Consider the following 142,800-nt stretch of genomic DNA (forward strand, 5'->3'; position numbering starts at 1 on the left):
CTCTCTATTGTGCATCTGAAGAAGTTGGTGAGGATGACTGAGTCCATACCAAACTTCTTCAGGCTCCTCAGGAAGAAGAGGCGCTTCTGGGCCGCTTTGACCCCCTTGTCCGTGTAAGCAGAGATCATTGCTGATGTTTACCCCCCGAGGAACCTGAAGCAGCTGACCTTTTCCACTACGGATCTGTTGATGTGCAGGGGTGCATGCTCCTCCTCCTGCCATCTCCTTTAGTCCAAAATCATGTCCTTTGTCTTGCTGATGTTGAGAGAGAGGTTATTATCCTGACACCATGTAGTCAGGGTATCAACCTCCTCTGTAGGCTAACTGGTCATTGTCAGTGATGAGGCCTACAATGGTTGTGTCGTCAGCAAACTTGACGATGAGATTGGAACTGTGCGTAACAGGAGGGAAATGAGCACACAGCCCTGGGGGGTGCCTGTGTTGGTGATCACTGTGGATGAGGTGCGGTCACCGATTCTCACCACCTGTGGCCTCCCCAGCAGTCTACCCGTCAGTCTACTTTTGGTCGATCCATCAAGGATTGCACTTGAAATTCACTCAGGTAGCCTAATTGCCGACATGGAACAGACCACCGTACAGAAATGGGCACAAATACATTAAAAAAGTTTTTAAAAAATGTAAAATACAAAATACTGGAATGGGAAAATTTGTTTCATTAAAGTACAAGTCATTTGAAAATACATTCTACTGAAACTGATCATCTAGTAAGTATATTGGCTTGTCTTTTAGTTTCATTCAGTAAGTTTGCCTTAGAATGCAATATCTGATCATATTTTGATTACATAAGGAAAAATATTTGTGTTTTTCATATTATTTCATACTAAGTAGTTGCAACTCAAGTTACTTTCTCCCCCACAAGAATGTATCACATTCACGCCACATTCATAAACATTCAAATGGTCAGCCAGACCTTTCCTGTCTGCAGACCTTCACATCTTTCATATGTGGGTAGAGTCCATACTAACATGGCCCACCTTACACCTTGAACCAGATCCCCAGACACACCCATTATGTTAAATTGTGTATTTTACCTTCCTGTAAGTGAAATGTAACTTGTATGCTATACGAAGATGATCATAGAGAAGATGATTATGCAGAAGACTTGCAGACACCGACCGCTACATGTGATGAGAGAATGGAGCAAGGAGTGATGCTGGGACATTGAGGAATCATCGCCGCCTTTGAAGACAAAGGAACGCAAGAACACCGCAGACGAGACACTACACTATGGACAATATCTCCACACCACCCCTGTAGTAGCAGCCCTACTGTATATAAGATGTATCATAAGTGTAGCGAGTAGAAATTGTGCTTAATAGTTTGGTGGATGTGGGCAGCTACAAGAAGAGGGTTTCTGCAAGTGGATCAGGTAGTAAATATGCAACAGCATCCCATAGTGGAGATAGTCTAGAGTAGGAGGGGAGAAAAAGAGGCATCAGACATAGAGATATGCAAGAGATGAGGCAACTTAGCTCTGTCCAACCACGTTGTCTCATCTCTTGCATATCTCTATATCTGATGCCTAATTATCTAAACATCAATCTCATTATGCTATGGCATGTCACAGGCTATCCAGGGTAAGGAGGAGGAGGGCTGGGGAGAAAACCCCCTCGCCAGTACAAACCCAGTTTAGGGTAGAAATTGGATATGAATCCAGGTTAAGTTAAGGCCGCGTTTCGGGCGCAGAGACGTGACAGGTGGGGTGCGAATGGACGCGATGAACGGGAGATTTTCCCGTTGCAATGCCTTCCTTTATAGACAATAACGATCATACACCCCCAACACACTAAACAACCACACTCAAACAAAGAAATATTGTATTAATTAGCCTATTAAGTATTGTATTGTATTAATTAGCCTGTTGTTAACCTTTCCTACTAGTAGTAGTTGGAGATTACAGGGGAGACTTTTGTTTACTGCTCCAGGGCCGAAGTGTTCTATATTCTAAACTCCGGGGTTATCTGCCTTTCCCTTCGGTCTGCGGTTGATGAGAAAATTAATGGCAACTTGATTTGGCCCAAGGATGTATTCTCCACACTGGTTGCACAGAGTTCAACGTTACAGCAACATAACTTTGCTCCGGTCGCTACATCTGATCTATCCGTGTGCATCACCGTTCTATCTCTCTCTCTCTCTCTCTCTCTGTCTCTCTCTCTCACTCTACCACACCCACCCTGTAGCCTACGTGTTGCTCCCTCATGTCACTTTTAAAATTGAAATCCATCTGTCATAACACACGGTCACAGAGCCTCATCTCCCTTGAAATCCCCCTTATCAAAACTAATATAGGTAAAATAGCTTTTAGGTTCTTTGCTTCCCATAAATGGAACACTGTTCAAGAGGACTTGAAAGTAATCCAGTTTTTGTCTGTCAACCAATTTAAGAGCCTTTTAGATACTAAGGATGTGCCTCAGTGCTGTTGTTTTAAATAATTCTCTGATTTAATTTTTTACTTCATGTTTTTTTTTTAATATACTTAATTTCGGAGTTGTATAATTTGTTTTGTTTATTTATTTTGTCTGTTTTGTTTTGTTACGGTTTGTTTATTTATTGTTCATTTGTATTATGTACCCTCAATCAGGGTATTGCTGCAAAAGAGCCCTGTGCTCAGTCAATTCTCCCTGAATAAATAATGATGATGATGATTATAGATTTTAGGAGCCGCACCATTATACAACACTGTATAAACATTAGATGGGGGACCGGGATGAAAATGTGACCTGGAACCATAGTGCGAACATTTTGATTGATGTCGGCGTATTACGTAATTGCAGCTGGACAATGAAAAAAAACTTTCCCGGAGCATGAAAGTGTAGTGCAATACATTTGTAATACATTTGTGACACGAAATGCAAAGGTTGGCAATTCAGTACCAGTGCCGAAAAAGACAGCTGATCCACCAAAAGAAAATTGAAAATTTTAATAAATTTTACAATTTTACATTACATTTAGCAGACGCTTTTATCCAAAGCGACGTACAGGGGAGATTTTAAGCTTGCCCTACCATTGATAACACAATTGCATAGTAGGCCTTTTTTCTTTATTTTTGGAACTCAGGCAAGGATTGACACCATTGCACTTTTATTTTCTCTATTTCTGAACTGATGTTATTTGTTATTGATTAAGATTTAGAACTTATCATTATTTCAATAAATTTGACAATTTTAAGCTTGGCCTACCATTTTATTGGAACGATGAGGGATAGGTGGGGCTTGAAAAGGCCCCCTTGTTCAAAATGGGGAATGACAGAAAAAGTTTGAGAACCACTGAGTTAAGGGAAGAAATTGGATACGAACCCAGGTTAGGGTAAGGGTAGAAATTGGATACGAACCCAGGTTAGGGTAAGGGAAGGGGTTTTGGGATGGAGAGCCCCCGGGGATTATGAACCCAGATTAGGGTAAGGGAAGAAACTGGGAAACACCCTGGTCACCTTAGGCACCCAAAGAGAACGTCAAGTAATATGGCCATTTCATCAATCAATATAAACGACATAGCACAATTTGAAATATATATAGAGAAGACGAAGAAGGAGAGGTTACTGTGCATGGTGTATGGGAAGTATGTTCCACAGTCATCCACAGTCCAGTCAGCGCGGTATAACACTCAATGGTGAAGGGCTCATTTTTCTAAAACTAATTGTGAGAGATGCCAAGTGGACGTGAACCAAGCCTGGCATTCCTTGGCAGCCTGAATTATGCCCATTATCAGTGGTTATTTCATGGCCCTTGTGCCCAGTGCACTACACAAACTGGCTTCACTGGGGCACCAATCAAACATCAATTAAAAAGACAAAAAGAATAAGACCCCCACTGTAGTTATCTATCAGAGTCATTATATCTGCTATAACGTACATGTATACCTACCTGCACTACTTCAACCCTTTTGGGCCATGTCTGCCTTTTGGAGGATAAAATCTGTCGCTCTCGACATCTTACTGTATAACAAAGGCCAGTGAGCTGGGCCCCTTCAAGAGTCAGCTTGCTCATTGCTGGTGTGATGCTCTCCCATGTCCAATGTCAGAAATGGTCTACGTGACACAACACAGGTTCGCGTGATATAATCGGTTTGTCAAACACAATATGGAAATATCTTCAGTGGAGGATGATATTTGTTTTCTCAACCATTATTAGCTTTGCCTTCTCAGACATTATTAGCATTGCTTTATCAACAGTTACGCCTTAGCTTATCATTCCTTGTAAACTAAGCTAAATAAATACTTTGTGGATCATTAGCCTCAATGTCTTATGGGAATATGTGGAATGAGAGTTTGTAGGGCTGCTTTGTTTGTTTTTTAGAAAGGCATATTTGTGTTTCCAACAGTGGTGGAAGATCCCTTCAGATCATTTCCTTAAGGAAAATTACCAATACAGCAATGTAAAAATACTCTATTGCAAGTAAAAGTCCTGCATGAAAAATCTTGTAAAAGTACATAAATATTAGCAGCAAAATGTAGTTAGTATTAAAGTAAAAGTACTGGTCCCTCTGACTGTTGTATTATTATATATATGTCAATATTATATTTCATATATTAATATTGAAGCCTCTGTGTTTTTGCAGCACGTTACTGTTGAAGCTGCTGGTGGTGGAGTTAGATTGAACTATAACCCCAAATCAGAAAAAGTTGGGACGGTATGTTAAATTAAAATTGAAAACCGTGATTTGTAAATTATCTTTGACCTTTGTTAATTTGAAAACAATACAACAGCACATTATTTGATGTTTTACCTCATGAATTTCATAATTTTTTCAAAATAAACACTTTATTCAATTTCGATTGTTGCAACATATTTCAAAAAAAGTTGGGACAGTAAAGCATTTATCACTTTGTAATGTTGCCATTCCTTTTCACAACACTCAAAAGACGTTTAAGGACTGAAGACACCAGGTGAGGAAGCGATTCAGGTGTAACTTTGTCCCAAACAAGTCTTAAGGTGTACAACGGTTCTTCGTTGTCGTATTTTGCGTTTCAAAATGCGCCACATATTCTGTGTTGGGGACAAGTCAGGGCTGCAGGCAGGCCAGTCAAGCACCCACACACCCTTCTTCCTCAGCCATGCCTTTGAAATGTGTTCAGAATGTGGTTCTGCATTGTCTTGTTGGAATATGCATTGGCTTTGCTTGGAAAGGATGTCGTCTTGAAAGCAGCATATGTTGCTCCAAAATCTCTATGTACTTTTCGGCATTAATGGTGCCAATGGTGTAAGTTACCTTTGCCAAGGGCACTGACACAACCCCATACCATGACAGACCCTTGCTTTGGACTTTGGCTTTCTTCCAAAAAAAGACCTGAAATACTGATTCGTCTGACCACAATAAACATTTCCACTGTGTGATGGTCCATCCCAGATGCCTCCAAGCCCAGAGAAGATGACGGCGCTTCTGGACACGGTTAACATAAGGCTTCCTTTTTTTCCGTTTTAACTGCCATTTGTGGACGTAACTACGTATTGTAGTGCTTGACAAAGGTTTGCCAAAGTAATCCTGAGCCCATGTGGTTATATCACTTATAGATGAACGACGGTTCTTGATGCAGTCCCGTCTGAGGGATCGGAGATCACGGTTATTCAGCTTAGGCTTGCGCCCTTGCCCTTTACGCACTGAAATTCCTCCAGATTCCTTGAATCTTTTAATTATGTTATGCACCGTGGAGGGTAAAATATCCAAATCCCTTCATATCTTTCTTTGAGAAACATTGTTTTTAAACATTTCAATTATTTGCTCACGCATTTGTTGGCAAACTGGCAATCCTCTGCCCATCTTTGCTCCTAAAGGACTAAGCCTTTCCTGGATGCTGCTTTTGTACCAAATCATGATTACAATGACCTGTTGACATCACTTGTTTCAAATCACATCATTATTTAATTATTCTACCTCATTACTACCCCTAAATTGCCACCGTCCTAACTTTTTTTGGAATGTATTGCAGGCCTGAATGGCAGGAATGGATGTATATTTACAAATCAAATGAAGTTGACCAGACAAAACATGAAATATCTTGTGTTCATACTGTCTGCAATGAAATACAAGTCAAAGTAAATTCATAAATCACTGCTTTCTTTTTTAATTTGCATTTAGTCATACCGTCCCAGCTTTTTCTGAATCGGGGTTGTACTTTAGATACGGTTTTATCTACAGGGACGCCAGATAAATCTGAGAGGTCATGAGATGATTATTGGGAGAGGAAAGATGGAAAAAGAAAGCTCTGCATTTACACTTTAGACCTAAGTAATTATGCAACAGTAAATGTTATTGGCATAGGTCTTTAAAACGTTGCTGCTGCAAGGAATTGTGTGACTGCATTATCACCTTTCCTTTCACAAAGGATGACCCAGTGTTCCTCATGCCAAAGGAGATAAGAAAGGCAGCATTTAGGATTAGGTTTCTTTAGCATTTAGAGAGTTCACCAGCTCTATATCATGGCGGTCATCAAGCTATCAAGATACTTCTAGGTAATTTCACTCAAAAAAGACTATTCAACTGCTACTATGGGTGATTCTCATTTACATTATTTGTCAATCTTCCCTTGCTTCCTAGCCCCTCCCTCTATACAAACATAAAGGAAACAAGGAAGGCATGCAATGAGTTAGACTGACCATTTATTTTCGTTCATAAACCACTACATCTTATTTTAAACTGTAGGTTTATGATTTAAAAAAACCTGTATGATTCATGACAGATGTGAAGAAAGGGGAGGGGAATTTTCACCTTGGCCTTACCACATGCATCCCATAATCTTTGACTATAGGCTTTGTAACCATAGACATAAAACCCATCTCTAAAAAGACTTCCACATAGGATGCTCTGGTGTTTCGTTGCTCACCAGTCCTCTGTCCTCACGCATTGGACCTCGTCTCCTCTGGCAGGGATGGGGAGGGAAAGCAATTGAGTCAGCCCTGGTGGTTTCGTTCCACGTCTAAAACGCCAGAATCCCGTTCATTCGAGAGAGACCACATTCACATACCTTTTATTACAGTGTATTGTAATAATTGTTTATTGTATCATACGTTATTTTTATTGTGTGTAATTTATTAATCAAGCTGTAGGTTTGTAGGCTATGTACACGAGAAACAAGGCCTATATGGTGTTCTCTATCCGCGGTAGGTTCTGTGAATTTATGGATACGGGCACACTACTATGGCCTACACAATAGGTGGCGGTAGTGTTCCTCTGAAGCAGTGAACTGACATTACATGAAAATAAAACAGAAGGAACGTCCCATTCTGACGCTATCAAGAGGCGACGAAGGCAATGGACGATGGTTCACTCCGAGGGAGAAGTTCTGTAGTTACTTACTAATCATATAGCCGTAATAAATCAGCGCACATACCAACATCTTTAGTTTTGTAATCCCCAGCATCGTTGGTAGGTCTTCTATACTTTCAGACATACTAAACCCCCCAGATATTTCATTTTGCTCTTTGTCATTGTATATGGTTTGTCTTCGCTAATCTTAGCGTTTGCCACGTTAGCTGGCGATCGGTTCAACGTCCTCTTGCTACAAAGTAAACACGTTTATCTAAAGATAGTCTAAATTAGTTGTAATGTATAAATAATGTTGTTTGTGTCGTAGGAGATACTTTAACTACACAATGGCGCTTAAGTCGGGAGAAGAGCGCCTGAAGGAGATGGAGGCGGAAATGGCGCTGTAAGTATGGAAAAAAAATATAACTAATCAACAAGATAAAGTTAGTTGGTAGTAGCAAGCTGATCTTGTGGAACAAAGTATTGATTTGTTGCCTGTCTGCTGCATTGTTGTAGTCTGGCAAGATGACGTGCTACAATATTTTGAGTATCACAAATCTTTTGATGCATCAAGGGAAACTAAATGTAACGCTATATGACAATGTGGATTGACCTTGACGATTTTTTGTAAAATCTATAAAGTCCTAATAAATCTTTAACCGAACTGGAGAATATGTCGATGTTTAGGATTGGGCAAACCCAGCATCCTGTCAACTTTAAAAGCGTCACGCAATGAGAAATGGACACAAGTCGTTGTTCAAGACAAATAACACACTCATCATATCATGCCCTGCCATCTCTGTCAATCATAACATAATTGTGTGCTCTGATGCGAATGTGGTGAGGCAGGTTCGAACAGGAGGTGCTGGGAGGCCCAGTAGCTGTGACTCCAGGAGGTCCCACAGTTGATGGTGTGCCTATGGCCCTCACTGTGCCAATGATCAGATCCATCATTGGTACCAACACTTACCAACAGGTAGGTATATAGACTTAAAGGTTCCCCCAGGTAGGGGCTGCGCAATATGACTTACAATAAATATGGTAATGCTTTCACAGTGATGATAAATCCATGATTATTTCTGTTGTATTGTTATGATTAAAATACTATTTAATGAATGCCTTTTGGGACAATGACCATCTGTGGCAAATTTCATTATTTGAGTCCATGAGCACAAATTAGTACTCAAAATTATTATGACGTTGTTAATGTATGACTATATTTTTTTTGTTTTATTCAGAATGTAACAAGAGAAAATAACAAGCATAATCACTCACAACCTGACATACATAATTGGGGGCGATAGTGGTTTAGGAGGTAGAGTCGTTTAGCAATCGAATGGTTGCTAGTTCGATCCCTACTCCACCTTGCCAAGTGTCGAAGTGTCCTTGAGCAAGACACTGAACCCCCAACTGCTCCTGATGCGTGATGCGCATGTTGGCAACTTAGATAGTAGCCTTTGCCATCAGTGTGTGAATGGGTAGATGTCCGAGGCATTAATGTGTAAAGCGCTTTGAATGCTCTATGAGTAGAAAAGCGCTGTATAAATACAGTCCATTTACCATAATTGCAATAAATGAATTTTGCTTAGTAAGACATCAGACGCCATTGATACATTTTCAGTGAATTGCCCAGCCCAGCTTTAATCTGAAAGTTACTCTACTTGTTGTTGTACAGGTACAGCAGACCTTGGACGCACGGGCGGCCACTCTAGGACCACCCCCTGCCTTTGTTGGTCCAGGTAACTCTCAACCAACTGTCAGCCTTGAATGAATGCCATACCAATGAAACGTTTACTGTGTGCTGAAGGCAGAGGGAGGCAGGGCTAAAGGGTTAAGTTTGTCCTCTTTGATTTATCAGCCCAAAGCACCGTATGCCACTATTTTACCTACCAGGTTCTGTGTTCTTTGACCCATGTGAGTGTTTTGTTCTTGTTAGAAACCATCTCCCTGCCTTAGCCCTGCCCTTCTCAGTCTTCAGCACACAGTTAGAGTTAGCAGTTAAGTATCAGTAGCATGGCAGCTGTGCTTTGATTACTGAAGCACTTAACTTTACATTAAGCAAACTGAACTTTTCTTGTGCCTGAGAAGTGGATCAAGGCCTTTTCCTGACATCACACTACCATTTTGAAGGATGCCTCTGAATACATGCACTACTACATTCTTGCATTACAATGTTGTAATGAATAGGCTATTTCTGTTATTATTCTGTTTATTTTTTTATCTTTAGTTTTTCACTCAGTGCTTAAGAAGAATAAGAATAAAAAAAGCAGTGGACCCCTGGGCTGTGTAAACACTTGTAGTGTAGTTGGAACTGGTAGTGTAGCTGCTCTAAGTCTCAAATTACATTCTGTATATTGAAAACATTTCACATCTTAAATTTGCATGTATCTATTTGGAATATGCTTTTATCCAAAGCGGCTTACATTGTTGTACTGATATACACTTTCATCTGCTTGTGTGCTGTGCTCCATGGGTATTGAACCCAAAACCTAGATTCACATAGATGTAGATAGATTAATATATGAAGTATGATTACTTTATGTAGGCAACATAGTAAGTACACTAGCTCTTAACCTGACGCATTACTCCTTCTTTACTAGACTTGTGATGTTTTTGCCTTAACTTTCGCAGTGCCTCCAGTCAGACCTCCTCCTCCTATGATGCGCCCAGCTTTTGTTCCACACATCCTGCAGAGACCAGGTAACAGTGGTGGTGGTTTGAAGGAATAATTCACTCAAGGGCACTTGCACATGTTTCATCCATGTTGTAGTTGACATCATTAAGCATTGTTCACCAGTGAATGCACCAATACCCTATATTGTGTTTCAGTAGGTCACAGAATGCCTATGATGCGTGGTCCTCCACCTCAAGGCATGATGGCCCCCCCTCTGCCACGCCCCCCTCCTCCACCCCCCATGATGTTGGCTCCTCCCATGTCGGGTCCCCCTCAGCACTCCATGGGTCCGATCGGGCCTCCGATGGAACCAATGAACTCCATGCCTCATGTACGTATCAGCTGCAGGGGTGGTGCAGTCCCATATCTAGGCAGATGTACTGGAAATGTAGTGAGCTGGGAATGCTGCAATTGTAGCTGTATCCCAAGAAAGGGGTTGAGGAAAGCATTCTGTTTGGTGCGCAGGTCATGCACAGGTATACAGCCATAGCTGTAGATTAGCCAACGTAATGGTTTTTTGCCTTCACAAATGAACAGTCTTCTAACTTTAAAAATGGCCTGTGGTGCCAGCAGGGGTTCCCTCGTATTTCCCAGCAGGTCGGGGGAATGGGTTCCATGGGGTCGCCATCTCCGCGGCCAGTGCCCCAGCCGCCTCCCAAAGCAACTCCCAGTGTGATCCAGGCAGCCCCCACTGTCTACACCGCACCCCCCGCACCCAAGCGGCCAGACCTCCGAGCTCAACGGCAGAAGCGCATGGTGAGGAAAGACCCCCCACCCCCCGCCGCATGCACACACTGACTCCTTTGCTTTTACTAGACTGGAACAGTAAAGCATAATGCCAGTGTGTTATGGGGTTTGGAACACCCAGTGTCACTCTTGTTTGATTGGCTCATGATGCTTGTGGAAAGTGCCCAGTGTTTATTGCTAGAGAGGTGGTTTTCAAGACATGTATATTATATGTAAGGTATAATGTATAGTCCCATCAGGATGAACAGGACCCTGATCCGCAGCGAAGGGGTCTTGTTTCGTCCTAAAGGGATTTATTTTGCGATACTGACCGGCGGACTATATATTATCCCACTTATTATACGGTTACTTGCCAAAACGGTATGACATTCCTACAAAATATATCTTCTTAAGTGATTATGTTGCCGTTTCATGGCTTCCGCTGAGGAAAAAAAATTGTTCTTCACACAAATGACACTTTAAAGTTTCAGGTGTTGCTTACTGACAAGTCAATCAATTTACGTTATGACTACTTGCGGACACGGGTTGCCAGTGGCAGTGGCAGCAGTCATTATGAAGAATTATCTGTTAGCTGTTTGATAACGTAGTCAAGCTGACTATTGGGACTAATTTGCATATTCATAAATCCTCAAATACTAAGGGCGCTTATATGGTACTCCGTACTACACGTTTACGGACACATGGGAACGCCTACACGTAGGTGGAACGCCCTCTCCGTCGTCTCCGGGACCCTCGGAGAGCCCTCCCTGTGCACCATTGAAATTCCTGTCGGTCCGTCATGACGTGCTGTACAGCGAGGGATACCCCTTGGCCGTGATTGGTCTTTTACGACATCATTTCCGGAATCTCACATTTCTGGATCTTGCGTTTCCTGTTTTATTCCCTATATATCACAATACCGCCATATTTAAAACCCACATGAGCGCCAGCATCTGACAGAGTAGTGCCAGAGCCCAGCAGGAGCAGACAGCAATTAAATGTTTTTGTCCAAACGACCTTTGGACATATTCATTCATATCATATCATGGGACATATCCAACAGCCTCATTCGAATCTGCATCGACTATGATGCCATCTGACAGAAATATCTCCATACAGTTAATTTCTTTTAAACTTGCTTTATGATGCATTTGCCGCCTGTAATCGCGTTGTCACAGCTAGGACACAAAAAAATTCCCGCAACAGGAAGAAGGCTGTCTTCCTAAATGAGAAGTTATTTTATTCTCAAAAACGCCGACAGCAAGTAAAATATTTAGTCCGAACCCCAATGAGTCAATGTCTCAACTGTTCATACTACTGACACATTTACGTACGTTTTTTTATGAATAGCCTGCCTTTTATTAAACTCGAGCATCAACAGATGCACAGATAAATGCACTCGCTCACACAAACAAGCCCCGTTAAACGCACAAGCGCGCGAGAGGGAGATAAGCATATTGGAATTCAATTATTCACATTGCAAGAACGGAATGAAATGGCTTACACATTACACACGCTAGGCATCTGATATGCCTAAATAAAACTCACGTTATATGCTACACCAGAAGAGGCACGAATAAAACAAGTCTTACCATTGAAGATCAGTTTTTTTCTTGAAAAATGTAAGTACACGGCCACGTTCGTTATAAAACTATCTACATAGTCCAACCATCGAGGTTTAATCCATGTTGTTGTGGAGAAAGAGGATGGCATCCTAAATGTGATTTGATTTTACTCTCAAAAACGAACTTCTACATTATATGAAGCAGACATGTTCCAGTGTTGGGAAAGTTCACTTTCTACATGAACTAGTTCAGTTCATAGTTCACACATTTTTAAATAAACTAGTTCAGTTCATAGTTTATAATTCAAAAACTGTCAGCCTGTCGGTCTTGACGTTCAGATGCTGTGCCTAAACTAGCTATACCATCGTCTCGTCACATGATCAAATAGAGACTTGACATTGGACCACAACATACATATTACCCAGCAATCATCATTGCAAATCTGAATATGACAAAAATACCAAAGAAAATAAGAACGTATTCATTTCATGGAATCGTTTTTTAAGATAAGCATATCATTTTGTTATAGAGTGCTACTATTTTCCCCACAAATAATACCTACCATGATCGAGATAAGTTTGCCCTTTCAGGCGGTTATATAGCATTAGACACACTCTTAAATATAATATCATGTGACTTAGAAGATTTTGGCCATATCGCCCACCCCTATCACGGTATTTGTCATTTTATATCACGGTTTATTATACGTAGGGTGACCAGATTTGAGTTTTTTTTAAATAAGGACACTCCAGCGGTGGCGAAATGTATCCACAGACATTTATTTATTGACCCTTAAGAACACTAAGGTGCAGAAACAATACTGCCTCAATAGGCTATTAGCCTAAGCAATAGTGGCCAGTATAGGCCTACTTTGTACTGAACTTTTCCATTGAATCTTTAAATAGTAAAATTAAAGCAAAGTGCATGTAAAAAGGAAAAACCTTTCTGTGGCATCTAGTCCAGTGCTTATATGACTTTCAGTGGTTATTTAATGTACTTTCAGAAGATAACTCAAGTGTTAAAACTTTCTTTTCAATGTGTGTCCATATGTTAAAACATTTTCTTCATATGGCGACATACAGGGCTGTAGTGGTAAAATTAGAGGTGGGTAAGCTATGAATTTTGTGATATGACGGACCTCGCTGGCTATATTCCATTATGTTATCAGTTAGTCATATTTAATCAATGACAGTGAATAGATGTGTTTGTAGTTTATTACATTTCAAGAAAACAGTAAAGAAAAGTATGTGTAGGCCTCACAAAAATGGAGGGGGAGACAAAAGAAAGGACCTCTATAGGACCTGATCTGTTCTATAAATATATTTTCTGCATGATTCCAATCATTGCGAGCATTTTTATAATCAAAATCGCTGAATTTGCTCATGTCCTTTTCTAACTGACAGGAGACAGTGAGGCAGCGACGAGCTGTGCCTCATCTCAGATTGCGCAATCCCTCACAAACTGGGTTCAGCGCATGCGTAGAACCTACTTAGTCTTGCTGATCTGACATAAAACCGCAGTGAAAAAACACGGAGAGGAGGCAAACAGCATATGGCAAACAGTACCTCTGCCTCACCGGTTGTTCTGCTGTTGCTCTTCTTCTAAGTTTATATTCGACCTTTACCGCGAAATTGGAAGATTCTATATCTAAGCTAAAACATTTCACTTAGCAATTCACTTAGCTATGTCCAACTGGCTTGCAAAGAATCTGTCTACAATTTTCAATTAATTAGCCTAATCTACAGCGTGAGGAAATGGCTACACTAGACACTTTTCAGTCAATATTTGTCAGTATATTGAACCTTTCCTAACAACCGAGGATTACTCAACAAGTAGGCATGAAAGCTCTTGTAGGTTATGTGCTTAAAAATTGTCCTGGGCATCATAAAAGTTCAGTTGATTTGAATGGGCCACCCCGACGTTCGCAGGTCTGTAATTTCTTAATTTTCACTGCTGCGGAAAAGTAATGACCGCTGTGTCATTGGCAACGGGTTTTGTGCTTCATCATATCATTCTGCAAGTAGTCCGGTCATTTAACGTAACTTGAATTCAGCAAGTAATGGGTTGCTACGCAACACCTGAAACGTTAGAGTTCTATTTGCCTGAAGAACTATTTTTTCTAAGCAGAAATCACAAAACGGCAACAAAATCGTGTAAGAGGTATTTTGGAGGAATGTCTTCTATCGTTTTGGCGAGTAACCGTGTAATAAATGGGATGATGTATAGTTCGGAGGTTATTATCTAAAAATAAATCGATTGGATTTCAAAATAAGAGTATACCGCGGTTGAAACGGTATAGCCAAATCTCTCCCGGTAGACACATTTCTACCATTGCACGGTATATACCGTCATACCGCCCAGCCCTAATGTGACTACACCTGCTGCACTTATCGTCTGACTAGTAACAGCTGGTAGGAGGGTCACACGTGTGATGGGAGGAGGGAGATAAACAACGACGATTTCTAACTTACAAAGATGCTACAAAGACGCTACAAAGCAACGTGTCTTCGACAAAAAAACGCTTCTCCATCTACTGTTCTGGCGGTGAATTGTTTTCAGCACCCCCAGCCTTCGGAGAACCATAAAGGCAACAGAAATGCTAATTAGTCCGTCCTATCCGTCCGCCCGCCCATCAGTAACGGAGTCTGAGTACCATACTGGCACCTTAAATGGAGCAAAGGTGTAGAGCTACACCCGAGCCATTTTAAGGCCATGAAGGGATTTTTTTCATCTAAAAACATTTATAAATACGCAATTTTGAGGAACAGAGATGAGCTTTGAGGGGTTTAACCAAGGCCAGGAAAGCGAATTTAAACATCCTTTTGCCTGTTTGCTGTCTCTTTGTGGTCCGTGCCTACCCTCTTTCTGCATATCTGCATTTTGATCCCTCACCATCTACTTGTCCCTGTCCCCTTATTTATCTACTCCCTCCCTCTCTCTATCCTCTCTCTCCCCTTCTGTATCTCTCCCTCCCTCTCTCTCTCTCTTTCTCTCTGTCTCTCTCTGTGTTTCTCTCTCTGTGTTTCTCTCTCTCCCCTCCCTTCTGTTTCTCTCTCTCTCTTTCTTTCTTTCTTTCTTTCTTTCTTCTTTCTCTCTCTCTCTCTCAGGAGGAGCTGGCTGCGTTGGTTGCGGAGCAGCAGGCGGCTGCAGTGGCTGCAGGGCTGCTGGAGGCTAAGAAGGAGGCCGCCGCCGCGGACGAGAGCGTCATCGGGCCGAGCATGCCAGAGCCAGAGCCTGTCCATACAGAGGTAACCTGACACACACACACACACACACACACACACACACACACACACACACACACACACACACACACACAGAGGGCCAGAGCCTGTCCATACAGAGGTACCCTGACTGCACACACACACACACACACACACACACACACACACACACACAGACAGAGGGCCAGAGCCTGTCCATACAGAGGTACCCTGACTGCACGCACGCACGCGCACACACACACACACACACACACACACACACACAGAGGGCCAGAGCCTGTCCATACAGAGGTATGGGACACTTTCCCTGGTCCCTTTCTTTCAGGCCTCCTTTTCTGTCTCGGACCAACTGCTGTATCAAACCCTGACTACAATTCTATTTGTCAATTATACTGTCTTTGACCCCCCTCCAGCATTTCCCCTGTCCTACTACTTAATTGACTTTCTTATTTCATTCGGATTCATCAGTGGCTCCTGGATCAAATAAACTCTCAACAGGAACCTGAAATATGGTTGCATAGGCCTCCTTTCTCTACTTTTTAGTTTGTATTGGTCTGGTCTGAATCTGATTTTGTTATTAACCATTGGCACTACCTCCCTCAAATTTATTCGATACGCATTTCAAAATGTTTGTTAGTTTGTTTGCATATTTTGTGTACAGAATTTCTTTATTAGGAATCACCACCTGGGAATCACTGTCAAAACGTACCTGTTCAGTGATTTTAGTTTGGTGTCTTTTCAGCCAGCAGATGGGAACGCAGAGGATAAGAAGAAGGGGAGGCAGGAGAAGGTGAAGAAATGTATTCGAACAGCCGCAGGCACCTCCTGGGAAGATCAGAGTCTACTAGAATGGGAGTCAGGTACTACGAGTTTGTCTCGAATATACAGTTACAACTCACAAGACGCAGCAACTTTTAAGCGTAGGACACAGTGGTAACAAAAGAAGAAAAGGGGGTGAAAGGAGTAAAAGCTGTGTGTGTGTGTGTGTGTGTGTGTGTGTGTGTATGGGCTAAGTCTATACTTTAAGCCCAGAGGGATTGCTGACAGAGCACTTAATTGACGCGCTTGTTAGATGTTAAATAAGTTCCAATTTTGCGTTCTCGTTCTTGGTTATGCAAATTTTATTTCTCACAGTAAGATCCAGTCCATAAGCATGTCCATACATCCAAACTTGCATCTTATATACATGGAACAGACCTTTGCAAATACAAATGAAGCGGTCAAAAAGGTGTGTGTGCTCTCCCTCCGTCAAGCAACACCTGATACCTGCATGAACTTTCACCCCTATATTGTGTAAGCCTAATTAAAATGGAGCGCCATCTAGTGTCCCACACAAGATTAAAACATGAACCCAAATGGCTCCTACACACCGGCCCCTAATTGTGATGGCCAGGACATAACAATTCCAACACGTACCCAATGGGAGCCATAAAGAAAAGAGGGCACGAGTGAAATCACACCTATAGATACTCAGCAAGTTTGAAACATTAGCAAGGTAAAATGAAGACGCAAGTTAAGGCTAACCTATGACTCATGCAGCAAACAAAGTTTTGTCCCAGGCCTTTCGATGATGCTCATTTTTGTCTGCAGACGTACTGATCGGGCAAACCCCCTTTTATCATGAAAAGCCTCAAGACTCTTCCAAGTGGCCAAGAACCACGTGGGCAGTAGGTCCATGATGATTACAATATCTCCCCAGGTTTAAGATTGCCCCTCTTTTGATCATTTCTGCCGTTCCTGCAGTAAAGGTAGGTATTCACGTATCCATCTTTTCCAAAAGAGGTCAGAGATATATTGGACTTGTCTCCACCTCCGTCTGACGTACAGGTCATGTTGTTCAAACAGTCCGGGTGGGTAAAGATGGTTTTTCCTTTCATAAGCAGGATATGGTTAGGAGTCAGGGGTTCGAGATCATTTGGATCATCGGACAGTTTGGTGATGGGTCGGTCATTAGAATAGCCTCTGCCTCGCACATGACTGTATGAAGTCCATCATCGTCTAGCCTCTGCTGTCGAAGCACTGCATTCAGGGATTCTCCTTACCATGCGAATCACACGCTCCCAGACGCCGCCAAAATGTGACCCTGCTGGAGGATTGAAGCTCCACTTGATTCCCCTTTTGTTGCAACATTCCTTCGATCTGTGCTTGGTTCAGACATGAGAGTGCCTCCCTTAATTCTCTTTCAGTCGCTGTAAAGTTGGTCCCGTTATCAGATTGAATATGAACCACTTGACCCCTTCTACAGGTGAATCGTCTGAAAACATTAATGCATGCATCTGTATCCAAGGAGTTGGCTACTTCTAGGTGGACCGCTCTACTGGTCAAACAGGTGAAAATCACGCCATAGCGCTTGACTGTACCTCGTCCTCTTTTCACCTCTATCGGTTCCAAAGTAGTCGACTCCCACATTGGTAAACGGTGGGTGATCAGGAAAGAATCCTTTCTTTGGCAAATCTGCCATTTTTTGCTCATCATTTTACCATTGTTGTCTTCTACAGAAAGCACATTCAGTGATGATTTTCCTCACTGCTGAATTTGCACCTGTGATCCAGTACCGTCTCCTCAGTGTGGATAGCACATGATTACGACCACTATGGCCAAGCTGTTGATGGATGTGCTTCAGAATGAGAGTAGCTACATGTTGGGTCTTGGATATTATCAGTGGGTGTTTAGTTTCCTCTGGCAAGGCACCTTTAGTCAGCCGCCCTCCGACTCTCAGGAGGCCGCCATCCAAACGTGGATCCAATTTGTATAGAACACTCTGTCTTGCTTACAGCACCGTTCTCAGTTGACAACATAGTAATCTCTTCACTGAATCTTTGCTGTTGACAGTACTGAATTAAAGCAAGTTCAGCCTCCAGCAGATCATCTGCGACAGAGCTTTTCCTCCCCTGACACAATCACACGCTGTTTGTGTGCATCAATGGCCTCGGGCCCCCTTCCTTCTGTGAATCTTGCGCTGAAGTATCCCTTTCAACTTAAGGAACCAGGCTGCTGCTACCTTCAATCTCCTCCAGTCTGAGAAGTAGGCGACGAGACGGTTGGGTACCAGTAAGGAAGTCCCTCACATTAATTGCATTTACAACAGCTTCCTTCTTGACCTCCAAGTCATTGGCTTCGATCACAGTATCCACTGTATTGGCTGGCCAGTCCTCTTCTGGCTTACACAGAAACCCTGGGCGCCAATCCACCTGTTGTTATTGATGAAGTCTCCAACCCTCACTCCTCTGGATGCATCATCTGCTGGGTTTCCCTGGTACTGATATATCTCCACTGCGAGTTTTAGATGTTTCTCTTATAGTTGAAACCCTGTTGCCACAAAGTATGGAAGCGCTTGTCTTCATTCTTTATATACTTGAGCACGGACGTGCTATCCGTCCAAAGACTGATTCTTGCAATTGGAATCCGCAGCTCTGTCTCAGCATCAGATCAATGCGAACGGCAAGCACGGCAGCCGTGAGCTCAAGGCGGGGGATGCTAATTGCCCTTTAAAGGGGTGACTCTGGCTTTGCCCGTCAGGCATCCCACATAGAAATCATGTCTGTTGTTTTGCATCCTGAGGTAAGTAACTGTCCCGTATCCTGATCGCTAGCATCAGAGAAGTGATGGAGTTGAGCATGTGTGATGTTTCCAAAGCCTTTAGGTTTAATGCATCTTTCCACTTTCCACTCAAATAGCATATCCAGCTCCTCCATCCACCTTACCCAGTGATGAAGGATGTCAGATGGGACAGTCTCATCCCATCCAAAGTTTCTTCTGCAAAGCTCCTGCAACATGATCTTAGCAGGCAGGAGGACAGGTGCAAGAAATCCAAGTGGATCATACACTGAACTAGACACTGACAACATTCCACGTCTGGTGGGAGATGCTTGATGGATTTCCATCTTGAAGTTAAATGAATCCGTTTCAGCGCACCATTGCAAGCCTAGGGCTCTCTCGACAGGAAGTTTATCCATGTCTAAGTCTAGCTCCTTGAGATCTTTTGCTCTATGCTCCTCAGACAGGGTTTGCAATACAGTGCGGTTGTTGCTGCTCCATTTTGTCAGGGCAAACCCTCCTCTGTGACAGAGGGCAGTCAGATGCTTGACCATAAGGATGGCCTCCTCCTCAGACGCTATACTCTTCAGGCAATCATCCACATAAAAGTTTTCTTTGACTGTTTGGATCACCTCTGCTGGAAAGTCGGCCTGATTATCGTCGGCTGTTTTCCTCAGAGCATATATGGCACAACTCGGGGAGGATACAGCACCGAACAAATGGACAGTCATACGGAACTCAGCCACATGTTTGGTCAGATCTCCCTCCGGCCACCACAGAAACCGCAGGAAGTCTCTATCCTTTTCTGGGACTTGAACTTGATGAAACATCGCTTGCACATCTCCCATGATTGCCACTGGTTCCTGCCTAAATCTCAGGAGAACTCCCAGCAGCGTACTGTTGAGGTTGGGACCTTGCAAGAGCTCTCGGTTCAGAGATGTTCCCTTAAATGTTGCAGCACAGTCAAACACCACTCGTAGAGTTTTCTTCCTTGGATGATATACTCCGTGGTGGGGGATATACCACACGTTGCTGTGGCCGCTACTCAGCTGCTGGGTAGGTACTTCCTCTGCGTATCCTTTATCAATCATCTCATTGATGTATGAACTGTACTCCTTGAAAAAGAGCTCATTTTTCTGGAACTTCCTTTTCAAGCAGAGAACCCTTTGTTTCGCCACAGGGAAGTTGTTAGGCAGAGACAATTTTTCCTTCCTAAAAGGCAATTTCAGGCAGTAATGATTATGCTCAAGGGTTGCAGACCTTTCCACAATTTCCATGAATTTGATGTCTTCCCTTGATAACCCTTTCTCTTCTGTAGCCCTCTCATTGAAGTCATGATTGTACTGATTGTCTAACATTTCTTCTAACTTGCACACAGAGATCCTATTAACCATGGCTGATGTACTCCGACACTCTGCTCCGGAACTGCTGTTGTTCCCATGTAAAGGACCATTAATAACCCAGCCTAGGGCTGTTCTCAAAGCATATGGGCCATCGCCTTTACTGTTGACAACCTCCCAGGGCTCCAACATTTTGGGTGCGTTGCTTCCGATCAACAGATCAACATTCGCCATTATGCTGGGGATTTTAATGTTTGCCAGGTAGGGCCACTTTGCCAAATCTCCTTCGTTCAATAGGTTAACTGAGTTTACCAGCATTTTCTTCTGTGTGAATGTTTCTGGGAGTTTATAAAAAAGGTTGTCATTGATTCCGGACACCTCCAGGCCTGAGACCGAGTATGCTGGCACCACTCTTTCCTGTCCCATGGTTTGTAGGAGAAGATGAGTTTGTCTTCCAGCAAGGTTGAGCCTTCGCATTAGCTGCTCTGAGCAAAATGTTGCGGAGCTTCCAGGATCTAAGAAGGCATACGTTTGAATTACTTGGTCTCCCTTAATGGACTTGACTTGGACTGGCAGGATGGGAAGCAGGCAGCGATCCCCTCCGGCCCCTGTTTGACCACAAGTTTTCGGGGATGCTGTCAGTACTTGGACACCTGACTCCTGTAGTTCTGTAGGTGCATTGGCTGTCTCTCTCCAGTCAATGTGAAGTACAGTAGGATGCCTTTTTCCACAAGACCTACAGGTCAACCGCCTCTCACAGTTCCGACTCCTGTGCCCGGCACACAGGCAGCCAAAGCAAAGATCTTTCTCTTTAAGGAAGCTCAGCTTGTCTCTGTGTTTCATCTGTTTGAACTGTTGACACTGCTGCAATGAGTGACCTTGAGTGCAACACGCACAGCCTAGCGCCACTGCAGAGTCATGTCTTTGCGATGCATTTCTCCGCTCTCCATTATTCTCCATCGATTCCATAGGTGTAATGGTTGTGGCAAAGCTGTTTCCCTTGATCCTATTTCCTTGATGGGACTTTGGCCTATTAGAAACCTTAGATTCATTCATTCCCGATGCTAAGTCACTTATGTCACCATACAGAGGGTCTGATATTATTCTGACATGTCTTTCTAGGAATTTCACAAGGTCTTTGAACAGGGCTCTGTGTTCGGTTTTTTCCAGTATGTCAAATGCAATGGTTCTCCATCTCTCTCTGAGCTTGTATGGCAGTTTAGACATGATTGCCCTCATATTATTTGGCATATCCAACTCTTGCATGTACTGTAGTTCCTCCATTACGTTACAACAGTTGCGTAGAAAAAGAGAGTAAGCCTGCAATGCACTTACATCTTCTGTCTTTATTATGGGCCAGGACAAAGCCCTTTCTATATATGCCACAGCAATCTTGTACTTACTGCCGAAATGTTCACATAGCAGCTGCTTTGCTTTAGCATAGCCATACTCAGGTGTCATGTGAAGACAGCTACGGATCAGCTCCCTTGGCTGTCCCCTAGTGAACTGTTCAAGGTAGTAGAGGCAGTCACCCTTGCTGGCCTTCTCTTCCACTCCTTGTTCAAATGCTTTCAAGAAGGAAATATATTTGCAGAGGATCTCCATCGAACAAGGGGATATTCTCTTGCTGGCCAATGATGATAGGCGTTGTTGTTGGACCAAGTGCGGATGTTATTTCATTTTGCCTTTGGCATTACTATGAGAAGGTCTTCCAGAGTGACTTTGATCTGTTGGTTCAGTGTTGGGATGGGAACGTTCCAGAGTCGGCGTCAATGTTTCCCTTTTCCAGGCATGATGGCTGTTTGACTTAGTCCCCTCCTTTGGTCTAGTTGCAAGGTGTGGCTAGCACTCTGAGGCACCCTTATGGCTGTTAATGGGTTGTTGGCTGCTGGCAACGACAACTGCTGGGTCCGCTGGGGTCTGCTTGGGGGCTATAGAGATTGAATTCCCTTTGCCAATGGGTCCAATCTGTTTACAGTTCCATGTTTCTAGTTTCCCTCTCCAGGTAAGAATTCATTGCATTGGATACCTTTGACCGACTATCAGAGGCCTGTAGCACCGCAAGTTTAGCTGCAGACTCAGCAAGCATGGTTTCCAGTTCATGTTGTTCCTTTTTCCTCCTTATTTGCTGTTCTTGCTCCTCCAAAGCATGCCTTTCCTTTAACGCCGCCATACGGACAAGCAGTGCTGCCTTGTCTGCTTCTATTATAACTCTTGCAGAGGAAGTAGTGCTTGATCCACTACTACACGCACTCTTCCTGCTTGAGTGTTGGCTGCCTACATTTGAGATACTGTCATCAGGGTTGATGCCATCATCATCATCATAATCAGATACATTTTGTTCGCCACTATTGAGGACATTTTGTTCAACACTTGATACCCATAATTGCACCTGTGTGATACATTCAGTTATGTTCAACATTTGGGCTTTAAACCACACATCATGTTTCTCTTGTTCAACCTCAGGTAACATACTAATCACAGAATCTTGAACACTCTTTGCTTCATCACATACTTTAAGCAGCTCATTAAAGGCACACTGGACCTGTGATTTCTTTCCCTTTTGTATAAGCTCTTTTATCTTTCTTTTTAAGCTGCTCGCTTTGTTAAGCTTAGCCCTCCTATCCTTTTGCAATCGTTCAATTTTTTCAACAAACGCTTTAGCAGTTAATGTTACAACACGTTTTTCTTTGTCCACTTGCGCATCAGCGCCATTTGCAACATTGTTCGAATCAGCCGGTGGCCCAGTGGGCGTGTCCGCCATTTCGTACATCTCAGTTCAATTGTTAGCAACAAGTTCGCAACAAAGTAACGTGAAGTTTAGTGATCCTCCCCAACCCGACTGTCACCAATGCATCTGATCACCAATGCGTTGGATTTTTAGCCCCACAGTGTGTGTACACAAAACTCGAATGGCCATTCATTTAGTAGCGGTACACATACCTCGCGTTGGGCGCCATGCGTCTGATGAATTTCCAGTTGGCTTTCGAAACGAAGTGTTGATTTCTGTGCTGGTGGTAGATGGTAGCCTTTAGATTCGCAGAGACGTGAAGCGACGTTGACTCCAATACGAACGCCGTCCTCGCGCTGTCCACAGATGTGTTGTTGTTGACTGGATGAACAAACGTGATGTCCTTTTCTCTACAATCCACGATTGCATGCAACGGTCTTGGCTTGGTTCGAACGCGGCTGTAGCCTAATCTACTGCGTCGGTAACGTGGAGCAGTAACCTTTTTGACTTGTGTATGGGCTAAGTCTATACTTTAAGCCCAGAGGGATTGCTGACAGAGCACTTAATTGACGCGCTTGTTAGATGTCAAATAAGTTCCAATTTTGCGTTCTCGTTCTTGGTTATGCAAATTTTATTTCTCACAGTAAGATCCAGTCCATAAGCATGTCCATACATCCAAACTTGCATCTTATATACATGGAACAGACCTTTGCAAATACAAATGAAGCGGTCAAAAAGGTGTGTGTGCTCTCCCTCCGTCAAGCAACACCTGATACCTGCATGAACTTTCACCCCTATATTGTGTAAGCCTAATTAAAATGGAGCGCCATCTAGTGTCCCACACAAGATTAAAACATGAACCCAAATGGCTCCTACAGTGTGTGTGTAGAGCTTTGTGTATGTATCAGTCTATATCCACACTGCTGCAGCTTCAGTTGTTTGCCTCATGTGTTGTATTCATAGTGTCATTGGTTCACTTGTCATTTCCCCTGATCCTCTGTTTGTTTTGACCCCCTCCCTCTCCCTCTTTCAGATGACTTCCGGATCTTCTGTGGTGACCTTGGTAACGAGGTGAACGATGACATCCTGGCACGAGCCTTCAGCCGCTACCCGTCCTTCCTGAAGGCCAAAGTGGTGCGGGACAAGCGCACAGGCAAAACAAAGGGTTACGGCTTCGTCAGCTTCAAGGACCCCAATGACTATGTGCGCGCCATGAGGGAGATGAACGGTGAGGATTTCTGCCTCTTGATACACACGGACAAAAACACACATGCGTTTCGACCGGGTATTTGTCGGCTAGATCTTCTGTTGGGTAACTCGGAGTAACGCAAAGGCATACATGTTTGTTGTTGTAGTGTTTCTTGTCACTATGCTGAGCCAGAGGAGGTCGATCTGATATGGTATCTACAGAGTGCCTGTTGAAAGATTCCAGCAAAAACAAATGTCAACCTAATTACATTAAGCGCAGTCTCTAGATGGAGCGCTAGTGATTTTGGCCATTTTGATTTATCAAGTTTGTGGTATTTCACAGGGGGCAATCAGTTTCACTGTGTTTTGGCTTTTGTAACGAACCCAGCTCACGGGCACGAAACATAAAGGGGAGGCCACGCAGAATTTATGATATATAATAATAAGTTATTTATTAAGGGTTACAAGTATATAGTTATCTATTAATTATAGGAAAACTTGTGGTGAATGTCAGTGTTGTGGAGAGAAACAAAAGATGTAATGTAAAGTCAGTTAAATGGTAATATAAAGCCAACAACGACGACGACAATCCAAATCCAACGAGTATCCACAAATCCAATTCCTATCCAAACACCAACGACCAATCCAAAACTCCAATCCCACCCTTTACGATTGCAGTCTGATCAGGGCTTTTGTAGCCCCTCCAATTACTGCTACACCTGGTTCCAATCACCTGCTACACCTGCTCCCAATCACCTGGTTTAGAGATAGACAGAACAGGCCTGCAAATATCATGGGGGCGGGGCCTAGACCCGCCAGGGTCGTAACACTTTTCATGAAAGTATTGTGTGATGATTGTGTGTGTGTTTTTTTTTTTTTAAAGGAAAGTACGTGGGTAGCAGACCCATCAAGCTACGCAAGAGCATGTGGAAAGACCGGAACATGGAAGTGGTGCGGAAAAAACAGAAGGAGAAGAAAAAACTTGGACTCCGATGAAGACATTAGATCTTATTTGTGTGTGTGTGTTGTGTGTGTGTTTGTCTCTGTGCGTGAGGGTGTATATGCAGGGCACCATCACCTTCAAAGAAGATGTGTGCTTGGCAAGAACCTTTTCCCACGTGGACAGTAAATGTATGGGGTGGAACACCTCTGCACTCTGCCTTGCAGGATGGTGGATCAGTGCTGAAGCACTGCTTGGAAGACTGGGGCCATGGCTGCCCCTTTTTATGTTTTTTTTAAACTCGTCCTACTTTGTGAATAGTCAGTATCCTGTAGAATGCCCTCATTGTTAGAAGAACCATATTGTTTGTTTGAGGGTTAGATTGTTTTTTTTATTTTTATTATTACTTCATAGGAGACCTACAGTTGGAATTTTGTGAGCTTCATTTCTGGATGACAGCACTGATGGGTTCCTTTTTTTTAAATGCCATCTTAAGAATCGTTTTCAAAGCCGTTGTTCAGGAGGTGGTAATGTGGTTTGGGTGTCTCCTTGGTACAGATCTACTGCTGATATAAACAGATGTGTGGTTGTGACCAATGGCAAGGACTATCTGGAAGTATAAATGTACCATGAGAGGGACTGATAGGGTAACATCACAGATGACATATTCACCTACAATTGCATGAGGTGATGACATTTCAGGTTTACAGAAGCAGGATGTTGGTCCACAGTGTAATATTGGTGCCATGCAAAGTTTCAATAAAACCTTGACTGGATTACAACCCATTGTCGATGTCTTGTAACAGGTGGCAGTTTTAGTACTTTTAGTTCTGGAAATCAACAGTAGGTGGCGCTGCTGTTCTATTGTGTTCTATAAAATACGATCATGGCCCGCAGACTGTTGCCAGCATGCCGAAAGCATCCCTTGATTTCGGTTCGATGGCTGGCATGTAGGCCTGAGTCTTTAAGGGATTTGAATTTAATTATTTTGCTTGCTCGCTTCATGAATTCGTGTCGCCCTACTTAATTTCCAAATACGAATAAAACAGTTATCAACAGTAAGCTTGTTTTTGAGAAGACAAATTCCACAGATTAGAACATTCTCGTTTCCTTGTTTTCGTGTAAGTGTGCACATCCCTGTCAACCCAGTACATGCACTCTGCAAAATAACTTCTTCTTTTGTCTGATTCAACTAGCCTACTTCTTTAAATAGAGTTCCCAATGTGTAGCCCACTAACACTCGAACACTCAGTCATGCAGAGACGGGACACGGGTAGGTTGCATTGATTTTTATTATTTTATTCCGGACGAAGGCCTAAAACTGATCTAGCCTAATTAGGATTTAAATTAGGCTACTGAATTGACAGTCTACATAGATTATTAAAGTTATTGCTAATTTGCTTGGGAAATACATTAAAGAAACAGTCACTGAGAGTCCTAACTCAGTAAACATGAATATAAATCATAGGTCATCATTGGTCTAGCAATAAATGTACTTATAAAGGTCTCCGGTTACTGTATACTCATTTGCTCTAGATTATGTATCCGACTGTCAAATGATTGCAGTGAGATGGCAGTTTTTAAGGCCAGTGTAGGCTTTCATGTGCTACACTAGTAAGATCCTCTGACAGATCTCGACGCGTTAAACCGTATTATGGATTAGGGGATGTCTAGGAAAGCAATAGGATGGTGGACCGGATAACATAATAAATAGATAAGAGCATCGCAACGATTTGAAAATAAGAAATGTAAAACAAACGATACTTAAACTTGCGTAGTCATTAAGCCGGTTAAAAGCTAGCATCTAGCTGAACCTTATTTTCTTTGTGCCGACGTGATGTTCTGTGTGTATGCAGGGACGACTTTGAAACAGCGCTGCTATTACCCCACGTCTGCGTGCTTCCCCATGTTTTTCTATACCTTTTGTCCAGCGGGGGCACCTCAATGGGTGCGTTCATGTTAAAATAGGGGAGTTGCATAGAGAAGTATAACATTACAATAAGCCGTAGCCGACTCCTTGTCATAGGATGATTACACCTTCTTTTGGCAAATACATTAGGTGACGAGGCAGATCATTCTAATATCATAGCACAATTCTCATAGCGCTTAGTGACCCTTAAATTACTTGTTTCCCCACACTACGCGTTGGTAATGGCGAAAGCGCCCAGATGATTCTCGTTTAAACAGTGATGAGGTTGAGAACGTTGTTGAGGATGGCTCATCTGAAGGCTGCACATGGAGGGCGAAGACGCCACGATGGAAATGAGGAAACCTGTGATGGATTAAATGTGCTTGAACGTCTGTTCTAGCGCTTACGTACATAGCGTCTCGAGCCACTTGGAAGCAATGTGGACAAGTTTGAGAGGGTATGTGAGCCGATGAATGGGAACGTGTTAACCTAACAACTGAACAAGCCACCCCCTTTTTATCTGCGTCCCTCCTCCTCCCTGCTTCTCCTCAAGGGGTAGTCAGCAGAGCGATCCCCTTGTTTCGGAGTTGGCTGGTAGATAATTGTCACTCACCAGATTTCCACCATCATTGGAACATTAACAATGTGAGAACAATCGCCAAAGATTCTAGCGGCAAGCACAACACGAAACCGAGGAGGCGTCGAGGGTAATTGCTAAGATAAACTGGGAACTGGAAGAGATTTGAAGACGGAGTTCTCCAAACCCCAATCTCATCCCCCGAACCTGGATATCGGAATGGTGGTGAGTTGTGTGGTCTATCGCTACCATGAGCTACTTCTTCACCATAAAATTCGTTTCAGTGCAGACGTATTCATTAATGTTGGACATAGTTGTGTTAACCCACTTTTATGGAGTCAACCAACTTGACTAGTCCGGATTATGGTAACCTTAACTAGCTAGCTATCGCTAATTCCGTTGCCAAGCACAGTTTTGCATTTGGCTTAAACAACGTATCGTTAGGCTTGGACAGCCAACTGCGCCTTCCTAGATGCTGCTGTCCCTTGTTGCCATGAGCTACATGAACACTGACCACCTCTGGTAATGGGTCGTTGAAATCGTATTACTTGGACGAACGCATTGTTCCTATATATCTAAACAATGTAGTTATCTCAATGAACGTTATCACTGGAGTAAACTATCCAGTTTACGATCAAACATCTCATACACACCATGCCCCTCCCTTCACGCGCGAATGAAAGGCGTTGTTGCAGCCTGTATGTCCAAGATGATCTATGTAGATTTTAGTGGGGTGCTTGTCTTTACTTTGACGTTTGAACGCGGCTATGCGCAACTTTGCTGCACGTATACACCTGGTATGAGTTCTTTTTTTTTTTTAAATCGACGTCGGCTGTCTGTTGCAATCATCATGTAGCCTACTCATCTGTCCCAGCCGTTACGATCATCACCATTGTTTGCATAGCGCGCCTTCGGTCATTCATGTGGCGTGGAGTGGTGTGTTGACAGTAGTATCCTGTTGTAATAAAGGTTGTGGACATGTAGATAATGAAAGTATTTCACATGACAGCTACTGTATAATCTTAAGGAAGAAAGGTGGTGTCTTGTACACATAATCACAGATAATGGCATCCCATCATAATAGGAGAACATCCCATAATAACGTTGAACGTTCTGGAATAGTATGCTTGAAACTTTGTTTACCTCACCCATTTGGGAGTCATCGTTTTTCTTCCTCAGTATGACTACCTGTAAATTAATCATATGCTACTTTTGCCTTGTTAAGAATGCTGTGGTGTAGCCTACCACAAGAGTGTAACTTGTGTTAGTACCGATGGTACTCAATTCACAGGCTCAGGCTTCAAAAGAACTGATGCTCTGTTAAGCACAATGATGCTGCATTCAATCTTGTGGATTTAATTAGATATATTAAGGCTACTGCCATGCTGTGTGCATTTCCTGTTCCCAGTGTTTGCCCAGGGCATGGTTGCCATAGACAGGTGGAAGGGATGGAAACGGTTCACTAGACAAACAGATCTAGCCTATAAGGCTGGTCCCACTGAAAAGAACACATCAGATGGCCTCATCAGCTGAGCACATGTTTTTTATTACCATTATGCAGATGTAGGAAAGTGAGTTAGCAGCAGGCACTAAGACATTTAGCTTAATACTCAACCAAAATGTAACCAAAGCATTTTGTTATTCATTGCTCTTGAGTCTTGAGGAATACGTGTGTGGATATAGCCAGCTGTGTAGTACAATTTGTGTTTATTTTGTGTTGTGTTTCTTAATGTTGTGCTCTTTTGGATAGAACATGAGGCAAAGGCATGTGTCTGTCTTATTGGTCCACCCTTCTGCCTAAAGGTGATCGTGAGCAATCTTGTTTTTTCTTGGTATTCTGATTAGTCATGCTTCCAGTGATCACCAAACACTCACCTGCTTAAAGCTGCTGCCTAAGGTGCCGAGACTATGCAGCCTCTCGCCTGAGCTCAGAGACAAATACAGTCATGTTTTCCCACTGCACCCTGTGACTGGTCATTGTACTCAGCCATTTTAAAAGGTAAACTAAAGTTTAACCTGTAAAGGCTCTTTTTAAAATGACTGTAAAAACCTTTTAAATAGGCCTACATGTGTTATTACTCTTGGACAGACCAGGCAGTGTTTTGTTATAACAAGGTAACCAAATCAAGAGCGCTCATTTCCTTCAGACATGTCTTCATTATAATGTCCAGACATGTTCTAGATATGGGATGGTTTCTCTGTCCCTTCCACCATAACCTGCAGTCAGTACCAAAGAGTATTCAGCACTGCAGCGTAGTGTCAACGAGTATTCCAAACAAGCTTCATCATTAAGCCGAACAATGATTCTTGCTGTAGTGTGCTTTTGGAAAACTGAGGCCATGTCATAATCTGCACTCTCTCTTCCCCCAGTTACTTGACGTTGTCTAATTCTGGCTCCAGCTGGTGTGACTTAGCATTGCCAAGCTTCTTAAGGATGAGACGCGCTGTCATGGCAGCAGCAAGTGGCTGACTGAGGTGTTTAATTACTAACACAGCATCATTTCACTGTCTGGCTTGAGAGAGTGTGTGTGTGTGTGTGTGCAGGTGTATGTGTATGTGCGCACTCAGGCACAAATGATTGTGCCTGTCATTTTCCACTTCCATGTATTTTGTTGTCAGTAGTGAGGCCATACTGGAATTTGCCTTTTGCTATTTTTACCTGTTTCTTCTGGCAGAAATGTTAAAGGAAATCAATACTCAGCTGAGTGGAATGTAGAGTAATGAGTCTCTTAATTTGTGTAAGTGATGTTACTTTGTGCACTTGGCTCCTCATTTATATTCACTCACCATGATTAATGTTGCTCTGAGGTGCAAAGGGAAATGGTTCTCTAAGAACAACATGGCCAAACCTAGTCTAGGACTAAATTTTTTTTTTTTTAAACGGATCCTTGAATCCATCTACACTTAAAAAGATTAATATAGTTATTGACCAGCCTTTTAAGCCTTGTCTAGTGGACTTGTGTGTTTTTCAACTGTTACCCTTGCACTTTACTGAGTTTAGATAGTAGTAAATGCTAGGTCTAGTCATTACTGGCCATCAGCTGTTCATTTCTGTAGGCTATCAGGCTGTTTTAGTCTTAAGTGACAAATGGTCCATTTGCGTTTGAGTGGGCCTCGTAATCACGTTGGTTGAGTGCAGCCCTCATTATTGCTTATGTTAAGGACAAGTCCCAGCTGTGGCTTTAAGTACTGAGCCTCTCCCCACAGGATAGAAGACCATTCTTTAGGAGAGGCTTGGGAAAGTGATGGTAATAATCTTCTTCTGACTGTACAGTGAACGTAGACACACACCTGCACACTGAAACACTCACAGGCAGATATAGCCTATTAATCGAGACATACAGACAAACACACACAGATGCATATATAGGCAGCGCAATATGCACTCATGCAAGCCACATCACAGGAAGCCTGTGGTTTGTGTCAGGTCCAGCTCTGTCTGTTATGCAATCTCCTCCTCCTCCTCCTCCTCCTCATCGTGCTCAGCTGCCTCTTGCTTGGCTGCAATTATGTATATAGAATATAAAACAGAGGGGGAGAGAAAGAGACGAAGAAAGAGAAGAGACTGACGGTATCACAAAAAAGAAGAGATGAGGGAAAAATATGGATGGCTAGATGAGAGCGAGGGAAAGCAGGAGAGAGACAGAGAGCTTGTGGCCAGAGCAGGTCCGTCTGGTTTCATCTGCCTATTTCCCACTTCCTGTTTACCGTTCCCTGATCCTGTGAGGTGATAGGATGGCACGAGCCTGTCTCCATAGGGACCGGAGTAAAACCCTTCCAAGGGGGCGGTCAGAGAGTCAAGCAGAAGGTTTGGCAGCACAACGATAAAGTTGTCAATCCAGAGTAAAGAAAACCACGAGCTGTTTTTAAAGTCTAATAGCAGTTAATGAATAATCCACCTTGAAGCAATACAAAATTGTTTAAAGAAGACTCTTTTTTAATGAACGAGGCTTTCATTTTTTATGGTGTATTTTTGCTATTCCCATGAGATGCTGTAAGGTGCTTTTATATTGACATCATTGTGAAATATAAAAAAACGTATTGACAAATAGCCTAACCCCCTAAAAATAAGTCCAAACATTCTCAGATGTCATTGGCTGCTCATGATGTTGGCCGCAATTTGTAAGTTGGTTAGTATGAGGAACACACACGCTCGTATGCACACCTTCATACATCTGAACTCAACACAGTCATTTCCTCCCTCTCTCTAGATTTAGAACACGTAACTTGATGCTTTTGTGATATTGCATAGTGCAGTTCAAGAGTTTTTTTGCCTTCTTGTACCTTGAATTTGCCAACGTAAGGAATGAACTAGGTAGGGAAAATTCTCCACTTGTCTGTAGTCAGTCCATCACGGCAGAGGGTGCCGCACATGATGTCGTGTGTAGAGCTGCTCCTACGCGTGTGGTCGAGCCAGGAACGTTTTCATCCAAGCAGTAGCCTACATCACTAGAGGAGTGGAGGCGCAGTAGTGGAGGAGCAGGAGTGGAGGAGCAGGAGTGGAGGAGCAGTAGTGGAGGAGCAGTAGTGGAGGAGCAGTAGTGGAGGCGCAGTAGTGGAGGCGCAGGAGTGGAGGCGCAGTAGTGGAGGAGCAGGAGTGGAGGAGCAGTAGTGGAGGAGCAGTAGCGGAGGAGCAGTAGCGGAGGCGCAGGAGCGGAGGAGCAGGAGCGGAGGAGCAGGAGCGGAGGAGCAGTAGTGGAGGAGCAGTAGTGGAGGAGCAGTAGTGGAGGAGCAGGAGTGGAGGAGCAGGAGTGGAGGAGCAGGAGTGGAGGAGCAGTAGTGGAGGCGCAGTAGTGGAGGAGCAGGAGCAGGAGTGGAGGAGCAGTAGTGGAGGAGCAGGAGTGGAGGAGCAGGAGTGGAGGCGCAGGAGTGGAGGCGCAGAGTGGGAATCAAATGGTTGCCATGCACTTGACTTCATAAGATCTCCAGGCCAACAGCACCTCACAGGAAACAATGGCATGTTTGCAAATCTTCATCTCTGAACTATCTGCCAGCTGTTCTTGCACAATAATTCCTGCTTTTCTTCAGACAATCCATTTTCATGGCAAAGATAGCTTTACCTAGCTTGTCTATCCTGGACATTTTTTTTACGTTTCTTGGGTTGAACTCAATGCACACCGCATCAAGCATTTTCTTTGCCCGAGTGGAAAAGTGCTTTGGTAATCCCAACCAATCCTTTTATGTACTCCATGGTGTATTTTCTCAAGATCTCAAGAATGAGTGGACATTTTTCCTCACCAAGATGTTATTACACAAATTATAACTGTGCCTTCCTCCTTTTATGTTCCCAGGATGAGCGGTTCTCATATGCCGGCTTAGGTCCTGACTCTGAACTTTAGCCGGACAATGAGCGTTAGCCTAACTGCAGAGTTGCAGCATCATCTCGAGCCGCTTAACCACAGTGGGATGATTCATGCTGCTGGTATGTGCAGAGTGGAGTCACAGTCAGCTGACCCTGAAATGTCTCTCAGATCTTGCAGTTTGACTGATCGAGTGGCCCAGAATCCACAAACTGAGTTACCCAGGCAGACTTCGCCATAATCAGAAGCTTGAGCCGAGTCAGCAAAAGGCTACAGGGGGAGTAGCACAGATTCAGCCTCAGGGCCTTCACTGTCCTCAGGCTGAACTACTCCATAGTGCTTCCTAGATATGACTCCATCAACATTCATCACTGGATGCTACATCTAAAATTTTACAATACAGTGGCAAGTAATAATGTTGCTCCTGCCATTGTTGAAGAGCCTGTTTGGTTAACATGATTGAAAACGAAGGAGCACACCGCCTGTACAAGCCGTACGAGATTTAAAGATGCTGAAGGAATCGAAGATAGAGTTTTGGTAGACACTTCAGGGAGAGTGTCCATGTCTTGCCCAGCCGGTCGTCTGACCCCTTTCCCAGATTAAGCTTTGCCCCCGTGGCCCCTGGCGGCGTTGCCCCTGAGGGCAATGGCCAGCCCCAAGCACTGCAGGGGCAGATTTAGGAAAAAAGGGCCCCATCCTCACGCCCCGTCACCCCTCATCATCTCCTCGCTTCGTAGCCAGCCAACGGCCAACGAGCGCCACACCCTTCTGTCTCCTCTATCTCTCTGTCTCTCTCTCTCTCGCAACCTGACTCTCACTCAGACAGTGACAGACAGTTTGTGTCCTCCTTCAGCACTCTCCCTCTCTCCTGCCTCTCAGTTTCTTCTCTTTTATTTCTAATTCTGACAGTCTCTCCTATCTCTCTCTTGTCCTCTTTTCAAGCGTGAGTCCGTCCTTCCCTCGCTTCTGCTCTTTCCTTGTCTTTTTTCTGTCTTTTGTCAGTGTCTCTCCAGCCTCTCTCTTTATCAAGCTTATTAAAACAGCATCCCTCTTCCTCTTATGGCTACATCCACCAATCATTTTATACGGAAGCACCTGTGGTTTGCCTCAGCTTGTTAGAGTTTGTTTGTTAAATTCAATCCTTTGCCTTTCTCCTCCCCAGTGTGCATTTTGTTTTGTGGTTCAACCTGTCTCTTATTTCTTGGTTTGCGTGACTGTCAGCGTTGTGTGTCATGATTCATATCCTGGCAGCTAACGCTTAGCCCAAGTCACTGATGAAGACAGGCAAGCCCTGGCACACTGCACCGTCGCCCTACTTCCCCACCATAGAGTCTGTCCTGTAGCGTTAGCGTTAGCATTTATCTCCAACCAGTTCAGTGGCTCTCGCCCCATATGCTTTATGCCCTTATATGGGCCTTGTTTGATTTGTTTAGGTTCTTCTGAATCTATTTACTACCAAGCACTCCCTTGTGTGTCTCCTCATCATTTTTTCACTTTCAACAAGTGAAAGAGAAAAATAGACCACCTTTAGCACCAAGGTCCTATAGAAGTGTCTGCTTTGATCCCATGCCCAGAATGCTCAATACCAACACAAATGCCCAGTTGGCCCGCCTTATAAACGCACACACTCTCACCCGTGGCTAACTCTCAATGCACCTCGCAAAACTTGTGCCTTCTGCCAAATCCTTAATTTTCATCTCTAATCACTTTCAGTCTTCACTTTCTATTTCCGTTGCTCTCTCCTTTCTTCACTCCCATTCCTATCCACTTTATCCTCTGATCCTCTAGCCTATATTCTCTCTCTCTCTCTCTCTCTCTCTCTCTTCCTCTCCCTCTCTGTCTCTCATGCCTGCAGATGGGTTGAGAGGATGGTGTTTAGTATGCTGTGTGCGACTCTACCCCTTTCCTGCCGCTCCAAAGAAAGGGGACAGAGCACTCAGCGAGGGGGGGGGGGGAGCCTAGTTTCCAAGAGACTCTCCAGGAATGCTCATGATAAAAGTGACCTTGCTCTCATATACAATCCCAAACCACCACCAAACACCAACACCACACCCAGTATCCCACCTTCACCCAACTCCTTTCCTGGCTAGACTTTCCCTGGCTAGGGGTTGGGTGGAGGTAATCGGGGGTTTGGGGGGGTGGGGGGGTGGGATGGTGAAGAGCTGTTGCATCATTGGAGATGTTGCGTGCCACACTAGCCTGAAGAAGCACAGAGAGAGGAGAGGGAGAGGGCCAGGGAAAGCAGGAAGCTGCCTGACTATGAAAGAGTTTCTTTTGGAAGGGTTGGGGGTTGGACGTGGTTTTTCACTTGGGGTTTTGGGGGGGCGGTGCGTTTGGAAGGAGAAGGGGGTGGCCTAGGAGGCAAGAGCATTTGGAAGCCATGGCTGAATGGGAAGGCCAAGGCCTGTTTTGTTCTCTGAAAGGTCGTAGGGCAGGAGGGGGGGCTCCCAAACGACACACACACACACACACAAGAAATAAGCACAGGGATGCCTTGAAAGGGGGGGTTGTAGGAAAGGAAGCACCCCCGCCCATTAGGGTACAGAGACGGAGATTGCTGAATAACAAGGAACGGCCCCATACCATCAACCCTGAGCTCTGAAGCTCATGTTGTTCCTCCTCTCCCACCACTTTTGTTGTGCTAATGATTTCTCCCATGATGATGTATAGCCTCTTTGCTCCAGTAACAAGGGACCTGCACATTTTGGCACATTCACCAGGGTTGCAGTGTTTGGATATCTGAATGAGAGCTTCTGAATGAGAACTTTTTCAGTTTTGGCTGTCAACATTTCAAACCCTTAGTGTAAGGACCCAACACACACACACCCTTACCCACTGGCACAGTCCTGACATGTGCGTCCTCGTCGTCATTTATAAGACTAAATGTCTTCTTCCACCAAACTCACACACGCAAAACAGACATACTCTTACGGGTTGCCAATGGTCATCATAACCATATTGTGGAGCCAACATGTGGCCTTGAAGTGACAGTCGTGCAGTATGACCACTACAGTGACAGTCGTGCAGTATGACCACTGCTTGTGATCCATATGTCACACAGACACTCCTGAATAGCCTTAGCCAACCCCAACATACACACACACACACACACACACACACACACACACACACACACACACACCATCATTCCCGTCCAGAGGCTCCCCCTTTCCCATCATTATTTCCTCCTTCAACTCCCAGAAGAAAGACAGGGGAAGAGAGAGAGCTGACATGTCCATTATACAGTCCTTAGAGAGGGATGGAGTAAGCATGAAAGAGCAGCCTTTGAACCCATTCTTTACCCTCACAGAGAGAGAGAAAGAGAGGTAGATAAAGGGAAAGAATGGAGGAGGGACCGTTTTCTTTCCCGCATGCACCCAGAGGCAGAACAGAGAAACCACAGCAATGCATCTTTACCCAATCTTGTCTCAGTACCTGACTAACTTTGCAAATGCTAGTCCACTGAACACTATCAGCTACTTTACTGTTTACTTTGGGGGCATTCTCCTAGCCTTTTATCTAGATAGCACAGTTGGTAGCGGACAAGAAATGAGTGGGAGAGCGATGGGGAGTAGGAATTAGAGAACTGACCTGAGCCGGACCTGGGCCAGACCTGAGCCAGACCTGAGCCCAGGTCCTCATGGGCACTCAGACCCGTATGTGTATGTGGGACGCCGACCCAAAAACTTTGTACGTCTCATAAAGTGCCAAGGACAACTTGCTCGATGAACAGCTCCTCTCCAGCTAACACACTACCCTTGTCTGAGACTGGTGTGTGCGATGTGAAGACTGGGAAGAGCAAGACTCCTCACCCCCTCATTGTCTCTAATGGAGGGTTAGTAAAGACAATGGACAATGGACAACCCCTGTCTTCTGCTTGAGTGAGTTTGCCGCCACGCCATTGTCTTGTTTTGAGGTCAGATTGGGAACACCTGCTGAGAAAAAGAGAGGCGGAGGGAGGGAGGGAGAAAGGAAGAAAACAATAATAATAATGGACTTCAAGGATTTGTGTTCGCGAGATTGGCAAGAGAGAGTGGACAGTGAGTTTAGTTGTTGGAGGATGATGCATTGGGGGTAGCCAATGGTCGTGTGTGTGTGTGTGTGTGTGTGTGTGTGTGTGTGTGTGTGTGTGTGTGTGTGTGTGTGTGTGTGTGTGTGTGTGTGTGTGTGTGTGTGTGTGTTCCACACCACAACAGTACACCTACTAAGCCGATGTGGGTGAGCTTACTAAGCCATGACTTGGTTGCTTATGTGGGCATGTGTGGGAAGAAGAGTAATTCCATGTGGCAGAGGAAGGAGCCATGGAAGGGTTGGCTGCATTATTACTGTTCCTTGACTCTCCTCTCTGCCGATTTGACAAGGCAAATGCAGTTACTGACTTGAAAGAAGGGATGGACAAGAAGAGAAAATGATTCTATGTGTGTTTGTGTGTGTGTGTTAGTGTATGTAGTGTTGTGAGTGTAGTGTGTGTGTGTTAGTGTATGTAGTGTTGTGAATGTAGTGTGTGTGTGTGTTAGTGTATGTAGTGTTGTGAGTGTAGTGTGTTTGCGCGTGGACTTGCATTTGTGACCCACTTTCCGCTGTATACCTACAGGCATAGCGGCACTGACTGAAGTGTCACACACAGTAACGCACAAACTCACAGTCGTAGTTCACGGTCAGCGGAAAGGCAGACGCATTCTATCTTCTGTGAATAACCTTAAATGGCTCATTACGGTCTTCTGCATGCACTGACCGAATACGTGTATGTTTCTTTTGTGCATATAAACACACACACACACACACACACACACACACACACAGACACACACAGACACACACAGACACACACAGACACACACAGACACACACAGACACACACAGACACACACACAGTTCCTCCCCACTGCTGCAGCCCTCTCTCTACATGCCTCCTGCCTGATCTGACTGACCCTGCAGTCATGCTCTGCTATATAAAGCCTCAGTAAGGACCCTTCAGTATCAGCAGAATGCTGCCCGGTCCAGCTCGCCTTCCTACTTCCCTTTCATCAGATGCTGCCTCTGACCCAGCTCTGCTGCCGCGTTACCATGGAAACCCATCTAAACCCTCAGAAACCACTTGCACTCCCACATTAATGTTATATGTTTTTTTGGTTGTTGTTGTCACAGACTGTATTTTTCTCCCATGGTTGAATAGACCAATCTGCTCTCTGAACAGTCTTAGAAGACAAGGGGAAGATCTGGAACCTCCTAACAGGTCTTCCTTCTTAAGCTTGTCTCCGTTGGTTAACCTTTCAAAGGCCCTCCTTAGAACACTAACAAACAGAACCGACAGAGGCTGTCTTGTATAGATAAGGATCTATCAAGAAACTTTAACCTTTCAGAAGCTTTTGAAGAACCTTGTTGTTGTTAGAGTGAATTTTGTGCAACACACCACCTCCGTTCCTAGTCAGTGCTGTCTTGTGTGACTCACGGCTGCTGCTTAGGGAGGTTGGAATCCCCAGACGCCCAGATCATCTGCGGACAGCTGAGCTCTGGACAGCCCATCCCAGCACAGGCCAGCCCAGAGCAATGCAGCACACAGCTCTCCCACAGTCGGAGAAAGCCTCCCTACACAAACACACCCAGTACCCGCCAGCAGCTTTCAAGGGCCGCCCCAGTTCCCATAGCAGCCAAATAGTCCCCATTCCAGAGGATTTCACACGGATATGCGCTGAGGTTGCCCTGTTCCCTCTGGGTTAGGGTTGGAAACATCCCCGGGGAGACCCAGAGCAGGTTCCCCAAGTTGGGAGGTAGAAAAAGGCCATGGTTTAGACCACATAAGGTGTACTGTTCTAGGCACTATAGTTTTTAGTTTAAAGTATTATTGCCTCTACATTTGGAAAGAAAATTTGGAATGGAATTAGTTTAAATTCTACATTCCACAAGTCAATTCTTTTTCCACTCTTGCCTTGGAATGCAAATTGAATGAGCTGCCAGTTCTGTAGATCAATCACAGAATTAATTTCAAGTCCAGAGTTCATGACATTGGGCTGGGCGGACGGTTTGGTCAACATACAGGGCAATAAAACGGGCAGAAAATTGGACGAGAGGTGAAGGGAAGGAATGAGCTGATAGAGGGAGAGGAGGAGGAGTGGAAGAGAAAGTGACAGCAGGAGGGAGAGGAAGACGGAAAGGGTGGGGCAGAGGAAGAAGAGGTAGAGAGAGAGCGAGAGAGAGGGAGGGAGAACAAGAGGGAGAGTGAGAGAGAGAGAGAGAGGGAGGGAGAACAAGAGGGAGAGTGAGTGAGAGAGAGAGAAAGAGAAAGGGAGGCAGTATAAATGAAACCATAAACTCAGTCCATCACACTTGTGCCTGTCTGGCGCCTCCACCCCCATCCTCCAACCTCCATCTAGTCCCCAGGGCCACAGTTGTCTGTGGCAGCCTCCGCCCCCCAGCCAGCTTGCATGACACACCCTCCATGGTCTCTCTCTCACTCACTCGTTCACTCTCACACACTCGTATGGCCTCTGTGCTTGCCTCACAAAGATCTCTCTGCGTGGTATCATCATCATCATCAGCATCGTGGTCATCATGACTTATTATCTCTGTCATCATCATGCAAACATAAGCTGGTTTTGTTTTTCCTTGTGAGATTGTAGTATGGAGAGGGTGCTGGTGAATGAAGACCACATCTGAAACCACACTCACAGAGACAAATACAACTTACTAATTATCGCAACGGAAACAATATGAAAATGTTATGAAAGGCCAACATAAAATCGGTCTCATTTTAACAGTTGAACATGTCTTCATCATGTTTTGTTTAGAAGATTCCCAACTTGTTAAGACTGATGCGGGTGGCAGCACATAAACATGGTCTCACAATGTATATATTGTATTAATAGGCTACTTGGTTATTAGTAGGCTATTTACTAAAGGGAATGGGAAACGTTTCAACCTGGGCCCTATTTTTAGATATTTTCCGGTCCAAATTTTTACTAGGGACAAATGATCGAAATCGGTCCAGTATTGAGTTAGAACACTAAAACCGGCAGCCGCAAAAACGCTGTTCAATGGAATCATATGGAGCGAGCATGCAGATCAAAGTGAACCACTTGTTTTAGCCACTGACTCATAGGCTCATAAATGTTATTATAAGTGTCTGACAACATGGAAAGGATCCCTACAGAGATGTACCTGTGTTCGTTTACCTCAATAACTACAAAGAAAGTGTGAAAAATGACTGTATACCAAAAAGAGCCCGGGTGAGGTAATATTGGCTTTCGAACGAAATAGCCAAAAAGTGCCCGGGTTAGGTAGTGTCCGGATTATGTAATGCTAGCGTTGATATAGCAACTGTCACTCAAGAGTCGTTCGAAAGCCAATATTACGTCACCCGGGCTCTTTTTGCCGCCCGGTCACTTTTTGCCCTTACAGGCACCAGTACTGCCAACTGCTCTGCCGTTTAAGGCTGCATCCAAACATCACTGCCAGTGCCTAAACTTGCACTCGCAGAGCTTAAACTTGTTGCCAGCATTTGGTCCACAAATGTATTCTTATTATTGGTGTTGCTCAGTAAGTTTGAAACTCATGAACTTCGTTCTAATCAGATTTGGGATTTTAAACAAAAAAGTCTGACTTAATTATTGTCATCTGGGATATCTGAAATGCTTGATGTGTATATACATGGAAATTACACACACTTTCACACACAAAAACCTTCTCCCACACTCACATTGGTGTGAGATTAAATGGACTTTATCTTCCTTTTCCTGTGTCAAGTGTCAGGACCCCAGTGGGTTCGGAAATTCGCCATGTTTGTGCGAGCATTGAGCCTGTCAGACATGCCTGGTAAGTGTCCTCTCTCTACCCCGTACCATATATGTGTGTATCTGTGTGTGTCTGATTGTGATACCTTTTGCACTGCAAGTGGTCTGTTTGTTTGTTATTTTTAGGTCTGTGTACTTTCTGTGTGTCGTGTATGCATGTGAGTCTATATGGTCCGCTGTGTGCATGTGCACAGTAAATGCATGTTGCTGTGTTTTTTTTTTTTTTTACTTTCACATTGGTTTATTTTTGTTGGTTATTGTTGGTTATCATTTATTTTGGTCTGTGTCAGCGTGGAACTGTGGTGAAATAAGTGTGTTTTCGTTTTCCGCTCTGGTGAAGATGTTTCAGAAGCAGCTTAGTGTTACGGTCAGGCAGCACATTTCTGTTCTGAGACCCAACTGTCATTCTGTGACCTGAGGAGAACTGGTGATTTTACGGTTGGGACCTGACTGTTTCAGTGTTGAACTCCACTGATGTTCTAGCCTAGACCTTTTGTATTTGAAAGAGGAACTAACCCAAGGCTGACAGGTTTAACCAGAACAGGTGATATAAGAGTGGTTCAACTGTCACTGGTCACTTAATCAACTGGAAGAACCCATTCCTTGGGAGCTGCCATTCTCACCTGATCCCTTCCAGGCAGAAACAACCCTACTGCACACGTAGCACAAAAAGAAAGCTTTTAAGTCACATGACCAGCCTCAGCCTCCCAAGAACAGCTGACGAGCCGTGAGACTGCATGCTGGCAGTGACCCTGGAGTTCAGATCAGCTTTTGGGGTTGTGAAATATTCAACAGGTGCAAGGGGTGTGTTTGTGTGCATGTGTGTGTGTGTGTGCGCGTGTGTGTGTGTGAGTGCAGCTCTGGTTACCGGTCGGTCCGGTGTGGAGGGCAGTGAGAGTAGCCGGTCGTGGTGGATGGGCAGGGCAAGGCAAGGAAGAGCAGAGGAGGAAATGGCCAGCGGAGGTGGTGATGACAGACCCGTACGCATGGAGGGGAGGTTTTGGCTGCCGCTTGACTGACATCTGAATCTCTCACCCCAGCCCTTACCCCCCCCCCTCCATACACAGAGGCGTCTTGAGACGTCCGCTGAAGACCCGGACATGTTCAGGAAGAGGAAGATGGTACTGCAAGTACTGAATGAGAGAGTGAATGATGGAGAGAGGGAGAAACATGATGGTGGGGCAGGGAGGTTTAGCATTACAGCATTACTGTACTGTAATATGGCGTCTCATTGTGAGCATTGTGTTCTTTACATATGTGCTTAGGCTTTAGATTGTACGTTTCTCAAGCAGGGTGTAATCCATGGTGCGAGTAGAGTCTTTGAGCGGCAGCAGCACATCTCATCACATCGCTGCCTGTGTAGAGAGAACACGCTGGTGTGTGTGTGTAGGGAGAACACCCTGGTGTGTGTGTGTGGTGGAGGGCCGTGGGGCGGTGGAGTCGTCCAGTTCAGATCTGTTTACAGTCGGCTTTTGTCCCGCTCCGTCTGTCGGCTGGAAACCCGAACCGGCCTCACCAGCCGAGTAGGTGTGGAGTTACTGGAGTGGGTGGGGTCGCAGCAGGAAGAGGCGGCCTCCATCAAGGCTTTATCGGAGGGCCATGCGTGCCAATGGCCATGCAGGGGTTGAATGTGTAGAAAAGATATGCAGTCATGCTGGTCCCAAAACAACGTTTTTTTCCCCCAAACATAGATGATGTAATCACGATTGATTAAATATAATTGATTTTGTATTATGTGCTACGTCACTGTTATACACTGTCACCGTGTATAACAGTGTTTTGTGTGTAACACAGTGGGGCCGGATTTCTGTTTTGTTAACATGTGTGCTAGCCCTGTGGCTTAGCTTAGCTTAGCCCAGCTCTACCAAAGCCCCTACAGGTACAGGCTAGTCACCAGGTGCTGCAGGCATCCGACTATTAGGGAGTGTTTGCTGTAAATTTCCTCCTGTGCGCTCGGCCAGGTGTTGGTTTGCATAAGAGCACCACCAAGTCAAACACGGACAGCTCAGTTGTTCCTCTGGAGAGCAGAGCAGAGGAGAGTAGAGGAGGGGAGGGGTGATTTTAGACGTGGAGGTGTTGGATAGCAGTTGGATTGGCACCCATGTCCATTCAACTCAGTCTAGGCATATGGCGATCAGAAGGAGAGGATTATAGTAGGCCAGGTTGTCCGAAGCTTCAATGCAGACGGCAGAGGAGCCTCTAGAAGTGTGCAGTCGGTTGTGGACACTGAAAGCCAGAGAGACAAGATGATGTGGGGATGAGGTCATAGTTCTTGCTCTGAATACTCTGGAGTACCAGTGGATTGCTCGATATCTCTCTTGCTCTCACTCACACACACACACACACACACACACACACACATTCTCAATGCTTTTCTCTCTCTCTCTCTCACACACACACACACACACACACACATACTTTTCACACACACAGACACACACACTCATAGACACACATATTTGCTCTCTCACACACACAGACACACACACTCCTCCTATTGTGAGTGAAAGTGATGCCTTCCATGAGAAGCGCTATATCTTAATCAGCTTTCCACATACTTTATTCACCAGGAATGTCACTCTGGCTCAATGGTTTGTTTATTCTCACTCTCCTGGGTTGACCCACTGTGTTTGTGTGAGTGTATATATTTGTGTGTGTGTGTGTGTGTGTGAGTGTACATATTTGTGTGTGTGCGTGTGTATTCATGTGGAAAGGAGGTAGATAAATGATCACTGAAATGTCAAATGTGACTTCAATTAACCTTTTCAAAATCAATGCGCTCATAGTCACCCTAACCGTATGTGTGTGCTCATGTGTGTCTGTGTAATATTATTCCACTGACTTTCTCTGGAGAGCCCACATGACCAGCTTTATGTTTTTTTTTCTTTATTTTTGGGGGGGGGGGTGGGATTTTTGTCTCTGCTGCAGCTGTTCCCCTTTCCTGTCTGTCTGAATGGCATAGTGTCTGTTTGTCATTAGGGACCAGCCCGGAAGGCCTAGATTTCATTAGAGATGCCTCCCGATGCAGAGACCAGGGGCACATGCTCACAGGGAATGGTAGGACGTCCAGTGGCGAGAAGGAAAGAAAACGCTAAATATTGCTGCAGGTTTTTTTTGTGTACGCGGAGGGTGGGGTAATTGTATAGGACTGAGTTGAGGATTTGGGTCCCCTTAATGTGTGTTTGAGTGTGAGCCAGGGCGACAGCGACCGGTATTTCTAAAATGTTTCTCGTCTCCATCTTCGGCTTCCTCGCCTCAGCATGCAAATCTTGGCGGCTTTCTCCTAAAACCGGGAGGGGGGGGGGATTTAGAGACTGTCAGGTGAAAATGCGCACATCTCGCTCCCCAGATTACTTGTGAAATGTTTCTAGATCCAGACTTGGCCATGAGACCTTGGCTTTTAGAGGTTTTTAGACAAAACAATGAAAGGGTGTTTACAATCAGTGGTCAGAGTGTCAGAGTGCTAGATCAGAGTGTCTTGTGTGTTATCTCAGTGGTCCATACCATTCATTCAGTTGTTTTCGTCAGTCTTGTGCCAACCCCTCTGAAACGATTATCCCTTGTTAAAACTCTCCCAAGGGGGTCTCTCTTTACCCGTGATGCAGCTGTCTTTGCCGGTAAGTGCAGCAGGGGTGGATGCAACTTCCATGACCCACATTGTGATTCCAGACACATCCCAATCAATCGAAACATTCAAAATGGTTTGCTTTAAGCTCTGTATGTCTGTCTTAATTGAGTGCTGTGTTGGTCTGTCTGCCTCCGATGGAAGAGATCCTATGTTTGTGATTTGAAGAGCATAATCATTGATCTTCGCTTTATTCTTTAGTTGTTGCCTTGATTACATATTTATAATGATATACTTAAAATGACCACATACACGTGTCCATGCTCTCATACACCCAAAAGATGTCCCAACAGTCGCCTAACTGCAGTTTGACAAATCCAGCACAAGGCTTAGGCCAAGGTCTCCACCACTGCTGTGTGTTATGGTGCTAATGGCACTAGATCGTCAGATGAGTTTAAGGCACAAATAGTGGTGCCTGGCAGACATGGGTGTTGTGCCATCATGTTACAAGAAGTCAGGATGCCCTCATCAACAGAACCTGCGTGTGGGAAGGCATGAGGACCCGTCTAGTGAGCTCTTTTTTTTATGCTCAGTCTGTGCTAGTCAGCAGATTGCCCACGACAGGGATAGCATTGTGATATCAACCGTCAGTCAGCCAATTGCAGTTGAGCAAGAAAAGCCACCCAACCAACTCCTAACATATGCAAAATTCCTTGTGCTTCCTAAGGATTAACCAACTAAGCAGCCTATGCCAGTCCTTTCCCTACACACACACACACTACTGTGTCCTCCGAGTGCAACAAGCAAGCGATTTACTGCCTGAGCCTGTCTGATGGTGTGCCTCCCGATCCTCTCTACTCTGTACAGTTCTTGACAGAATTAGGGATTGAACTGCACTTCCAACCTACAGGGTGAGGATGAGTGGAGTTTTGGGGTTTGTAGTCCATAACATAGCTGACATTTTAGTGTTTTATCAGTAGCCCACAGTGACAGAAAGACTCCAAGGTGTCCACATGAAATTAGCACTCTTCAAATCTTGATTTGTGGTAACCCTTCTTCAGCTACTAACAGATCAAATGAACTGTGCTTTTGCCATCAGCTGATACTTTGGCACACACTGCAGAGCCATTATCTGAAAGATCTCACCCCTTTCCTTTTACTCTTCCCCCCCCTCTCTCTCTCTTTCCATCACCTGTCTGTTAGGCTCGGAGCACCGATAATCTGGACAGTTCTGGGGAGCCCACAACCCGCTCGGTGGGCACCACTGCCAACTTGAAGGGGAAGATGAGCAAAAGGTGAGCTGATACGGTCGTGCCTTTGGAGACTTGCCAAGCTTGTAAAGAAATTAACGACATGAACTTAGAGGAAACCATTTCTACATGTGCACAACAGCACAAGGAGTAAAGTACACATTTTCCCTGTAACCGCTGTATATCTAGTGTATATACAGTACCAGTCAAAAGTTTGGACACACCTTATAATTTTTTTTTTCTTTACTTTGATTATTTTCTACATGGTAAATAACACTTTAGTTTTTTTGTTTAGTACATCATTCCATATGTGTTCTTTCGTAGTTTAAATGTCTTCAGTATTAATCTACAATGTAGAAAATAATAAAAGTAAAGAAAACACTTAACACAAAAATTAAAGGTGTGTCCAAACTTTTGACTGGTACTGTATATATGTGTGTATCTATGTAGATGCATAGTAATATATCTAAAAGCAGGATGGGGCATGCAGCGGGCTCTTCCTCTTCACTCAGGATATTTCAGCCACCCAAATGAGGTTACCATGGTGATCATCCAAATGCGGTTGCTGTGGTGGTTGGGGTCCTGGATCAGTGGTTTTGCTTTTCATATCCGTCCAAGTCTTTGCACTTGCGAGGTGTGTAAGACGCCAAACAAATAGCACTCCTACGCCAATAAACACACAATGTTGAAATAAGAGGAAGTGTGGTTTCACTTCCTGCTGGCCCTCTAGTCGATACCGAGCTGCAGTTTCACAGAGGACCTAATGACGCTTTTATCACTGGACGGTTTCTACTGTGGAACACACCACAGCTGCTGGCATAACATGCAAATCATCTTCGCCCTCTTTAAACACGCACTGCCATTGACTCGGCCTGGATCACACGCCCTCTTTAAACACGGACTGCCATTGACTCCGCCTGGATCATACAGGTTTGAAGTCTTATATGTAGCGCAGTGAATATGACAATATGGCAGATAAAGTCCTTGGCAAAATTAAAAACTAAATTTTAAGTGCAGAAATATATTCATTAAAATTGTATTTAACTAAACAGTAAAATTGTCTCAAGGCACCTGAGACTGAGAGCAAGCACAATGGCGACAGGGCAAGGGAGAATCTCCCTGTTAACAGGAAGAAACAAGAAGAGCCTTTGGCGACAATGACAGCCTCTAACTGTTCTTGATAGCCATCTAGAAGCCTCTTGCACCCATCTGCTGGTAGTTTCTTCCACTCGTCCATTGCTGTGTGTTCAAGCTCATTTTAGTTTGCAGTGCAGTGAAGTGAAGTTTTGCAATGGTTGATTTCAGCAAGGTTTTCAATGGAATTTAGGTCAGGACTCACTGCTGGCCAGTTTAAAACAGTTTCATCTTTTCCTTTTCAACCATAAGTTTTTAACCTGCTGGGTGTGCGCTTTGGGTCATTGTCCTGCTGAAAGACCTTAGCCTTAAACATAGGCTGAAACCATCACTCCACATTGCTCCAGGTCAGCCTGAAGCGCTGTAGATGTCTTGCAATGTGTATTTTCACACCAACCTTTGCAGACTTCGCTCATTTACTTTCTTCTTAGCTCCACGTTCTGGAAGCATATTTGAGGAAGTTTTATGACTGTGAAACTTCTTGATAACATTACAAACTGTTGAAACAGGGATTTCAAGATCTGGCGGTTACCTTGTAGCCTAGTCGGAATTCGATTTTACAATTTCTGACAATCTCAGACAGCTCTCTTGTCTTCACAATTTTGAAAGACGGTGAAACAATCAGCCCCTTTTTATGCAGTAAAACCATCATTCATTGGTTAATTCATTCATTTGTTCAACTGTTCTGATTATTCCAAGTTGATTCATGTGCATTTATTTCTGAAGATATTCTATATTCTGTACTTGAGACAGAGGGGTGCCAATAATTCTGACCAGGCCTGTAATGTGCGAAAACTAACAATGCTCCAGACACGACTGAATATGAACTGGAACAATAACACCCCACTCCTCCCCATCCCCACACGTAGATTACGGCATTAATACGCAAATGTGAAGCTATGCGTTTTGTTATGTTTTGATGTAGGACAGCTGAGTGCATTTTAAGCTCTTGCAGACATCACAGGCATCACAACGTTTTTTGTCTGTGTTTGGTTTCAGGCTGTCCGTTGTGAAAGGCCACTTCCCCAAGCTCGCCGACTGTGCCCACTTCCATTACGAGAATGTCGACTTTAGTTCCATTGAGGTAAGGTCTAATGATTGTGCCTGAAATTCATTGTTAGCTTATTTGCATTGTTAGCTTATTTGTACGTCGCTTTGGACAAAAGCGTCTGCCAAATGACTAAATGTAAAATGTAAATGTAAATTTGCATTCTAAGCTTATTTACATTGTTAGCTTATTTGAGGTCTAGGTGATCTTAACACTTGGAAGTCCAAGGCCTGTTAGACTCTTTTAGGTAGTCGGAACATGCCTTGATGTTTTTGTATATTTCACCTAACTAAAAACATTGATGCAAAAGTGCCATATCTGATTCTATTCTAGAAGACCTCAGCAATAATAACATGAGAGTAAATGGAATGTGTTTTAAAACAGTGATGACCAGCACAGTTGACTCAGAGCATCCCACAACAAAAGCCTCCTTAAAGTCTCGTCTGATAGGCTGTTTGGAAAACGAACACGTAGTCTTGGTTAAAAACATAGCATAACTTTTGTGAATAGAAATACGTAGTCTTGGTTACAAACATATAACATAGCATAGCTTTTGTGATTAGAAATACGCTCTCCTTCGTTGCGACTACACGTCCGCCACCAGGTTGTGCCTGCGAGCTGCCACTCATCCTAGGTTTACCAGCTGGGCAAGGCCTCGTCTGACCTGAGCACTCACACTCAACCGCCGCTAATCCGGCCTGCCAGCTAGGTTGCATTAGAGATGCTAATGACATTAGCAGCCATATTCCTCTAGCAGCAGAAACAGACGGGCAGCCCTGTGACCTGTGACCTTACTCACGGTGCCTCTGGCGGTAAGCTGAGGGCCTCTGATGGCGCTTAGTGCACTAGGAAGAACAGGTGGATCGAACGAGAGTGATAGGCTGGGCTCCGTGGGAGTGTATTCAATTTGAGGTTTTCTTCTGTTTGTTGGTTTTTAATGTCTGAGAGTGAAAATGCCTTTGTAAGTCTTTTTTTAATGGAGCATAGCGTTTGTGTGTGTGTGTGTGTGTGTGTGTGTCACAGCCCCAGAGCTGTGAGTCTCTGGACACAGAGAGGCTTGGGGAGTCGAGTCGAGTAGAGTAGAGCAGGAAGGACTTCAGGGCTGAAGCTACCACTCTCTTTGTGCCTGACCTTCACACACACACACACACACACACATACACATACATATGTTCTCACACACGTACACAGATTTTTAGTTAGTGTGCAGTCAAGTGGAAGAAAGTGCTCTCTCTGTTGTTCCTTCTGAATGCTTAGACTTATTCACACACAACTTTCACCACTCACACACACACACACACACACACACACGCATGCACAAATCCACATATTTGTAACACCACACAAAGTATGCTCCATACACATGTATTAACACAAGTAACTGCAAAGGTCCGTGTGTGTGTCTGTGTCTGTGTGTGTGTGTGTGTGGTGTGCGCGTGCTGCCTACATCCTTTTATCCTTCCTTCCTTTTATCCTTCCACGACTCACACACGCACAGACACACATATACATGCACATACACGCGCGCAGAAACAAATGTAGAATCTCGCATATCTGTTCACCGCAAGCCCAAAATGATAGATGACCTAGAATTTGACACCACATGTCTTAATGTCCCAATTATCTGTCTGTCTTCTGTCCCTTGCTGTTAGTAAACCACTCGTTACAGCCCTCTCGTATACAGCAGAGCATCATAGTGCTGTTTTACAGTAGAGCTCATCTCTCCTTAGACATGATGTCACTGTTTTAAGAGGGGAGTGTGTCTACCCTATCATGCCGTGACAAAACACAGCAGAAAAGCTGCTTGGCCAAAGAATTTGGTATCCTTGAGCAAGTTCAAGAACATAACTCTCGGCCCAACGCTCCAGTCGTGGACTTAATGCAACAAAGGGACATTCCTGGCCCCTTGGAACGCTCCTCAGTCGGGCGTTCAGCTGTGTCTAGGCCCATGCTGTATGCGTGAACCTTTTCCGAGCCAAGAGACTTCTTGACGTTCTAGTCCCACAGCCTTTAAGGGGTTCCGTCCCTACGACATGTGAAAGTGCGGTTGAGCTTGTTTTGCGGTGCTTTGTGTATTCGGGCAGTAGAGTGTTTTAGGGGACTTCCGAAAGGAAGTTAGAACAGGTATGCAGGGATGTGAGAATTGGCATTGTTCGGTTATGGACTTGAGGTGACTTTAGTAAATTCAGTTAGACAGAATCAGGAAGTTGAGTCTGGCATGTGGAACATAATCAGTATTGTGTGTGTGTGTGTTTGTATGTATGTATGCGTGTTGGTGTGTGTGTGTGTGTGTATGTATGTATGTATGTATGTATGTGTATGTGTATGTGTGTGTGTGTGTGTGTGTGTGTGTGTGTGTGTATATGTATTTACTCTCAGTTCAGGTTGTATGTTATGGCCCACCTGTTTCATGTCATAACCGGTTGTTTATTTATTTATTTATTTGTGTGTGTGTGTGTGTTCACATGTGTGGTTGCACAGTTGCAGTTTGCGATCGAGCAGACCGACGCCAGCTGGACGTTGGGCTCAGCCAAAGACCTGGTCTTCCTCGTGCAGGTGTCTTGCCAGGTGAGTGGTCACAGCACAAGCACAGGATGGGCGCAGACTGGGCACAGGCCCTGGCGAGGTGTTATTTTTAACCAGCCTCCTCCTGTCCCCATCGCCACATTCACAGCAACAATCAGACGAGAAGAAGCGCGCTCCATCAAGCCTCCTGATCAAGCAACCATAATGTCACGTGTTCATCTTCCTCACAGTCTGTGTTTGTGTGTGTGTGTGTGTGTGTGGGCGTTGGGTTAGGGTTAACACTGTGCTGCTCTCTGGTCCATTGATGCTCTTCTCATGGCTGCGCTTTGGATTTTGGACTTTCCTCCGGTGGATTTCTTTCTTTTCATTTGTTCACTTCTCGATCGCTCTCTCTGTCTGTTTTCCCTTCTTTCCTGTGTCTGCAAACCCTTGCTCCCTTTCCGCCTCCCTCCTCCCCCACAGATCCCCTGTCTGTTTTTTTCTTTTTTCCCCCATTTCCCATCTCTACTGTGTGCCCTTACTCGTTCACCCTCTCTCTCGCGCTGTTGCGCAGTCTCTCACAGACCCCCTCTCTCTCACTCTCTCTTTCTTTCTCCGAGACATTTTTTTTATTGTAGATCACTCCTCTTCTCTCTTTCTCTCTTTCCCTCTTTGACTCAGTCACTCATTCTTGTTTATCGTACACCGTCTCCTCCGTCTCTCCGCGTCTAGGGCAAGACGTGGATGGTTCGGCGCTCGTACGAGGAGTTCCGGACGCTGGACGCCCACCTGCACCAGTGCATTTACGACCGACGATACTCGCAGCTTCTGCCCCTGCCACCGCTTAGCGAGATTGGAGACAAGGTGGAGGTGAGCGTGCCCTCCTTTCAGGCTCCCCTGCTCCTCCTGGCTCCGTCCGCCAGGAGTTAACGAGCAGCCGGGGGAGGCTTTTTCAGACGGCGCCCGGGTTTAAGCTAGCGCAGGACTCTTCAGTTCAGTTTTTAGCAGGGCGGTATCGAGGTCAGCGCGTAGCTATCGAGGGCGGTGAACAGACCCCCTGGGTATGACGAGCTTGAGCCGTGCCTGCTCAACAGGACACCCATGAAGAGCTGTGACTTTTGGCCTGAAGTACTGTTGCATTTAAATGTGAGGTTTAGTTTAGCTCTTTGGTCCTGGCTTCTTGTTGCATCACTGTATTCAGTATGCTACTTCAAATCATCGAAGCAAATCAACATGACAATGATTTCTGACAATGCAGTTTCCTGCAAACCATGACTTCTGTTTTTCTCTTCCCTCATCTTATGCGCTCTCTGTCTTTGTCTGTCTCTCTCTCTCACTCACTCTGTCTCTCACTTTGTCTCTCACTCACTCTGTCTCTCTCACTCTTTCTCTCTCTCTCACTCTCACTCTCTCTCTCTCTGTCTCTCACTCGCTCCCTTCACTCGTCCTCTGCCAATCAGATCTTCACCCCACTGCTGTCTGAGTACCTGAGTCGCCTCTCTATGGTCGTGGACAACAAGCTGAACTGTGGGCCTGTGCTCACCTGGATGGAGGTGAGGACCCTGCTAGTTGTCTATAAAGCTGTCCCTGAGCGACGGCACAGCCAGAACTACCATGGTAGTTGTCTATGAAGCTGTCCCTTAGCGACGGCACAGCCAGAACTACCATGGTAGTTGTCTATGAAGCTGTCCCTGAGCGATGGCACAGTCAGAACTGTTACGGATGTGTAGACATTTGTGAAAACTACCATGTTAACTACTACAGTGATAGTGGAAAGGCAGCTGTCATTTGTGTGGCACAATAAGGGTTTGAATGTAGAGGCCGTGTAAAACATGACATGAAGGCTCAGGTGGAGGTGGGCGCTGTGAATGGAGAAAGCCTCCTGTGAAGCTGCTGAGCATGATGACCTTGTCCCTCTCAGATTGACAACCACGGGAACAGGTTTCTGCTGAAGGAAGAGGCCTCGCTGAACGTCCCTGCCATCGCTGCTGCTCATGTCATCAAGCGCTACACAGCGCAGGCCAGCGACGAGATCTCCATCGAGGTACGGCTGCTCAGAATCTCTTCTTAGATGCAGAGCATCAACCAAGACATGCACAGGCTGCCAATCAAAAAGTTAAATGAGAGTTTTGAAGTCTGGATTGAATGTATGAATCCATGCTGCTAATTGGTGGCTAATCGTTTGTTCAGCAGTAATTCTGGCCATGGTTGTTATATTTCAGTGGCTCTATCTTATCCCACAGAGTCTTCACACCTCCTCTTCTCCCATGACCGTCACTCTCTCCTTCATGTTCTCCTTCCTCCTCTTCTTCCTCCTTTTAGCATGTCTATTCCTGTCCCCCCCCTCCCGTAGTCATGCTCCACATTCAGTTTGTCTTTCTGGGCCAGAGAACGGGGTGACCCGCCACTTAAGCACATGTAGGTCCCGTCGCTCCTTATCAACCTTCATCAACTTCATCTCTCTTACAGCTTCTCTGTCTATCTTTCTCTCTTTTACTCTTTCTCTCTCCTCTTCTCTCCCTCTCTCTCTATCTCTCTCTCTCTCTCTCTCTCTCTCTCTCTCTTTCATTCTCATTTGGTAAGAAATGAGAACTTGTTTTTTTCCTCTCAGTTGTTCTCCTCTTTCTGGGTCAGAGAGAGAAGTTGTGAAGAAAAAGTTTGTCCCGTCCCCACACGCGAGTGTTAAACAAATGCCATTGTGTACGTATTGTCTGGAGGCTGTTTTGGTTGCAGCTGAAGTGTTTTGTCTGCAGAGTGTGTCGACGGTGTATTTGTGTTTGTGCTCCTGCAGACCTGTGTGGTTGTTCACCCCTCATGCTTCTGTGCAGAGGCTAAAGCTTTTCTTTAAACGTCTCACAACGTGCTCTCTGTGACCACGGATCTACACAGCTCTGAGTGACTTTGCGTTCGCATGAGCTACATTTGCACAGGCAGATGCTCGCTACGAACCTGTAGTCTCAGTAGATCGTGTCACGCCTGTGCTTGTCCTGTTGGTGGAAAAACAAAACATTGACAAGCTGTCAGTGACTGTCAAAAGCATTCTCCACGCACAGACAGCCAGCTTGTTATTGTCATCATTAACCTGTCTTGATTGTGTGTAATCTGTGTGTTTATGTTTGTGTGTGTGTGTGTGTGTGTGCTGGCTTGTGTGTATATGCTGGTGCATGTTTGCGTATACGTGTGTGCGTGTGTGTGTGTGTGTGTGTGCGTGTGTGTGTGTTCGTGCTTGCAGGTGGGAGACATCTTATCTGTGATAGACATGCCACCCAAGGAGGACACCAGCTGGTGGAGAGGCAAACATGGCTTTCAGGTGCCCATCCAGCTCACAGCACTCACTCATCACCTTCATCAGGCCTCACTGTCTCCTGTGCTCTTGAACTTCTGTTTTCCCACTTATTATTCCTGTCTTGCCTTTTCCATCCTTGCTCTTGTTTGGCTTGCTTCAGTCTTTGTTCTTGTTTTTTCTTGTTCTTGTTTTGTCTCTTTCTCTCTCTCTCTTTCTCTTTCTCTCTCTCTCTCTCTCTCTCTCTCTCTCTCTCTCTCTCTCTCTCTATCTATCTATCTATCTATCTATCTATCTATCTATCTATCTATCTATCTATCTCTCTCTATCCCACAGTTAGTGACTACTTTCTTCTCCATTTTTTCCACCTTTTTATCTCCTCTGAATCCTCCTCTGATTCTCTCCTCTCAGGCCTGTCCTCCTCTCTCTCCCTCTACACCAGTAGAGACACAATAGCATTGGAAGCCTCCATAGTGTACTCTGCCTGGACTGATTTCATCATCTCTGTCTCTGTGTGTGTGTGTGTGTGTGTGTGTGTGTGTGTGTGTGTGTGTGTGTGTGTGTGTGTGTGTGTGTGTGTGTGTGTGTGTGTGTGTGCGCGTGCGTGTGTGTGCGCATGGCCTGCAGGTTGGCTTCTTTCCCAGTGAGTGTGTGGAGCTGATCAATGAGAGGCCCCAGACCTCAAAACTAGGTATGTACTCCACTCCATGGCAATGCTAACAGGGTATAAATAAAATGTGAATCTTTTATGGGGCAACTTGTCACAGTTATTTTGGTTTCTGTATGTTGTTTAAGTCTGAGTGTTTCAAGGCCTTGATGTAGTACATTGTGTGTGTGTGTCTATATGCCTAATATTAATAATAATAATAACACATCACATTTATATACCTAAAGCTGTAAATCATTGTCACAATAATTGCACTCTGGGGTTCACACTTGTTTTTCATCTATTGTATGTAAGAAATGTAAATACTTATCGTCCCTATCCATCATCAATATTCTCCCTGTCTGTCTGTTGTCGTTGAAGAGGTTGACGGAGTGGCCACCAAGCCAGGGGCTGGCAGTGCTGGCGAACCCTCCTCTCCTACGTCAGGTGAGAGCTGCTAAATGATCCACGGGCTGCTTGTCTCTGCTGTGAATGTTCAAGCCAAGGTTTATTAGCCTCACGGGGTAATGATAGTCAGTCTGGATGATGAAGGTTAATGTTGAGAAGCTTTCTATAGTGAGATGTCCTTTTTCTCAGACACGCTGTTGTGGCGGAATTTGGCTTGCTCTGTCAGCAACTAATGCACAGTGACGTCGTCTCTTTGTGCAGAACCACCACAACAATAAATCAACTCAGAAGTTTTGTAGCTATTTTAGAACTTCTGCTTTTTTTTTACCGGCTGTGTAGGAAGAGTTGGGGGGGGGGGTTCAGCCACTGTCCTCTCCGTCACGTGCTGTGTGCGCACCCCCTACTGAGCTATCGTAATTAGCTTTTAGCTTTTAGCTCCCACTTGATGAATCCAGCATTTCAGTGCTGCCTTCTTGGAGTCGTTTATCTCTCTCGTGTGTGTGTTTCCTCTTTTTTTCTCTTTCTCTCTGATGTTCCTCTTCCCTCTTAGTTCTTCAGCCTTGGTTCCTAAGATTCTCTGGTAACAGCTTCAAATGGAATTATTCAACCCCTCCTCCTTGTGTACCTCTGTCTTGCTAATACAAGGCCCTTCCTAACTGTTTCCTCCTGCTAACTTCATTTACTTCCTTCCAGCAGAAACAGAATTAGTCACTCACATCTGAAGTACAGTCACATGTACAGAACTCAGGCATGCAGACACCGTGAAAATCAGTGTAAGATTCTAATTAAGGAAAAGATGGGTCACCAGTTATTTTCGACCTATCTATGATTACTTGCAAGTTCAGTGCTGTGCCAAAGTATTTAACCCCCTCTATGCCCTCACCATTTCTCAATCACAAATAGTTTAGCAAGACACTGTGAATGCAGCTTGTTGACTCCAGAGTTAAGGTGATAGATTTGTTTCCATTTCCACTGTTTGTGTCACGGCGCTCTTTAATCCTAATCTCTCTAACACAGGCCCGTGGTTCGCTGCTTACTGTGTTGATGGCATCGATTAGCGCCCGGCCATAAAAAAAAAGAACACGCCGATGTCTGTTCGTATGTTGACTGACACAGGCTTTCATGAACCCATTTAACCCTAGTGTGTCTTCATGTCCACTGGTTGTTCTGTGGATTTAATGGGAGCAAAGTGCTTTACTCCGGAGACCGGAGGCAGTGTGTGTTCCTTGGGTGACCACTTGTTCCCTGTTTTATGAAAGTAGTTTTGATGCTCACGGCTCAGGCTCTGACACACACGCACTCACTCAAATACTAGATGTACTAGAACACACAGACACAGAGCTACACACAAAAAAACATTCATTCATTCATTCACTCACTCACTCACTCACTCACTCACACACAAACACACACACACACACATGCATCTCTATTGTGAGTGCTTTGAAAAGCCCTGTGGGAACTTCTTGGAGTCTCTTGTCATCACTTGCATCCCCTTTGCAAATTAACTCAGTGGCTCTCTGCCGCCCCCCTCTGGCAGTGTCCAAGAAGCACGGCAAGCTGATGGGTTTCCTGAGGACCTTCATGAAGTCACGGCCCACCAAGCAGAAGCTGAAGCAGCGCGGCATCCTCAAGGAGCGGGTGTTCGGCTGCGACCTCGGAGAGCACCTGCTCAACTCCGGACAAGACGGTACGAGGAAGTGATCGGTGACGACTGTTGTCCTGCGTGAAAGACAGTACGCCTTCAGACCCCAAACAGAAAAAGCGGAAATGCTGTAATGGGTTGCTATTAGAATCATATTAGAAATAACGGCTTGAGGTAGTTGACAAAATGGGTGTATATAACGTAGGGGAATTGTATTGAAATGATTGATGAATAAACCATGTTGTAGTGGGAAGGTGCTGAATATTTTTTAACACTTGTGATGAAGTGAAGTGACACTTAAAGTTCCACACCAACCATGACAAACTTGAGTTGAAGTACTATCTGCCATATGCTGTTTGTGAAGCTCCTCTGTGTGGTTTTCCTGTGCAGTCCCCCAGGTGCTGAAAAGCTGCTCAGAGTTCCTAGAGAAGCATGGCGTTGTGGATGGCATCTACAGACACTCCGGGGTCTCTTCCAACATCCAGAAGCTCAGGTTTGATCCCTTTTCATCTTACTCGTGCGTGCGCTGATTTCCCCTGGGGCATACGCTGTATAGTACATCCAGGACATTGTTGGCTGACCGTATTCCTAACCCAAGTTAGGAGGCCAGAAGCATTAAACGTGACGGGCTGTTCTCCGCCAATTCCTCCCTCAGGCACGAGTTTGACAGCGAGAACGTTCCGGACCTGACGAAAGAGCTGTACATGCAGGACATCCACTGCGTGGGCTCTCTGTGTAAGCTGTACTTCCGTGAGCTGCCCAACCCGCTGCTCACCTACCAGCTCTACGAAAAGTTCGCTGTGAGTGTCCATGTTCCCAACCAGACACCCGCAGGCCTCTCTGGCCACTCTTCTCCTTCTCTTCTCTTCTCTCTCTCTTCTCTCTTCTTTCTTTTCTCTCTCTCTCTTCTCTCTTTTCTCTCTCTCTCTCTCTTCTCTTTTCTCCTCTTTTCTCTCTCTCTCTCTCTTTCTCTCTCTCCTCTCTCTCTCTCTCTTCTCTTCTCTTCTCTTCTCTCTCCTCTTTTCTCTCCTTCTTTTTCTCTCTCTCTCTCTCTATCTCTCTTCTCCCCCTCCTCCGCTGCTTTCAAACAGGGCTTTACAGAGTATGAGCATAGCAGATGATACCTTAGTGTCCGGTAGTGTAGACAACATTAATGACATAAGTCTGATTTACCAGGATCATAAGTCTAGTAATGGTTTATCCGTATGCGTTACAACATCACTTAAATACCTGAATAGCAGTGGATGTTGGTCGTAGTTGGTAAATGTCTGCGGTAATCTGTAAAAAGGCCCAAAATAGTTAGTGTTCTTCTCGTATTTCCCCCCTCCATACATGTTCCTTCTCTTCCACTGGACAGGACTGCATGGGAGAGATGACTGAGGATGAGCGCATGGTAAAGGTGCATGACGTCATTCAGCAGCTGCCTCCTCCTCACTACAGGTAAAACACACACACATGCGCACACACACACACACGCACGCACACACATATGTATACATATCCACACACAGATGAGGGTAACAAACCTTCGATCAGTGGCAACATCACAGATGCAAGGCAAGGCAGCTTTATTTATATAGCGCATTTCATGCACATGTGCAACTCAGTGTGATTTACATACACAATAACAGGAAAGACAATAAAGAATTCAAATAAATAAGAGGAAAGTGAACAAGTAAAAAGAAGTAAATAAAGGGGAGGACTGATCAGAGGGACTGATAGTTTGCTTCTTACTAACACTCAGTGAATATGCTTGTGTAACGACTGTGCCTCTCCTCTGTGACAGCGATTACATTGTGTTATAAAATACTTCATAATGCAGTAAAATGACACGATGTATTGACAAATGGAGCTGATTTATGAGCTACAATGAGAACAAGTGAGAATAGGATGGTGTTACTAGGGCTCGATAGTCTTGTGACGGACAGACAGATAGACGAGTGTGGATAGATTGATGGCTGTCTGGGTGTGCGGATGGTGGGTAAGCTGATTTGTGTCGCAGGACGCTGGAGTATCTCATCAAGCACCTGGCACTGCTGGCCACCTGCAGTGAAGAGACCAACATGCACATCAAGAACCTGGCCATTGTGTGGGCGCCAAACCTGCTAAGGCAAGTCTGTGTGTGTGTGTGTGTGTGTGTGTGTGTGCGCGCGTGTCTGTGTGTGTGTGTGTGTGCGTGCGTGTGTGTGTGCACGCACGTGTCTCTCTCTCTCTCTGTGTGTGTGTGTGTGTGTGTGTGTGTGTGTGTGTGTGTATGTGCGTGTGTGTCTTTCTCTCTCTGTGTGTGTGTGCGTGCGCGTGTCTCTCTCTCTGTGTGTGTGTGTGTGTGCGCGTGTCTCTCTCTGTGTGTGTGTGTGTGTGTGTGTGTGTGTGTGTGTGTGTGTCTTTCTCTCTGTGTGTGTGTGCGTGCGTGCGTGCGCATGTCTCTGTGTGTGTGTGTGTGTGCGTGCGTGCGTGCGTGGGTCTTTGTGTCTGTGCGTGTGTGTGTGTGTGCGTGCGTGGGTCTTTGTGTCTACTTGTTTGCTTTCAGTCTGATGTCTATCAGCACCTACAGTTTAGGGTTTTTGCATGATGTGTTTGTTTTTGCCCAAATGCATTTGGGCCGTGTGTGTGTCTGCGTGTGTGTGTAGGTGTGACTGCTTGTTTTACCTGTGGTCCTGTTTGCTCTGTGTGTTTGTCTCAGGTCATCCGTGCCCGTGTGGTACATGTTTTTTGTGTTTGCCTTGTACAGGTGGACACTGTGTGTTTTTGCACCATTTTGTTTTGGCCCAAACACTTTTTGTCTGGGTGTTGGCCGTGTGTTTGCCGGCACATGTGCGTGTCTTTGCATGCCAGCAAGTTTGCCCTAAATGCTCCGGTTGTCTTCACTGTGACAACAGACGGATACAGATGGAACCAACAAGGATCACAGACTCTCTGATGTTCTATCGCAGGTGTCATCAGACACATGATTGTTTATGCTGGTGTGTGTGTGTCTCTCCCCCCCCCCCCCCAACCCTCTGCAGGTCCATGGAGATCGAGGTGGTGGGCCTGAGTGGTGCTGCTGACCCGTTCAAGGAGGTCCGCATCCAGTCGGTGGTGGTGGAGTTCCTCCTGACCAACGTGGACGTGCTGTTCAGCGACAGCTTCACCTCAGTAGGCCGCTTCACTGCAGGTACGTCGCCTCGTGAGAGAGTGTTCATTAGTTTGGTGGGGGGGGCTGTGTGCAGTGTGTGTGTGGGGGGGGTGGGGTGTGTGCAGTGTCCAGTGTGCAGTGTGGGGGGAGGGGGCTGTGCGCAGTGTGCAGTGTGCAGTGTCCTTCTGTTAGTCAGTGAGTGCTCTCCAGTCTGCTCTGTTGAGTTGCCGTTGCTATGGCATTCACGCTCTTGCATCTCTTCCAGCGTGTCACATCACCCTGTTCGTTCTTCCTTTTGTCCATGGATCCCCCCCACCCCCAGCTGTCCTTCATGGAGTTGTCCTGTATCTGTGCATGCAGCGCAGTAATGATTCTCAATGCTGAGTGAGTGTGTGGGCGTCAGGCTGTCTCTTTCTTGTGTGCTTATCAGCTGGTTGTGCGTGGGATCTCTGGCCCATCTCAGGTCTCTATGGTGACGGAAGAGCTCGGTTTGTCTGCTTCCCCCTCTTCAGTTTTAGGTTGCGTCTGTGTGATTGAGATTGTGTGGTAATACCGCTGGCGTAGTGCTTTGTGTGTGTGATTGTGTGTGTGATTGTGTGTGTGTGTGTGTGTGTGTGTGTGTGTGTGTGTGTGTGTGTGTGTGTGTGTGTGTGTGTGTGTGTGATTGTGTGGTTATATCGCTGGCGTAGTGCTGTGTGTGCGACTGTGGTGTTCCTGCGCTTGAGGCATTGTGGGTCCTGATCTGTGTGTTCTGGCAGACAGGTTCTGTTGTGACGCTTGTGCTTCATTGCATTTGAGGGTCAAAACCAAGAGAGCTGTGTGAATAATATATGCCGTACACACACAAATGCTAAACTGTCCCTGCTTCTGCCCACCTCTCCTGTCGCTCTTGTGCTGAGTGTGCTGCTGCTGCTGTAGACGTTCATAATGCCAGGCCATGTTTTCCAAGAAATAAATAAGTACTCATAGATACTGTACTGATACATGCTTTCCCCTTTTTCATGAAAATATGTTACTTATCGCATCATTTCAAACAGCTCTACATTGGTACGTAGAGGTGAATTACTTGGATTTTTCAAAAGTTCTCAATAGTTTACTTTGTCAGAAACGATACAAATATGTTTACTGATGGAGATAATTTCCAAACACTGTTAATGACTTAATCAATAATCAAGTGCCCTGTATTATTAATTGCCTTATATGAATCATGCACTTATGTAAGCAGGAACATGGTCTTTCTGTGTTTCTGCGTGTGTGTAACTTAAATTATTAGGTGCCACTTAGTCTGCATATGTACAAGAGCATGTTTAGACCAGAAGTGATAAGAAGGGTCGAACTGTGCTTCTTCCGACCTTGCAAAACTTCCATCCTTGCCCCGGACATCAGAAATCCACCACGTGGTTTTCCCTGCTGAATGCTCAACTTCTGTCTATATAAACACATCGCACAAGGTTTATATAGACAGAAGTTGAGCATTCAGCAGGGAAAACCACGTGGTGGATTATTATATTCTTAAGTCATTAACAGTGTTTGGAAATTATCTCCATCATTTACTGGCTTTTGTGAGATGAGTATTTTGAAACTCAGTTGCTGGTTGTCAGACGATGGCAGCCTGGCCATCATAGCCTGCAGGAGTTCTTTTACAGATTGCATGAAATTGAATAATAATGCATGAATAGATTTAAAGTTTGTTTAGCAGTACAACTGTGGCCTGCATTGTGTAGTTTATTTTTTGCACATTACCTCCCCCTATTGGGATGGAGTGCAATGTGGTCTCATGTGCACCACTTAGCATGACCAAACCAGTCATCTCTGTCCACATGAGATTATTGGGCAGATGCACTAAGGCAATAAAATGGTGCCCTCTAAAATCTGAACATTATATAATTTTACCTGCAGATGTAGAAATAGCAAATGGGCCAAAATGTGCTGGATTTGGATCTGCAGCACGGCACTAATCTCCTATTAAAGTCCTTCTTGAAAATTCTCAACTCTGAACTTGTTTCAGAATGAACTGAATGCATATCCTTTTTCAAATTGGTGTCGCTCTTCTTGCTTGAAGCTGCCTGCCTACAAATGTCTGCTTTCAGATATCTGTCTATTCTTGAGAAAAGGGTTCCAAGCTACTGGTTCATGCGAAATGTAAAAACACTTATTTTTAACTTTAATTTAAACTTTGTTGTTCATCACACATTAGCCACCTCATGTTTTCTCACTTGTTGTCCATCTGTTCATACATAAGCCATCAATTTCTGTAGCTCTCTTCTACATGTGAGCCATGCCATGTGTGTAATATCCACGGCACCAGTAAGGTTGATTGGTCAGTGCCATCCCAGAGCTCAGGCCTCAACTGAGCCAGGTGTGTGTCTCCATAGCTACGGGCCGGTCGAGGCGCTTGCCAGTGCCAAAGCCCCGGAGGGCGCGTCTGGTGAGTCTGCAGGAGGCGCGCAGGGAGGTCCCGTGTGGGGGGCCCGGGGACCCCACCCAGCCCCCCACCCCGCACCCCACCCAGCCCCCCACCTCTCAGGACCCCATCCCATAGACTCACCACTTCTCTGTCTTCTGACGAGGGGGGGGGGGGGGGTTGCGTCCATGGAGACGCCATTTATCACGCTGGCCTGGGTCTTCATCATAGTCTTGTCCTGTGTCTCTACACTGTTGCTTTTGGTTCTCCTTCCACTGTTAAATATGGACGTTTGTGTGACCTGCATGGATGCTCAATCAATCAGAGATGGTTGAACGTCTGCCAATCTCATTCTCACTCATCTCCCCCAGGATGCTTGGTTGAAATGGATATCGGAGTCTTAGTTATAGACTTGTAGTTTCGTCAAATTGTCAACTGTCAAAAGTAATATCTGTGCAGACAGCTTTCTGTCAAATAAATCAGAGGTAATTCATTCTTCCCATGTTTAAACATGACATTGTCTTAAGGAGAACAGGATTTTTGTGTTTCGTTATATTTTGTATTGCAAAGTTGGTGTGGCACTCAGGTGTGATATGGCAACTTAATGAGCCAGCAAAATGTGAAATTACTATTAAAAGTTTAAACAGATGTTTAAAGGTTTGTGTAGATGTGTATGCGTGTGTGTATGACTGTTGTGTGTTCTGCTGTGTTTTGACTGTTTGCTGTCTTTTAAGTGGATGAGGCCGACCAATCAGGTAAAGAAGTCAGACATCTTATTTCCTGGTCTAGCAGTGTTGCCTCCGCTTGTTAATCATCCAACTAAAACCCCTTTATCCCAAGCTTTCCTGCAAAAAAAGTGGTTTTGTGTGCTTTTATCAGTGATATTGATCAAGAGTTTTTTAGAGTTCTATATGAACAGTCAATCCATCGCTATCTTTGGCCCAAAAGAGCTTCTTCCCTTGCTTTGTAGTACCAGGATTCTGTGACACGATCCTGGTATCCACACCCTCCAATCAGGACTCTGTGCTCAGCTCCTGTTGGCCAAGCATGTGTCCGCTGTGCAAAGTGCTGGACCAGGCGTTGAATTTAGAGACTTGCTGCCCTGTCAAGTAACCTTGAAGTAGACTTGCACTTAGTTGAAGAAAAAACAAAAAAATCAGATCAGGTCCATGTCTGTGCACAGTATGGGGACCGTGTCGGAGCGTTTGCAGTTGCAGTGCTTTGACTTTTCTTTTCTCCGCTCTCCTTCCCTCAGGAGTTTTAGTGTTTTTTGTCATCCCTGGCTGCTTGACCAGATGTTGTACTTCCTGTGATAATTCCCCACCGCTGTGTTTGCCCTGTCTCTGCTGCCACCACCATATTGTCTGTCTCGCAGTATGCAGTCTTCCTCCTCATATTGGAACGGCACTAATAGTGTTCTCTTTTTCCCTTCTATTTCCTCAATCATTTCACTCCTCTCAACCCTCATATACCGATCACTTCTCTCTCTGTGGTTCTCTCTATCCTTCCATCTTCTACTGCCTCACTCTTTCTTTCTTTCTTTTTTTTTCTATTGGTTTCTTCCCATCGGTCCCCCCCCCCCTCCCCCCTCATCACTCTCTCATCCTCAGCAGGACGGCAGTCTCTCACCAGGCCGAAGTCGTTCGTCTCGACGCGTCTGCTGTCCCTGGAGGAGGCTCAGGCTCGGACCCAGGCGCCTCTGCTCCTCCAAGGGGCTCCACTGCCCTTCCAGGGCAAGTTCCACACCGTGCTGGACCTCCCGGAGGACAGGTTAGTAGTGTGGTGGTCCCTAAAGACCCATTAAGATCTGCTTATCTCTTTTTTGGACCTGCCCACAGGTTAGTCAGTGTTGTGCAGCAGGTCTGCACCGTCCTCATGAGAATCCACATTTATTTCTTTACCAATCAATCAATCAATTTATTCATGAACATTAAAATGTAAATGCACCCAATTATAGCCAAAAGGCTAGTTTCCATTGGCAGCCCCTGCAAGAGTGAAAAAAGGCTGTACAACCTTTAAAAAAGGAATTAACGTATATATCAAACATAACATTGACAATATATCAAAAATAAAATAAAATAAAATCCCAATATACAAGCTCCACTTAGTCCTTAACCATGGGTAAAAGGGAAAGAACAAAGTGGTAAACAAAAATAATTCCACTGCTTACCCTACTCTAACATACTTGTTTGCATTCACCAGATCAATATTAATGCCAGGACAGTTCGCTGAAAGGTTTGTGTGTGTAGCGGTGAGGTGCAGTGAAGTGTAGCTTGTGTGTAAATAAAGCCTTGGGCTCTTCCTCGGCCTGGGCTTGTTTGTTTTGATGGTTGAGTTCCCAACATGCTTTGGGTGGGACAAGGTTAAGGGCCCCCGGCACCGGTCCCCACCCTATCACACCTGACTGAACCGTCCCCACCCTCACACACCTGACTGAACTCGTCCGGTGTTGAGTACAGTGTAGTTATGAGAGAGAAAAAAATGGGGTATTCCTGGATTATCTTCTAAGTTTTAAAGTATGAAATTTGTATTCAAAAGTATTAAAAAATATATGTATAACAGAAAAATGGCTTTGATCATTGGTATAACAGAAATCTCAAGACAATCACAATATAACAAAAACAGTTTTGAGCTACAACTCATTCCTCTTCTCCCTCTCCCCTCTTTTCCCTTTCCCCTCTTCTCCCTCTCCCCTCTTCTCCCTCTCCCCCTATTCTACCTCTCCCCTGGCCCTGCTCTCACTCCCACCCCAACGCCAAGGAGGAAGAGGGGGATGAAGGTGCGGAAGTCGGCTGGAGGAAGCTGGAAGACGTTCTTTGCCATCGGAAAACCAGCTGGGTCAGGGCGCCGCAAGCCCATGAGGATCAGCTCCCTGTTCCAGCCGGCCACCTCTCACGCTGGTACAAACACGTGTTCTATCTTATTCTCACGGTGGTAAAACACATGATCTATCTTATTCTCACGCTGGTACAAACACATCTGCAATCTTATTCTCTTGTTACAGCAGCAACGCTGGCCAAGGCTCTCTGTAGAAAGACAAGTTAGTCTCATTACAGAAAAAAAAAGAAAATGCTTAATTTATACATTTCTTTTCTCACTGGGTCGTTTGAGGCTTTTGCCACAATTCAACCGATTCAACACGCGGCACTCATTTAGCCGTAGATGAAGTTTTCATACCTTAGTAGTTTATTCCTCTTTTGTCACAGACTGGGTGTTTGCTCTCAAACTGCAGGGAGAGATCACAACAAACAAGAATTTCATTTCTTTGTGTGTTCTCTGTGTGATGTGCATATGCCAGTCACGCACTACCAAGCCAGGGACTGTGGAGAGACCGATGTTAAAGTCTTGTTCACCGGACAGGCCGTCTGTCTTACTGCTGCTGTTCTCTTTCCCAGGGGTCCGTGTGGATAGTGTGACGCTGCGCTCAGCCAAGAGTGAGGAGTCCCTGTCATCCCAGCACAGTGGCGCAGGTAAGATGGCACCCAGATATTATTACCTATAAACCATGGACTTCTGTTGGTAACTTAAGCTCAGCTTGCACCGGACACAGTTTGGACCATCTTGATACCCACATTTATCCCAGATAGAAGCTGTCTTGAGCTCATTGGGAGACAGACGGGAGGTTAAGTGCAAGTGTTGGGGAATTTCCCGTGATTTTAGTTTTTTTATCTTCCACACTTGCTGCCTCTCTTTATTCCTTTTCTGTCATTTTTCTCTTTCCGTCTCCCTTCCTTTTCTATCCCTCCCCTCTCCATTATGTATTTTTCTCTCTCTCCCTCCCGCTGCACATCTCCCACCCTTATTGTGTTCTTCCCCCTCTGTTTGCCCCTCTCTCCCTCCTGCCCACCCTTATTGTGTTCTTCCCCCTCTGTTACCCCCTCGTTCCCCCCTCTCTCAGGTCCAGGTAAGCTGCAGCGTTTGCGGCGTCCTCGCTCCAGCAGTGACGGACTCTCTCTGGCCGCCTCCTTGGACCCTCAGCTGCTCCCCCAGCGGCCTCCCTCCCGCCTGCCCAGCAGCCGCTCTTACGACAGCCTCCTGCCCGAGGAGCGCCGCCGCGTCGCAGAGCAGGAGGAGGAGGAGGAAGAGGACGAAGACGATGGAGAGGAGGAGGATGAGGATGCCGTCTACATGCTGCCTGACTTCTCACAGGACCCGGCCGCCGCCTGGATGGCCGAGGACGTCATCGACTTCAGCCCCACCTTCCTGGAGGACGGACCGGTGGGGTTAGGGGGCGGGGCCTCTGCCGTGGGTGGAGGGAGAGAGTCCCCGCCTGCGGCCACGCCCCCTCCCTACCGCTGCCTTAGCCACCAGGGCCACTCCCACTCCAGCAGCCAGCGCTCCGTCACCGAGGACCCGGACTCCGTCCTCAACCAGTCGGAGGCCGGCCCCCGCAGGAGCTTGATCCTGGCGGCGACGGCTCCTCAGACACAGGTGTACTGCCAGCACAGGCCCTCTGCCGCCGCCGCCGGCCCCACGCACTTAGCCGAGCCTGGCGGGAGCCCCTCCCACAGCCAGACCCCCTCTGCTGCAGGCTCAGCCCCCACTGCCCCGCCCCCTCAGGAGAGGCGCTCCTTTACCAGGAAGATGGTGCACGCCCTCTCGCCCAAAGCCCCCAAATCCCCCCCGCTGGACATCTCAGACCCCATCGCCATCAGCGTGCCTGCTAAGGTGAGAGGGGCATGGCTGTACAACAGAAGCCTCCTCATTTCTGCCGTTTCTGTAATTCATTTATCATTGAACTGTACATTACTGGTACATATTACATTTACCATTACATTACATTGCCTTGTTGTATCATTACATTGTTATATACAATATTTAACAGTCGTTATATTTTGTATTAGTTTAACAATAATTAAGGAGCTTCCATTGATGCAAATGGTCGCCAGCACAAGGCTGGTCTGTGCTTTTTGCTGTGTGTATTCATCTTGCTGCTATCTAATCCACAGGTCCTGGAGATGATTGGCGGCCGCGCTGGCGAACTGCAGCCCGTCGCGCAGGGAGGCGGGCCCTCCCAGCCACCCCAGATGATCTCCATGCTGCTGAGGTCATGTGACTTCCAGCTGACTGAGAGCTGCCAGCAGGAGATCAGCAGCAAGCTGGGTCATGAGGCCAAGATCAAGGGCCCAAGTGAGAAAACTAAGATGGAGAACCCGTTCAACAGTGGCCCAGTAGCTCATATATGGTTATAGTCCATTTTAGGAACAGGCTGAGAGAGAACTTGCAGTATTATACAATTTTTATTTTTATAAAACAAATGCTTGATTGACTAAATGAAAGGTTGTTCAGTGAATGATTGTTATTTAGTTTTGTATTGTGTGCATGACATTCAGATCACTTTAGCATTTAGCGGCTAGTTTGTGTCCCATTTTTCTCAGTTAATGAAATATGAACTTATCCCAAATGTTTCCCGTCTACTCTGTCTTGTCTTAGGTATTATGGGTCCCACTGGGGTACCCCTACCCACTCAGCAGCCCCCTCCGCCACCACCCAAAAACCCTGCCCGCCTCATGGCCCTCGCTCTGACGGAGAGCGCCAACAAAGCCCTGCGCCACGGGGCTTCACCCCCCTACCGCCCCCCGCAGCCCAAAACCCCCTCCGACACGGCCGACCCGCGCTTCCAAAGGTCGCTGTCGGCGGACGCGAGTGAACTGCTCTCCTCGGACCCCAACCAGCTGTACTCCACAGTGCGCCCCCTGTCTGTGTGGATGTCCGAGGGAGACGGCACGAGCGCCGCTGAGCAGGCTGGTGAAGCAGACCAGGAGCAGGAGCCACGGTCTCCCCCAGGACAGGTGTGTGTGTGTGTGTGTGTGTGTGTGTGTGTGTGTGTGGAAAGCCATGATGAAAAGTAAATGAAGATTTGAATATATTGGAACGATAACTTCCTCTGAACTGTTTGTGTCATTCCTTCTGTTGTCCCCCTAATGTCTGCGTGTCTTTGTCTGACAGGACACTGGAACTCTCTCCTCCACTACTTCGGTGTCCGACTCGGGGGCGTCCAACTCTGAGCTGTCAGCCGGGAGCTCCTCGGGAGACGGAGACCAGACTCCCAGCCCCATCTACAAGAACCAGCAGCTGTCACCCCCGGCCCATGCGGCGGGTCCCCCTCCTTCCAAACCCAGCCCCTCCTCTGCCTCCTCCTCCGACGCCCCACCTCAGAGGAAACCCCCTGCGTACTCCCGCCAGTTCTCTGCCCCCCACCTCCAGCAGCAGAAATCACCTGCTCCTGGGGGACTTTCCAAGCCCATCACCCCCCAGCCTCCCAACCCGACTCACTCCCACCTGCTGCACTCGCGCTCAGAGAGCTCCCCCTTGGCCCAGGTCCGTGCCTTCCAGCCCACTCGCCCCAAACTGCCCCCCAAGCCCCAGGATCTGGCTCCACAGCGGGGGCAACTCGCCAGGCCCGACCGGCAGGACTACTCCCGTCGCTCCCTGGATGCGGGCCGCGTCCGGCGCATGCTGAGCCAGCCGCAGGGCACCCCGCCAGGCCTGTCCCGGGCCTTTTCCGAACGGGTCGCCGGTACTTCTGACCTGCTTGCCCGCTACCATGCGGCCAGAACAGCTGGACAACCCCTTCCCCCTCCCCCGCCACCTCAGCAGCAGCAGCAGCAGCCACCTCCTGCTTACATTCGACCGGTACCCTCATCCTCTGAGGACCCAGGCAAGGTGGAGAACTTCTACTATGAGATTGGAGCTCCCGAGCATCCGCAGGCACCTCCTAGCTATGCGCGACACAGCTACATGAACATGCGGCTGGACCTGGAGGGGAACTACCGACCTGCACCCAACGACCCAGCTCTGAACCAGAGACCAATGTCTAGAGGACACCATCCCCAGGCCCCTGCCGGCGGTCCCGTTGGAAGGGCACCACAGCTGTGGTCGGCAGAAGCGACGCGAGCTTGGGCTGTGGCCCATTCCCATGCCCACTCCCAGTCCTTCTCCTTCTCCCACGGGCACTCCCACCAACAGAGGCTCCCCCAGGAGAGCCATGGTCCGCGCTCCCAGCGCCAGGCTTCGTCCTCTGTCAGACTCTCCCGCAGCGAGCTGCACCCCATCCCGATCACCAACACCACTGGCACACCCCTGTCTGTGCACCAGCGCAGCTCAGCGCGTTCCCAACGCTCCCCCTCGGGGGAAGTCACTACCCCCCAACTGCACCCCTACTTTGAGAATGGCAAGGTGTGCTACCGCTACGTGGAGACCCCCAAAGGTGACGAGCCTGCGGCCTCCTCTCAGCACGCCTCGGCCAAACCCCTCCACTCTCAGCCAACCCAGCCCTCCCCTCCGCAGGCTCACAAGCCTCCACCCAAGGAGCAGTGCCAGTCGGAGCCCGTTTACATCAACTTCCCCTTCGCCAGTCCCCAGAACGTCGCAGCCGGTACCAAAGGCTGGCTAACCACCGACCTGGACGGTAACGCCACTCAGGTGTCCGAACCTCTGGCTCCACCTCCTGAGCCTCCACCGGAGGAGATGCAGGAGTCACCACACCACACCCCTCAGCTAGACAGCCCCTCCCACAACTTTGAAAGCCCCACCCACAACAGCCTAATCCCAGATTCCCGCTCCCTGGACATTCCGCCTGTCTCGTCGTCAGCTGCCTCCCACTTCCGGAGTCGTTCGGATCCGCAGAATTCCATCGCAGAGAAAAGCCAGGGTCCCAGTCAGAGCCTGAGCGGGAAGGAGATTGCCTCATTGCTGATCGAGAAGCTGGCAGAAGAGGAGAGGGAAGGGGGTGCCTGCACCGTCGCGTCATCCTCTGCCTCGTCCTCACCTCACGTAGAGCACCCACCAAACCCTTATGCCAGTCAGCAGCAGCAGCAGCAGCAGCAGCAGCCGCCTCCAGCATACAACGTCTACACTCCGGCGCCGACCCGCCAGAGTTCCCTTCGAGACCCGACGGGAGCCTTCCACCGCCAGGACCCCCTACGCAGGTCCTCGAGTGGTCAGTACCGGCAGGCGTTCGACGTCATGCCGTCTGGTGACCAGGTTCTGAAATACTACCGCAGTCAGGACTTCATGCCGGGCCCCCAGGGGGAGGCCCCTAACCTTAACCCCTACCCCCCACGGACTCATTATCCAGACTCGGCTTATCAACACCGCGGACCCCAGGACCCACGCCTTCCGTACGCGGGTTCCCCGCACGCTTCTACCCCGCCGTCGGCAGCCTTCTCCAACCTGGCCCTGGGGACTCCGAGAGGGTACGCGAATCAACCCGGGGGCTTCCAGTACAGCCAGTACCCTGTCCAGCCCAGCCCACAGTATTCCAACACGCCGCGGCGGGACGTGGTGATGGATCCGTCGCTCCGACCCCCGGCCTATCGCAACCAGAGGGGACTGGCCCGACAAGGCAGCATACCTGGGCCTAACTGGTCCATCCACACCGAGGGCCAGACCAGGAGCTACTGCTGAACGGGAAGTGAGGCTTACAAAAAGCACACAAGGCACCAGGAGCACCCTGGCCGGCCCACAGCAAAAGCTCATCTTCCTTATCAACCTTTAAGACAAGTGTGAGACAAGTGTTCCACGGGTGAAGGGAGCAGCTTTAAAACGCATCTATGCCTACAGCACTACAGGGACTCGTCAGCGTTAGACCGTGTCACGACTTTAGGACTTTGAAGAAAGGCTTTACGTATCTCTCCCCTGAGGTGTAACAACTACAGCATTGAGAGTGATGACATCCATCAGGACTGGCAGCATCAATCAATAAGGGCCTCCGTCCAGTCTTACCCTGTTAACCACCCCACCCCCCCTGCAAATGGCCTGGGACCGCCCATCCATCCTCCCCCACGTTACTTTCCTGACCTCTCTCACTTGACCGGACCAATGAAAATGCGGATGTGGCATGAATGAGGACAGATCAAAGAAAAGAACCGTTAAGTGGCTTAGATTTGAAAACATTCCAGAACAGACTGTGCTTGCCCAGCAGAGGGCGTAGGAGAAGCGTGTAGCTGCTATGCTTTATAGTGGAGTATCAGGTATTCCTGCACACCTAGGTTTTGTTGACTTTATTTTTTTTTTCAGGTGTAGGTCTCATTGGTTTTCAGTTACTGTATCTCTCGCACACTATAGCACAGTAAAAACTGTACAGGGAAGTCAGTTTAGTATTTTGTTTCCTTGAGGAGACAGAAACAAATATTCTTTCAAAAGCTGCTGGTAATTTTAATGGACTTTCAAGGCTTTTTTAACTATTTCTCCATTTGAATATTGTGCTTCGACATGTTTTCAGTAGTTTTGTTAATTGCTTTTTACATTTGTAATTTATTTTAAGTTTTTCATTGTGAAGAAGTCATGTAATATAGTTTTCTGGGTTTGTTTTTTGGTTTTGTTTTGATTGGATTCTTTTTGGGTGGGGGGGGGGGGGGGGTGAATGTGAATAAGTAGAATTTGTTCGTCTTTATCCCTGAAAAGTGTGTAAGAGTGAACGATTTGCGTGCAAGTGTGCGCGCATTTCTAGGTGTGTGTGGGTGCACTTGAGCGCGCGTGTGTGTGTTTGTGTCCTAACAGCTTCGTCTGCCTCAAGGTAAGCTACAAAAAGCACATTGTTAAGATATGTTGCTGAAGGAAAACACTGCCTTGTGTTAAAAGAAGGTGATCAGTCTAAGGACCACTCATGTTCGCCTCATGGTTCGACCAGTGTGTGTGTGTGCGTGTGCGTGTGTGTGTGTGTGTGTGTGTGTGGGAATTGTTTCGTGGTGTCGTGATCTAAATCTACACATCCTTCAAGGATGTCTTTCTTCTCTCAAACAGCCCCTAACAATAATCAGTCTTACTATCCACTGCCATCCCCAATGCATTGTGGTCTGTAATCAGCATGGACGTCTGTATGGTCGATGGATAGTATTTTTTTACTAAACTTTCTTTACTGTTCCATTGCGGTACAGTGTTTCTCCTTGGTCACTGCATGAAAGTGTATGTGGAAAATCTTTGGAATTTGTATTCTTCAATGGTACTGGTATGAAGGTAGATAAAAAAAAATTTGAGTAGCTTATAGCTATTTTCTTCAAAATAGACCACTTGATCTCTATATCTAAATGGTAAATGATAAGCAAGGAATGCCAGATAAATAAATCGGTCATAAAGTGATCCTGTCCGTAAACAAAACATATGATGAAGTGCTTGTCAGACATGCACATCGTATATTTTTGTGCTTCCTTCCTTTTTGTCCCTAAATTGTTTACAACAGGTAACTTACTCTAAGAGGTAAGCTGCGCCTGGGTAGACATATTAGAACAGTTCAAATCATTTCTGCCCAGTGCTCAGCAACTCCCTACCATGACCTCGTTATTCCGTTCCCACCAATAGCACTGGAAAATGAAGGGGCTGCGTTGTGGTTTTCTTTGGGTGCAGAAAAAAAAAAACACTAAGGATGAGAAAAGGAAATACATAAAAATTTGTATCGGTTGTTCTTGAATGACGGCTAGATGTGGTAGCTTTTGTTAGCACCCGGCAGTCACTCAGTTCTTTTGGTGCCTTTTCAGGAGGAACAATCAGTCATCTGGAAACTGAACAGTAAAACAAAGGTGTTGAGGCGTGGCTGTGATCTCATCGGCAGCCTGTGAGCAAAACGAACGAACGAAAGCAGCTATCTTTGATCACAGCACCAGAGGGCCAATGCCCTCGACCCCAGCACATCTGTTGTCTCTGAGAATCTCTGTTGACGGAAGACAGCGTTGCACACTTTTTTTTGTACGATGTAACTTAACCCTTGGTCTTAGACTTGGGCTAATCGCTGTGATGGTCTGAAAGGTACACGGTAGAGCATGTATGTTGTCTTGACATATTTTCTTGGTACAATGTGAGCCTTGGTGTGTGTGTGTGGCAGGGTGGGGTGGGGTGAGGGGTGTCTGTGTCCGTGTGAATGCTCCTTCTGTTGGACTCATATCTATGCAGTGAAGTACATTGAGACGTTCTTTCAAGTTGGAAACATCCTCCTTTAAAATGGCTATACTACCTAAGTGTGTATGTGTGTGTGTGAGAGAGACAGACTGTGTGTGTGTGTGTGTGTGTGTGTGTGTGTGTATGTGTTGGTGTATGAACGCACTGTAACCTGAACTTTCAGTCCAATGTTCTCCCTTCGGCCTTAGAGCACTTTGCAAAAAAGGCAGTTCATCTTATTTTGTAATATTTTCCAATGTGTGAATAAAAAGTTGATGGACACATCGATGACACAATCTTGTCATTGCCTCCTCTGTTTTGAACAGTCATTTTTTTAAGCTACTGCTGTGACCTATAAACTATGACCTTGTATTTTATAGTTTGTAGTATAAACCACACTACACATTGTCTAATGCATCACAGTATCATCAGTTTCCCAGGATTCTTTTATCCTCAGAAACAGTAGCTGAAGGACAAACAAGCAGGACTGACATTGTGACTGATGTTCAAATTATGTTTTTCACCATTTTTCAGCTAAAGTCCTTTTCTTCATTTCCTGTCTACTTTGTAGGTGTGCTGCTAAATCCCTTTATCCCGTGAAGTGACACGGTTTCAACTCTATCCTCCATTATCTGCTGTAATTTGAGTGGATGGGATTTTATCCAACACCCAGTTGTTTAACCCGATTGTCCAGTTCCAGCTGGCAGATCTGTGTACACCCCAAAGTAGCCCATGAAAACAAACATCATTCGGCTCTCCGCAAGTCAAGACACCGTTCCGTGGTCACAAACAAGGTGTGTAGTAACGGTTCTACGTGCTGGGTGTGTCACAGAAAAAACAGACTATTTTAATGGAATTCAAGTTATAAAACATGTCAAGACATTTTCAGACATGTATTTAAAAGTTCCATAGAAATTTTAATACATACAAATATATTATTCATTCAATAATGGAATGCTCAAATTAAGTGGGCAAACTGTAAAATATAGGCCGAAATATTATTTTAAATATTCAGAACAGAAATGACATCTGGTAAAGCAAAGCTGAAATAAAGGTCATATTGTTCTTAGGCAGGTTCGTTTTTAGGCGTAAATAATACAAATACAAGTAAACCGACAAATATAAAGCCATTGCCATACTATTCCATAACAAGAGATAAACATATGAAGACAAACTGTAACATGGTAATCATCCCATGCTCCGTGGCTGCAGAAGAAATCCCCTTTCTTCAAATCTTTAGGTAGTACACCATGGTCAACAGCATGAGCCAGAACTAAAATGGACAACACTCCATGTTAGTGTATGCAGTTATGTTCTGTGTGTCTAAATTAAACAGGAATGCCACCCAATATAACCAAGCTTATATTTAAAATAAGAAGAAAAAGAAACCTGTTGAAATGCATTATTCAGTTTTGACATGCAATGATATTGATAAGACGCCATAAAAATTAATTTCCTGAGAACATCCCTCTATCCTTACATGTAGCCTAACTGAATCTCCACATACTGCGCACAGGTAATACACAAGGCTTTTACCACATGAACAAATCACCTGGTGAACTTGAATGAACTGAAGTGATACGGTATCATGTATTTAAACTTAAAAATAAATGTCAAGACTGGTCAGACGTGCTTCAAAGCACTCTGAATAAATCCATGACATTTTGTAAAATGTACGGAGGTTCTTTCTGAGAATCCCCCTGTTGCTTAATAATACCATGTAATGATCAGTTAGATCAATTATTACTCATGTGTTTAGTTTTAGAAATATGATTTGATTTGTATCATATTAGAAGTGAGACAATTAACTGGTCAAGACAACTCACCATGAACATGAGGACAGAGAAGCCATACCAACTCACAGACCACGTGTACAGACTGAACACCGACTCGATGTGATCAAAGCAGCCCTGAGGAATTAAAGGTCACATCATTTACTTGATCAATCAACAGAAAACTCTTCCCAACCTTTCCATACTTTTCCCAACTTTTCCAGACTCTTCCCAACTTTTCCAGACTCTTCCCAACTTTTCCAGACTCTTCCCAACTATTCCAGACTGGGTCACCACACGGATGGAGCACAGAACAGCACAGCAGTAGCAGCACTACAGTAGCCTGTCTCACTGGATGTTGGTTGATGAAGATGGGACTTGTTGAAATGTCAGTGGCTGATAACAGAGCCCCTCTATTTTGTGATAACAGTGACAATATAAAGTCTGCTAGCTTGAATGTTCCGAAAAAGTAATGCTAACAAAAGCTTTAATAAGTTTTAATATCAGACCCAAACTGAAGGGTAAACAAAGTGCACAGAGTTGAACGTATTGTGACTCCAGCTGGGAGTCACATGAAATGTTTTGCTAATTAATTACTCATTATTATTCATTATTACAAATTATTTATCTTTTTAACCACTTGTGTGCCAAAGTGAGACCTATTCTGGTGCACTGCAGTCTCTCTGTACGAAATGTGACTTTCCAGTGGGGATTCTCCACAGGCTGTTCAACCCACCTTGGAGAACATGGTGCTGTTCAACCCACCTTGGAGAACAGGGTGCTGTTCAACCCACCTTGGAGAACAGGGTGCTGTTCAACCCTATCTTGCAGCCCTCCACATCTGCCACCTCATGGTTGCTGAGTCTCTTGCAGCACTGCTGGGGCCAGGGGTACTCTGTGCCAAACTCCGTCCGGAACGTGGAGTTGTAGTCTATCCAGTCCTGTGGACTGTCTGCTCCGCAACATCCAACCTGAAGGCAGGAGAAGATGAAGATGAAGATGAAGGAAGAGAAATGTGTCCAGTTCATCACATCTGTAGTATAATCCATGTTGCAGTGTGGAATAAGCATGAGGACAAAATTCGGAAAGATTTCATCATGATTCCCTAAAAAATGAATGGCCCTGTGGATACAGTGTCCCAGTTGAGATAGGATAAAGGAATGTCTTTACAGTACATGTACTTAGATCCCCAAGAACAGATCTGTTGTGCACTTTCAGTATTTAAGTAAGAAGTTATGTTTTTAGAAATTGCAAAGAATGAAAGCTAATTTGGTATAGTTGAAGGAAATCTGTGAATCTGAAAAGGGTCCTTAGGTCCCTAGCTGTGATAAGAATATAACTGAACTGATGATGGCCAGTAAAGACATCCGTTAGCTGACATATGACCCAGAGTCCTTCACCGCATACAGGTCACCAATTTCTCATGACAAGGCAAGAGTGTCCTGATTCCATGTTTCCCACACGCCACTCCTGTAAACCGGTTCTTTTACTAACACCGAAACAACTAGGCATGCTGTGTCAGGTCAATACAGAAGACACATAGGGTGGTATAATTGCACTGACACTGTGTGTGTGTGTGTGTGTGAGAGAGAGAGGGCGTGACACACACACACCCTCTCTCACACACACACACATTCACAACACAGTACCTCAAAATCAAGAGGATTCAGTCAACTCTCAGAATGTACACACCCCAACTATTCAAGTTGTAAGGTGGCTAGTAACTGCTCACCTCACGCATCACCCTGTTCCAGGTCGCTGTGATCTGTTGCCCCGCAAAACTGTCATCGGCATAATATTTTAGCATCTGCTTCTTCACCAGGTTGCTGTTACCCACCAGCTATAATCAAAGGGGAGGATATGAGAGATTAAAACATGAAAGGAGGTGGCCCGACACAACTGTAGTTCTAAGGGCTGTAGATATCACTACGCACTTCAGAACGTAAACTACATCTCAGAAAGCTACAGAAGTTATGTCCTATCAGACCCTTCCCCAAAGTACTCACATAGTCTCTGTGGGTGGCTGCTGTGATGCAGGAAGCACATTCGAAGATGAAGATTATAAACATCAATATCAGGTACTGTCAGAAAAAGAAAAACCCTCGCTCAGGTTAATTAAAAGATGGCTACACAACTGGTCTATGTGTTACGTGCTCTTTCCCAGGCACACATGAGAAGCATGACACACGTGTAAAAACTTCTCATTCATCTCTGTTTGGCATATGTCCTTACCAGTAGGACGAGGAGACGGCTATGCTTTACCACAGCCAAGATGCCAAATACAGTGGTGCAGAAGAAGGCAAAGCCTGTGAAAATGGCTATCCAAGCCCCAGCAAAGATATCATCCTTCCCTGAGACCCCCGATATTGGATACAGCTCATATCCATCCACTGCCACCCAAATGGCCAGGGCAAAAAGAGCAAGGCTTGCTGCCTGTTGGTGCGAATACAAATTATTAATTACAGTGTCAGTCGGAGTAAGTGGTGAGATAAGCTTTAGAAATAATGGAGAAAAAAAGGTTATTACTAAGAGAAACTTCAAGATGTTATACAAGGAAACTTACAGCCCCAAATGAATTTAAAAGAATGAGAAAGACCATAAAGCAAGTGTTTCCTCCATCAGCCATGGTGGCAACGTGTGAGCCTCAAATGACCTATCTATGGAGAAAGTATAAGCAATGGCATTTTTTGAAATAGCATTTAATAAGGATAAGTATTGAGTCCACAACGTTGGTCCACGCCATTACTACACACAATGTTAAAGACAGCAAGCCAAAAAGGCGTCTGACCAATTCAAAAGTTACAATTATCTAATTAAGAGCTATGGAAGTAGGCTAATGTTTTGTGAAACAATATTAGGCTGCTTTAAATTCCTCTTGTGCTATAAAAGCAATTCTAAAAAGGGCATTTACAGCACAAGTTAAGAAAATGTTTAACGAAATGTAACATCATTCCTTACCTGCTCACGGCTCTCAAAGACCGCACCTGTCGCTCCCGCTACGCTCACTTCTTGTAGAGACTTGATCCAGTTGATGATAGGTGGATAACTATATGGTGACGTAAGTGTCCTCATATTTTCAGTGAACGAATATACCGTCACTGTATTCAGCTGCTTCTTAAAAAAATATAGACTTAATAGTCTGTTTAAAATAGCTTTTCCATTTCAAAGGCGATAGATGCGGTGTGGCAACTTGAACAACTTTGAAATGGTCCTGAATGACAAAATCGTCATTTTGTACTTTGATATGACAATTAGGGCACACCACGTGGTCAATCTATTATGAATCATGGTACAGACATCGTTATAGTTTACAGTGCAGTGTGTGGAAAGCCATAAAGCTATACGTATGGCATAAGTCTATTCTCTTTTTGGGGGGACCTCTATATTAGGTTCATAACGCCTTCCTTCAAGGTGTAATCATGACATCTGCTGGGTTCTGCTGGAAACGCTCATCTGGTGCATGTAATGGGTTTGATTGATGTTCCGGTATGTAACTGAGACGATTTCTGTCAGAACTATGCGTTGATTTCCTGTATTTTGCTGTTGGCCTACAGCATTTTGAGATATATGACTGCAGCTTACATCTCTAACAACTAGGTTATTGACATAGAATAGCATTATTTTCCACCTCAGGAGTAATATAGGCTTTCCCTGTTGGGTAGTCACTCAAACTGCTGTTTGGCCAACACTGATGTTTACACAACACTGATGTTTACACTAGTGACTCAATTGTCAAACACACCTGATCCTTGCCTAGCAGTACAGGATATACACATTATCATTTCAGTTAGGTTAGTCAGTCTGACAGAATAATACACTTTGGATGTTGCTGGCCTTCAGAATTTGACATAGGAACTGAGAGGAAAATTTGTTTAACGCAAGTATTTTGCCATATTCTTCAAACGACATCTTGCAATTGACCATTGCTCTTTGACTAGAACGTTACAGCCTATCTACTAGGATGTAGTAGTCTATTTGTTTACTGGATAATAATGATCCTTTCTTATTACACCTGTTAAAGATACATTTTACAGACATAAAGAAACATTGTTTTTAATCATCTCTTCTAATCCAATCTCATTGTTAATAATAGTACCTTGTATTATTTTACACATAGTTCCACCACTGAGCCATGCAGGGCAAACTGAGTGAAGAGCACATTAAGCTTATGCTTGCAGCATGGAAAATGGCTCCAAGGGTGTCAGGACTTGAAAAGCAGCTGCTTACAGCTCTGGAGCTATATGAAAGCTTCTCACTAGATGTAGTCGTAACCGGAGGTACATCTGAGGCCAATGCACGACTGGCCAGAGCTGTCTGTGGACTAAAGGATGAAGAGGACTGCCCCATAGTCGATGAAGAAGAAGAGGAGGATGAAGAAGATGATGAGGAAGATGACGAAGAAGAAGAGCAAGATGAAAGTGATGGGGTAGGGGAAGAGCTAGAACAGAGTGAGATGGCTGAGGTAGACACAGAAAGCAAAGAATCTGCAGAGCATAGAGATGAAAGTAGAGAGGAAGTGTGGAGAACAGAGCATGGCCTCCCAGTGGTCTCCCATCCTTATATTCCCAATGTCCGTATATGGATTTTAAATGGGCATTCTGTGCCATATTCTGACCATCCACCCAAAGCAGGCTCCCTCTATGACCTGCTGGTGGTCCTCACCTCAGAGCTGCGCCAGGAGGACCACATGGGGTTTATCACGGCGCTACGTGAGAGGGATCAGCCTCTGTATGTAGTTAGAGCAGACCAAGAGACGGACCTGGTCAAAGAGGAACTCCAAGGGCCTTGCAAGACCTGTGCCTGGGAGCGCATGACCAAACGCAACTCTGAGATACAGCGCAGGAGGAGGGAAAGAGAGATGACACAGGACGGCCAGGACCCACCCAATCTAGTGGGAATGACAGAGATCGGTGGGCTTCTCCGCTCCGTTCTTCCAGAGATGAGGAAGAAGGCTTTTTGTCAGTTTATACGAGATGTTACCCAAGAGCTCAGAATGCCGAAAATACTGGGAAATAATGCTAAGTAAGTGTTTGTGCTAACACTTAAATACCTTTGATATACTTGTAATGCTTGTGCCCTTAGATCAGATGGTTAAAAATTGATAGCTGGTGGGTTACTGGTATTTTGACTCCTGTTGGGAAACTTACAACATTTATCACACTCAATTCTTCAGGTCCACAATCTTATCCGCCCTGGATACAGGGAAGGTTAAGAAGGAAGATATTGACAAGATTTCAGAATTTCTGCAGTCCAGGGATGTGACCAACCCTCCCTCCAGGCTTCTAAGTATCCTGAATGCCATGGAGGACTTCCGGCTGGATGTGGGAGTCCTGGGGCCCACAGGCTGCGGCAGCTCCAGCCTCATCAATGCCCTCCTGGGGCTGAAGGGTGGAGATGAGGTGGCAGCACCAACAGGTGTTACTGAAACCACCCTGGAGCCCCTGGCATACCCATACCCGCAACTCACCAACGTGGTCCTCTGGGACCTCCCAGGGATAGGCAGGATTGGTGGGCTTAACACCACCTTACTTTCGGGGAGTAGGGAGGCTGTTCCCCTGCCCTCTGCATTGCATCCCACCTGTGATGTCTACATCCTTCTGTCACCCCTCAGACTCAGCGTGGACTGTGTGCGTCTGCTGCACCATGTCTCAGGGACGGGAAAACAGTGTTACTTGGTCCTGTCCAAAGCGGATCAGCTTGACGAGGAGGGAGTTGGAGAGGTGAAGAAGAGGAGTGAAGAGGTTTTGTCACAGCTGGGTTACCAGCAGGTGGTCTATCCACTGTCTGCACTGCAGCCAGAGAGGATGGACTTTCTCAAACTGACAGAGACACTGCGTATTTCCGTATCTTATCACAAGAGAAAGGCCATGGCCCGGCATGTTGCAAAATTATTGGAGCAGGAAATATTTGACAGAAAAACAGAGTTGTGTAAAACAATGTGAAAGTTCAAAATAATTATGACAGTAATGTTTTATGCAATACAATTTCTATGTGTGCATATTTCCAAGCTTAAAAAAAGGAAAGGAGGTAGTGGTACACCCCAGCATAGAACATTTTCTCTAAACTACACCTGCACTTTACATATACTTATGTCATATCTGCACTACCTACTGCTAAATAGCAATATTGCGGCTCATGTTCATAGTCTTTGCCTCAGTTATACTATCAATACTGTTCATACTGCACATATCTTATTTCATACTGTATATATCTTATTTATATATATATTAGTACCATACATATGTACATATTCTGCACTTTTCTGCTTTCTTTGCACTTCTGGTTAGATGCTAAACTGCATTTCGTTGTCTCAGTACTTGTACTCTGTGCAATGACAATAAAGTTGAATCTAATCTAAAAGGATGTTTTATTAATTGTTCCCAGTTTATTCCTAGTTGTTCCTTCTCATGTTTCAGTACCCTACATTCATATCCTAAATAAATAATTGTATGATTAACAAAAGGCCTATGACTGACTGAAATGTTTCTACCTCTGCTGATTTAAAAGAGTGCCAAAATAAATACTGTCATTATGTCCACAGATCTCAAGGGAACCACACCCAGATTAAAATCTTCCTCGCTTGAATTGAAAGCTAATACACCATGGCTCCTCAAAAATGTGAGGACGATTTTTGCAGTCACTGTGAAACATCACAAATATTGTACATACACTTTGCTATACTCTGCAATTTAAGTTAATATAAACCTTCAAAGGCTTTATGATGTCGAACTGCATGTCCTCACCCACCACACTAGATGGCAGTCCATAAACGTAATGTGTCTGAATTAATTCAGCTTTGAAAAAGAAGAAGACTTCAACATTGACTACGATTGGCTGTAACCCTTGTTGATAAACTGGTCACAAGCCGACCGATATACGGGCTCAACTGTCAAATTGATGTTATTAAGCATAATATTTCGCTAATACATGAAGGATTTCAAGATCTATAACCCTACAGCTAAAGGTAAGAGCTTAACCAAACGTAATGCGTAATGACTACAGGCGAACACACGCGGTAGTAGCAACTTGTGCTTCTCCTTGCGACTTGTGTAACTCTCTTATGTAGTCTGTTACGAAACGTGCGTAAAAAGGTTAGCGATAAATGCATCCAGGTTGGTTCCTGCGGCAAGTCTTTAACACATACCACTGTTTATAGCGAACATGTCTTTGAATGCGTTCCTAAATGGGTTGTCGATAGTAGGTGGTGGCATGCGAGCAGAAAGACAAGTGTGGACTCTAGCATGTTAATGTCTCTTTCCCTTTTCAAATGGTGGTGTCTCAATAAGGAATATATGTCTTTTTGGAGAAATTAAGGCCTTAAAGAAAAGAAAAGCTAAGCAAAGCATCGTCACCACTACACAATGCACGTTTAACCACAAACCCGTGCCTTTGACTTGAAGGAGCGCCGGAATGTCAAGAACAATGTTTCGTACAACCACTGACTACTGTTGCACTTGTGAATGTCTGTCAGCGATAACAAAGAGGGTTTGACACCTTATCAAATTCAGCACTGCACCCCTAGCTTGCATCCGCCCGCCTTCTGGTGGGAAGACGTTGATAATTAGTGAACGCTACTGTATCATACCCTCATTTGGAGGCCAGTTAGCGTTTTCAAAAGAACTGGTAAGCCTGCCAATGCACGTATTAGGCATTTCGTTTATTTCTTGTAATTGATAGTCCTTTTACCTCTCGTGAAATGTGTCTCTGCGAGGTGAAGCAAAATTAGTTTCTCACTTTCTCGAGTCACAAGTGACCCATTTCTCAACAGGTACAACTTGACATGTATACTCGATTACAATACATTAGCATGGCAGGTAATATTTCGGAACTGGTGACTCGTTTTAGTGGTCTGTTGCTAGTAGTTGTCCCCCACTGGCATATCAGTTTATGTCAGTTTATGTCAGTTTTTGCTCTATGTTTTATGCCACTGTAAAAAAAAAACAGTTGATTTACCTTTCAATGTGATGTGTTATGTAAAAAATGATTTGCCACTCCTGGTCCTGAACCTCTCCACTCAATTGTTTCCACTCAGGCGTGGGAGTCAGGGTTCAATGCAGAAGACGGTGGCTGTCCTAGGGGGAGGGATAGGGGGCCTGTCAGCCTGCTATCACCTCAGTAAGAGCCCCCAGGTCTCCAAGGTACATCTCTCACACACAGTCTCTCACTGCCATGCCTTTGTCTTGTTCTGTTTTAATGTAACACTTACTTTGCGTTGTGTTTATTTAATATTATTATTATTATTTTGTTACAATATTTCTCGTTCTTGCTCACTTCATTCTTTTCTCTCTGTTTCTCTACCTGTAGGTCGTGGTGCTCGAGGGCAGTGGGCGCTGTGGGGGCTGGCTGAGCTCCACACGCAGAGAAGATGGGGCGGTGTTTGAACACGGGCCTAGAGGGGTCCGGCCTGCAGGAGCAGTGGGGACGAACACACTCAACATGGTACTGTTTGCTTGTGCACATACACATCTGTTTGTCACGCAAAGTCATGCATCGCCTATAATATCTGTGGATTTGAAGAGTATAGCACCATATGAGTGTTAGTATAGCTTTAAAAAACTCAAACTTGTTTACCTTGATGTTGATTCCATGAATCCATAATTAAGATTTTAAATTCTGTTGTAGCGCTTCTATGCCACTGAAAGCTCTACAGACTTTTGTAATCTTTTAATTACCACCATCATCACACACCATGTATCTGATGTTCCCATCATGCCATTTGAAAAGTAGCAAAAACTACTTCAGATGTAGTTCAAACATGAACATGAAACATGAAAAACATGAAACTGCCACTGGATTCTTCACTGAAGTCTTCAGTCATTACATCTAGTCACTAGGTGGTCACTGTCAGAATTTTTGTATTTTTTTATTATTATTATTATTAAGAAAAAAAATTATCAGAATCACTGAATAGTCAGTGGTTTTAAGACATCAAAGTAAGCCACATGTTTTAAATAGGGCTGGAGAGGGAATGCTGTTCATGTGCTGACTAGCATGGGACTCTATGTCTCTTTCTTGCAGGTGTCTGAGCTAGGACTAGAGAGTGAGCTGCTCCCCGTCACTTACGATCATGTGGCCTCCAAAAACCGCTTCATCTATGTTGGGGGACAGCTCCACAAGATGCCGTCTGGTCTGGGGTGAGTACCGCACCGGAGGCGGTGAATAATTCCAGTCCCTGAGCTCCGCATGACTGGTCTTGTCTGTCTGTATAATTAATGCACTAGAGGACGCCTCTGCGAGAATGCTAATGAGTTACATCGCTCCTTCTTCTTCTTCTCTCCCTCTTTCACTCGCATTTTTCTCGCCCCCACCCCCCAATCTTTATCCCACTCACTTCCGTCTCTCCTCTGACTTTCCCCATTTTCCTGTTTTCCTGCTGTTCACTCTCTCACTCTCTCTCTCTCTCTCTCTCTCTCTCGCTCTTTCTCCCTTGTTCACTCTCTCTCTCCCTCTCTCTCTCTCTTGCTCGGTCGCTCTCTCTATCCCTCTCTCTCTCTCTCTCTCTCTCTCTCTCTCTCTCTCTCTCTGCAGTGGAGTGATACGGACATCTCCTCCTTTTACCCAGCCCATCCTGCAGAGTGTGATGAAGGAGCTCCTGGTTAAGAGAAGCAAGGAAGAGGACGAGTCTGTCCATGCATTTGTCTCCAGAAGACTAGGCTCCGAGGTGACCGTTCTCTCTCTCTCACTCTCTCTCTCTGTCTCTCTCTCACTCTCTCTCTGTCTCTCTCTCTCTCTCACTCTCACTCTCTCACTCTCACTCTCACTCTCACTCTCTCTCTCTGTCTCTCTCCAATGCATGCTCTTGTCTACTTCTTGTGTGTATAGCAGGCAGTCCTCTCCACTCTTTAGTGTGGATCCCTAACGTGTCGCCCCCTTCTCCATGCAGCTGGCTGACATTGCCATTGACAGCCTGTGCAGAGGCGTGTTTGCGGGAGACTGCAGGGCCCTCAGCGTGCGCTCCTGCTTCCCTCCTCTCTACAGGGCGGAGCAGGCCAGAGGCTCCATTGTGCTGGGGATGGTGTTCGGCTCAGGTGAGAGTCCCTCCGCTGGGCTGGGAGGAGTGGAGCCACTGGCTGACCGTGGTGGTGCTAGTGTTGGTGCTTTGGGGGAAAGGGTGGGCCTGGATTGAAACAAGAGAGGAGAATGGGGTGGATTGGAATGGACTGTCTCTTCAAAAACGATGATGGTCTTCACCACACTGAGAGATGTTAACAGGCCACAGAGTTCACAGCAACCCCGCCGGATCAAGCTGTTAAACAGGAAAAATCAGTTTGAATTACTTCAGGGCGACAGCATGTCTGTCAATAAAAGTGGAGACTCACAGGGAACGTAACAAAAAAAGGTTGATGATGGCTGGAGAGCTGCAGGCTCACAACAGGCCATGTTCCAAGGTGATAACTGTATGTGATGTCAGATCATTCTTTTCTACCAATCCCAGGAGGCGGCCCGGTGGTGACGCCATCCGACCTGGCTACGAGGTCGTCCAAGGAGTCGTGGGCTCAGTGGTCCTTGCGGAGGGGCATGCAGATGCTTCCGGAAGCTCTTGAAGACGTCCTGAATAATAAAGACCACGTGGAATTGCACAAACATGCCCCCGTGAAGACAGTGAATGCCACTGGGAGTGGCTGTGAGGTGAGAGTTGCGAGGAATATCGTGATGGTCTGCAGTCAGATGCAGGTGAAACAGCCTCCCACTACGGTTGCCTGGCCACGAAACATCACAGAGGGATTTAGAATTAGATTTAGATACGATTGGCCTTTCAAAATGTCACGGCTATCTGATGTGTTGTCTGTGTTTTAGATCAAGCTGGAGGATGGATGTACTGTGATGGCTGACCACGTGATTGCAGCACTGCCTGCCAAATGTAAGCTTTACTCTTGAAGGGCAGATTCTACAGAAACTGAATTTAAAGCTTAAATCCTCAGTCGATTAGTGAACTCATGACATTGTCAATTTTGCTTATCTACCCTGACATATTTTTCTGTTTTATGACCATTAAGTATCATTGGTCATTTGTAACACTGCCCCCCACCCTTGCCTTGATGAATGCAGCCCTGGCCTCTATGCTTCCCCCTACTGCCCAACCCATGTCACAGCAGCTGCGAGAGATTGCCTCGGTGACTGTCGCCGTGGTGAATCTGGAGTATGAGGGTTCCGTCCTGCCCGTCACGGTGAGGTTGAGATAGGTTAGAAGGAGGGCGTGGGGTGAGATGACCTTTAATGGAGGTTGTGAAAACTTGGTAATTAGGATAAGATTAAGGGCGCTTTCATAATTACGCTTTGTTAATATGTTTTGGTTAATTAGATGCTGCTTTGTTTCCCTTTGGGTGTCTGAAAAAGTTTTTAATGAGATTTGTGCCACAGCTGTAGTTGGTTTTATTAATGTGTGTGTGTCTGAACTTGTGTATGTGTTTTCTTTTTGTGTGTGTGTGTGTGTGTGTGTGTGTGTGTGTGTGTGTGTGTGTGTGTGTGTGTGTGTGTGTCTCTGGTGTATGTGTGGGGGGATGTGTAGGGCTTTGGACACCTGGTGCCCTCCTCGGAGGACAGTGGGCTGTTAGGGGTGGTGTACGACTCTGTTCCCTTCCCACAACATAACCGCACTGGAGTACCGTCCACCAGACTCACGGTAAGATGCAACACACATACAGTCACATACATACATACACACACACATACAGTACATATATACATAGATACACACATACATACATACATACATACATACATACAGAGAGAGAAGAGCGGGGTTAGTGGTAGAATGAAAAATGACAGAGAATGAGATGAGCAAGCATGAAAGAAAGAGAGATGAAGAGAGAAAGACATGGGGAGAGACAGACAGAGCATGAGAAGAAAAAAAACTGGCATGTTTTTCCTTTTCCTTTCTTCCACCCACAGAACACACCACATTCATAGTGTCATATACGTGCCCATAACGCACCACATTCACAGTGTCATATACGTGCCCATAACGCACCACATTCATAGTGTCATATACGTGCCCATAACGCACCACATTCATAGTGTCATATACGTGCCCAGAACACACCACATTCATAGTGTCATATACGTGCCCATAACGCACCACATTCATAGTGTCATATACGTGCCCATAACGCATCACATTCATAGTGTCATATACGTGCCCTTTAGTGCGCCTGTGTCTCCAGGCTATGTTGGAGGCAGCAGGAGAAGCCAAAGCACAGCTCTGAATCTTTCATGTCTACATGCAGATCTCTATTGGTTCCCTCCAGCCCTCCACAAAGCCAAGAGCTCTCAGGACTGGCAGCCTCCAATCCCCGAGAAGGAAAGCCAAAGGCTGACGTAACCGTGGGACAGAAATATCCCAGTACTCCTCACTGAAATACCCTGCCCTACCAGACCATATAAATAGCCTCCAGTGCAATTCCACAAAATGTCATTGAATAATTCACTTCCTCCCACTTCTTTAGTCATCATTTATTTACCGGGCAGAAGGCCGTAACATGGACGCGCAGGTTGGGTAGACAAATGTGTGGTAAAGGATGAGTGTTAAACCGCGAGGGGCTCATACCGCCACAGATCTCATTCATATGCAACCCAGAGAATACCACACACACACACACACACACACACACACTCACACATCGCGTTGGAAGTGACGGCGCCTCCTCTCCTGCATTCTGACTCTGTCCCCGATCGCCAAAACTAGCAGCCCTCATTCTGAAGAACTGACGGCCTTATTTTTCTCCCCTGATGTCTCATTTGAGAGAGAGGGAGCGATAGAGAGATGAGGGAGAGAGAGACGGAACAAAAGAAAGGAGGGTAGAGAGGAGTTAGAGAGCGATAGAAAGAGGCTACAACGAAATTTGCTGTCAAATTTGGTGTCCTCATTAGTTCGCCCCGCTGACAAGTGTGTCTGGTGGGGAATTGCTTTGGTGCTGCTGGGACTAATTCAATGTTAAGGGAACTCCACGGGACCAAAGAGCTGACAGCTACGTGAACTGAGACCGCCATGGCTCGTCAGAGTGTGTCCGTGCGCTTTCTTCTGATGTCCATGCTCCCGTTCTGCGCCTCAGTTACAGAGCCTCCTGCCCGTCTGTGTTTCCCCTTTTTTTTCCCCTAGGTGATGATGGGAGGGGCGTGGTTCCAGGAAACGTTCGGCGACCCTGATAGCGTTTCGGAGCAGAGGCTGCTGGAGAGGGCCTCCCAGGCCGTGACCTCTCACCTTGGAGTCACGGCAGCACCTATCTGGAGCTGTGTGGCTCTGCTTAAGGTAGGGATCAGTCAGGATGCTCCCGTGTGTACGGTTCCAGTGTGTACGAGGGGAGGAGAGGATAGGAGAGGAGAAGGGAGGAGGGTAAGCAGCACACGGGTGAATTCACAACCAATATTAAAATACGAATATTAGGTTTCCCAGTAGCAGGCATTCACGCATAGTAAGCCAGCTCCGTTTCTGATCATTGATCATTAATCATGTGGCACTACATCATTAGATTTCCTTCCCAGGCAGCCGATTCAATAAGATATTAGGATGTGCGTTCACTCTTTCAGAGGTGCAGAGTTACGCATATCGCATGCTTGAGTAGTCTCCTCAGGAGGCCTGTGTTCCATCCATCCTTACATTTTTTTTCAGTTTTTTTTTAAATCAGGTAATTCATAGAAATGTTTTTATTCCGTTGTTTTGAGTCAGGCTTAACACAACAAGGCTGTTTGTCGAGGTTCTGTTTATCTTCATATAGCTTGTCATAGCCCACAGTGTCTGAATGCTGAAGTTAAACCTCAGTGAAATGAAACCACTGCAAATTAAACCTACCATCTTACTTCAAAGATTAGATTAATGGTCGGTGTCATGTTTCATAGCTCCCCGTCTGACAGCATCTAATTCTGCCACCACACTGGTGGATTAGTGCCCCTCCACTGCGCAGTCTGCCTGTCACAGCCTCTCTCTCCACCAGAGGTCCTCGGTGAGTCACCTTGTTTGAGTGACAGTCTCAGCCCTGCATGTCCTGCAAGCCTCTCAGCCCCAGCGCTTGACAATGTTAGTCTGTTCAGTGCCATCCCCACGGATCCAGAGCGAAACTAACAGCCTGTGCCTGTCACTGATAAATATCTCAACAGATGGATGCCTTTTTTATTTATCCATTATTTATTTATATGCACATACCCTATATCTGTATGTTTTCTCCATGCCTTCCGCTCAGCAGATGCCACCTTGGGAATGGGCTTGACCTATTGTACATAAGGAAAAGAGGATGCGGGGGGGGGGGCTGCTCCAAGTACTGGTGGCAGAGTTTGGGGGGGGGGGGGGGGGGGGGGGGGGGGGGGTACTGACCCATGGGGAAAGGGAAGGAGGCTGTCTAATAGCATCTTGGATTTAGGGGATGGGAGCTGAGATGCTTTAAACACACACTTCACACGTCCATTCAAACACTGACTTCACACACACACACGCAGGCATGCACATACACGCACAGATATATTCACACACATACAGTATATATTCAATATTCACTCTTACCCACAGATCAGCACAGTCTTGCCGAGGCACTCCCACACACTGACTGACACAGATGCATAAGAGCTTCAGTCGACATGGATTTGCATTGTATGCTGAATATACACACACACACTCACACACACACTCACACACACACTTGCTCACACACTCGCACACACACTCACTCGCACACACACTGATCTATGGGTAGGCACAATCTCCATTGCAGTTCGATGCAAACCAAAATTACATTTTTGTTTGGTTTTACATTGGTGAATACTAATACTTCATTTTTATGAGAAAATATAGCCTTCAACATAGTCATGTGCACACATACACTTGGTTCACACATGTGTGTGTGTGTGTGTGTGTGTGTGTGTGTGTGTGTGTGTGTGCAGACTGTGGTTATATAAATGACGGCATACAGGAATTACCCTGTGAAATTGCGTCTGTTTAAAACATAGACCTTCCATCAGTGTTCAGAGCGCCATACTTCTTTGTTCACGTTCAATCCTGATTCTTGGTCCCTTGCTTTTCCCTCTGAGATTTGTTGTTGTCATTTCCTTTGTCAGCATGAATAAATCCCGTCTGAGTTCCCTTAAGGGCGCAGACTGTTCTCACCAGTCACCCGCTGACAGCGGACATATTCTAAGAGTATGAGACAAAAAGAAAACGGCTTGATGGACTGTCTGACTGTGCACATCTGTGCAGTAGTTTGAGCCACCGCCATGCAATCTTCAGTCCACTTGAGAGGCCAGGTTTTAGAACCTTAGAACCGTGGTTTTAGAACCTTAGAACCGTGGGTGTAGAGCTTTGGACCCTTTATGATGGTGTTAGGAGTGCGTTGGTGTTAATACACGCACATTAAAAAGGAATCAGCACAATTGAATCAGGGGAAATGAATATTTAATGCATGGTCATGAGCCAGTATTGTTATAATGGAAGGTGAAAATATGGTCCAAAAGTTTGTGTGTGTCTCTCAGGAAATCTAGTCAGACTTCTGTCTTATAGAGCTTTTAGAAGCATAATGCAGAAGATGGCCGATCATTTGCAGAAATTGATGTCTGAGAAGCTTCTTGATCAACATTTTGTGTTTGTGTTTTTATGTGTGTGATTTAAAAAAAAAAAATGACTGAACATTTTTTTTCAGGACTGCATTCCTCAGTATCACCTTGGACACTGGAAGCGACTAGGTGAGAACTGATCAGTGTGTGCGTGAATCGTACATTTGATGTTTTGTAGTATTCTATGTTCGACATACTGTAAGGAGCATGAGTCAAATCCCACGGGGCACACCTGCAGACAACAAATACACACCCTTAGACTGACAAGACCCTACTTACCTGCGGTGTGTACAATCCAGCTGACATGTGATGTGGATGTGTTACAGAGAGCATGCGGAAGTACATCAGTGACCACAACATGCCTCTCACACTGGTCGGTGCCTCATACGACGGCGTCTCAGTCAATGATGTCATCTTCAGTGGACGGACAGCAGCAGAGAGGCTGGTGGGGGTTGTATAATCTGAGTGTGTGAGTGTGTCAGAGCTCCTTCCAGATTGTAATATATCTCTGACTTAATGACTTCCTTTTTTAATTTAGCTATTTTCCGCTTAGTTTACATTTGTTGTTTGATTTGATCATCCAGTATTTTTTCTGAATTATCATTATACAGGGAGATAACATTGTTGATTTTGAATCTCAATGCCATGAGTAATATAGCTAATCTTACATTTTGCCTTCAGTCGTCAGCCATATGTGCTTTTTTTATTTTATTTTATGTAATGGAGTGTATTTAATCTAATCAAATTGGGCAAATCAATAATCAGGAATGGTACTATTTATGAAATAAGTACCTATTTTTTTTTAATCACTAAAATTGTTATTGCTAAAAGGTTGAAAACAAATCTTTAAACTGATTTAATTGAAGTTTAAGCACACTGTCAATATAAGATTGTTTATGTCTGCAGTTCCAGTGTTGCTCCTGTCCCTTGTGGTAAAGGATCAGAGACAGACTGAAAGACACGTGGAGGTTTCCATTGGGCACCATAGTTTCCATATGTGTTCTGAAGTTGTCCATCATAAAGTAGCATTTAGCAAAGTTACAGTCAGGAGTGTGGCCGTAAATGTGCCTTTCTGTTGTCTGTTGTGAATGTGAATCTGTGCATTGCTCGTGGGAATCATGTGGCTGCATCTCTGCCAAGGTGGCCCATTCGCTCCGAGGCTCCCCAACTTGCCAGCCATAACTGCAGCCCTTTGAAGCACTGGCTCCCCCTCAGCGTTCCCTTCTTTGAGCACTGACAGCCGGTCTAAAGAGACCGATTCAGGAAGAACAACAGTCTTCCTGAGAGTGCGTGTTACATGGGGCCGGGAGCGCTCGCTGTCAATCATTCAAATGTGACCCTGTCTAGAGTTTATAGAGAAATCTTTATTTATTCAATGCAGATTATTTTTCTGAAATGGAATCAGAATCATAATTATATATCTTTGTAAATATGGTTTTGTGTTTTGGCAAGCCAAGAAAGGAATAAATGGAAAGTTTTGCTATGCCATTGTAGTGCTTTGTGTCAGTATATCTGCTTTAGGACTGTGTGCATTTGTGTGTGTAAGAACAAGAGAGAGAATTAAAGAAGTATATCTCTACTGTCTTGTGGCTGGAACTTAGTAGGAAGTGTTATTATCCATATCACGTAGTCATTCCTAGTAGTTTTGGTAATGAAAGTCCAACCGAGAGGCATTAAAACAGTTACAGAGTTTTCTTAAACTGTTACAGCGCCATCCAGGGAAAGCTTCAGACAGCAAGTGTACTTCTGTTCAGGTCTACGCAAATACAGTCAGACAAAACAGTGAAGGTGTTTTCAGCTGAGGCCACAAGAGCGCCACATCCACCTGAAAAATGCAGCTGTGCATATAAGAGAGCCTTTCACTGGGTTGTGTGAGCCTTGCGTTTTAGCACATCAAAGGAGGAAAATGGAGATCAGCCCGTCAACACCACTCTGGTGATTTGTCTTCCTCTTCCATACTGATTCTGAATGTTTTTTTTTTCCCTTCCGTGTTAATTGATTTTCTGCCTGCTTGTGTTCAGTCTCACAAAGGCTCTGACAGTGGAGGAGGCTGCAACAACAGTCATCCTGAATGCCAAAGCTGATTGTGTGCGGTTTTTTTTTGTGCACTTCCAAAATAGGGTTTCGTGCCAGGTTCCTGATTCTCAAACAAAAAATTATGAATTGATGTGGCAGTGACTATCACTGAAATTGTTTTGATGTATGTCCTCTGGGCAAATGGCCGAGTAAATAATGCAGAAGTTCCCCACAGGTCAGTGACACCGTTGTCAGTGGCATTATTCAAGCCTGTTTCTCAGGGACGGGTTTTGAAAATAAATATATGAGCATATGGTCACATCCGCCTTGCTGCGAGAGTGCGGCACATGGCCATGAGGATGGATTTAATGTGGAACGGCTTAAAAAGGAAAGCGAGGCATTATTCGAGAGTCATTTGATGTGCATTGGAACCTCTTAAAACTCCATCAGGACCTGTTGGCAGCCGCCTCTCCTCTCCTGGACTCCTGACAACATGAATTGCAATTAAAAATCCCTCTTGGCATGTGGCCTTAGGAAAGGAAGGAAGAGCAGCAGTCTTCTGTATTCATGTCTCCTGGATGGTTTTTTTTTTTTTTTTTGCAGGTGCTTGGCTATCCTCACGCTTTGTGTTGAGACTGAGGGGACAAACTGTCACGCTCCGAGTTCCTCGCGAGGAGATTTCTGCCGTCTTGGTGAGACAGAGACAGGAGCAAGGTGGGAGAGTGTGAGAAAGTGTGTGTTTGTGTACAACGGCCCCATGGAGAAATGAGACAAGGACACTGGCAGCAGCACCCCACAACCCCCCCCCCAACCCCAACCCCAAGCTCTCCTCAGCCGTCCACACTTTACTACTTTTTCCAGCCAGAAAGTGACACCTAAACCATTTCCTCTCCAGTCTCATCCCCTTGGTACTCCTTCAGGCTTTGTCTACCACGCTTGCTTTTGGGTCGCTGAAAGGAAGCCCTTTTTTTGGTCCCTGTGTCTTTTTTTCTCTTTGCCTTTGTCCCTACCATGCTGTTACTCACCCTGGTAGCGGGAAGCAAGGAGGCTAGATGTGTCCGCTGAAATATGGGATTCATTTTTCTTTTCTCCTTTCTAATGTCATCAAGAGAAAGCACTCACCCTCGGTTTGATTTCAGTGACTCCTTGGAGGTCCCCTTTCACCTCAGAAATATGAAAATCAGCCATTGTGGTCCTGTTATATTGTACACTGCGATGCGACATTACTTACAACCCTCTCTGCATGAATTGTGAATGCCATTACGCGTAGCAGAGAATACCGTGGCTCTGTTATATTAGGATATTAAATTCAGATTTGTCGTTGTCAATTTCCTGCTGCATTCCCTCAAGGGCCCATAACACTGTCACATTTAGTGTGTCATTTCCCAGCACCACAGTGAAGGTGTATTTTCAGTCCTTCAAGTCAGCTCTCAGTAACACTTGAAAACAGGCAGCCATTACCTAATGACCCTCACAGCACACACACACACACTCTGAAGTAGAAACACCAACATTCAGCATTTCTCATGTCTCAGACCTCAAAGCTTTGCCCTGTGATGGCAGTGATTTCCATCTCAGTCCGTCGCTCTGCATGCCTTCGACTCTGTGACTGACTGCCACTGCTCACTCAAATCTCACACTGGCCTCATTAAAACGGCTGAGGGCTTCATTAGCTTTGCCCTGAGTTCTGGTTTGAAACAGGTGAAATAAAAAATAAAAAAAAACGTGGCAACTTTATGACCTTTTTCTAAAATACTGCCTTTCCGCCTTTCTCTCTCAGTCACTTACTTATCAAATAGCAAGCGCCTACTCTCCCCCCACCCCCCACCAGCCCCCATCTCCTGCAGAGGAAGTGGGCTTCAGTGATACTGCACGCTGGGTGTGTATTGATGTTTTTGATGAGTGCTGCTGGGATTGATAGCTGCTGTGTTTTGGTTGCTGTGGGTCCACACACAGTTGGGGCTGGGGTTGGCTGCACACCACCCCTCACTGAAGCACCAGCGCCTCCGAAAGAGCGGCTTGTTATTTTGCAGTCATGATGGACACGTCGATGCTATTACCACCTGCTACGGTGGGAAACAAACCTGTAAAAACCAAGAGGAGAATTGTTTTCTCTCAGAAACAGGGAGCACACAACACAAGCGTGCGGTGGCTACATGACACACTCACACACAGCAAGCCTCCACTGGCAGCTGGAGCCGTAGGGTACACTTTGAACATCAGTGAATGAGATGTCAAGTGTTTTTATCTTGTTTGTTTTTTAGTCGAACCCGGGGGTGGGGGTGGGGGTTAAACAGTAACATCATGTTTGAAATACCACATTTTCCATGAAGTACTTCTTCTCTTGGTGCTGAAAGCCTCTCCAGTTTAGGTGTTTCCGGAGATACCCTATGTTGCCTTAAATTTCCATGGAATGCAATGGAAAATGATTTGTGGCTGTGTGCTGATTCTTACTTTCACTGGTATGCTTTTTTCCCACAGGCACAACATGAGACAACATGTCAGTCAGTCACGGCTTGTCCACATGGTCTCCCTTGACTGCCTCGTCCGCGCAGAGCTGTCCTGTCTGTAGAGGTCAGACTAGCGGTGTGTGACCTCCGTTTCCGGCGAGACCAGACCGCTGGACCTCCGGGCGGACAGGCAGAAAGAATGCCTCATTAGCAACAGATGATGAAAAATATAGAGGGAACTGCACCAGGCTTGATTACTCAGAGGAGAAGACGAGGATTTCTTTCTGAGGAGCAAAAAATGGCTTAGCATTAGAAGAGAAATAAGAACAATGACTTAACTGAAATTTGTTCTCTCAGTCATACTCTCGAGAGGTTTTTATTTCCCAGCCATAGCTTATCAACAGATATTATGTCACGACTATTGTTAATATCCCCAGATTGTCTCCGCTCTTTTTAATTCATAATGCCTTACGGCCCTGTGCGTTAATGGGCCCATACCATAGCACCATTCGCCTAGTGCTTTCCTTTCATGTTCCCAATCATATTAACACAGACTTATTACTTCTGCATGCAATTATCCGCCAGGCTGTTCAGGCCATTAAACCACACCATTGAGTGGGCTACGTTGCCTGCCTCTTCATAAACATTAGCCAGCTTGAGTTTAATTAATCAGCAAATGACATTGTCGGGATAGAGGAGGTGTGCGTCAGGTTCAGCTTTGACAGCAGATACATCTTGGCCCCCGTGCCCCTCGCGCTCGCGTGCCGCCTGCCAGCTGAAATATTAATGGGGCCCGTGGTCACAGCACGTGGTTTTAACATCTCTTTAATGAACGCGTTATCTTCGTCGACAACCCTCCCTTATCCCGCTTCTTCCTTTGGCGCGAGATGAATTTTTCACGCATAACTAATGGCCCATAATCATTGCACTTCTTTTGCTTCCCTCCTCTCCAGCTCCCTCTCATCTCCTCACATATCTACCTTGGAGGGGGTGGGGGGGGTGGGGGGGGGGGTGGCTGAGAGCATGCGGTACACTCGTGGACAGTGATTAACTGGAGGTGAGCAGCACATCCGCCTGATTACGAGAGACGTGGAGGGGGGAGTCCTTCCAATTAGACACTCAGGCGCTCATCTCGCCGGTCATAAGGAGCATATGTCTCTCTCACGGCTTCCGCGCAGACTTCGGAGGGAGATAGGGGCCTACAGAGGAACCTTTGAAATCTTGAAGTCTTCCAGGGGAGTATTTGCACTGGTTTAATCACTTCAGGGAGCAGTGTTCTCCATGTGAGTTCTCTCTGTGCTATTCCCAGCCTGTTACATATTAGTGAACATTTCCTCACGGAAATGGTACGTTAGTACAGCTAATAATTGTCGTTCTGCACAGGGACGTACAGTACAGCACTTGCATTTTGTGTTTGTTGGCTATAAACCTCCTTACAGAACACTTGCTTAGCAACCACAGTCGGTGCTGGGAGGGCGGCGTAAAAGATGTAGTGTGTACATTCACTCCACATCTTTTCCGTGATTGTTATATAAACTATATTTGGCCCGTAAGAGACTGCCACATTCAGAAGGTGAGATGATGTTCATGAATCACACTGATGAGTGGAGACTGGAGGTGGGGTGATGGATGCAACCCAGTTAAGATCACCTCTGTTCTGTCCTATTTGTTGTATAAGTATACTTAGTAGCATGCAGGTGAGGTAAGGCATTTATCTATGGCAGTCCTTTACGTAATACATGCCTGGCTTAGCCACACAGCTGTCTGGATAATCAAATGTGTATTCCTGAAGAGGAGTGTAATGCATAGATGCACTTGCTACTACTAAGTCATTGTTTGAATGCATCATCAAAGTTTTACATATAAATGTGTACATGTAAGCTGTGCTGGCAAAGATCTCCCAGTTTTCGTCCTTTACAAAAACACATAATTTTCATAATTGTTTATTTTTTATTTTTTTGCTCAAACTAACTTACTTACTTACTTAACTTTTTTCCCCAAATCCTGGTTAACTCTGACTGCTCATAAAAGGCTAAGGACCTTAATCCACGTGAAGCAGATAAATGTTTTCTAGTCTGTGTCAGAGGAAATCTTTGTGGACATACACACCTCCACCCCCTCCTCATGCCCTCCCTCTCTTGCCCCTCATAGGTTATAAAATATATTCACTATCAACCATAAAGTGTGGACTTACTGTGCATAAGTTTTTATCTGCAGAAAGCCAGGGATCCCTGCCTCTCCTAAGCTGCACCCCGACTTCAATCCTTCTTTGGTTTGGAAGTTGGAGGTTGCTGTTCTTAATCTTTAAGTACCCCTGGTTTCAGCTGGGTATTTTGCTTCTTCCGTCAGCGACATTCAGTGTGGCCCAGTGCTCTTACATAACATCGTCTCATTGTGTTTTCATGCCAGACTTGCAAGCTTGGGAAAAAAACAGTATCTACTATACTGCTGTATATTTGCCAAATGTAATGTCTTACCCTTAATGATTTTGACCTGATAACGTTTTCTTTTGCAAGAAGCCAAAAGAAGCCTCATTGGTTGAACCTATATTTTAGAAAATAGGGAAGCACGGTAATTCTCACTAAAATGGATTATATTACAATCACTGAAAGGGGACAAAATTAGGCTTGATTCCGATGTTATGTGCTAAAACACGATTCCCTAGATGTTTGAAACTGGGGTGGGCTTTGTCCTGGAGGCTCTGCTACATGCGAAACAAGATCCCAGAGATGGAAAGCATGTCTTCCCATATCCCACGTCCTGTGGGAACCATGCTGGTGGAGGAGGTCTTCTCTCTCCTCTTAACCAGGACTCGAGGCGGGTCATGGAGGTCTGCCCTACATCTCACTGAGTCCAGCTTTGGGCCTTCATTAGTGGATTAAACCATCAAGTAATCAGCTAAATGTATCTAAAAAGAGACCCCAGTGGGTTTTTTTTCCATTGTGTATAGAGTATAATACGAGACAGCATGAATGTGAAGATGCCAGTTATCAGGAAAGAATCTCAGCAAAGAGACTCTGGTGAGGAGAGAGTTTGTGTGTTTTAATCTACACCTGAGTGCCATTTAATTATCAACATTTATCTTAATAAATGACAGAATACATGAAACCAGGCACCTTCCAGCAGAATACAAAATAAATGGTTCTCCTGCCCCACAGTAATAGCTAGATAGATTTAACGTTTGGAAATGGCATGAGTAAATACCAGCTCTTTCCATCTTGTAATTGCGACCGCAATCACCGCTGGCATTTACACTTAACCGATGCCCCCTCCGGTGACTCGGATGTGCCTGGCATTAAACAAGACGCTCGGAAATGCTTGTGGCTCGCTGGTCACGTTTGAAGTCCATTGAGGAGAGAGAGCAAGTGGTGAATAAAATGAGAGAGGCATCGGATTGACTCGCTGGTATGTCTATATTGATGTTCTACAGAGCTCTGTCTCTCTCTCTCTCTATTTTAGATTCCAGTGGCCACAAGCTAAAGCCACAGCCCTTCATTGCGAATGTTGTTTATCAGTTTCAGCAAGCTTATCACTTAAGTGAAATTGGTTGATTACTGAGATATACGGACAGGTACATAGTCTTTACCCCAAAGGTGTAAACCATCGTTACCTTTTTTACACACTGTCCTTCCCTCTATCCCACTACACTCTCTGCCAATATTTTTGTCTCCCTCCTTCTGTCGCTTTCTACCCCTCTCTCTTCCTACTCTATCTATCTTTTTATTTGTCTCTCTTTCTTGAAACACACACAACACACACACACAGTCACTATTGCAAACACACCAGACATGATGAGAGTGCTAGAGGCATGCCCTGCAGGATGGCTAACTATGGCGGAATGGAAACCTGCTCCAAGAACACAACATTGATTTGATTCCAGTTGGATGTTTGCTTATTTCACATTTTTTACTTTTCTGAAATACTCAGCAGCAGGTTTTAGGAACCCTACCTTATTGTGCAAATGTTTTTCTTGGAGGAAACAAGGTGACCTTCATTGTCTCTATACCACATTCAAAGTAATTCACTGTTTACTATTTTTAGCATTCACTTTGACTTTCTTCGAAAAGTCAGATCCGCCTGCTTGTTGTCCTCTGTCTGTGCAAGCGGCGAGAGCTGTCTTTGAAGTCTACACCACCCCGTTACATGTATTCTCCTCCATAGCTTGTCCTTCCCACACCTTCCCTGAACACAATGTTGACGTAATCCCTTGCGTCTCCAATCACAGTCCGCAAAGCAAACTCCAGTTCTTGAGATTCCTCTTGCCAACACCCCACGCATACCCCCCCCCCCCCCCCCCCCCCACACACACACACACACACACACACACAATCCTGTGCTATGGTGTAATCCTGTTCTGAATTGAAAACAGCTCAAGGTAGCTTTGATGGCCCCTTACTCTGTATACCTGATGGTGTTGATAGAGTTGTGAGAGGAACAGCGGTGATCCCTCTAGACTGTCCTGTCTCTGGTGTCTGTCAGGATAGCGTGTGTGTGTGTGTGTGTGTGTGTGTGTGTGTGTGTGTGTGTGTGTGTGTGTGTAGCGATACCTCCAGACTTCAGAGTTTGGACTCAGGCCTTTTATGCAGCTTCTGGCATCCTTGCCCAAATGCAGCCCGCCTCTGTGAGCACAAATCTTGTTTTTTTGGCTGCGAGTTGCAATTTATGTAACCATCCGGTGAATTAGCTTCCCCGGCTAATAGTCAGCTGTAGCGCTTTGGCAAGATATTGTTGTTGTTATAGGATTATGTAGCTGTTACTGCCATGCATTTTTAATTATGTTTATGTGTGTGTACGTGTGTTTGTGTGTGTGTGTGTGTGTGTGTGTGTGTGTGTGTGTGTGTGTGTGTGTGTGTGTGTGTTTGTGAGCCAACTGCTCAAGTCTCACTGAAGTGAGCAAGACATGCATAAAGGTTGAGTGACTACTGGTCACACTGAACATTAAACAGTATTTCTTTTTTTTTTAACTAAAAACATAGTAGTATTAAAAATGATGTAGTCTAGTCACGAAATCAGAGCAAACATACAAATGCATGATTGAACGATCATAGATTATCAGGAAACCTTACCTCATGAAGCAAGCCCAGTGAACCGAAACTCCAGAGCCAATCAACCACAGCCACACAGAAGCCAGGCTTATCTTAGCCCCGTAGGTGGTTATGACTGGTGCTTCTCTTAGCCCCGTAGGTGGTTATGACTGGTGCTTCTCTTAGCCCCATGGGTGGTTATGACTGGTGCCTCTCTTAGCCCCGTAGGTGGTTATGACTGGTGCTTCTCTTAGCCCCGTAGGTGGTTATGACTGGTGCTTCTCTTAGCCCCGTAGGTGGTTATGACTGGTGCCTCTCTTAGCCCCATGGGTGGTTATGACTGGTGCTTCTCTTAGCCCCGTGGGTGGTTATGACTGGTGCCTCTCTTAGCCCCGTGGGTGGTTATGACTGGTGCTTCTCTTAGCCCCGTGGGTGGTTATGACTGGTGTTATGACCGTGTATGTCTGTGTTCATTGCGGGCTATACACCACAGGAGCAGAGGAGTGGCCTGTTTGGGAATGGTCCTGGGGTTTAGAGAAGGTACAAACAGGGACGTGTGGGTGCGGGGAACAGGGACAGAGACAGGGACAGGGACAGGGACGTGTGGGACAGGGACAGGGACAGGGACAGGGACGGGGACAGGGACGTGTGGGACAGGGACAGGGACAGGGACGTGAGGGAACAGGGACAGAGACAGGGATAGGGACAGGGACAGGCTACAGGGACTCGAGTACTACAGCACTCTGGGAAGCGAAAGATAAAGGCAACTAAATAATGCAAATGTACAAATTTGGTCCTCGCCGCAATTCACTCTCCCGTTCTGCTCTCTTATTGTGCTTACTAAGATGAACTCACACACATGCACAGACACACACACACACACACACACACACACACACACACACACACAAATGCGCACACACACACACACACACACACACACACACACGCTAGAGAGACATACACACACACACACACACACACACACACACACACACACACACACACACACACCAGAGAGACATACACAGAATGGGGACAGAGACATGACCATCACTCTGACAGTAGCTACTTAGCTCGAGGTTGATATGCAAACACGCCCCATGTGTGAGAATCTGCAATTCTCAGCATACATTTGCATTCAGAGCCAGGAAAGAGCGTCTAGGGCGCACTGACACACCAGGCAGCCTCCCACCTCGTAATGGACAGTTTGCCTTTCAAATCAGTGGCCTAGCCGCACTTCAGCGGGAGAAAAATCCGGATGTATGAAATCACGCCGTTCCAGAGGAGTGGTGGGGTGGCAGCGGGAGTGTGTAATTCTGCCCGGTCCTTGTTGGCCGCTGAGTGCACACTGATGATGGGGGGTGGAGAGGGGAGTGCTGGGCGGGTGGTGAGGTGGAGGGGGGGGCAGCCAGACAGAGTGGCTCGCTGTGAATGCACAAACAGACCCGGCTCCACTCCTCACCTGCTGCCATTTTTCCATCCATCCACGTTCCTTTTTTTGTGTTCTGGCCCAGATATGGATCACAAAAAAAAAAAAGAGGCGAAACGCAAACAGAGAGATGAGTTTACATCAGTGAGTCATAGGTGACGTTCTTGTTTTCTCTTTTGAAAAGAGGCCGATATTCATGACTTTGAAATGACTGAAAAGAATTGGCTTGACCCAAAGCAAAATTAGTTTGTACAGGTGTGTGTGTGTGTGTGTGTGTGTGTAATGTGTGTATACGTGTGTGTCTACGTGTGTGTCTACGTGTGTGTGAGAGAGCGGGACAAATATAAAGTGAAGGAGCAATGAGAGGGAAGCACAGAGCCCCTGTACATCACGACTAGTCTGGTTGAAGCTCTTGGGGGCCTTAATGCACTTTTGTGAAAAAAGGCAATTATTATATTGTCATAGGCAGCACAACTAATGGCCTCAAATGTAGTAGAGAGGAGTGGAAACATGGACGCTGGGTTGTGACCTGGCTGCTGCGACATATCCCATTTAATGAGCCCATCACTGGCTGCCACTAAAGTAGTGATATACAAGAGACCATTTCTCATCTCGCTCTCCTCTCCTCCCCTGTAATTGGTTTGGCGTGTGTGTGTGTCTGTGTGTGTTTGTGTGCGCGTAAGGAGTCTTGGATGTGGTTGGGTCTGGTTTCTGAGAGTGTTTGTCATGTGTGTGTGTGTGTGTGTGTGTGTGTACAATCTGGTGTGTGTGCTTATTGTTCAAACAGATGTGTGTGTGTATGTGTGAATGAGAGAATATGTGCCCAGTTTCACAGTTAGAGCCTGTGAATACATCATGCATGCATCAACATTAATGAGAAATAATCCTCAGTTCTGTCCTTTTTTAGTGTTGAAGTTTGATGTGTTCATCAACCACCAGTATTCCTTTTATCTCAGCTCGTCTGCATCCTCCCTCTTCCATATTCCCCTCAGTCCATCTTCTTGTCCCTCTCCTCAGCCACTGCCCTCTCCTCCTCTCCTCTCCTCTCCTCCTCTCCTCTCCTTGTCTCTAATCCTCTCCTCTCCCCCTCTCCTCATCTCTCCTTCTCTCCTCTCCCCCTCTCTTCATCTCTCCTCCTCTCCTCTCCCCCTCTCTTCATCTCTCCTTCTCTCCTCTCCTCTCCTCTCCTATCCTCTCCTCGTCTCTCCTCCTCTCCTCTCTCCTCCTCTCCTCCCCTCCCCTCCTCTCCTCTTCTCTCCTCCTCTCCTCTCCTCTCCTCGTCTCTCCTCCTCTCCTCCTCCTCTCCTCTCCTCTCCTCGTCTCTCCACCCCTCGCAGTCTGTCTGGCCTTTTTAATGGGCCAGTTCCACTGTGTTCACAGAGGCACGCACACACACACACACACACACATGCACGCACACACACACACACACAGACACACACACACGCACACGCACACACACACACACACACACACACACACACACACACACACACACACACACACACACGCATGCCAGCGCTGACAAATCGACTCCTTATTCATTAACCTTTACTGTCCGAGGAGGGTTCCCCTTTGAAGTGCAACTTTTGGCACAGTCGCTAATGCATGAAGAGTTTTTGACAAGCTCCGGCGAAATAAAAGCAGACTATTCTGTGCAAGTACGGCTGGTAGAAGGCACCAGGGCGCAGAGTGTTCACCCAGTGTACTTCCGTCTGCCTTTTTAAAAGCTTTGTGATGAGGTGAAGAATAAAAAACAAGAAGAGGCACCAGCATTGCTCAGCATATTAATGTGATGATAAGCTGTGAAGTATCCGCTTGTGTTTATATTCGGTCCATCTCATGTTTGAGAGATAATCCCCCAGCAAGATAATTATCAAAAGAAACCATGGATAAATCGGGTGGAGGGGAAACTAAATCTGTGATTTGGGGAATAGTGATAGCCCAGATCAGATTCACTAGTAGAAATATCTCGTGTAGAAGGTCATTGTTGCAATTACAGCTTTATAACGATCTCTGGAAATGAAACCCATCCCTCACATCTGTTGTGCATAGCCATCTGCCCTCGCTTCGAACTCTTTATACACCCACCCACCTCCTCCCAGCCCCCATTTCTGAGTCTCCCTCTTGCCATCTCCGCTCCTGTCCTCATCATCGCCAATGTGTCTCTGCGACTGCGTCGCCCGGAAAAACGTTCCATTCAAAGGCACCCCCTGAAGGCGGAGATTATAATAGACTAATTTCTGCCATTTAGGCCTGTACAGTCATGGCAATGGGTTGTTTGGGGTGATTTAGAAGACAAGGGCAGCCCACAAAGGGCCCACATTTCATTCTGATGAAGAGCGTTACCACCCAAGGCTACGCCACCCCACATGGTGTTGCCTGCCTCAACCACAAATCACCCCCTCAGCCTTCTCTTGCATTCATTTCCCAGGGGGCATGGGGAGTATTGTAGTCATTCTGACTGAGTCATTGTAACCATTCTGATTCTGAATGGTTCTGATACAGAGATGGCGCACAACTCCAATGTTCCATGTTAGATGTTTTAGATTGTTGTAGTCATGGTGAACAGCCCCCTGACCTCACACAAAACTCTCTCTCTCTGTCTGGCCAAGCGAGGAAGATATCAACGTGCGCTGGTGACAAGTGTTCACCTCCCCACCCTCTCCTCTCCCCCTGATAATTAACAGTGGCCTCGGAGATGGTCCACGTCGGAACCTTAATGTGCCACTCAAACGTCCCCCTCAAGGCATGGCACTGCATCCCCCCCCCCCCCCCCCCCATTCCCTCACCGGCTCCTGAGATTTAAACCCTCTCCCCCATCAGGGAGAAGAAAAGCATAGGCTGATCCATGGGCAGTAGAGTCTTCTGTTGCTGCAGGGATATTTACTGGCGTCGTAAAGCATGATGCACTGGTATTGCTCTGAGGTGACAGCCTACTGGAATCTGCTATGCTTTAATGAGTATTTATGAATTAGACTAAATGTATTTCTGTCTGCTTGCATGAATAATGTAGAGTGGTGTGTTGTTTCACAAAACAAAAGACGATGTTTTATGGTCTCCTGAGAATTCGTTTATGAAAGATTGTGGTCGAGCAGCAGACTAGTTTAGTGAGGTCAGTTCGAGGCTGACCCCGTGTAGGCTTGGAAAAGTCCTTAAGACGTTGAGATGTGGGCCGCCTATGGCTGATGTCATCAAAAGCAGTTAGCATTCGTCACAGCCCTGGCAGACCTTGGGCTGTTTTCCTCCTTTAAAGCATTGTTTATTCCCCGCTGAACCTGCACACTCACGCACACATTTGTCCTCGTCCAGAAATTTGAAAAGCACTTCCTGGCCTACAAATCATAGCCTTTGTGCCGTAATATGTGACAGTTAGAGGGATTTCACATCACAAAGAAATGAGCTACGACTTTAACCAGACAGTGCAGGGCTTGCTGTGGTTATTGTTTACTTGTTTACCTCTGCTTTGCCCAGGCACCTGTGCCAGTGGATATGTCACAGATATGTGTAAATTAGTGCATGCAATACAAAAAAGAAAAACAAGTTATGGATCGTTATGATTGCTCTTGACCTAATGGATTATTTCTCAAACAGTGAGAAGAGAGAGAGAGAGAAGTAGACATGCGAGACTAGAGATTACTGTCACCATTTGGCTTGCATCGGAGTGGCCTGTGATGTCCTGAGGGAGAGGTCGTGATGAGAGCTGTGATAATCCCTGCAGCACCTGGGAACAGGAGAAAGCAGGCCTCTTCTCCTTATGACATCTGCTATACTGTTCACTCCGCTCAGACTACTCACTATCCCTGCAGAGGTTTGGCTCACTAAGATCAGAGGCACAGTGAAGCGCGTACCATCATGCCAGTGACCTATTCATCCTTTTGGTGCCTCAGTGTGTGTGTATGAGTGTGCCTGTGTGTGTGTGTGTGTGTGTGTGTGTGTGTGCGTAAATGTGCACGTGCGTGCGTGTGTGCGTTTGTGTATTTAACTAACTGTGTTGTGTGACTGTGTGTGTGTGTGTGTGTGTGTGTGTGTGTGTGTGTGTGTGTGTGTGTGTGTGTGTGTGTGTGTGTGTGTGTGTGTGTGTGTGTGTGTGTGTGTGTGTGTGTGTGTGTGTGTGTGTGTGTGTGTGTGTGAGTGTGAGTGTGTGCGCGTGTGTGTATGTGTTTGCACGCGCGTGTGTGTGTGTGTGTGTGTGATTACATGTGTGCCCTTGTGTGCATGCACTGCCTGTGACTTTTGACACCACCAATTCCTTAGGTTTCTTTAAAGAAACCACCAATTCATTTAGGTTTTGTTTAGAAACTTCATCACAAAATGAGGAGATTTTGTCTTAGAGTAGCATCAATGCTCATGGAAATATTCACTGTATTTATGTTCTTATAATTATGGGTGCAAAATGAGTTGTGGTGTGGACATGTTAAAGTCTTTGAACATACGATTTGATGTGGATATGCTAATAAGTATTGCCTCCCTCGTGCTAAATACACCTGAACTTACTAATGTTAAACCACTCAACTCCTGTTTCACCCACCTGAGTGTTATATAGCTTCTACTTGAATATTTTAGATACATCTATACCACAAATGGGGGCATCACGGAACTCTTGCATGAAAAACAATTAGGGGCGACACTGTGAAGTATGACAATGCCAGTGCGGCGCGCATACATGTCTGCCCTCAGCCTCCTGCACATAAATGTTGCCACAGTCCGCGAACTGACAGCAAAGGGGGAGGGGATATTTGCATTACGCGCTAGCTTCTGTGCCGTTGCGCCCGTTTCCGTCTCGTCCATATAAACGTAGATCGTTCTGAAACGTACACAGAGAACCATGTGCTTACATTTCCTTCTCCATCTAGTCTATCAAAAATGCTCTCCACCTTAAATTCGCGTTGATGAGATCTGGTGATCTCAGTTTGGAGACTAGGAGTAGGCTGGTTCCTGACAGAACAACATCGCGACTCATTGTCCGGCCAGCGGGACTATCAAACAAGACGTGGCATGACAGTGTAGATATTTACAGGCGTTCGTTGATAAGAAGCCAAACCTGCCGTAAGAGCGATCACAGCACATTTGGGAAGAATATGGTGTTTTGATCCACGGACACGTCCTGCTGGCGCGCACGGACTCAGATGATCCCACATTGGAGACCTACCAGGAGCTCCAGTCCGGGCGAGGAATCAACACACTTCTGCTGTGCAGGTGACTAGCTATTCCTGAATGCCCTGTTGTCTTCTCGCTTAACGAGATAACTCTCTATGGGACGCAGTTCTTTTTTATGATGCAACTGAGGGCAAAAACGCATGTTTTTATTGATTAATATGGTTTATATTTCCATGTTGCAATGTAGTCATGCATGTGGTATCCGATAGAATTTATAGGAAACCTAAATATTTACATAGGATATTGTGATAGTTTTTTAGCAAAGAAAGTAATATCTTACAATAAGATCTTACGATTACAAAAGGCTACTTCAAGGCTTGGGAGAATGGTCTGTTACGGGTGTTGTAGCCTCATAAACTTTTATGTGCACACTGACGCGATATTTTGTTGTAACATTGGTTTTTGGAGGTGGGATATCAACCTACCACTTTCTGCGAGGATAGGCAATATTTCATTTCAAGGCTTTATGTGCGTAAATCCCAAATCGACTATTCTATCGTTTATGCTTGACTCCCCGTTTGTACTTCTTTTGTGTAATTTTGCTGAGGACGGCCGTATGCTGGTTTTGTTTCCCAGCAATTTGATATTTCTAGTATCACCTACGAGTTTGCATAATAGCAGATTTAATTTATGAATGGATCACACGCCCGCGTGTGTGTAGTAGCCTTCAGAAAACAATCGCTTGGTATGTGTGTGTGTTTGCGTTTGGTTCAGGGTTTATTCTTATTTTGCAGGTCGCTGCAATAGTTTTTAAACAATTAATCACAGTCCCGTGGCAGTGCACAGCCCGCTGTCTATTTTAGAAGGGGTTTCATCCTTGATATCTTTCTCAAACATGAATTGTTATATAATCCAAAAGAGGATATTCACTGCCGTGCCGGATAGGAATGCGCAAAGGCGGTCTTTGTCACTTACAGCGTTGAGTAAATTCGTAATTCCGGAACTAACAGGCGGCAGGCAGTGTCTGTGCCTGGTGCAGCGTGTCCAGAAGACGTCCTGTTATCCATATCAGTGATTCCTACGAGGCGGGCCTGAAACGAAGTCAAGCTGATTAGCAGTTATCACGGGAATGAGATGCATCATGCAAGGGTGCGTCTTGAGACGTTGAGGACGTCTTGAGTGATGTTCTGGAAATAATAGCTGTTTTAACATCTGTGTTTCAGATGACTGAAAAAAAACAGCACTACAAAAGATGGAGAAGGAAAAGAGGCACCCAGTGTTCATTTCACTCGGAAATTCTGTATTTTGTGACAGTCTTGTATGGGCACCAATAGCCACAGCAAGGAGACTGCTATTGCTCTAGACCAAGGGGAATCAGAAAGAGTCACATACAATTATTTCACTTAATCTGAATTCAAAGTTGGTTCTGTATAGTAATCAACTTGAAATATGTTAAGATTCCAGAAAATACCAATGCAGTATCATAGCTTCAATGTCATGAGCTACAATTGTACTTAATCTATTTAAGTGTCATTCTGGAAGGTCCACTGGCACCATAGTGGAATAATAGAATGATGAATATAACTCAGGGCTAATGGTATAGAGGCCATCCACTGGTTATGAATAATTGAGTCATTCAATTTTCTAGTCTTGTCTGTTGGGCATAGCTCATGTCTGAATTCTTGAAAAGGGTCTTGAGGCAGGACCTGTTTTTGGCTTCCTTTGTACTCTGTGTAAGGGAATGCATTTCAAGGAAATACAAGGGGAAAACACTCTTGCACTCTTGTAACCTGAACATAATATTATGAACGAAACGGTTTGTCCATATATCCTGCTATGTTCTTGACGGTAGAGGTGGTCGTGGTAGTCATCGATCCTAGTGAAAGGTTGTTTATATTTGATGTCAACAGCCAATCAAATACACCCCACCCTTCCATGCTCCTGAAGCAACATTGTTGATTGGCTGGGCGAGTGTGTGGCTCGGTAGGAGCCACTTTGTTTGTTTCCTATTGACAGAGCCAGGACTGAGCAGTGGGGTTATTTTGAGTAAAACCCACAATGGATGGACAGCTAAAGGAATATGAGGGGAATTTAGCTGATTTCGACGAAAAGTGTAATGTATCATATTCAAGGACTTTGCCTTTAATATTTTTGTGAGACATCCCATTTCACACAACTCACTTTTTGATTTCACATCAAATTAAATTGGCTACGGTAATGTTCTAAAGATTAATTTCCCCTAATCAGCGATGATGATAATGAAGCATACTGTGGGTAGTGCAAATAGGTCCCACAGCTTATTGTCATGCACCTATGTGGTAGGCCTACAGTATGGGGCTCTGTCATTACACAATATAATTGAAGATAGAGATCTAAATGATCTGCACTGCAAGCACTCACCCATTTGTAGGATTTAGGTATGCTATGTATATTTTTTGTTTTTTAAACAGTGTTATTGGTGTAACGAAGCATTTTTATCAGCTATTCATTTTGGAACGAATTATATTAGTAAAGTTGCTCCACACACTGAAAACAATATCTGTGACTGCAGCATATATACATTTCTCCACTTAAACCTTTTCTTCTTAAACCCACACTAATATTGTGATAAACTGGAGGAGTTGTGATTGAATTGTCAAAGGTAAAATCTTTGAATGTAAACGGTTTGAATGTACATATCTTGTCAACTGTCCTGTATTGTGTTCGATAGTAATTCTAGCACCGAAAACGTTGGATCGTTGAAAAGTGTAGAGAATCCAGCAGCACTTGTGGATATAAAGCAGTTAAAAATCATAGAAGTTTAAAAAATATATGTCTTGGCACTAGACATCAGCCTAGCCCTGATGAAGGTCAGTGGGCAGAAACAAGTAGGTTTTCTAAACTTCAATCAATTCTGGCTGCTGTGTAATCACGCGTGTTCCTGGATTCTCCACACTCTTCAGCTGTATTGAAGTGGAATCAGCATAGAAATAGGAGTCAGTGACGGGGGTGGGAGTATTAATGTGGGGTTGAGGTCAGGTGGAGGCACAGGCATTCTGCATGAATAATAGTTTCATTTTGAAAAAACTTTGTTTTCGGTGCCTCTTGTGCATGTTTCTGTGAGGACACAATTATCCAGGACACGCTCGCCAAACACTGGAGTGGCCCGTGATGGAGGAAGAGAACAACGTCCTATTTTCCCAAATAAAAATGTCCCCAATCTCAGGTAGAAAGAGACGTATTAACATTTGTGCTCAGTTGCCCGGTTATTCGTCAGCCGCATGCGGTGAAATGATTTGTTTCCTTTCATAACACAATAGCGTACTCACACAAGCAGGACACATCTGTCCTGTCATTGGAAATTTGTTTTTTTTGTGTTGAGCTTCATTGGCCTCAACGTGAGGCAGAACTGGCGGTTACCATTATCCACAGTGTGGTATTTTATGATTCAAACCCAAACAGGCTCAGTGAGGCACAAAGGAGGTTTAAAAATGATGATTTCTGAACGGTGCAACAGTTCCTCGGCAAAAGCCCTGTGGCTATTTTCCTTACACAACATGCCATGTCTGATTTGTTTGCTTCGCAATTATTTGGGCACACATGATATTTCTCAGTTTTTTTTAACAGAGGTTCCTGTTTATGGTAGTGGTAGTGACAATCTTCTCGCTAATGAATGAAATGTGCATACAAAACAGGTGATGTGAGACCGATTGAAGCAATACTGGGTCATGATGCAAATTAGAAAAAGGTCAAATGCAAAGCAACATCAAATCGCCACGGCAATCAATAGCAAACTGTCCTCTTGCTCATCCAGAGTCCACAAAGGAATTGGCTGTGTGTCTCCTAAACACAGTTCATTAAGCTGCCTTTAATGATAGCGCCATGGGAAATAGGCGACCCATAACTCAAGGTAATACTTTGATAGAATCTAATGAGCAAAACCAATGGGGGTTTGTTAATAACAGGAAGGAGGCTATCTGGTGGGGCAAAATAGTTCAAATCCATGCAGGTGAACCTGAATCCTCACATAAGCCAATATGACTGCTAATGAGTCTGGTGCCAGCTATTGGCTGGGTTACAAAGTAAGATTATACAAAATAATGAGCACTTCAGCTCATGTATGACACAACAGGAAAACAACAATATTCAGCTCCATCAACTTGCTGATCACGGGTGGCTATTAGTGGATAATGACACGATGGCATCCCAATCTGTGTGTATCTTGTGTTTTTACTTCTTATTCAGCGACTCCAATTAGAGACACATAAAAGTCCCTGAAAGCCCTGAGAAGAAGACAGAAGGGCGGGGAAGAGAAAAAAGCAGCAAGTAAAGTAAGACAGAACAAGAACATGACCATAGGCTGTAATTAAATCCCCTCGTACACAAAAAAATGTGGGAATGTGCTTAAGTTGTCTAGGGACCCCATTTTCCCAAGGGAACAATGATACTTAAGAGAGAACTAAACTCCTCTAAGTGGGCCTCTAAAAAAAGTAAAAAGCAAAATTCAAAGCCATTTTAAGGACTCTAACTTGTGTGTGGCTTTCTCGGCCAGAGACGTCTGTGTGCGTTTGGGTGAAAAAGAGATGATAGCCGCGCTCCCACCAGCTCTGTGTGTGCACCCTAATGGAACAACATTGGCAAACCAAAGGCTTGGAAACAGGTCTATTTTTGTTCCAGCGCGTCTCTCTCCCCCGTCCTCTCCTTCACTGTGTGGAGCTGTTACTTAATTTGAGGGCAGAGACATTGATGGGTAAAATTACTAAAGAGAGGACTCCGTAATTTAAGTGGGCGATTTGAGGGTGCTCTCTGCTGTAAATAAAATCTTTTGCCCAAATGCTCTTGAATTTAATGAGCTCTCGTTTTTCTCACACCTCGTTTTCTCACACATCCCCTCTCTAAATGTCGGCAATTTTTTGCATCAGCTAAAATACATACACATTTAGGTAAAATAACATATTCATACACATGTAAACATGTAACACATACATTTTTTTTTTTAATTATATGGAAGCTCAATTATTAGTACTTGTCCTCACAGACTGCAAATCTAATATGTTCAGGGAAGAGAAATGCATAATGGATTTCCTGTACTCTCTGATTATAATTGCACTTGCCACACACTGTGCTGGAGGGAGCTCTTCTTAAACTCCTCCAATGTGTCCATGGGAACAGCCTTGTGATCCCTTCCACCTATTTCAACTGGGCAATGGCAGCAGAAGCCCACTCATCACCGATTGAGCTTTCTGGAATGTTCTGGACCTGAGCTAACGTCAGAGTCTGTAAGCGTATCACTCTGTAGGGGTCTGTAGGGAGGAATTCCTTATGCAGCACATGCTCTGAAAACCCTCGCACAATTTGTCCATGAGGCATTATGTCAATGTGCATCAGTGAAGCCAGTTCACCACAACTGAAAGCTGAACTCGAGGCCATTTTCAAAGGCCGGAGCATTAGTGAGTAATATCATTCTCCGCAGTCATAGACTCGTCAGAGCAGCTGAAAAAAAGAGTTATGTAAATTACTTTTGACAGAAATAGAACCAACAAGGTCCCTATCCCAGAGCTCTTCTGCACACCACTTGGAGCTGGTTTGGGGATAATTATTTTATATAAATCTGTATCATCCATAGCTGAGGGAGCATGTCCTCACCGTGTCCATGCCCTAAACTCTTGGGATTGAATAAGCTCTCAAGTCTTCTGCTCTGCTGTGGTCCACTCCGCAGGAGAGACTGTGGAGTGGGAGCTGAAGCACCCTCCTCTGCGTTACTCACACTATCAGGACACAAAGCCCTACCATTTCATTACACTCCCTCTCTCTCTCTCTGTCGGCCATTTCAATAGACTCCCTGTCTCTCTCCCTGTCTCTCTCCCTGTCTCACTCCCTGTCTCTCTCCCTGTCTCACTCCCTGTCTCTCTCCCTGTCTCTCTCCCTGTCTCTCTTTCCTGTCTCACTCCCTGTCTCTCTCCCTGTCTCTCTTCCCTGTCTCTCTCGGCCATTGCCTTCTGTGGGACTGCTTCATCCTGCCATTAGTATTTCTGCCAGGCAACACATTAAAATTGACTGATTAAAAATGAAATGAGCAAATAGCAATGAAATGAGCAAAAAAACACACTGTGAGGGAGAGAAATGCCCAGAACAGACGAATTGCCAGTCAGTGACTCGTGGACCTTTAGCCCACGCGTCCCAAGGACCCGGTTCTTCTTCCGAAGAGGCTCTTGTGAGGAGGTGGGCGGGCGGGCGTGCGGGCAGGCGGGCGGGCGGGTGGGCGTGCGGACGGGCGAGCATCGTCTGTCTGGTCCAGTTGGTGACATTTCACTTTGACCCCATCCTCTGCTCTTCCCTCCAGCCTCCCTTGCCACCCCCCTCAGTGGCGTCAGCATTCTCTGTGGGCTACGGCCTGTCTTCTGTAGCCCGCCCTGTCATGGCGTCACAGTCGGACGGCTTGCTGGGGGATTGAGATTTGGGGGGGGGGGGGGTGGGATTTGCACACAGGACTAGTAAATCCTATGTTTCTCAAAAGCAATGCAACACTAAGGTCATTGTTAAATGTCAGAGTGTCATCATTTCTCTCTCTTGATTATACTGATCGCAATGGCACTATGATCTAGTGGCCAAATATAATTTGACAATATTAAATAAAAAACAATGATAAAATTACAGTGTTTCTGTTTTTAAATAATTTTCCTTGTGATATATTTGCTCTGGTGCCTGTCTGAACCTCAGTGATTTCTCATTGGGTTGTCATGCGCTGGTGCTCTTTAGATTGCTGTCAAATCACAATAAAAACCTGCAAGCAGGAGAGGTACACCCCAAACCTGTGCCACAAGGTCATGCCCTATCACACCACAGCACTTACTGTCAGGCACAGAATCCCCCCCCCCCGCCTCTCTCTCTCTTTCTCTCTCTCTCTCTCTCTCTCTCTCTCTCTCTCTCTCTCTGTGGTTTATCCTGAAGGTTGTTCATGTTCTTTTCCTCCACCTCACCCTCCACAGGGGTTGTGTGGTCACAGCCGTGTGTCTGAGGTGTAGCTGTGGTCTCCTGGCGTGCGCCTTCTGCCTCCGTCTGTCTCGACCTGCCCCCTCCTTGCCCTCACCTCCCCTCAACAGACCCCTCGTTAATAACGTCTCCATGTGTATATGTTAATGAATGACTCCCGATTTCTCGTCACCTGCACCCACTGGCTAAACACACTGTAGAGAATATGGGGTGGGAGTGGGGGAGGTAGAGTGCAGTGTCTGTATTATGAATCGTGCAGGACACCGTGGAGTTGAGTATTGTTCAGTAAACAATATCATTCCCATCACTCCAAGGGTGATCAGTGACTGAAACCTCAGGATTATGTCATTACATCATAATGAGCTCCAGGAGAACATGTGAAAGCACTGAACGGCAAAATGAAATCTGCAATAGCCTGTGTAGGCGTGCTTTAATACGGACTCTGTTTAACACAGAGACTGGTTCAGTTGTTGCAAATAAGACCAAATTCACAACACAGCAACTGATCTGTTCATATAACAAGCGCAGTGTGTGCCACTTCAATCTAAGAAAGCAGACCATAAAATCCTCTATGCAGAAGGAATGCTGTCGATCTCCTTTGAGTGATTAAGGTTAAAAGCATGTAATACGCCATCAAAGCACTACACATTCTCTTATCTACAAACAAGAGGAGGTTGGGGGGAGTTCTGCGTGGGATTGTGCAGCTAAGTGTATATGAGTCTTATTGGCACCCACAGGAGAATAAACCCATAGCTGTCTTTAAATGAATAAATAATGTGTGTTTACATTGAAGCCTTAAGGTCTGGAAGCTGATCAATAGCAAAAATGCAACACTTGAGTGCATTTCAACTACAGTGTACCACAAGATGACCCCTCATCAAACAGGGAACCATAACAAGGTGCTACTGCGGAGAGCTGTTCAGGGCGCTTGCTGAAGAAGTGGGGGGTTCTGTTTAGGAGCTATGACAGATTGTGCAATTAAAACAGAGATTCTGGCTCGGCTGCAATGACACATGGGACTTGATGTCTTGGCTCGCCTCTGTCTGCAGCCTGGCCAAACACTGACGAGACCTTTAAAACATCCTGGGAATAGAATCGATGCTTAGGCTGATAAAATACCGACCTACTGGCCCAGGTGGAAGCTTCTGTTGCCTCCTTAAATAAACCACGCTAACCGATTTAGCACTTTGTCCTGGCCTTAAACTTACACTCCGCGGGGATATCTAAAGACCAGCATATTCCATTAAACTGAACAAGTATTCAGAGGGCAGCATAAGGCAAGGTAGTAGTACACCGGAGACTGAAGCAGTGGTAAAAAAAAAAAAAAATCAATACTAGCTTGTGGGTATATCTATAAATATCTCAATTACATGTGGATAAAACCTAGTGATTAGTCAGAATTAATGTATATATTTGTTGGAATGTATGTTGTATGGTGTATATTGTATGTTGTCTATCTGGATGTTTGCTTGAACACGCCTCCTTTTGTGTGTTTTTTTTCCAGTGTGACTGTTTCCTGCTGCTCTATTAAGTTAACCTCCACCGCTGTGGCCCCCAGGCTCCCAGGCCATGAGCACTTCCAAGGGCCACTTAGGACAGGATGTGGAGAAACAGGGTATCAAGTTGCCAAAGAAATGGAGCGACCCCAAAGACAAGGTGATGCGATCCGTTAGAAAAGCTCTGGTCTTAAACTCTTGTGTCTAATGGAAGTCATGAACTCTCATCTGCACAGCTGATGATGACTCATCTCTAATGAGCTGTCATGTCAGCATGCTGTCAAGATTTTTCTTCCATCACACACACCTCACACAGCTCGCATGACAAAAGATGTTCTGACTCGGTTTGAGAGAATCAACTTTAACTCTTTACTTTCACATCTGTTTGAGAGAATCAATCTTTTTTAACTCTTAACTTTCACATTTAGATTAATCTCTACAGTCTTACACAATCTCGCATTACACAAAACATTACTAAGCTGAATTCTCCTTCTCTCTACGACACCTAACAGGTACCCACGGGTCGTACAATGGTGCCCGGACGTGGTGGGAAATCTGGTGCTGTGAGGAAGCCCCGTCAGCGCTACGTGGAGAAGGATGGCAAATGCAATGTGCATCATGGCAATGTGCGGGAAACATACCGCTACCTAACCGACATCTTTACGACGCTGGTGGACCTGAGATGGCGCTTAAACCTGCTCGTGTTTACAATGGTCTACACCACCACCTGGGTGTTCTTCGGCCTCATCTGGTGGCTCATCGCATACATCCGAGGTGACTTAGACCACACAGATGACAATGACTGGACACCCTGCGTCAACAACCTCAACGGTTTTGTCTCTGCGTTTCTGTTCTCCATTGAGACGGAGACCACCATTGGTTATGGCTACCGGTTCATCACCGACAAGTGCCCCGAGGGAATCCTCCTGCTGCTGGTGCAGGCCATCCTGGGCTCCATCGTCAACGCCTTTATGGTGGGCTGCATGTTTGTCAAGATCTCCCAGCCCAATAGGCGCGCAGAGACGCTCATGTTCTCCCACACGGCGGTTATCTCCGTGCGCGACGGCAAGCTGTGTGTGATGTTTCGCGTCGGGGACCTGCGCAGCTCGCACATCGTGGAGGCCTCTATCCGGGCCAAGGTCATCCGCTCCAAACAGACCAAGGAAGGGGAGTTCATCCCACTGAACCAGACGGACATCAATGTGGGCTTCGACACGGGGGACGACCGCCTGTTTCTGGTGTCCCCGCTCATCATCTGCCATGAGATCAATGCCACCAGTCCCTTCTGGGAGATCTCACAAGAGCAGCTGGCACGGGAGGAGTTCGAGATCGTGGTCATTTTAGAGGGAATGGTCGAGGCCACTGGTGAGTGACCCCTGGAGAGAGAGGGTGCGCTTTATTCGTCTAGCTGGTGAATATGCAAATTCATGCAGGCGTGTCGGTTTTAATTACATGAAAGCACGACCGTGCGCATACACATTTGCATGTCATAGCTCTTGGACTACAACAGACACGGGTTTACAGCACAGACATTTTCATTCAGAGAAGGCGGAGGAGAGAGTCGCTCCCTTACTCCTGTCCAACTGACCTTTAATAGTAGGAGTTGACCACGATAACTCACAACAAATTAATAACCACCATTTCCGATTGTGTGTGAGCGAGAATGCAAATGTGTGTCAACACTTACAGACATGTTTGCCCCGTGGGAACCAAATACTGCCAGCAGGAATCTCAGTGGAGGCTCTCTGCAAATCAGTAATTAGTGTGAATTGTGACTACACTTGACAAAGGCTGAAAGTACACCTTGCTAATTGGCTTTGCTATTGTCCTTAGTGCCAGTGTGCACCGTAAATGCACCCGGCTTGACTGCGAGGGGTCAAGGACCCTTGAGATGGTTGATTGTGGAAGAAACCCAGGATTTGTCAATAGGCCCGCCTGAGGGAAATTAAAAAAACTGAGGCCGCGCAAGGGGAAGCCTAATGTGAATCATGATCCAATAACCACGCCCCTTGTTCTCCTCGTCTCTTCCTCTCTCTCCCCTCGCCTGATTCACTGTGAAGAGTGGGCGGCATAGATAAGCCTTCTTCAATCTTTCCACTCTCTGCTTTGCGCTTTTAATTTGTAGAAAAGTATAAAGCTTCTTGCTTTATCACTTCAGTGGAAAAAGAATATCATTTAATTTAGCTCAGGGCAATGTCTGAGTCGAGTACATTGTTTTTGTTTTAAACCTAATGTAGCGATTTAAACCAAAACTAAATGTAGCATGTTACAAATGTTTCTTTTCACAGTGGTCTATTCGCTTAGCTAAATTTGGAGCCAAATACCGGAGGAATTAGTCAACTGATTAAGAAAAGAGCTCCCATTGGTATATCTGTGGAGAGAAGGAATGATGGGTCCTCATTCTCACTGTTGACTAAAATGCATGAAATCTCTTTCAAACATCACCATAACCCAGCAATGAACTCTCTGGGTGTAATAACACAGCTCTTTTTATTGTCTGTCAATCTGCCAGGGACCTGAAATAAATGAAACGGATTGCCAGCTATTCCTGACATTTCATAAAGTGGGATTTTCTCCTGAAATGAAATGACAGAGACAGTGTTCGGCTCTCATGAGGAAAAAACCTCTAAAGAACATTGTGCTCTTTTGAATAGTGTTGTACAAGAACAATGAATACCATCTTAAGGAAATAAAGACAAGCTATTCAAGGCGTCTACACCGCCTCAGGAACAGCGGCTCGTCTGAATCAACCATTACATAGATTAACATAGATCAATCGGTCGTTCTGGTTCAAAATTATCTATCTGTGTGTACGTTTTTTTTTCTCTGTCTGAGTCTGACTGTATTTGTTTCTGCCTCTGTGATCTTTGGGCTTGTCTGTTCACTTACGTGGGTAATATTGAGAGTAATTGACAAGGCTCTTCAAGGTTCACTTGAGCAGAAGATGAGAGGAGGCGCGTATGCTATTAATAGGCAGTCCACACACATAAATATTCAGCGCTGTGTGTGAGGCAGGGTTTGTTTAAAGACCATAAATAAAGTTTGCTTTCTTTTGAAAAGAAACTTCATTTTATGGCGTTCTTATCATCCCGTCATCCATTCTCTTGTGCAGGATCTTCACAAGCTCGCACAATAACTGAGGCACAACCTTTAACGTCGAATTGAATTCACCAAAGCAGAGACATTGACTGCATCAGGCGAATCACTGCAGTGAAGTCCAACAGGAACAATTCACTCAAATATTTTATCAGATCATTTAAAACGTCTCCAACCAAAGCCTCTTATGTTCCAAATTTAGATCATAGGCTACAGCACCCTTTCAAGGTCAGCTAAGTTCTTCCCTGAAAAATCTCTAGGTATTCTGAAGCTGTTTTAGCCCTTTCTACCCATGCACACACTCTTGTGAGTGTTCAGCATGAAACACATCAGAGAAGCTGGTAGGCTAATCAATATTATAGTTTCCCAGAATTCTCTATTACCCATCAACTCAACTCAACAGTTTCTTATTTATTGCCGGCCAAATTGGTGTTTGTTTCTTTTCACCTCCTTACCATTTATCTATGTCAATAGATTTTTAACGTGCTCGTAGATTTGCGTGCTCCCTTACTCCTCTCCATTTCTCTCTCCTGCTGTAGGGATGACCTGTCAAGCCCGCAGCTCTTACCTGGACTCGGAGGTGTTGTGGGGCGAGCGCTTCACCCCCGTCCTCTCCCTGGAGGAGGGCTTCTACGAGGTGGACTATGACACCTTCCACAACACCTACCCCACACCGACCCCCGCGTGCTCTGCCCGTGATCTAGCGGAGCTGGCCAAGAAGGGAGAGAGCATCCCCATACCGCCTCTCTCGCCCCATGACACCATGGAGGAGATGTCGGGCCCAGAGGACGCACTGGACACAGGAGAAGACGGGGAAGGGCAGGAGGTGCAGGAGACACAGGAGGCGCAGGGGGTGCAGGGGACGCAGGGGGCACAGGAGGTGCAGGAGGCACAGGGGGCACAGGGGGCACAGGAGGTGCAGGGGGTGCAGGGGGCACAGGAGGTGCAGGGGGTGCAGGGGGCACAGGAGGTGCAGGGGGTGCATGAGGCGCAGGAGGCACAGGAGGATGAGCTAGATGGGGAGACTGTCAGCAATGGAGATGTGAACAAAATGGATAGCGGACTAGAATGACATATCTATGTGTGTGAATCACATCCATGACATCCTCTTACTCTCCTCGCCTGGGGTTACCGAGGTAGTTGAGAGTAGCAAGGCAGGGCTTATAACATTTGGATGTAATAAGGCATAAATAAACTTCACTCACTAGTCCACACTGTGTGAATCATGTATCAATTAACTCAAATTAATTAAACTTAATTTCCATTTGTCATGGTTCATGAAGTTTCTAGCATATAAACAATTGCTCATGTTCAGTTTGGACAAGTTGAACATTTTTGGTTATAGAGGTAATCATATACTATATGTACTCTTGTATGTGTTTTTGGAAATGGAATGATAAATTCATCCAGTATTAGATTTTGCTTTACATTTTGTATACAAATAGAAAAAGGAGTTCATTTATAAATCTACATATGATTGTGAGAGCTAAGTGGTCCTATTGACTACTTCTTTCTTCATTCTTTCATACCTGTCTCTTTTACAGTGTTACAGTTTGTAAGTTTTTGCATATCTGGAATAGCATTATTTCATGTTTATAATGATCATATTCATAATGATAACACAATAAATCAGCCAGCACAATGTGATGTCCATTGATGATGACCATAAGGGCAGATATTGACTGTATAATTACTGTATCATTCTTGCAGTTAGTGACCTGTCGTTCTGATATTCCCTGGCTTACATAGCCAGTAAACAGTTCCTTTACTTTCTATATTATAACTAAGCTGAATCCGAATGTTTCAGGGAATGTGTTTGTAGACTTTTACACATTGGCATAGATTACTACATAAAACTCTCTGTCATATTATTTATCATGCACGCACTGGCAGTGAATTAAACATCAACAAGGTGCGCCATCTACTGTTGAAGTCGCGCACAAACTTTTTTGTAATTTTTGGTCCACTAGCTTCCTTTGCATTTCTCCACAGATTTTCATTAAATATTGAAATGTTTAGTTTTGTGTGATATCAAAATGAATTATTTAACTATAACCTATGTTTACGAAGCAATGTGAATAAAAGAACGATCATGGCATTTACGCAAATTCTAAATGTTCAGCCAAGTCGAGGATTCCAAACGTTGTTTTAGCGCACCTGTAAGCCAGGTGTTTGTTTTGTTAACTTAGCCTATGTTTGTGGAATGAGTTGAAGAAATTCTGGTCTAAATATTGGTTATCGGTTACCTGAGGAGGACATTGCCTTAATTGACTGATATTTTAAAAGTGTTCGAACAATATAGTTAAGTAGGCCTAGTCAATGCCAATTCTTTGTCTGTCACAAGGAGAAGAGAGGAACTTGAGTATGTAAAAAAAAGTAACACATGATGTATTAGGACTGACAACAGAAACGTGTTTGTAACTCCACCACTGAGATTAAACTCTTCATAAATGGTTTTGGGTCCATATAAAATAGCTTGGCCGAATTCGCTGTTTCACCCGATTAAAAAGATTTGCGGCTATGTTATGCCCCGCTTCGAAGCTAGGCGGCGACATACAATTTTCTGGGCCTTGGATATGCAACATGCTCGTGGTGCATCGTGGGTAAGGACTATGTTCCTACAGCTGCATGCGGGAGTTGGCTGAACACACGAGTTTGGTGTACACACGGCAAGGAGTGTAGTTGGTTCTTGTGTTTATCTGAGTGAAAATGAAGCCAGGTAAGTGTGAATTCCAAATCCTTTACTTTTAAAAAACACGTAGCCAGAAAGTCACTACTCTCTTCTCTCTGTAAATTTTGCAGCGTAATATAGTCAATTTGCAACTTTTAGCAAGCTGCGTTCTTCAGAGCTAACATTAGCAAGCTAATTCTTAAACATTTCAACACACTTACTGTGATGGCTACTTGTATGAGTTCGCTGTAAAGTTTACATATACGTGATTCCAGGCGTGGACTTTGTTTACGCTTAAGTTTATTGTTTCACATTATCAGCTAGCTAAGTTAATGATTCAAGCTGCCTACAGCCACATAACGTTAGCTAACCTTAGCCATCAAAGCTAGCTTGGGCAACCACGTGTGTAGTTCTGTGGACACGTGTCACTAGATTTAATGAAAAAAAAAAATAATGATTTAGATTTGTGAAGCATTGCCTATCAGCTTCGTAACAAAGATGTTAAGTCGTCGTCTTACATAGTTTTGGATGGGAAACCAAGTTTGCTATAGGATGCCATGTGGTCTCGATTCTAGCATGGACCATGTGTTATGGAACCCCAGACAAAACACCGTGCATCTTGCCACCTTATTTAGTTGTAGCTTATCTTGTATATCTACTCACGTGAGTATTTATTAACGTTAGTTGTCAGAGTTAATTAATGTGTCGGAAGACCATAGCGTAGTTTCAGTAAATTCCCGGAGGTTAGCCCAACGTACATTAGCACTTAAAGGCTTTATGACGGTGAATCAACTTAGGTTAGCATTTCCAGTCGACATTTTCTGTGTTGGGGCAAACGAAGATGAGACGCTGACTCCATTTAAATGGCATTCAAATTTAGTTTTGTAAATAGGAATGAAAAATGTAATCAGTGTTGTACATTCTTAAACGTGTGTTTTACAAAGAGCTGCTTGTTTCCAAATTGTTCCTAGGATTCAGTCCTCGTGGTGGCGGTGGAGGCCGAGGTGGTTTCGGGGATCGGGGTGGCCGAGGTGGTTTCGGGGACCGGGGTGGCCGAGGTGGTTTCGGCGGCCGTGGTGGCAGCAGAGGAGGATTCGGTGATCGAGGTGGCAGAGGAGGATTCCGTGGCAGAGGAGGTGGTGAGTCGATGTCTCCAATTACCCGGTTTACCCGTTGAAACATTTGTAAATATGAACCGGGTTCATCATCTTTTCTTGAAATAATGTCATAATAATTCTCATCATTGTGGAATTGTTTAAGAAAATGGTAAAATGGACCTCTATTTCTTGGCACATGTGTGGTTGTTCAGTACTCATGTGTGCAATGTACGGAGGGAGAGAAGTGCCGGTGCTATGTCTTCGGTGCCAGCATGTTTATTGTCTGCTGGTTCTATCCTCAATCACTGGGACACGCAGTTCTTAGCCATTACTGTCAGAGACCTAGCGTTAGCCTGCCAGCCAAGGGGATTAAAAGATGTTCATTAAACACTTGTTATCAAACTTGTTAAGCACAATGTATACAAACGTTTATCATGTTTTATCAATACAGCGAGACAGTAGTTTTATAGTAGTGTTTAGCTATCCAAGGTGTCAGAAGTAATGTCAGCTACTAGCTGGGAGTTATGTTTTATGTTGGTGTTTTTCTGTTTATCCCTTTTGCACAGGTGGTGGTTTCAGGTCGCCAAGTGGTGAAGGTGGCTTCCGTGGACGCGGGGGAGGCAGAGGAGCCCCCAGAGGTGGACGTGGGGGCTTCAGAGGGGGCAAGAAGGTCATGGTAGAGCCTCACAGACATGAAGGTAAAAATATTTGCGATTTTGGTCCTTTCTCATGGCAGTTGAGTTTGTGATGAATACTAGATAACGATGTGTGAATTTTAACTTTCTCTTAGGTGTGTTTATTTGCCGTGGCAAAGAAGATGCCCTGGTCACGAGAAACATGGTGATCGGAGAATCTGTTTACGGAGAAAAAAGAATAAGTGTTGAAGTAAGTACTCTTATTTGTTATTTGTCTCCAGTTTGTTGTCGTCAACAACTTTGCCGAGTCAGCGGTTGACATTGACTAGATTGTGCTCTACTGTTAAAGGTAGGGTAGGCAATATCGAGAGAAACCTCAAGATTAAGCTAGATTTTGAGTCCGAGAGTGTTGGGGAGAGGAGCGAGTCGTCATCGCTCGCCGTATTCAACTACTTCTCATAACTAAAATAATGCAAATAAGCTTAAGAAAATGGTATTACACCTCTATTTCTTGGCACATGTGTGGTTGTTCAGTACTCACGTGTGCAATGTACGGAGGGAGAGCAGTGCCGGTGCTATGTCTTCGGTGCCAGCATGTTTGTTGTCTGCTGGTTCTATCCTCAATCACTGGGACACGCAGTTCTTAGCCATTCTGCTGAACTATTACATGAGAGTGTTGGGGAGAGGAGCCAGGCGAGTCATCGTTTGCCGTATTCAACTACTTCATGTCTGATTCTCATAACTAAAATAAGCTACATCACCACATTTGTAAAACATCCCATTCAATGCTAATGTAGGTCAACATGGGATAACCCTCAAACAACACTGGCTCACAACTACAGCGCAGACACCTGTGAACATAGTCGATTAGTTCACGCCGACAGCATAGCTCACGTTAGCGCTGGGCTAGTATATACCTAGTTGGATACATTGGCTACCTAGTTCAGGGAACTAATTCACCCAAAGCAGACTAGATCATTACTGGCTGCACTTTGTCATTCTTGTGCAACTGGCTCACTAGCTTTAGCTACATGTCTGTCTGCCTAGCTTTGAGTGCATGGGCAGAGTTCCCGCAGGTAGGCCATTTACAGCCCTGCAGCTGCCATATGACAGAATTAGTTTTCTCTTTATTGTCAGTAATTTAAGTTCAAGAAATAAAACAATACATAGTTATAAAAATACATTGCCTACCCACCCTTCAAGCTTGCTCTACTGTCAGCTCTTGGAATTGTAGTGCCTGTATTTATATACACACAGTACAAGGGGGTACATTTTAGTTACCAAGCTTGCACAGCCAAATTGTTGCACAGGAGAGACTTGAGAGGTGGAACCATGGTAGAATCCTTCATGACTTAATATGTCAATATTGCACTGCATTTTAACATTGTAATTTAACATGGTTTAAGTGTCATTTGAATGATGGTGTGAAAGGTGATTTCTGGTAACAAGACTTATTGCTCTGATTCCAGGAGGGAGAAACTAAGATTGAGTACAGAGCGTGGAATCCTTTCCGCTCAAAGTTGGCTGCAGCCATCTTGGGAGGTATTGACCAAATTCATATCAAACCTGGTATGAAAGTCATGTACCTTGGAGCTGCATCAGGAACAACAGTATCACACGTGTCTGACATAGTTGGTCCGGTACGTATTATTTGCTCAGATACATATTTTGTATATGCGCACAAGTTTCTTGCATACGTTTTATGCTATTTTTTATGTTATTACCTTTGTTTCCTAATTGAAATGGAACCATAGTCTGTCAATCCTCAAGATTCCTTGTACTGGAAATAATTATATTGTTCCTCCATGCCTTTAGACAGCTAAGACACTAACAGTAGTTAATAGTTTTTAATGGTCCTTTTTTTCCACCTTAGACATGCAGGGTTTTTCCTGGGTCAAAATGGGTCTTCGGTGCTATGCGCGCACAGTCTGTGTTACCATGTCACCTTATTAGCTTACATGTTACCATTTCATAAATAATGGAGGATATGCTTCAGGAAATCATTTTGCTTACACTTTAGATTAAAATAGATAGGCTAATAGATTGACAGTAGTCCAAGCCCCATGGTGCTATCATGTATGGTTCAAAGATTATCAAGGTTTACCTCTACATATGCAAACTACTGAAATGTATATCAATAAAATCTAGAACTAACCAGTGGTCAGAAATGTAACACACAAATTATGAAATTCAAGTTTATCTATTATTACTATTCATTTTTATTATACAAACCTACATACCATTCTTTTTGTTTTTATTATTAAAACTGTCCACAAATATGTTTAATAGTGTGTTTAACTTCTATTGGCCCACCAATGGAGGCTGCGTTGGAAATCAAACTTTTGTCAGCATTTTGAGTGAACATTTAATTTGCATTTGTACAGGTGTATTCGTGCACGTCGGGCTGGCCCTCGCAGCGGAACGACAGTTTACAACCGCACCGGTTTATTTATCAATGATAATATTAATATTATTATATTCGAGATGCAACACAAATCTATCCGCTCTCCTCCGAACGAGCTGAGCTTTCATTGATAAACCAATGCGGTTGTCTGCCTCTCCCGAGGCCCCGCGGTCTACTGGTACTCGTTCAAACGGGTAGACAAATCAAATAATAGCCTACACCTGTTTATGTCCTCAACATAGCAGATATTTTAATACATTGAAAGCCATGAATACTGAAAATAGAATGTTATGCTCAAAATCAGCGCCGACTGATGAAGTCAGGATGCATACGCAAGTTGACTGATTGGCAGCTGGCCGCTCTGTCCATTCGCGCACCTCACAGTTGCGTATTGTTCAGACAAGAAGACACGCTTATCAACTCGATTACTATTGATTAAAACATAACGAGGTTTCGGCTGTAGCCTATACTTGAAACATACTATTGAGACCATATTCGCTTACATGCATTGCACGCGTGATGAATTGCCAATCATTGAACAGAGGCTGCTCCTAGCTTGCCAGTTAAGAGAAGACGTTGGTTTGAAGTTGAGCAAGCAGCTAGCTAGCAGTTGCTGACATTATTTAGCTAGCTAGCAGTTGCCTACAATATCTTAAAAAAATACTTTGATAGTAGGCTTAGTGTTTTATTTAAGCAGTGTGTTTGTGTACCTATATATCCTATGTGTGATGGTTAGAATATTAATGCCATATACAATAACTCACTTATGAGAGCTATCCAAAGACTGGTGGCTGCCTTAATGTACTGTATTTAGCAGTCAACCTCCCTTACTCTGTACGTTTAGATGCTTTACAGGTAGCTGTAAGCCATTAGATGCATGAGAAATAATTCATATCTATAAATAACAGCTCACCTTTATCTTTTTAACCAGATTTGTAAACAGGTCGCGATCAATATTTTGCAGTAGCTACAATAGGCTACCTTGGTTAAATATCGAATTACGGTAGATGCATGCTAGCATTGCGCTAAATAATTAAGACAGCTAACATTAATTAGTGGTGTTAACATAAAGTCAGTTATTGTATATGGCATTAATATTATTCTAAAACACCTTCACTAGTTGTTTTAACCAGATTTGTAAGCAGGTTGAAAACAACATTTTTGAAGTAAAGTCCCTTGGTTTAAAAAAGCTAAAAGCTAGCTACATTAAGTTGCTTGCTCAAATCTCAAATCCAAACCAACGTCTTCTCTAAACTGGCAAGCTTGGAGCAGCCTCTGTTCAATGATTGGCTCAGGGGGTGGGATGCGCCCTTGAAGTCGACGGTGAGGGCTCAAACCACTATTAAGCTGAATTGCGCCATGAATGACAGCTTTTTTTTATTTATTTTATCGCTGACTTTTTTTTTTGCCTTAGGCGCTCGCGATTTGATGTAGGCGCTCGGGAAAACGGCTTAGGCGCGCGCCCAAATTTTCTCTATGCAGGAAAAACCCTGACATGGGGGGAGTGGTATATTTAGGTGAATCTCATTATTGATTTCTTTGTGTGTTTACATTTAGGAAGGTCTGGTGTACGCCGTGGAGTTCTCCCACAGATCAGGCAGAGACCTACTAAACGTTGCCAAAAAGAGGACCAATATTATTCCCATCATTGAGGATGCCAGACATCCCCACAAATATCGCATGCTTGTTGGTAAGTGCCTTAAGTTTTTATTCTTATTTTGCTTCCTGGTACACATGTATGTATGTATGACTGATCATCATAAATGTCTTGCTGTAAGACAAGTGCATTTGCATACCTCTGGTAGAATGACAGTTGTACAAAACTTTATGCTTAGGTGTTAAATATGCATCTTTTGAATTTTAAAATTAAGCTTTTCCCGATAGTCTTTAACTGTGCAGCAGGGACCTTCAGGATCTTCTCTTGGAATAATGTCATAATAATGCTCATCATTGTGGAATTGTTAAAATGGACCTCTATTTCTTGGCACATGTGTGGTTGTTCAGTACTCACGTGTGCAATGTACGGAGGGAGAGCAGTGCCGGTGCTATGTCTTCGGTGCCAGCATGTTTATTGTCTGCTGGTTCTATCCTCAATCGCTGGGACACGCAGTTCTTAGCCATTCTGCTGAACTATTACATGAACTCGTTGCCATATATTTGAGTCTTACCCTGCTATTAGATATGGATTCAGCAGCTTACTGATTTCAATTTCACCTGTTGCCAGAAGTGTACTGAATGTCAGTGCTTTACCAAGTGTTTTTACATTCTATTTTTCTGTATTGCTGACATGGATACACAAATGTTCATGATAACTTAATGGTTCATAATAAATGAGAATGTTGAGATGCTTGTACTGTTAATGTTGTGGGAGATGCGTATTATATGGCTCCCCAAATTTAGTTGAGGCCTCATATCGGGTGACTCCCTGTTAGAGTCTAGACCTACAGTGGGGAAGCCTGCTCCAACTAACCCACACACCTCTTTTTTTCTATAGGCATGGTGGATGTTATCTTTGCGGATGTTGCCCAGCCTGACCAGACAAGAATTGTGGCCCTTAATGCACACAACTTCCTTAAAAATGGTGGCCATTTTGTCATTTCAATTAAGGTGAGGACCTCTGCATTTTGCACTTCACAACTACTTGGAGTTCTTCTCCACTGCACACTTAATGGAGATGTCCAGACAAAATGGCAGTAAGAGTTTAGACGGAGTTGGACACATTTAAACAGGACATTCAATGCCGTGTTTGCAGTTATGTATGACTTAAGTCAATCACTTTGTTACGGTCAGTTGGCCCAGCACCCCCCCCCCCCCCCCCCTTTCGTTCTGCTTGGCCAGATGGACTATCTGATCGTAGTGCCATGTTATCAGCCATCAGCATAATCAGTAGTTGGTAGATTTGCCAATGTAAAGAATACCGTCTGACCCATTTTGAGCAAATATTGCTCAAATAAAAACTGCCAAGTGGGACTTTTCCTGTTACACTGGTGGGACATATTGGTCACAGCTTTCTGGTGTGCAAACTTTATGCTGTAGAAGGGCATCTTTCCAGAGGTCATTAATCTCCTCTGATTTAGGTTTATCCTTATGTTGTAAAGGTTTTGCTGTTGTACTAATCTTGGACTTTTAAGTATGTTAAACATGCAGCCCTTGTTCACCATTAGGAGTAGTTGTATGACGAATGGTGATTTCTTTTTTTACTCCAGGCAAACTGCATTGATTCAACAGCAGCACCAGAAGCTGTGTTTGCAGCAGAAGTAAAGAAAATGGCTTCAGAGAACATGAAGCCTCAAGAACAGCTAACACTGGAGCCTTATGAGCGAGATCATGCTGTTGTTGTGGGTATTTACAGGTGAGGATACATGGTCGGACATTGACATTTTCTGCATGTATTCGGTGAAATTACATGCATATGGCTTATTTATAGGTGTTTTGAATACCAGTGGATTAATTTACTCATTGTTGTGTTTCTCTTACAGACCAACTCCCAAGCAGAAGAAATGATTTAATTGGATCATCTTCACATTTTATTATTTCACGGACCCTTTTCTGTAACTGCTGTTGTAACAGCTTTGCCCACAAGAGGGCGCAACGACTCAATGTGCAAGGACCCTAATTACATTTGGATACTAAACCACCCAGACCAGCGCTGTCCTGGTCTACTCAAAAGTATTTCCACCCTGCATCCTCCAGTAACATTTTGTATATCTGTAAAAGTTTTCCATGTTGCTTACGATTATTATTGATGACAAGTTAAATAACCGCATGGTATAGGCCAATGTGCATTGATGGCTTGTACCAAGTTTTTTTTTTTCTCAGTTTGAAATTGTTATATGTAGGATAATCATCTATGTTAGATCAAATAAAGTGGGATATATCTGTTTTTTAATTTGAGGACTGCGCTATCGCATGTGACCATCTGTCTGATTTCGAGTGTGTCTCCTTTTCTATTAAAATGTAAGGATGTATTCCGCAGCACTCAGTAGCAGCATTTTCTGGAAACTGTCCTTAAGTTCTATGGTTATGCTTATAAACGCTTACGCTTATATATAAAAAGTTTCTATGTTTCTGCTTTCGATCGAATTGAATAAGGTTAGATGTGGACCACAAAAGGCAACAGTACGTGTAAAGACTGATTGGCTAGTGGTAAATGCTTCACCTTAGGGATTTACTGAATAAATATAAGTGAACTAGTGCTATGTAGCTGAAAGTGGAGTGGTGTTTGGGGAAGGTGTGTTGTGGGAAGTAAGAAAGGGCGGGCAATTAAGTTTAAAAATATATATATATCGAATATCATTTAAGTAATCTATCTGAACTTTATAAAAGATGCCCGAAACTGCCATAAGATTTCATAAAACTTTTGGCGGTATACCTGACCAAGCGCATCATCAGTGCCGAGTGCGGTCGCCGCCATTTTAAGAGAAAACGAGCAGGAAGAATGACTATTGGCTTCCGAGTGGTGAGGACGCGTTGCTCAGGCGGGAAAGTCAAACTTTTTGGGTAATAAGACCGCAGTAACCCAATCCTGCTATTGTAAACAAAGTAATTTCAGTATGTGGTGTATGATCCTGACCTGCAATTCATGCACCCGATAGGGTGTTAGATAACCTGGCCAATTTAGCGCTGAGCCCTTATCTTACACATTGGAAGGAAACGGTGCGATGTATTTTCAGGGGCACTAGCGGTTTCCGTTTAATGGTTACCTTAATTTCATACCGATGTGAACTATCCAAACCTTTAATTTGGTATTGGGCAAATCTTGCTGTAAAATGGTCGAGGGCTCGCTAACATGGTCAGTGACGTGTATATCAATTACATGTGTAGTATTATTGGAAATATGTGCCAGGTTGACGTTACCAGTTTGTGTATTTTATTTGTTGAAAGGTTTTTATAGACCAAATACATATGTAGGTTCGATAGCTGCTTTGACCTTTTAGTGTCAATAGATGACAGGAACATCACGGATCTTAAAAGGCAGAATGTTCATATGTACAACAGGCAGCTAACCGTATGTTACTGACATTAACAACAGCGTCAAGTAACGTGTGTGTGTGTGTTAGTGCCTACCAGGGGTTAGCTGGTTCAATTATCGCATCAAAGCAGTCAGTTCTCTAGCTAGCTTACTTCGCAATTTCGTGTTAACAGTTCTTGTTGTCTGATCTAAATAGGTAACATTAGCTAGCTAATACAGTTAACGTCGACAGAGTACATATCAACGGTAAGCAAAGTATTGCAGCACGATTATTTACCGGTGCAAATTGTATAACGTTATCCAAGTTAATTGAGTAGCTATCAGCTGTGGATGGAAATCCAAAGTGACGGCTATCTTGAAATGTTCATGACATAACTACTCTGATGATCCAAGCTGGCCAGCAGGTATAACATTTTGCAACTGCAAGTTAACTAACTAGCGTTAGCTGGCAGACCTAGCGAGCTGTCACTACCAAATATCAGGCGCGTCAATTTGCTATCAGTTCGTAATATTAAATTGGAGGAAACATTATATTAGCAACGTGCAGTCCTAACAAAGGTGGCGTATTAAATTCGTTTACAGTGTATTCTCTCTTATACATGAACTAAGGACACAGTAACATGAACTTACACCTCTAGTTCCCAGCCGCAGATTTGTTTTGGCGGCCATTTTGTGGGGAAAAGTCAACTGAACGTTGCACTAAAGCAAGCGGGGACGTGCTTTGAGCCGGGGGCGCGCTTATCGTGAAGACCCTCTCCTACTCAAGCGAAAGGCAGTCTTGGAGAGATCGAGATTATCGGATACCGAGGGGGTGTCCAGCAAATGCACGTCGCTAGTCATAGCGGTGCGACAACACACCCCAATTTGGTTTTATTCGTTTTCTTTTTCCAAATGTAATACTCCTCTCGTGCACCCCCTTGCTGCACCGCAACAAGCAACACTCTGCTTGTTAGCTAGCAACCACCAGTGCTAGCTAACGTTAGCTAGCTAGCTACCTAGCAAACTAGCTGTTCAGACCCACACGACTTGCACCACGGTTTCTCGCGGAGAGAAACTGAGGGGAAAGGAAGGCAGAAGGACAATTTCGGTTGCTGCCAGTAATTCATCGTAATGTATAACTGCACGGATTTTAACTCGTCACTTGTGTTGGTCTTCTTGCACTAGTTGTGCTAGCGTTAATCGTGGCTAAGAACACCGAAACCTGGACTAACCGTGAGCACATTTGCTGGGTTGCGCTCTGGAGACTAACCTTTCGGCTTTCCTGGAGACAGATGTTTTGAAGAGGATTTAAAAGAAAATTATAGACTCTATACCCCTGAAAAAGATCGCACCCATCAGAGGGGTGGCGATTAGGGGGGAGGGGGGTTTGGTTTATCAGTTACCGGTTTTTAATTCTGCCCGGTACCTGTCGTGGAGGTTAGGACGGAGGGAGAGGGAATACTGATAATGGCTGCTCCGGGAAGCTGGAAACAGACCGCCGCCTGAGGTAAGACCACAGTGGTTTTATGATTGTTTTATCTTGGTCACTCTCAGTAGTTGTTGGTAAGGAATGTTCAGTAGTTCTATCTTCAGGAACATATGTCTGCCAAGACCCCTAGTTATATGTTTGTATCCTCTGTATAACGTTATCCCTCAAGCATCAAGACGCGGTGTTCCAGTAGCAATCTCTATGTCCAGCGTATAGGCCGTCAGTGCCGGGGACTGAGATAGGGAGGAGGGCACATGGATGGGAAAAATGAGCTTGCGGTTTGGTACTGAGCGGGTCATGCACAAGAGAGTGGTACATTTAAATATGTAACACTTAACAGTTAATCTACTGTTATCTTTACTGTAATTGCCCTCAATGATACACCGGTTGCCAAAGGATGTAATTTGCGGTGATGGAAACTAGTGCTGCCAAATGCGGGGATTTCACAAGCAAGTTGGTTATAATGTATAGTAATTGTGTGTCATTTCTTGACAATGGCATCACGATTTATAACGATTCTGTAGAAACTAACGTTAGCGTCTCTTTATCAAATCATATCGTGATTGGGCTGCGTGATATTTTGAATTCGTTAACTAGCAGAGACAACCATGTATCCATGATCATGTTCGATGTGGGCTGTGGAAGATTTAACACATATCCAGGATTTCTTCTTCGATGTCTTCAGTCTGTGGCTTACAATCCTCGAATCGCAGTTGTTGCAGTGTAATCAGCAAATATCTGCATTTGATACGAATTTGACCATAAGTGGCTGTTACATTATTGCAAAACTGCGGTGTTGCATGGCATGCAAATCTTTTGAACATAATGCCTAAAAGCCATGCATCGTAGCCAGTTGGGTGCATTTGGAATTCAAGGCAAGAGCAAAGGTAATGCATCCAAATCACTGACGGGTATTGCGTCTGCTGATACAGGAAAGGAGAAAACCGAAGCATTTATAGATATTTAAATATGCTCTCTCGTTGTAATGCAGCTCGGTATGTTGGGTGACGTTACAGATCCCCCCCCCCCCCCCTCCCCTCTGTCAATGTTCATATGTGCACACGCGTGTGGCTGGGGAAAAGTCCACCGATTCTGAACCAATCTCAATTTCTGTGTCGATAATGACTGGGGAAAATACAACTGTCGTAAATTTGATCTTTTTCTGTAACCATCGTCGAATGGGTATTAGCTGGTGTATCTTGCGGTGCCTACACCCTTCATTTCCATGTAGCGTTATGTGCAAGGCTCTCGCTGTGGTGCTGAAGTAGAAATGCCGGTTCAAAATGGATACACTTTCCTCCTATTGCTTTTCCACGTAGCCTTCTCCTTCTCTCTCCCCACTGCAGCGCAAGTAACCCCCACAGTACCCTTCAGAGGGATTCATTTCATGCATGTTTGAATAAATTCCTTCGATTTATTTACTTATGTTCATTCGAGAGAAGAATTCATGTGGCCATACACTCATTTTGTGCTGGCTTGATGCAGTCATTTACATCATCTCTGAAGTACTGAGTCATTGTAGTTATCAGTCATTTTTTTTTTATCACAACGCACACCTAAGCTAAATGGCAAATCTTTTAAAAAATTGATTCACTGTCACTGATTATGACCAAGACTTGGATCTTCATTCAAAATGCAGTCCTTGAAAAGTAAGTCAATCTTGATGTAGAAAAGGCTTTAGCATCCATCACACAATTCACTGTTCCTTTCACTTTACAGAATTAGTGAGCTGCCTTATAGGCTTGTAGTGTTGTGCAGTAACAGGACTGCTTGTTTGCTACAGAACAGTCTATGAACTTACGACTAGATTTTTTTTTCAGTCCGTCCATCCCTCTCTTTCTTTGACGCTTCTCATTTTTTGGAGCAAGTGGACCACTGTTTAAGATTTCATTTGGTATCGGTAGCAGAGTGACACAGTTGTGAACGGACTGACTAAGTTCATTGTACAAAGCCTTGACAAGATGGAGAAAAAAAAACAGTGTGAAGTTGTTGGGCCTAGCCTTAAAGTGTGGGATGTTAGTGCAATGTGTGTGAAAAAGTGTCTGTCACTTTCTGCATCAGATGAAGTGTGTGTGTGTGTGTGTGTGTGTGTGTGTGTGTGTGTGTGTGTGTGTGTGTGTGTGTGTGTGTGTGTGTGTGTGTGTGTGTGTGTGTGAAAATGGACTTCACCCATTCTCAAGCCTACAGGTCTGGTGCAGCATTGGCTTTATGTTGAAGTGAGCATGTATGAAAACAAATGTGTGCCACATTAATTTATGTATTTCACATAAGCGCCTAGTTTTGGATATGCTTGTGTGCATACATGCATGTTTGTTTGCGTGTGTGCGCGTGTTACGTGTCTGTATGTTAAATTCCATTCCTCCCCTCTTAAATTGTCTAGTAGAGAGTCTGATCAGATTGAGGTGGGTACCTCTTTTTTGCCACTTTGGTGGAGCGCAATGTTGACTGAGCCCAGACAGAATTGCAGCCTGCCGTGTTTGTCTTTTGCGGAGAGAGAGAGACCACTCGAGGGGGCCTTCCTCCATTCATTTATTGATTTACGTCTGAGTTTGATGGCTTAGGGAGTGGAAAAGGGAAACACCCACTCGCTCACAAGTTCATATTGTCCCACCCCCCTGCCCCACCACCCACCTACCCTGACTTCCACACACTAGTGAGTGTGATTTACAACGAAGGCAGCGTCTCGCCCTTCGCCACGGATGCACACTGCCCACAGCCAACAGAGGCTCAACAGTATGCCTTCCCAGGCCTCAGTGCAAGTGGCATCTAAGGCCAGGGAAAAAGCCACAAGTGCCTGGGGAGATAAACAATATTTTATGGTTGTGTCTCTTCAGCCATTTGGGCTGCCACTGTCAAAATGACGCACAAATTTTACTCCTCGTACAAATTTTAGCGTGTCTTGCCTCATGTGCGCCGCCCCCCCGCCCTGTAACCACTCAATGTCATCCCCTCTCCTCTCCCATCAGTTTGATCCCATGTGACTGTCCTGGCTCTATTGGGATCACTCTCTCTGCCCATGTGAGAGGGCATTGATTTGGACGTGGCCTTGAACATGTAGGGCTGTGGCACATAATGGGACCAGCCCTTAGGCTGATGGAGCCATTCTTTTTCCTAAGCAAACAGGTGCCCGCCTGTCCATGGACTACTGACTTGGCCTGTGAGATCTCTCTCAGATTTGGTATAACTGCATCTGCCAGTATGATGCATTAGAGTGACCTCCTCCTAAATATCCAATCCCTATATACATTTACATTTAGTCATTTAGCAGACGCTTTTATCCAAAGCGACTTACATATGTGCGACTTACAATGTATACACATTTTACATTTACACTGATGGCACACTGCACATCAGGAGCAATTAGGGGTTCAGTGTCTTGCTCAAGGACGCTTCGACAGGGAATCGAACTAGCAACCTTCTGATTACTAAACGACTTCTCTACCTACTGTACCACTGTCGCCCCATAGATATATAGATATTTTAGGATATCAAAGCACTCAAACTCTTGGCAGGTTAAGTACCAAGTAGGGTATATTTTCTGTTGATCTGTGTGCAGTTTGTCTGTGTATTCTAAGGAATGATTCTCATAAATGGTAAAATTCTAAAGAACCATGTTTATTACTTCAGATCTATGGTTCCAGATTGTAGTGGATAGGAAGGACAGGGCAGTCACTGGTGGTTAACTGAAGGTTCATCAGTGTATAGTGTGCTACTCTAACACCTAAAAATCATCCTCCCCTCTCCATACTCTGAGTGTCATTTTGCATTTGGGTGGGTGGGTGGGTGGGGGGGGGGCTGCTATTTAAGGACTGCTACCTTGTCTCAGATGGACGGTGTAAGGTCCAAGCTCTCTTATATACTCTGGTATTTGAAGTAATGCTTAGTTTGGCAAATGTGTGACTATTCTGTATGAGCAATGAGCTTTGATGTCCCTTGCCACTGTGATTCAACAGAAAATATTACTTTTGTTCAGCCAAGCACTTGTCTGATGGAAGCCCTTTATACCACCACTGGATCAGAAATCTGTGACTTGGATGCCAACTCATAGCCCTTCTCTAAGCACGATGAGGATAAACCAATAGCCTTTAGATTGTTTGGACATATCTGTTGAGAAGCCTTTATTTTGAAAGTCTTGGCGTATAATGGCTGTGTACAGTTCAACAGTCCTTGGCCTTTGAGTTTTTTTTTTTCAGTTACACCCATAACCCGTAACAGTGTTACCACTCTGCTCTCCCAGCCTTTCTCCCCGTGTCCAGCAGTCGGGGGGAAATGACAGCGCACAGAATAAGGGTTGTCAGTCAAGATCGTGGCCCAACTGCTTTCCTGCTGCACTCAGATGGATGACCTCTCCTTTGGTTCCTCTGGTGTGTCCCTCCATGGCCTGGGGTTGATGGTTACGGACAGGCAGTAGTCACAAGCATGACTGCTCCCACTCCAGGTCTCAGATGAGTGCGAGATCTGCTGGCCCCAGTCTGGAACCAGACAGGTCCTTTCTTTTACTCTAACTTGCCCTAAGCTGCTGCCTAGGCCTTTCTTAATGCAGTTTTCTTTCAGTCCTCGGAGTATCTTATAAATTGGTAATGAAAAGCGCACACACACACACACACACAGATGCACGCTCACATAGGCTCCTTCTTTACTGGGTAGTCAGTAGGGGTGGGAAAAAAAAATCGATTTTTCGATTTCTCTCTAGAACGATTCTGTCTCGATTCAGAAAAGTTCATAATCGATTTTTTAATTAAAAAAAATAAATAAATAATAATTTTAAATTTTTTTTTTTTTTTTTTTACACATTCATTTTGTGTTGAAATGCAAGCTGCATCGATTATTGCATTGTTCATTGAAAGTCATAATTGTGACAAGGGAAAGCTTTTTCTCTAATAAAAAATAGAGAAGGTAATTCATCTGTTGATTTTCTTTAATTATCAAACACAAAGTAGGAAGTGATTTGAGACTCTGAGTAGCAAACTCAGATGTTTTAAAAATCGACATGCATAGATAATCGTTTTATCGGTTTAGAATTGATAATCGATAATCGGTTTAGAATCGATAATCGGTGTAGAATCGATAATCGGTTTAGAATCGAATCGTTGACCACTGAATCGGAATCGAATCGAATCGTGAGGTGCCAAGAGATTCCCACCCCTAGTAGTCAGTGAGGAAGAGGGAGAGGGATGTGGGCTGGCCTAATTCAATAAGGTGTGTTGAGCTTCTGAATAAGGCATGGAGTGAGCACAGAGTGTGGAGATGCATGGGCACAGGTGGCCACCCTCACACACACAAAGCGTGCATCATCTCGTCTCCTCATGACCTCACAGAAACCTGTCTCTAAGGCAACACCTCTGCCTGCCTTACGCCCCCCCCCCCCCCCCCCCTTTCTCTTTGCCACTCACCAGTCATGTACCTGCACTGAAGCAGGCTTCTGGACTAGGCCTATGCTCTGCCTTGCCATGTATGGCTTGGTTGCTCTGGCTTTTGGGAGAAATTTCTCTGTGTCCATCCCCTGCCCTCCTAGGTCAGTAATTCGGATGTCCGTGAAAGCAGGAATGCTGCCCAAATATTTTTGGCCGACAGCAGAACAGTGGCCCAGCGTAGGCCTCATTTAACCCCCCCTCCATTTGTCTCTGCCTGCCCTCAGTGTTCCTGTGGTTTGGGTCAACTCTCAAAAGGAAGCCGCCTTTCCCTCTGAGTGTGAAGTCGGGTTATGAAGCGCAGTGATCTTTACCCAATAGGCAGGTTTAGTATTGGAATGAACATTCGGCTTGAGTGATTTTCGGTCCACCAAGTCTTCTCAATACTGTGTCTTTACAACATACTGAGAATGGATCACTCCAGAATTAAGGTTCTGTGTGTGTGTGTGTGTGTGTGTGTGTGTGTGTGTGGGGGGGGGGTTTGTCAACAAAAGACTATGATGGGTTTGACCTTAGCACATAGAGCAAAGCATGAAATGAATGATATGATCTGAATATGACTCTTGGTCTTACCTTACACAATGGTGAAGTACATTCTACAGTAGCGCAAGATGGAGAATTCAGTCAAGTGTTTGTTTGTTTTTTTCCCCAACAAGTGAATTCTGTAAAACTTGGTCATCAGTTAAAACATTTAAATTTGTCTATTTGTTTTTACATGAATTTGTTTAGCCACGTTAGTGTATCAGCCTACTCTATTATATGACGGACGCGATTTCTGAGCCATCCTTGAGAAATCTATCCACAGCTCATAATTTCTGTACATTTATTTTATCACAAAGAACTTCCAAACAGTTGATTTCTGCTGTCACCATGGTTCCTCTTGTTTACCAAGGGCTCTACCTGAAAACTGAATCCGCGCAAGAGTTAGTGTAAAACTTGATCCTCGGGAGCGGTTGTTACCTGGTGTGTAGGGCTGGGCGGTATGACTGTATATACCGTGCAACGGTAGAAATGTGTCTACCGGGAGAGATTTGGCCATACCGTTTCAACCGCGGTATACTCTTATTTTGAAATCCAATCGATTTATTTTTAGATAATGACCCCCGAACTATACTTCATCCCTCGTATTATACCGTAACTCGCCAAAACAATAGACATTCCTCCAAAAATACCTCTTTAACGATTTTGTAGCCGTTTTGTGATTTCTGATGAGAAATAAACTAGAACTCTAAAGTTTCAGGTGTTGCGTAGCAACCCATTACTTCCCGTTACGTTAAATGACCGGACTACTTGCGGAATGATATGAAAGATGGTCAGCGGTCATTACATTTTCGCAGCAGTGAAAATAAAGAAATTACAGACCTGCGAACGTTGGGGTGGCCCATTCAAATAAACGGAACTTTTTTGAACATTCTGAAGAGCCGTATAATACGATACCCAGTACAATTTTTAAGCACATAACCTGCAAGGACTGTCATGCCTACTTGTTGAGTAATCCTCGACTGTTGGGCAAGATTCAATATACTGAAAAATATGGACTGAAAAGTGTCTAGTGTAGGCATTTATTTTTCAGTATTTCAAAGTGAATGAGCTGTGAGAGCACAAGAACAGTGAGCGTCTAGCAGCGATTATCATATACATGTATGTCATGTATGTCAACGGCGATTACGGCCAAACAAACGAGATTCTAAGTAATATGGAGACAAAACTTTTTTTGGTACTCCACGTAGATCATAAACCCTTGAATATAAAAACGACTCAGTGAAATCGGTTGAGAAATATAAACGCTATCTATAGTGCTTTTTATCCAGAAAAACTGCAGCTCCATCATTTACTTGCGTCTGTTTACAGACCAGTCATCACCTCGTCATCACGTTAGCACGTCGCAGCAACGGGCTGAGGCGGTCAATGGAGCGTCTATGTATATATGTCTGTGTAATGGCCAACTTCTTAATTTTTTTATTTTAATATGTGGCCATATAAAGAAAATATCTCATCATTATTGCGTTAACATATGGACACACATTGAAAAGAAAGTTTTAACACTTGAGTTATCTTCTGAAAGTACATTAAAGAACCACTGAAACATAAGCACTGGACTAAATGCCATAGAAAGATTTATCCTTTTTCTTCTTTTTTTTTTTCTTTTTCTTCTTTGCTTTTATTTTACTATTTAAAGATTCAATGGATACTGGCCACTATTGCTTATGCCAATAGCCTATTGAGGCAGTATTGTTTCTGCACCTTAGTGTTCTTAAGGGTCAATAAATAAATGTCTGTACACATTTCGCCACCGCTGAAATGTCCTCTTTTTCAAAAACCCAAATCTGGTCACCCTACGTATAATAAACCGTGATATATACCGTAACCGTGATCTAAAATTACAAATACCGTGATAGAAGATTTTGGTCATATCGCCCACCCCTACTGGTGTTGGCAATAATTTCCGACGGACAGACAAGTTCTGAATTCTGAACTGAACCGCTTTACTTCTCCAGCGCCATCCAAAACACTCTTACACTCACCACCTCTTCTTCTCTGCTCTCAACTCCCTCCAAAACCTCATTCACCCCATCTCCAAACAAAGCAGGATGGGAAATGTAGTCAATTCTAACAATGTAAAATATTTAGAAATGGACCCAGTTCTGACTCTAATATCACGAGATTAACGAGTAGTCAACCATGAATCAGCCAGCACTTAAAATTCCTAACAGACACAGACTGTCTTGACTATTCTAGGCAAAAAAATATATAAAACCTAAAACTTAACATTGGGATTTTGTTTCTTATTAGTATGACACCTGACAGCACAACTCTGTTGATGTGTGCCTAAACTGCTACCTAGCTGCTAACGCTAGGTAACGTAACTAGCCTACTAGGTCCCCATAGAATTATATGGTTTCCCTGAATCCACCTTTACATTGTTAATTGTAGGTGAATCATTACTGTAGACATGGTATTAGTTACCACCTCAATATGATTTTATATATATATACAGTGCCCTCCGCAATTATTGGCACCCCTAGTGAATATGAGCAAAACAGGCTATAAAAAAATATGTCTGCTGTTTATCCTCTTGGTCTTTAACTCAAAATATTCACAAAAATCTTATCTTTTCATTGAAGTAAAATTATTGAAAGAAAAAAAAACTGTTGACATTAAATAAATATTTTCCCCCAAAACATGTGTGCCACAATTATTGGCACCCCTACAAAAATCTTATAATTAAAATCTAACTGAAGTATATTTCTAGTCATGTTTTACATTTTTAAGTTCACCTGTTTGATAAGGAACTCTTAAGAGGTCAACCATGACTTCCTGTTCCACTGGTGTACAAATATGAGGTGACACAGGCCAAATTCCATTAGTCATTCATCACTATGGGAAAGACCCAAGAACACAGTGACGATGTGCGATTGAAAGTTGTGGAGCTGCACAAATCAAGAAATGGACCCAAGAAAATCTCTTAAAGAGTTGAAAATACCCATTTCCACTATCAGGGAAATAATTAAGAAGTTTAAAGCGACAGGAGATGTTAAGAATCAGCCTGGAAGCGGACGTGTGTGTACATTGACCCCACGCACCGTGAGGAGGATGGTTCGACTGGAAAAAGAATCTCCAAGGATCACAGCTGGAGAATTGTAGAGGTGAGTTGAGTCTTGGGGTCAGAAAGTCTCCAAAACTACCATCAGACGCCACCTACATCACCACAAGTTGTTTTGGAGGGTTGCCAGAAAAAAGCCTCTGCTGTCAATCAACTACAAACTTAAGCGCCTACAGTTTGCCAAATGTAAGTCAGACTTTCAATGGGGCCGAGTTATATGGTCAGATGAGACCAAAATAAAGCTTTTTGGCAACAAACATCAAAGGTGGTTTTGGCGTAGACAGAAACATAGCCATACAGAAAAGACCCCCATACCCAATGTGAAGTATGGTGGCGGATCTTTAATGTTGTGGGGCTGTTTTTCTTCCAAAGGCCCTGGACATCTTGTTAGGATACATGGTATCATGGACTCCATCAAATACCAGCAGATATTATATGAAAACCTAACAGCCCCCTCCAGTAAGCTTAAAATGGGCTGTGGTTAGACCTTCCAGCAGGTCAATGATCCAAAGCACACCTCAAAATCAACACAAAAATGGTTCACCGACCGCAGAATAAAGGTTTTGCCATGGCCATCACAGTCCCCCGACTTAAACCCCATAGAAAATCTGTGGGATGAGCTGAAGCCGAGTCTACAAACGTTGACCTCAGAATCTGAAGGATCTGGAGAGATACTGCATGTAGGAATGGTCTCAGATCCTGTGCCATGTGTTCACCAACCTCATCACGCATTATAGGAGAAGACTCAGAGCTGTTATGTTGGCAAAGGGAGGCTGCACAATACATTAAATTAAGGGGTGCCAATAATTGTGGCACACATGTTTTGGGGAATAATATTTATTTAATGTCAACAGTTTTTTTTTCTTTCAATAGTTTTACTTCAATGAAAAGGTAGGATTTTTGTGAATATTTTGAGTGAAAGACCAAGAGGATAAACAGCAAAGACATATTTTTTTATAGCCTGTTTTGCTCATATTCACTAGGGGTGCCAATAATTGCGGAGGGCACTGTATATATATATATATATATATATATATATATCAATTGCTAAAGTATTCCATATTTCCTCATAATGTCCCATGATTGCATGCAGGATAACTGTTTTTGAAAAGTTGCATCCGTTATAGTATCCTATATTCGATTATCTGTGCACACCCCTAGTGTGCGTGTGTGTGTGTGTGCACACCCCTAGTGTGCGTGTGTGCGTGTGTGTGCACCTCTAGTGTGTGTGTGTGTGTGTACACGCATGCAACAGCTAATACTGTATGTTGGACTGCATATCAGCTGTTTCTATTTGTATACATGATGATCATCTCATGTGTGTAGTGATGACCATATACTGGCCTGGGCGTATGTGTGAATGCTTTGTGGCTCTTGTGTCAAAGTACATGAAAAGGAGACGGATGGAGAGAGACACAGCAGGTTTGTATATATGGCTCTTCTCATTGCATATTGTCACCTGCATTGTGAGCTAATTCCCATGGCATTTGGGAAGAGGAAATGTATGGTTTGAGGGTATGAGTTCATAGAGCTATGTGCAGGAGAGTACAGTACACGTGTGTGTGTGTGTGTGTGTGTGTGTGTGTGCAGTGAATGGTTGCTCTCCTTGGTGCTGCTTTTCGTCCTCTCAGCAGCCCTGCCCGTTGACCTGCTTAACACAGCAGAGAGAGAGAGAGAGAGCAAGAGAGAGAAAGAGAGAGGGAGGAACATGGAGGGAGAGAGAGTAGACAAGGAGTAGTCTGTGGATGAGGGAAGAGGGAAGGAAGACAATGTAGGATAGAGAAAGATTGAGTAAGGAGGAAAAGGATTAATGGAAGGAGGTACACAAGGAGAGGGAAGGAGGACAGGAGGAAAAAGACAAGATGAAATGTCAAGATAAGAGTGTGATTGTCTGTATGTGTTGTTGGCAGGAGATTTCTGAAACCCTACATCGTCACTGAAGGAAGCCTTGACACAAACCTGCAATGGAAGGATCTGCTCATTAAAGATGCAGTCCATGATTCGTTTTTGTAAAAAGTTCGTGCTCCTGAAGTAGAGGGCCGAGAGGAGCGATGAATTTGACAGAGGGCATGAAATTAGAATCACGGACTGCGCCTTTAATCTATATTTCCTCCATAAAAAGCTCTAAGATTTTATATCTCAATGTCCTATTAACGGTGGGCTTTATCAGAACAGGCATGTTTCCTAGCGTAGATGCGTCAGTTATCGGACAGTTTGTTGAAAAATCGATATGCTAAGTCTATTTATAGATTAACGTTATGTATAAGGATAGCCAAACTTAAGGTTTTCGAGAGAGATATTTGTCCTTTTTAACTTGTACGACTCGTTTAAGACCGCAAGAAAACGTATGTCTAAAAATGTCTATTAATGTTTACGGTGACACGTTACATGAGTACGTTTTCGCCTGCGTCAATTATAGGACACTCCCACTTTGTTCCACTTACCGCGTTGGTTTTCGAGATAATAATATGCTTTCCTCTTCCTTTGACATATACCGGTCTAATTTCTGTACAAATGACTGTCACAACATGTTTTGACAAGCAAATGTTAATCTAACTAGTGTTATTTTTGTTTAATTTGGGTTATTTGTGGGCTTTCTTTGACCTGATTCAGTTGTAGGTGCAGTCTATTCACTTAAACATGCACAAAACAAACATGGCATGATTATGTATGTTATGTATTAAAAATGAAGACATTTATTATAACGGTATTGTAATTGTACTTTTGTTCGTGGAAATACAACATTTTAATCTAATTCAACTTTGTTTAAGTTAAACTGTAAACGCAACTACGTAAGGCGACCTTCCTCACCAAATCGCGTTATTCTCCCGCCCAATTTCTCAACAAGTGCCTTTCATATTGACATAGGTCTAAACGACCAGAGTAATCGGATTTGGTCTCTGTAAGCATCCGTACTTACAATTCATCATGCTAGCTGTTTTTAGCATTTGAAATGACAGTTTAAAATCACAGTCAAACTTCATCTGGAGAGAATAAATCT

The 142,800-nt window shown here is 44.7% G+C and overlaps 7 protein-coding genes and 3 non-coding genes across 21 annotated transcripts in view; 9 read left to right on the forward strand and 1 right to left on the reverse strand.

Annotated features, from left to right (window-relative positions):
- Nucleotides 1-7,245: 7,245 nt before the first annotated feature.
- rbm42 (RNA binding motif protein 42) lies at nt 7,246-25,970 on the forward strand. 3 transcript variants are annotated; one of them, XM_031576871.1, is made up of 11 exons: nt 7,246-7,383; nt 7,592-7,666; nt 8,113-8,239; nt 8,939-9,002; nt 9,895-9,963; nt 10,093-10,268; nt 10,508-10,693; nt 15,336-15,476; nt 16,195-16,312; nt 24,094-24,288; nt 25,132-25,970. In XM_031576871.1, exons 2-11 carry the CDS (start codon nt 7,611-7,613, stop codon nt 25,242-25,244), a joined length of 1,245 nt encoding a protein of 414 aa, XP_031432731.1. In that variant the 5' UTR covers nt 7,246-7,383; nt 7,592-7,610; the 3' UTR covers nt 25,245-25,970. The 3 variants fall into 3 exon arrangements, with proteins under 3 accessions (XP_031432731.1, XP_031432732.1, XP_031432733.1); XM_031576872.1 differs by having other exon boundaries at nt 10,511-10,693; XM_031576873.1 differs by having other exon boundaries at nt 10,096-10,268.
- A 116-nt stretch (nt 25,971-26,086) lies between these two features.
- On the forward strand, nt 26,087-71,106 carry arhgap33 (Rho GTPase activating protein 33). 10 transcript variants are annotated; one of them, XM_031576860.2, is made up of 26 exons: nt 26,087-26,461; nt 40,718-40,786; nt 44,344-44,381; nt 45,533-45,624; nt 47,713-47,797; nt 50,243-50,329; nt 50,999-51,136; nt 51,727-51,819; nt 52,188-52,310; nt 53,499-53,576; nt 54,177-54,240; nt 54,577-54,642; nt 56,144-56,293; nt 56,639-56,741; nt 56,904-57,048; nt 57,606-57,688; nt 58,251-58,358; nt 59,254-59,402; nt 62,502-62,522; nt 63,378-63,537; nt 64,528-64,667; nt 65,163-65,237; nt 65,666-66,435; nt 66,717-66,897; nt 67,201-67,559; nt 67,717-71,106. In XM_031576860.2, exons 1-26 carry the CDS (start codon nt 26,410-26,412, stop codon nt 70,174-70,176), a joined length of 5,889 nt encoding a protein of 1,962 aa, XP_031432720.1. In that variant the 5' UTR covers nt 26,087-26,409; the 3' UTR covers nt 70,177-71,106. The 10 variants fall into 10 exon arrangements, with proteins under 10 accessions (XP_031432720.1, XP_031432721.1, XP_031432722.1 ...); XM_031576861.2 differs by having other exon boundaries at nt 63,381-63,537; XM_031576864.2 differs by lacking the exon at nt 26,087-26,461 and adding an exon at nt 27,561-27,899.
- A 1,935-nt stretch (nt 71,107-73,041) lies between these two features.
- Nucleotides 73,042-77,486, reverse strand: upk1a (uroplakin 1a). The gene is made up of 7 exons (XM_012817948.2): nt 77,373-77,486; nt 76,647-76,847; nt 76,421-76,495; nt 76,147-76,254; nt 75,209-75,385; nt 74,469-74,552; nt 73,042-73,915 (listed from the first exon to the last, which is right to left on the reverse strand). The coding sequence occupies exons 1-7, from the start codon at nt 77,484-77,486 to the stop codon at nt 73,871-73,873; spliced, it is 804 nt and encodes a 267-aa protein (XP_012673402.1). The 3' UTR covers nt 73,042-73,870.
- Nucleotides 77,487-81,240: 3,754 nt separating this feature from the next.
- ppox (protoporphyrinogen oxidase) lies at nt 81,241-91,530 on the forward strand. Its single transcript, XM_012818010.3, has 13 exons — nt 81,241-81,378; nt 82,447-82,552; nt 82,719-82,853; nt 83,433-83,548; nt 83,943-84,075; nt 84,298-84,442; nt 84,850-85,043; nt 85,212-85,275; nt 85,464-85,582; nt 85,924-86,037; nt 87,514-87,663; nt 90,038-90,080; nt 90,278-91,530. The coding sequence occupies exons 2-13, from the start codon at nt 82,466-82,468 to the stop codon at nt 90,409-90,411; spliced, it is 1,434 nt and encodes a 477-aa protein (XP_012673464.1). The 5' UTR covers nt 81,241-81,378; nt 82,447-82,465; the 3' UTR covers nt 90,412-91,530.
- Nucleotides 91,531-105,358: 13,828 nt separating this feature from the next.
- On the forward strand, nt 105,359-118,609 carry zgc:162160 (uncharacterized protein LOC561782 homolog). The gene is made up of 4 exons (XM_031576072.2): nt 105,359-106,072; nt 114,450-114,601; nt 114,954-115,806; nt 118,077-118,609. Exons 2-4 carry the CDS (start codon nt 114,515-114,517, stop codon nt 118,607-118,609), a joined length of 1,473 nt encoding a protein of 490 aa, XP_031431932.1. The 5' UTR covers nt 105,359-106,072; nt 114,450-114,514.
- Nucleotides 118,610-120,141: 1,532 nt separating this feature from the next.
- On the forward strand, nt 120,142-128,238 carry fbl (fibrillarin). Its single transcript, XM_012818083.3, has 9 exons — nt 120,142-120,256; nt 121,180-121,347; nt 121,872-122,003; nt 122,096-122,190; nt 123,410-123,580; nt 125,902-126,034; nt 126,839-126,951; nt 127,551-127,696; nt 127,824-128,238. Exons 1-9 carry the CDS (start codon nt 120,247-120,249, stop codon nt 127,846-127,848), a joined length of 993 nt encoding a protein of 330 aa, XP_012673537.1. The 5' UTR covers nt 120,142-120,246; the 3' UTR covers nt 127,849-128,238.
- Nucleotides 121,485-121,621, forward strand: LOC116222568. The gene has a single exon (XR_004164729.1). It is a non-coding gene; the product is annotated as a small nucleolar RNA SNORA57 (small nucleolar RNA).
- On the forward strand, nt 122,442-122,578 carry LOC116222567. Its single transcript, XR_004164727.1, has one exon. It is a non-coding gene; the product is annotated as a small nucleolar RNA SNORA57 (small nucleolar RNA).
- Nucleotides 126,316-126,452, forward strand: LOC116222569. Its single transcript, XR_004164730.1, has one exon. It is a non-coding gene; the product is annotated as a small nucleolar RNA SNORA57 (small nucleolar RNA).
- Nucleotides 128,239-128,628: 390 nt separating the features above from the next.
- dyrk1b (dual-specificity tyrosine-(Y)-phosphorylation regulated kinase 1B) overlaps nt 128,629-142,800 on the forward strand; it is a 48,015-nt gene continuing 33,843 nt past the window's right edge. Inside the window, exon 1 of the mRNA XM_012818082.3 lies at nt 128,629-130,802. The gene's annotated coding sequence lies outside the window, so the exon portion shown is untranslated. The remainder of the gene's footprint in view (nt 130,803-142,800) is intronic.

The sequence above is a fragment of the Clupea harengus genome, chromosome 11 (assembly GCF_900700415.2).
Source record: "Clupea harengus chromosome 11, Ch_v2.0.2, whole genome shotgun sequence".
Classification (NCBI taxonomy): Eukaryota; Metazoa; Chordata; class Actinopteri; order Clupeiformes; family Clupeidae; genus Clupea; species Clupea harengus.

Excerpts from the sequence above, each read along its gene's own strand:
- fbl (XM_012818083.3), top strand. Across the intron at positions 121,348-121,871 it reads ATTCCGTGGCAGAGGAGGTG|GTGGTGGTTTCAGGTCGCCA; the intron begins GTGAGTCGATGT and ends CCTTTTGCACAG. Across the intron at positions 122,191-123,409 it reads AAAAAAGAATAAGTGTTGAA|GAGGGAGAAACTAAGATTGA; the intron begins GTAAGTACTCTT and ends CTCTGATTCCAG.
- ppox (XM_012818010.3), top strand. The coding sequence starts at position 82,466 with ATGCAGAAGACGGTGGCTGTCCTAGGGGGAGGGATAGGGGGCCTGTCA. Across the intron at positions 82,553-82,718 it reads AGAGCCCCCAGGTCTCCAAG|GTCGTGGTGCTCGAGGGCAG; the intron begins GTACATCTCTCA and ends CTCTACCTGTAG. Across the intron at positions 82,854-83,432 it reads GGACGAACACACTCAACATG|GTGTCTGAGCTAGGACTAGA; the intron begins GTACTGTTTGCT and ends TCTTTCTTGCAG.
- arhgap33 (XM_031576860.2), top strand. The coding sequence starts at position 26,410 with ATGTGTAGCCCACTAACACTCGAACACTCAGTCATGCAGAGACGGGAC. Across the intron at positions 50,330-50,998 it reads TCGTGCAGGTGTCTTGCCAG|GGCAAGACGTGGATGGTTCG; the intron begins GTGAGTGGTCAC and ends CTCCGCGTCTAG. Across the intron at positions 66,898-67,200 it reads GGCCAAGATCAAGGGCCCAA|GTATTATGGGTCCCACTGGG; the intron begins GTGAGAAAACTA and ends GTCTTGTCTTAG.
- zgc:162160 (XM_031576072.2), top strand. The coding sequence starts at position 114,515 with ATGAGCACTTCCAAGGGCCACTTAGGACAGGATGTGGAGAAACAGGGT. Across the intron at positions 114,602-114,953 it reads GGAGCGACCCCAAAGACAAG|GTACCCACGGGTCGTACAAT; the intron begins GTGATGCGATCC and ends GACACCTAACAG. Across the intron at positions 115,807-118,076 it reads GGGAATGGTCGAGGCCACTG|GGATGACCTGTCAAGCCCGC; the intron begins GTGAGTGACCCC and ends CTCCTGCTGTAG.
- rbm42 (XM_031576871.1), top strand. The coding sequence starts at position 7,611 with ATGGCGCTTAAGTCGGGAGAAGAGCGCCTGAAGGAGATGGAGGCGGAA. Across the intron at positions 10,694-15,335 it reads CTCAACGGCAGAAGCGCATG|GAGGAGCTGGCTGCGTTGGT; the intron begins GTGAGGAAAGAC and ends TCTCTCTCTCAG. Across the intron at positions 15,477-16,194 it reads CAGAGCCTGTCCATACAGAG|CCAGCAGATGGGAACGCAGA; the intron begins GTAACCTGACAC and ends GTGTCTTTTCAG.
- upk1a (XM_012817948.2), bottom strand. The coding sequence starts at position 77,486 with ATGAGGACACTTACGTCACCATATAGTTATCCACCTATCATCAACTGG. Across the intron at positions 76,496-76,646 it reads GCCGTCTCCTCGTCCTACTG|TACCTGATATTGATGTTTAT; the intron begins GTAAGGACATAT and ends TTTTTCTGACAG. Across the intron at positions 75,386-76,146 it reads GGAACAGGGTGATGCGTGAG|GTTGGATGTTGCGGAGCAGA; the intron begins GTGAGCAGTTAC and ends TCCTGCCTTCAG.